Source organism: Lates calcarifer, linkage group LG19 (assembly GCF_001640805.2).
Source record: "Lates calcarifer isolate ASB-BC8 linkage group LG19, TLL_Latcal_v3, whole genome shotgun sequence".
Lineage (NCBI taxonomy): Eukaryota > Metazoa > Chordata > Actinopteri > Centropomidae > Lates > Lates calcarifer.
The window spans coordinates 510,175-627,623 of NC_066851.1; the positions used below are offsets into that span (position 1 = coordinate 510,175).

The 117,449-nt window shown below is 40.6% G+C and overlaps 2 protein-coding genes across 2 annotated transcripts; one reads left to right on the plus strand and one right to left on the minus strand.

Moving 5' to 3' along the window:
- Positions 1-21,834: 21,834 nt before the first annotated feature.
- gabrb1 (gamma-aminobutyric acid type A receptor subunit beta1) lies at positions 21,835-93,952 on the plus strand. The gene is made up of 9 exons (XM_018662213.2): positions 21,835-23,278; positions 23,370-23,461; positions 23,558-23,625; positions 55,967-56,187; positions 72,191-72,273; positions 75,709-75,852; positions 79,248-79,400; positions 90,359-90,612; positions 91,037-93,952. The coding sequence occupies exons 1-9, from the start codon at positions 23,199-23,201 to the stop codon at positions 91,376-91,378; spliced, it is 1,437 nt and encodes a 478-aa protein (XP_018517729.1). The 5' UTR covers positions 21,835-23,198; the 3' UTR covers positions 91,379-93,952.
- A 3,336-nt stretch (positions 93,953-97,288) lies between these two features.
- Positions 97,289-102,208, minus strand: commd8 (COMM domain containing 8). Its single transcript, XM_018662217.2, has 5 exons — positions 101,747-102,208; positions 100,180-100,335; positions 99,627-99,779; positions 98,720-98,875; positions 97,289-97,573 (listed from the first exon to the last, which is right to left on the minus strand). The coding sequence occupies exons 1-5, from the start codon at positions 101,789-101,791 to the stop codon at positions 97,553-97,555; spliced, it is 531 nt and encodes a 176-aa protein (XP_018517733.1). The 5' UTR covers positions 101,792-102,208; the 3' UTR covers positions 97,289-97,552.
- Between the last annotated feature and the right edge of the window lie 15,241 nt (positions 102,209-117,449).

Sequence of the window (117,449 nt, forward strand, 5' to 3'; positions counted from 1 at the left end):
ACATGACCTCAACACTATGCAGGTATAATGTAGAAATAAGATATTTAGTGTGAATGCTGCAGCAGAAAGGCTGCAAACTCAAATCATAGTAATTACCATTTTTGCATGATAAATAACTGATATTTTGATTGTCAGAGTCAGTTAATCCTCTTTCAGCTGTGTAATTGATTAATCAATAATCATACCTAATGACCTTCTTTTTTTAAATCTTGCAGAATGATAGACCTGTATCATCAAACAGTCTTCTAGCATTGCCAGATCAATAACAAAAAGAACTCCACTATGTGAAAGTAAGAAGAGTAAACATAGTTAAAGATGCCCTAAATGTCTTCATGGAACCAAACACACTGAATGTTGATCTAAAAATGGAGCTACAAAATGAGAAAGCTGTGGACAGTGATGGTGTGTGTTACAGCCCTCGTGCTAGGGTTTTTTTGTTGTGTATGTAGTGTTGCACTCTCTCTCCCTTCCAGGTGATCAACCCTCCCTGAAATCACACCCATTCTCAATCAGTAGCGGAATCAGAAAAGGGGAGAAAGAGACACCAGTGGGGGCCAGTGGGCCTTTGAATGCCAGTCGGGTCTGTGCTGAGTGGGCTGGGTGTGAGGGCTGTTTCAACAGCATGTCACTCCTTTCAGTGGAAAGGAGGGTGTGGATCGTTTAACTTTAACTTACCTGTGTTTCTCTGCACCATTGTGTGCTGATTGTGGTTAAACCTGGCCCCCTTTGTTGATTAGTTTTCTGTTTGAGCACCAGCATCTTCCATTGTTAATAAAATCCATTTTTGGTTACACATTGGTTCTGCATTGTTTGCTCGCTTTTCCCCCCTGCGACATTTTTATTTGTTGCTTCCTCTCATCCCCTAGTTTTCACTCTGGGAATGTAACAGTGTGTTAAGGGAAGTTTTCTCCACTTTCTGGGAACATGTATGATTGCATACCCAGACTGAGACCAGACTATTCTAAGAAGGAATGGCAAGCTCTCAACAACCAATCAGTCTGCCACCAGCTTTTGTTCTTGACAGTTGTCAAGGAGTCAGTTCAGTAGATGAGGAACTCCTGCTGATGTCATTTACCAGATTTCTATCAGTGAATGAATGAGCATCACTTGAAAAAGCACTGCAGGGCAACATGGATGACACTGATGAGGAGGACTTACTCGACCCCCTCCCAAGAATGGGCTCACACTGCTTGCCCTCTAAAGATAAGATACGAGCTGACATTTTAACAAAGGTACACAAGGCTCATCTTCAAGAGCCAAAGTCCAGTATTCACAAGGCTTTGCCAACACTCATAACCAAAGACAGCATAATGGAACTTTATGAATCTAAGAGGGAGACTAACAGGAAAGTGGCTCAAATGATTAAGCTATGAAGTGAGAGCCTAAATCCACAGGAGCAGTCAGCCTTTAACCACCTGCTTTGGTATGTGAGAAGTTTTGACCAAAGGAAACTGGAGATGATCTTGCATTTCTGCACAAAGTCCACTGTGCTGTGCAAAGTCACAATTTAAGTAGCTTTTAATAAGTTTGTGGTTTAAGTCGCAGGCCTGTGGCACATGCGGAAAAGTGGAAAAGTGGAACTAAATACTAAATACTAATGCTAGATAAAGTGGTACATGGAGAAAGTGGTACTTTGACAAAAAGATGATCTGTGTTAAGGTGTCAGGTCATACTATCTCACTTTAATCTAGAAGTACCTGGCCATGCAAATAATGTTGACTTTGTTTTCCCAGGATTTAAGACTTAACTCTGAGCTATCTGCCTCCAGGTCACCCCTAATTTTTAAATTCTGTGAGCACCACAGGTTCTATTCATATAAATTATAAAGGCAGTACTCTTAAAAATCACAAAACTTGAGCAAAAACATTTGAAATCATCTTCATGGTTAGACACCACTAGGGGTAATCGAGAAGATATGTTGCAGAGCTCTATTGGGCTACAGTAACATTTTTGTCAAACATGCTTGTTATGCACCAAATGCAATCAAAATCAACATTTAGCTGTTGCCTTTACACAAAAGCTTACTGTAAAACAGAGTATTATGTTGCCATAAATCATTAATGTAGAAGTGACTAATTCATGTATTACAACAAACTAATGTTTATTGTTGATGCCTTTGTTGTAATATTTTTAAGCACACGCAGTTTGAAATTTTGCTCAAGTCCAAAAAACAGACTTCATTTAATAATTCTGATGAGTCAAAGTTTGTATTTATTCAAGACCCCATTTTTCATGTCAGCATTTGACAAAATAATGCCAGCGTGATGCAAACCATGTCAAATGACTACCCAGGGCTATTTTTGTTGGAGCCTTATGGGAAACATACCGCCAGTAACTGTCAAGAGCAGAATGTTGTTAAATGAAATTTCTCATTCATTTCTTCCCTTGGTTTTCCTTATTGTAGTTTTGTTCATTTCTTGCCTATTCATGAGTGATATGAAGGCAAAGTAAAATATCTATGACAACACTCCTACATACTCATACATATACCATAAATTTTATGTCTAGCTACTACTAAATGTTGTATTTTGGAAAAACCACTCAGTAAATTAACGCTAATACTACACATAACTGATTAGCTATACAGTATATAAGGCAACCTGAAACAACCTCAGACATCACACTGATTAAGAAAGGATAGATGACAAGGTCTGGTAAATAACACATAGTGAACTGGAGAAGCATCGTGTGATGTGTTTTGTTTAGATAGATAGTACCATAACAAATTAGAAGATCTGATTTCATTCCTCAAATGCATGTCCAAATCCGGTGCTTGATAAGCATCACTGGGGAGATGCCACTATGACTCCACCATCAGAATTAGGGATAGACCAATTATCGGCCGGGCCGATTATCGGCGCCGATATTCGACATTTTGACACATATCGGCATCTGCCTTTTTTTTTAAAATCCGACGGCAGATAAAAGATCAGTTTCAAACTGGGTTATTTTGGCTCTGATGCAGCCGTGCCTCTCTGTCTGCAATCACTACTCTGTCTCAAGCATTGTCCCGCCCACAGCACCATCTGTTTGGTTACACGCAGAGCCACGGCACGGGTAACAGCCAATCAGCAGTGAAAGTCAGCAGTGTGCATGCGCAGTGCTCACACACAGGGCGGAGGGGAGAAAAAGTTTTGCCAGGTGGAGAAGCTCTGGAGAGCAGATATATATTTCTTTATTTACTGTAGAAAACTTTAGAGAGCTATTTATTTGTTTAAGTTTTTATTTACCTCTATAAGACATGCTGCTGAGCCTGGGGGCTCCCTGCACTTTTTGTTAGAATTTTAAAATAAAGATGTCTATTGTTTAAGATAATAAAAAAAATCTTTAACATGTTGCAAATCTGAAAAGCTATTTAATAAACATATGCTTAAAGGCATTTAAACAAAGTTAAGTGGAGTTTGTGTTATTCAAAATTTTGATGCCAATATTTTCACAAACTAGTATATTAGAAAGTATAAGTTAACAAGTTAAGTGATATTACTAATGCAATTTGAAATTTAGACAAGAGAGGACTTGAAATAAAATATGGTAATTTATGATAAACTAAAAGGCAGACAAGTTAACTGATGGTATAAAACAACCCAATTTTCACTGAATAATGAAACAATGAATAGGGCTAAGGCTATTTTCAAATGCCTACTCCGTTATCTTTTCTTCCATAGTAATCTCTGTTAGCCTATATTCAAATTCATAATTCTGGATATTGAGTGTCAGATGGGCCTGTTTCAGTGTGTACTGATCACAACTGCGGGGTCTATAATCATGTTGTGATTTGTTGTGATAGCTTGTAATCCGGCCTTGTTTTTGACCTCACACAGACTGGTAATCAATTGCATGCCATCAAAGGAATCACGGGACTGTGATCTCATTTGGCAGTAGCTGACTTCGAATAGCCTGTATAATTGACATTAGGTCAGACAATGGTGATCCTTGATAAATCAATAAGCAATATGATGAGCAATTATTTCTGGCAAATAGCTAAACAGTAGCTAATCTTTGGCCCAATAATTAATTTCCCGTAGGTGTGAATGTGAGTGTGAATGGCATGACTGTTTGTCTCTCTATGTCAGCCCTTTTATACAGCCTATTCAAGGCGGGAATATTTGCCATTCTGTATACTCTGTGCTTTATTCAACAAAAGATTCCCATAACAAGGGTTTTAAGGAGGAATTATAGACCAATATCTAACCTCCCTTTTCTTTCTAAGATCCTGGAGAAAGCAGTTGCAAAACAGCTATGTGACTTTCTACAGGATAATAGTTTAATAGTTTAATTTTAAGTCAGGATTTAGAACGCCTCAAAGCACGGAGACAGCACTTGTGAAAGTCATAAACAACCTCCTAATTGCACCAGACAACAGACTTGTCTCTGTACTTGTCTTGTTAGATCTTAGTGCTGCTTTTGATACGATTGACCAGCACATTCTTTTACAGAGACTGGAGCATTTTATTGGGATTAAAGGAACTGCACTAAACTGGTTTCAATAGGCTTCAGTTCATACATGTTAACGACAACTCTTCAATATACACAAAAGTTAGACACGGAGTTCCACAAGGGTCAGTGCTTGGACCAATGCTCTTCACCTTGTACATGCTTCTCTTGGGCAACATTATCAGGAATCACTCAATAAACTTCCATTGTTATGCTGATGATACAGGACTATATCTATATATCAATGAAACCAATCAGTTAGCCAAACTTCAGGCATGCCTTAGAGACATTAAGATTTGAATGACCAGCAACTTTATGCTATTGAACTCAGACAAAATTAAAGTTGGCATACTTGTTATCGCCATTGCCCTGGCCTCCAGCTCCACTGTAAAGAACCTTGGAGTTATCTTTGATCAGGATATGTCCTTTAACGTCCACAGTGTACACTGCGTAATATCACCAAAATGAGACATTTTCAGGATGCTGAACAACTAGTCCATGTATTTGTTACTTCCAGGCTGGACTACTGTAATTCATAATTATCAGGCTGCCCCAACAAGTTTTTAAAGACTCTGCAGTGGATCCAAAATGATGCAGCACATTTACTGACAGGAATTAGAAACAGAGACCATATTTCTTCTGTGTTCTCTCCTGCTCCTCTCTATATTGGCTCCTGGTCAAATCCAGAATAGAATTCAAAATCCTCCTCCTTACCTAGAAAGCTCTTAATGGTCAGGTACCATCCTATTTTAACTTCTTTCTACTTCTCTCTCTCTCTCTCCTTCTCTCTCGATCAGTATGGATTCATATCCCATAAATACATGTTACTAACTCAATATCTTCCCTTTCCTGTAGTATTGTGCTCTTCCGTCTCTCTCTCCTCTTCTGTCTCTTTCTGCAGGTATTTCTGCCTCTGGAGCTGTAGAGTCTGATCTGTGATGACAAGTCTCCTGCTGCTCCTACAACTCACACAACATCTGCTGTTATAATTAGAAATTACTAGTACTGCTGTTAGTTTTGTTGCTACTTTTGCAATTATTACTTTATTACTATTATCATTACTACTACTGTAATATTGGTATCACTTTTCACTTCACTTTTCATCACTTTTTTACATGGAATCCATGTTATGCTATGTTCTTCTGTTGCTATAACTGAGGGCTCTGCCTCCCATTCTACTCTTGGAAACTCTGGGAACCACCAGTAAACCAGCATTTTGGGAGCGCAGAGTCCTAGTGGGATTGTAGGGGACTATGAGATCTTTAAGGTAAGATAGAGCCTGACCATTAAGGGCTTTGTAGGTGAGGAGGAGGATTTTGAATTCTATTCTGGATTTGACTGGGAGCCAATGTAGAGAGACTAACACAGGAGAAATGGTCTCTTTTCCTAGTTCCTGTCAGTAATCATGCTGCAGCATTTTGAATCAGCTGCAGAGTCTTTAGAGACTTGTTGGGGCAGCCTGATAATAATGAATTACAGTAGTCCAGCCTTAACAAATGCATGGACTAGTTTTCTGCATCCTTTTGAGACAGAAAATGTCTAATTTTGGTGATATTACGCAGGTGAAAGAAGGCAGTCCTAGAAGTTTGTTTTATGTGTGAGCTAAAGGACATATTCTGATTGAAGATAACTCCAAGGTTCTTTACAGTGGAGCTGTGGGCCAGGGCAATGCCATCTAATGTAATTATGTCATTAGAAAATGTATTTCTGAGGTGTCTGGGACCAAGTACAATAACTTCAAAAGTAAAAAGTTGCTTGTCATCCAAGTTCTGGATCAAGAGTAGGCTTTTTTAGAAGAGGTTTGATTGTCGCTACTTAATAAGACTGTGGCACATAGCCTGTTACCAAGGACAGATTTAACATATCTAATACAGAATTTCAAATTAAGGGCAGAGCTTCCTTAAGCAGCCTAATTGGGATGGGGTCTAACAGACAGGTTGAAGGTTTAGGTTTAGATACTGTAATTGTTGATGTGAGCTGGGGGAGGTCAATGGGAGAAAAAGAGTCAAGGTTAGGTTTTGCAGTTGAGTCTATGGATCCTGTGTTTTGACATGAATCAGTGCTGGTTGAAGCCAGGATGTGGTTAATTTTGTCTCTAATAGTAGATTTTTCTAGTAGGTTTTCATTTTGTTTCCATTGTCTCTAATCTATTTAACCCAATTTAAAGTACATAGGAGGGAAATGGGAAAAATTAATAACAATAACAACAATGATGGTTCTAAAAATAATATTAAGTAAAAATGGAAATAGGGATTATATGAAAAATAAAAAAGAGATCATAATAGGCTTACATAATTTTTCCATTTGCTCCAGTATTTTTCACATTTTTGGGCAGCACACCTCAGAGAGAAGGTCATTCTTTCCATCGTGTAGATTTCTTTAACTATTTCTCTCCATTATGTTACTATTGGAGGTTCCTTATTCAGCCATTTCCTGGTTATAGAGTATTTAATGCTCACCAGTAATACTTGTAGCAACTATCTATCATGTTTCTTCAATCCTGGTGGCAGATTACCCAGGTATATAGTGCTAAAATTGAAATTAGGCTTTGGGTTGATTATTGATCTGATCTCTGTCATCACATCTGGCCAGAATATGGCTACAGCAGGACATTCCCAAAAAATGTGAAACTGACCGGCAGACATATTACCACATTTCCAATGTTTCCAATTGTAATGATGAGTAAATTCTGGAAATTATTTTTCTGTTATTATTATCCCTATATGCATCAATGAATATCTTGATTAGGCTCACGCCCTCCTCTCCAATAGCTTTAATATTTTTGTCAAAATAATTTCTCAGTTGGAGATATCTAAAGAAATCCTGTTTCTCTAAGTGAAAGGTTTCTTTGAACCAAGCTGTCTAGGTATTTATTAGATGATATCATACAGTAGGAAGTGATACTCTCGGTTATCCAGTGTTTAAATCTGTTGTCTAACTTTGCTGGGATAAATCTATAATATATAAACATAATTAAAACTAAAGCATTGGTAGTATTATTTCCCTAAACATTTTGTACCACTCTGCTGGGTAGCCATTGGCACCCGGCATTTTATTTGACTTCAGTCTTGATATGGCCTTATTTATTTATTCATCTGTTATCTCCTGAGATCCATTTAGCCCTTCCTGCTATCTGACTTTCATAAATATTATTCAAAGTTTGTTTTGTATTTAAAATCTGCTGTAAGACCTCAGAGTCATTACATTCCATTTGTTTACTCTCTTAAGATTTAAACTTTTCAACTAGTTTCTTCATTTGTTTGTCTTTTTCCTTTTTCTTCTGAGCAGACCATTTTATAAGTCTCTTAAAACTGCTTTAGCAGCATCCCAAAGTGTGCTTGGAGACAAGGTTCCATTATTATTATAAGTAATATAGTCTTTCATTTCTTTCTTTATATATTCTTGACATTGAAGGTCATTCAGAAGATTTGTGTTAAGTCTCCACAATGTTTCCTTTGGTTTGTTGTCTAAATGTAGTGTTAAGTATACCACTGCGTGATCAGAAATGTCCCTTATTCCTATGTCACATTTTATAATCCTATGTCTATCCGAGTTGGACATGAAAAAATAATCGATTCTCGAGTATACTAAACTATAAAGTAAAGTATTTATCATGGGGGTGTAGGTCTCTCCATATGTCAATCATTCCTAATTCTTTGAGCAGCTTTTGACAGCTGTTGCAGATCCTATCTTTTTTTATTTTATTTGAAGAGTCCATGTTTGGGCACAGTTGAATATTCCACTCTCCTCCACATATTAACACACTTGAGGTTTCCACCGAGACTAGGTCGAAAATCTTTCTAATCAACTGTCATTTCCCAGTGGCCTATAGACATTCAGTAAGGTGACTTCTTTGTGGTCAGTAAAACCTTTGACCAGTACATAACACCCTTCCTTATCAGTAATTTGGGAAGAAAACATAAAATTGACTCTGATTAATATTGTTACTCCTCTTGTATTCCCTCTTTCAAAGGATGAATAATATGCGTTTTTAAATCCCATTTTTCTCAACTTATCATGTTCAATATTTGAGAGATGTGTTTCTTGCCAAAAAATTATATCCCGTTTCTCTCTTTTCATTTTAGCAGTAGTCTTACTTCCCTTTATAGGGTTGTGTAACCCATTTACATTCAAAGTGATAACTTTGTATGTTTGATCAATCATCTCAACTGACAAGAGAAACAGTAAATATTCACCTGAGTATTTAGCCTGACAAGATGATCTGAACAAACCAACTTCTCTCAAACTTCGTCTGTGAACCAAAATAGAACTTAAGACACATTTTAAACTCTAGTGACTTCCATTTCTGAAGTATGAATTCAACTTCAAGATTCGGTGGGGAAGCCCTTAACCATGAGGGGACCCCACCCAGTGTATACTGACATCTCTGAATATCATTTAAATTCAGAGGAAGGCACATAACGAAGCAAATATTGTTTCCCTGCTTAGTGGTCAGTTTAAATAGTACAAGATTACGATTGGACAAATCGCTTAGTCTCAGAATATCAATAAACCGTCCACCTCACCAGCTTATTTCAGTCTATATTGATATTAACATTTTCTCTTACCAATCTCGTAAAGGTAACACAGTTTGTTTGATTACACCCTGGCAACTCATGTATCATCTGTGTTGCGTCGGAACGCTTTTAGTTTAGACAGTCCTGGCGCGGTCTTGCACCTGCCTTTTCCCAGGCCTGGCGTAACAATCCGGTTGTAGGTGCAGGTCCCGTGGCGGCCTCGGCTCTGGAGCTGTTTAGTGTGAATCCTCTTCTCTTAAGGTCCTCCGTTGCCTCTACTGTGCTGTTAAAGAAAACTGGACCAGTGCCAAAAAACACTTTGAGTTTTGCTGTGTACAGGGTCTGGAAGTGCAGCCCGTTTTCTTTTAGCACCTTCCTGATGTTGGCATAAGCTCTTCTCTTTTTTAGTATTTCGGCTGCGTAGTCCTGTTCAAAAAACACTCTTTTTTCCCTCATCTCATCTTCTTCCAGGCAAAACGGAGCACTATTTCTTTTGTCATATATTCCTGGAAGTAGATTATCATAGACCTTGGGCGGTGGTCTGGATCCGAGGGATCGGTCACAGCATTGTATCCCGAGTCTGGTCTCGGGGAGAGACAGCTTTGATTTAATAAACTTCTCAACAAAGCCTTGTATGTTGTCCCCTTCAGACCCTTTGGGAATTCCGTGAATACATAAGTTGTTCCTGCGGGATCTGGCCTCCAGGTCTGTTAGTTGGGTTTTGATGCTCTGCTGGATTTCCAAGGTGTGAGAAAGCAGCTCAGCTAATATCAGCATTCTGTTCTTCCCTATCGGCCACTCGTTGCTCCATCTCTCCAACTCTGTCTGTTAATTCATGTGGGTCTGTGCTGATAGAGCTGAGCTTCTGGTTAATTAGTTCGAATGCTGAGAGTATTCACACTATAGTTCTTCAAATCTTTATTCAACTTTTTATTATTATTCTTCTGTACGTTTTTCAGCATCTAACTACTCCCACATACTTTGTGCTAGAAAAACCATTCAACCACCAAAACTTTCAACTCATTCAGGACATTATTGCTTACATTCAACTTTTTTATATTATTTATACTTTTTAAAATATTCAACGTTTTGTGCAAATTTTTTCCCATTCAAATGAATGGACGGAATGTTCAATCCTTGAAAACTTCAGCATCTTTGAACTTTAACAACTTCAGCATACTTTGTGCTAGAGACTTCATTTAAACTTTAAACAAGTCCCAACAAGTTAAGCTATTCAACTTACATTCAACTTTTTGTACAGTTTTTGAATTAAAGCAGTTTATATTTCATGCTCATTTTTGGCAATTTCTGAGTTTATAATGGGTGTGTATAGCACTGGCTAGTGTGGGTGATGTCACTGCATGACATCATCCACTCTAGCTTTCAGCCCTTCAACTTTTTCTCAAATGTTTGTGCTTCAACTCTTCTCCTGCCCACACCTTTCACTTCTCACAAAATTAATATCTCAATCTGTAGATAATTTGTGCTCTGTCACAGTGTGACTCCCTAAGCCACAGGATTTAGCTCTCCTCAGACAAAACCCAAACCAGGCCAGTTTTTAAACTGCCATACTGTGGTCATTTTTCACTTTAACTACACAAATAACACATGTCTGTGTTCAGTAAAGTCTCCTGGTGCTGGTAGTTACCAGATTTTATCAATAGGAGTTACAGTTTTTGAAACATTATGAGGAGTTCAAGAGGTGCGCAGAGCAAAATCTGACTCTGTAGAGGCTGAGACCTTGATATTGCTATGGCAACCTGTAAGTGCAGTTGGACACAAACAGGTGACTGTGATCAGCTGATCTCTGATGTCTGTGCTGTTTATCAAACTCTTGACTTACTTTTCTGTCAAAATCCTGCTACAAACTGTCTCCACAGCACATAGAAGACGTGGATTCACACACAGTTCAACACTTTTCACTTCAAACAGGTTTTAGAGCAGTTTTAATCAGGAGTAACTTGGCAGTTAATTTCAGTTGGTGATAGAAAACACACACACAGAGATTTTCAAAGTAAAACATCAGGCCAGATACTGGAATACACAGAGAAAGAGGAGGACACTTGAACACAACACAAACTGACAGACACACACACACACATAACTATTATCTATATATTAACACATGGGCCATTCTGGTGGATTCCTCTTACACAGAGATCACTGATAGGTGAATTATCTTTAAGCAGTGTTTAAGACTTCATACCTCCTTCTGTCCATTTTATCTGTTTGAGTCAAACCCTCAGCAACTGATTTTACCTTTCAACTGTTTCTACCTCTTTTACAATTTAGCTTCCAACTTTTGATTCTGCATTTAGCTGTTTTTCCTTTCTGCTTCTACCCCTGTTTGGGTTGTAACTACTCCTGCATACTTTCTGCCACAGAAACCATTCAACTGTCAAAAGGTTTAAACCTTTTCACATTTATGCTAATTCAACTTTCTTCAACTCTTTCTGCTTTTTAAAATGTTAAGCTTTGTCTACAATTTTGCTATTCAAACGAATGCTTCAGCTACTGGTTTTAGCTTTCAGCTTCTGCATCTACCCTTTCTCTCTGCTAATTTCAGCCATTATAAACTTCAACAATGACTTTTGCCTTTCAAATTTTTGCATTTCAACAATAATTTCAGCCTTTCAGCTTTTCTTCTGCATTTCAACAATAATTTCAGCCATTTCAGCATTGCTTCAGCAATTCATTCAGCTCTCAGCATTCACGCGCATTTTCAACAGGAAATGCATTTTCTAGTTAGTGTGAATGCTGAGAGGCATTCACAATGCTTTTTACATTACCCTTTTTACATTTGTGCTTATTTAACTTTCTTCGACTCTTTACACCTTTTGAAATGTTCAACTTTGCTATTGCAATTTTGCTATTCAACTGAATATTTCAGCTGTTGCTTTAACTTTCAGCTTCTGCATCTACCCTCTCTCTGCTAATTTCCACCACTTTAATCATTGCTTCAGAAATTACTTTTGATTTCCAACTGACTTCCAACTACTTCTTCATTTCAACCATAATTTCAGCCATTTTAAGCATTGCTTCAGCGATCCATTCAGCTCTCAGCATTCATACGCATTTTCCACAGGAAATGCATCTTCTAGTTTGTGTTGTTATTCAGTTTTCGACTGTTAGTTCAGAGACTGGAAGCCTTAATTCAGTGCAGAAGGGCAGAACTGCAGGATATCGGAAAACAGTTCAGACCTTTTGCACCCCCAAAGCTGGATTTTATTCTACCTATTCCACCTGAGATACAGTAGACCAGTAGAGTAGTGTGTAGTAGACGTAGTAGTGTGGGTGGCTGTGGCTCAGGAAGTAGAGCAGTCGCCCTGGTGGTTCGATTCCCGGCTCCTCCAGTCCGCATGCTGAAGTATCCTTGGGCAAGATACTGAACCCCAAATTGCCACCGATGTGTCATCAGTGTGTGAATGTGTGTGTATGTGTTAGAAAGCACTAATTTATATAGAACAAGTGCTGTATGAATGTGTGTGTGAATGGGGTGAATGTGATCTGTAGTGTGAAGCGCTTTGAGTGGTCGAAAAGACTAGAAAAGTGCTATATAAGTACAGACCATTTAAGTACAGACCATTCACCTTTGCCCCCATGTGTCCTGGGAGACGGAGGAGACACCGTCAAACAACAAAAGTGGGGCAGGAGGAGTAGGTTACGTGCTAGGCTACATGCAAACCCACACAGACCGGCTCTTTCCAGTCTCTTCTTCTCAAATGCCAGGTTGGACAGCTGTGTGACAATTGTTACTAAGACCTGGCTGGAAAACAACATCCCAGATGCTGCGGTGGAGCTAGAGGGATACTCTCTGTTCCAGGCAGACAGGACTGCAGCCTCAGGTAAATGCATAAACTTCATAAACTTTCCAACCACAAACAACAGCATTCTGAATCAGGTTTATTGCAACATCCTGGGAGCATACAAAGCTGTTGCAGCTGCACACCTGGGCATGTCAGATCACATCTCTGTGGATCCCAGCCTACAAACCCCTGATCTGCAGGACAAAACCAACCACCAGAACAATACAGATATGAACTGTGGAGACTTCTTCAGCATTACAGGACTGTTTTGAGCACACAGACTGGGAAATGTTTAAAGAGGGCACAGATCCTAAGGGATACATGTCATCTGTCCTGTTCTATGTACAGTTCTGCACTGATGCTGTCCTACCCACAAAGTCCATCAGGGTTTTTCCAAATCAGAAACCTTGCATGGATGGCACACTTAGGTCACTGAAAAAGGGCATCCAGCTGGCAAAACTCAGGTACAAACAGCGCATTGAGTAGCACTTCAACAATGACACACCGAGCAGAAGACTGCAGACACACACACACCAACCCCCCCCCCCCCCCCCCCCCCCCGCAGACACACACACACACACACACACACACACACACACCACACACAGACCACCGGACCCCCACAGACACACACTCTCACTCATCAGGCCTTAAAGAAAGACTGGAACTTGTACTGTGCTGCACTTTCTTACATTCCTCCATTGCACATATTATTTTATATTGTACATATCATGTTCACATGTTCACATGTGTTGGAATGACAATAAAGCTCCTTGAATCCTTTTATCTTATTTTGTTCTATTTTATTATTCTTTTGCCCATTATGTATAGTGTGTTTATAGTGTGTTTGTAGTTGTTTTTTGTGTTTCTGTTTGTGCATTTTAAAGTATTGTGCCTTATTCAAAGCCGAAAGCTTAAACGGCAATAAAGAATTCTTGATCCTTGATAAGGGATAAAGATATATTTTCAGAGATGTATCAGCACCTAGGCAGCTCTGTCATAGATCTCCTTCAGACAATTAACTAAAACTGGAAATCTGTTGCATATTCACATGCACATTATGTCAACACAAGTTTTGCCACCTGCTTATTTGCAATCATTACAATAACAACAAACACCCATAGCAATAAACAAATTAGTCCTTATGTTTTGCCGCCTTGGGCTTGCATACCTCTAACCAGGGATGTGATTTCAGGTGTGATGGTTGTGACAGCCAGTCTAAAGTCCTGGTGGACATCAAGCCTGTTTCGGACTTTTGTTATTCTTGTTACAAGGGCAGTGAAGGCTGTCTCAGACACGTATGTAGTGCTGAATGGAAGAATAACCCTTGTTACTGCGTGTTTGGCCAGTCTGGGAGTAACGGTGCGTCCTGTGACAATCAAAACTTTTTGTATCCGTTTTCCTGGAAATATTTTTTTGGCACAGAATCAGCTTGAAGGTCACAAAGCTCAAATTCACAGCCAAAGTATTTCACGTTCTTGAGGTTGGAAATGTAGGGGTCCATCACCCTTGCTTCCTTTGATAAATACTTGTTGATGTCAGCGAAGCGGCTCTTGATCTCCTCACAGAGCAGCTTCATGTGCTGGGTAAACTCACAGTTTCACAGTGCCAGCAGACTGCTTCAGCAGCAGTGGAAAATGCTGTAACTCCAATTTTGACATTTTTGCAACTCTGTACTCCAGTTTATGCACAAAAGAGTCCAGAGCGTCTTTGGACTGTATGACGTTTGATTCAGGTCCCTGCATCGGCTTGTTCATCTCATTGTAGAGAGTGAATGTGTCAGCCAGGTAGGCCGCTTTGATCCAAAATGCATCAGTCAGCTGTTCAAACAGTGGTCGATTGTGATTTTACTTTTTCTTGTAGTTCCATAAAAGCACAAGCACCTGTCCATGTGACAACCACTGTACCTCCGTGTATAGCAGTAATGTTTGGTGTGCTTTATCCTCGCACAGCTGGGCAAAAAGTCTCTTGTTAGAAGGGCGAGCTTTAATAAAGTTTACAACTTTAACAACACTTGATAGGGTCCCACATAGCAGACAGCTATCAGCTATCAGCTATCAGCAGTCAGCCAGCATTGCCCAATGCTGGCAATGCTGGCTGACTGCTGGCATGGCAAGTGGTATGTTCACCTGATGTGGGCCAGGTCAGGCAATGCTTATGTTGCCCATATCCGTCTCATGTGAACAGGCATGCATGTGTTCTCTCATGTGTGAACCACAAAGAATTGTTAAGTCTTACCTTTAAAATGTTTTTCTACCTTTAGTGGTGTCTCACACACCACCACACCACTCCTAATTCAATTTAGTCTTTCAGAGTTTATAAAGTGCAAACTCATAAACACATCCACATCACATGCTCCAACACTGACAGAAAACTTTTATTCATCAGAACTGAATGAGTAATGATTCAAGCCAATTTTTTTTATTATTTAATCTGTACAGAATATTTTTGATTAAGAAATAATTTGGTAGCTTAAGCTGCATTCCACTTGAACAGGGAATTTCCGAGTTTTCCATATCTGTTGAAGAAAAGCTTTGCTAGAACGTCACTCATGAGCTATTGCTTTTTCATATTTTTGGTTGTAATAGTCTGTGGGACATAGTCTCTATGCTGGAATTCTATTTATATGTAAAAACAACATTGGTCTAGTTACGGGGTTATAGAAAGGAGAGAAGCTAACTCAATGAGCTAGTTGCATGGGATGTCGCGTTATAACTATGAGGCTAAGTAGCTAGAGTAAGCTGTTAAAAAACATAACATAATTGGGTTTATATGTAAAACATATATATTGCTAGTTTAGTATTAAGTTGATTCAGTATTTTATATTTCTTTTACTTATATTGCAGGACTGTGCAGGCTGGTGTGAACAGAAAGAGCTTCTCTCTCTCTCTCTATCTCCATCAGTATGGATTCATATCTCATATTACATGTTACTAACACAATATCTTCCCTTTCCTGTAGTATTGTGCTCTTCCGTCTCCTCCTCTGTCTCTTTCTGCAGGTATTTCTGCCTCTGGAGCTGTAGAGTCTGATCTGTGATGACAAGTCTCCTGCTGCTCCTACAACTCCACTCAACACCTGCTGCTAGAATTAGAAATTACTTACACTGCTATTAGTTTTATTGCTACGTTAGCAGGTAATACTTTAATTATCACTATTATCATTACTACTACTGTATAATTGGCATCACCTTACATTTTATATGGAACCTGTGTTATGCTATGTTCTTCTCCCACTAAAAAAAGCCTGGAATAAGATTGGAAACTCTCCAGCTGCCAAAAGAACAAGGAGGGATGGGACTTCCAAAACTTAAAGAATACTTTCATGCAGCCAAATTGAGGTATATTGTAGGTCAGTGCAACTCAGATTACACTGCAAAGTGGAAAGAAATGGAAGAAGAGTATGGAGGATGCCCAATACAGAATATTGTAGGAGATGAAGAAACATACAAGACTAAAAATGAAATAGACTCAATTACAAGGTTCACACTAAAACTATGGTTCCACATAATTAAAAAATATAAGATTCAGAAAGACGCCAATTTATTAAAGTGGGTAGCATATGATAGCAATTTTAAACCCACTACGTACGATAAAAGATTAAAACCGTGGACAATCAAGGGAATCACAGCATGGTGTGTTCTGGTGAAAGATGGACAGCTGGAGAGTTTTCAAAATATGAATTAAATATATGAATTGAATAAGTGTGAATTCTATAGGTAACTGCAACTTAGAGATTACTATATAAAAATATAAAAAATTGATAACAAATGGATACTCAACCAAATACATAAATGGGAATCAGAATTTTGCATAAAAATTACTGATGAAGACTGGCTAAACATGTGGAGAATGCATCACAGATCCACTAATTTGTGGATCCAGAGGGAGTTCTCTTGGAAAAATCTGATACACTTTTTTATTTCACCCAAGGTCAAGAGTAAACAATTGAACAAAAATGTACCCTGTTGGAGAGATTGCTGAGTATTGGAAGCAAGTGACTCAAATGTGATAAAATAACACAATTTTGGAAGATGTTATATGATTCATTACTGAAAATACTTGGTTATAAGATTCTTATGTCCTGTATCTGTGTAACTTACCTGAAGAAACAATTTTACAATTATATAAAAAACTTTCAATTAAAACTGAAGTGACAAAAAAAAGAAGACAGTTCAACTTCAGGAGAAAAAAAAGTTGTTTATTTTACATTACACATTATTACTGTTGTGTTTTCATTGCATAGGTCACATGCTGCTCAGACTGTCAGACTGTCAGACCATTTTCTGCTGATAATTTCAAACATTTGAAAGGGTTAGGGCATATTGTACTGCTGATCAACTAACAAAGAAATATCAATTCACAGAGAAACGCACTGGCTCTTAAAGGTGGGGGAGACGTTAAAGAATGTGTAAAGAGAGTCATGGTTGCAACCTTAACACACTCTCTGGCCAGGAATATCAACATGCGAGGTATAAATGGGAAGATAAAAGATGTTGTGATTAGTAACTTTGTCTTGACACTTGCTGACTCACAGACTCACTTTGACTATGCATTTTTTTATGGCTGGATTTACACTGCAGGTTTTAATGTCCAATTCAGAATTTTTGCCTATATTATATTTTTGAAAAATTGTGTGTGTGTGTGTGTGTGCGTGTGTTTTAGCGGTTGTGCGACATAATCGTCTGACTTCTGATGCCACGGACCAAGAAATTCAGACCAGGATTACAAAATGGCTTCAAAATGCACCAGATATGAATGGTGGGCAAAGCGAACGACTGAGAAGAAGCGGTGATGCATTTATGACTGTTGAAAGGCTATGTCAAACTGTTCACTGATTTTGCTGTTGTTTGAACAAATGTTGCTGCTGTTTGAAGAAAAGACAGTATTCCAATGCTTTTTTGCACCTTTAAATTTGATGCCAATGCAAAATGTGATTTACGTTCCAGTCATGTTTCAGTTTACAGTTAAATGTTCTTTTAATTTAATGTTTGATCGATTGAGTTTTATTTAATATATATTCTTATTTAGAATAAGTTATTCAATTCAAAATATATGTTATTTGTATAGTTGTATCACCATTGTTGAGGCATTTTTAATCTGGGCTGAATACATTATTACATGGCTTGATTAAGGTATACATTAGGCTGACATCTGGTGCCAATGCTGAAACTGTTCTGGGCCAGATAAATATGCAGAAATATAATTTGGATAACCTCACAACCTCAGAGCAGACAAAGCTCTGTGCACCCTGTGATCTCTAGAACCCCCCTGAGAGTAGCGCAGACCCCAGGTTGGGAACCATGGCACTAGATGAAACAACTTCAATTGTATATAAATTAGTTAAAACTAGCTCCATCTCAAGCATAAACAACCGTAAAATGCTTTGTTAAAAATAACCTAGTCACAAGGGCCATTTTTCTGAAGTACATCTAGCCAAAAATGTTCATGTACTTTTACCTGAGCAGGATTTTGAACTGAGAACTTTTGGATTGTTGCAGTGGTAGTTTTACTATGATAAAATTTAATACTTCCTCTACCACTGTCAGTATGTCACTTTTTATTGTCTATTTTTGCTCCAGCAAAACATGAATGTATGTGCCAAAGTAGAATTCATCAACTTTGGCCTTGATTTCTTTGATGATATAATAATCTCTCCACACCCTGTCCACAGTGAAATCACCCCTATCTGTAACCAGATCACACTAAGCTAAGCAAATGACCAATAGCTGACCCTGGATCTGCCAATGGTAAGCATGTGTTTACCTTAGCTTAATTTGACCCTCAGTGTCTTTCATATTAGTACACTTGACCTCAACCAAGCCATAGGAAGGATCCTCACTTGGGTCAGCCACTTTGCCATCTGGACTGGCTCCAAGGTGAGGAGCATTGGGGTGGATGATGAGACGACATGGGAGAACATTGACATCAAAGGTGTCAGAGCAGTGATACCAATGGCATTCTGAGTTCGTCACACCACAGATGCTATCGCGGTGATGCTATTTATTGTGGTTACAGTCTTGGGGGGGGGGTTAAAATAATAAAATATTTAGAATGAAACTGATGCTGACATCTTTGGGCTGCACAGCTGGACACTGATAGGACAGTAGTAGACCTTTTGGGACCTCTTCAAATTTTGATGGCACCATACTTAAAGCAGACATTCCTCTTTGCAATAAGTGGTTGTGGGCAAAATGAGATTAGGGATGCTGCTCCAGCAATCACATCACTGTCAGGGAAAGGTCCTGAAACAACCTGTTCATCCATCCATCCATAATCTATACTGCTTATCCATTAAGGGTTGCAGGGGGGCTGGAGCCTATCCCAGCTGTCATAGGGCAAGAGGCGGGGTACACCCTGTATGGATCATCAGTCCATCGCAGGGCCAACATATAAAGACAAACAACCAATCACACGCACAGGCAATTTAGAGTCACCAGTTAACCTAGGCTGCATGTCATTGGATGATGGGAGGAAGCTGGAGTACCCAGAGAGAATCCACACAGGCACAGGGAGAACATGCATACACAGAAAAGCCCTGGGCTTGAACCAGGGGTGTTAACCACTGCACCACCGTGCACTGTTCAGTTTTTTTTTTTTTAACTTTTTGTTACATTGAAAAGAGTGAAGGGCTCTGAATACTTTCCGAAAGCACTGTAAATGTATTAGTATTTGGTGCTAAAAATTACCTCCATATGCTTTCTAGAGTAGACTGCACACTGTTCTCACCAGAGACCTTAGGTTTATGCACTATAAGCTCATCCACAGCTTCTGGAGTGATACCCTGACAAAACATATATCGAAACACATATTACACTTGATTGTAATCTGTTTTGCAACTATCATGCACTTTTAATTTAATTTTGCTGGTAACTGTTAAGTTAAAAATGTACAAAGAATGAGTTGTGTGTTTTTTTGTTTGTTTTTTGTTGTTGTTACCTGGGTGTGGAGCTTGTGCCAGGCCTGCTGTCTGCTTGTGCAGGCAAGGGCAGCTGGAACATTTTTGGTACCCAGTGTACTAAAATGAGCTGTCTGGTAGAGTAGCAAAAACATTTCAGACTGCACACGGACAAAAACACACAAGAAACATTTTTAAAAAATGTATTAAAATATACTTTGAAGATCACTAACTCTGAACAGGTGCTAACCCATATGTTAGCATAGCACTTACCTTCATAATCAAAAATAAATTGCTCAAAAAATAATTTATAACCCATATCCAATTTTGACCTTTTCAAATCACCTTGAAATCAATCATAACATTTGTAATCTTCCATAGTAACACTTGTTGCAGTGACAAAGAATCATAGCGCTGCAACTGGAATTCAGCTTTTTTTGGTTTTGGTTGCCATACTGTGAAATAGGTCTATTGTTTGATGCTTATTTCATCGGATACTCCCCCCTAGCAGAGCATATAATAGCAGGAGAAACTCAAACTCTCTATCTCTTCCTCTTTTGCTGTATCACTTCATAATTTCCTCCTCCCTTTTTTTGTCTGTCATATCTATCACCTTCCTGGCACAAAAATCCTACCCTGTGCTGCCCTCTCACTTGCCATGTAAAACCTAACAAGTTCAGAATACTCAAAAAGTTTGTGAAAACCGATTACCTCTAAATATTTAAGTCAACTAAGCAAACTAAGCAAAGCAACTTTACTAAGATGTCTCCTTGGTCAACACTGAAATTCCCATAAACAGATGTGAACCTGCTACAGGTAAAAGAGGCCAAACAAATCCTACTGTCCAAAACCATAGAATGGGGACACAGCCAATCTCATACTGGTGACTGAACTGACCCCCAGCCAACTGATGATCCAGTGGTTCTTAAACTAAACTTCTATTAGTTCTGCTTTTTCCAAAATCTGAACTGAATTTTAGATTAATTGCGTAGCAACATAGAAACCCTGTTTTTGACTTCACCCAGTGCTACAAATAGCTTGTTTTCTGAATTGCCAAAACACATTTTCTGAAATTTCTTCTCCTTTCCTCAAAACAGTAAACTCCAAAATTCAAGCTACACTCTCAAAACCTTTGACTTGTCTTGCAAAATCAAACAATTGATTCAAAACTGTTTTAACTTCATTCAAAACCAAACATTGCTGTCAGAAGACACACAACAGGTAATGTGTACACGCTACTCAGCAATCACTACACGCTACATAAACCAATGCAAAACACTGTACTCTGGGCATAGCTGGAAAAATCCTGCTGCAAAATTAAAAAACTGCATAATGATTTTACAGCAAGCAATGTCATTCATTCTGCCTCAGCATCATGCCTCTGGGCCGGGTCAGAACTTCATCTACATCACAGGCAGGCCTCTCTTTGCTAAGCAACGGGGAAAGAATCCTTTTGCCGAATCCAGCCATGAAAAGATTCCACTCCTGTATCATCAAATGCACCATCCATTGACTGGAGGAGATTCTACTATGATTTTCCAAAAATCACGGAACCTGTTTTCTTCTCTGAATGTCCTGATGAAGGAGGCCACTGAGAACCTGCTTACATTTGGTCGCACATGTTGTCCTGCTTCTCTCATAGTCATGCCATGAACCAGAACATGATCTATGATCGTTGCTCTAATTTCATTTGAAATTATAGCTCTTGTTCTTCCTCTTCCTCTTCCTCGTCCTCGTCCTCCTCGTCCACCACCTCTGACATGCACTCCTCTTCCTCTTCTGTCATTGCACTCCTTCGTTGAAATCATAATCCAACTCACACATGCCACTTGTATTTGAAATGGCTTATATCCTGTTTACTGAATGGGTTCCAGTCTTCACTGACTTGACACGTGTGCTCAGTGTTGAGTGGTGGTGTGTTAACGATGACAACAGTAGTGTTAGTTGTGTTTAACTTTTGGGGCCTGTGTGTGTCATTCTGGGTCAAAGTGCACCACACTGCAAAATGTGTTTTGTGAATGAGAATGTGAGTTTTGCAAAATGGGTGTTTCAGATTTTCAAATTGTGTCTAACCAGATTAACAGTGTTTAACGTTTTGCCAACTGTGTGATTGATTTGATGAAAATATTTTGGCAGTTCACAGTTTAGAAATGGGATTTAGTGTTTTGGCAATTCAGAAAAACTGTAATGTGGGTTAATTTTCAAAGGGAATAAAAAATGCTTAAAATAAATTAAATGAAAAAATTGTCTAAGGTAACATTTATGCTATCTTGATTCTTGAGGATGCTCAGAGCTCAGTATCCACTTCAGCCTGCAAGAAAATAACATTTCTAGAAGTTTACAAGTTTTCAGATTTCATTAACCTGATAGCTTGTTGACTTGATATCCACTATTGTGCTTACATCATAGCCTTACCTTTATATGGATAAAAACTTCAGCTAGCCACTAGCTAGTTCATTCAGGCCCATGAAGGAATTACATCATCACACATAACAACAGTAACACACTTGCAAACAGTATGATTGCCAGCTACCATTTAACATTAACATTATTGCTCAGCTTCGACTTTAACATTACACTATCAGGATGTGACACTAATGACGTTCAAAAATGTGAGTGAAGCACTGCAGAATTTTGTACCTTACCCTAAATGTAAAATGGCATATCTAACAATCAACATTCATTGACAGGTTTTGGCTTTTTTACACATTACCCTGTACAGTCTGCTTGATTCACAGAGTAGGTTTGAGTCACATGAGTCCCTCTGGCAGATAGATGTTTCTGAAGGGTGAAGGAATCGTTGAATTGAATTGTGGGCTGATTACTAAACACTGTGGGAATAACAAAATCTTAGTGTCAAAAGAATAAGAACAATAACTCGAGTCAAATGCAGGATAGCCCTTGTCCATTCCCTTCACACCCTGTCTGCAGAGCAGAAACCACTTCAGTTCCCATACAGCGTCAGTCTTATCTCGTTTCAGTCGTCGTTTTAAATGCGTTTCCTGGAATTTTAAACAATGAATTAAGTTGCTGTTGAGCGAGTTGAACGGGATCCGGTGTCTAGCGGAGCCCCGGAATATTCACAGCTCTTCAGACAGGGCTCGTATTAGACGACGAGCGCGCCCCCCCCCCCCGCCCCCAAGGTAACTAAAGGTGACCGGGGAGCCGCGATCACTGCTCACTATAAGGTGTTGAAGTGGAGCGGCAGCGGGAGGACCGGCTTGACGTAGGACTGCTCCGGACACTGCATCTGCTGGAATAAGCTGAGAGGGGTGCTGGGGGGTGGGTGGGGGGATCTGTGTACCGACATCTGAGTGCTTGGAGACTGCATGTGCCGCTCCATGCGCCAGCCTCCACTCTTCAGGTGAACATCTCGAACACCCACAGGCTGTTTTTTTCTGCGTGGCAACATTTTGATCCAGTTTAGTTTTGTCACACTTCGCCACCGACACTTGGATGTTGATAAAACGACGCGCACGCGTTGCTCTTGGAATAATTTCGCAGAGATCTTGAGTCAAAGTCGTTGACAGGATCGGAGTTGGTGATGTGGACTACTCTGGACCGCGGATGCTTGGGGATCCTCTGCTTGTCCCTTCTGGTGGCTGTTGTCTGCGGGGCGCAAAGGTGAGCTCTGATGTGAGCACCGTGTGTCATGTGTTGTTTCAGACAGGCCCTGTTCGATTCTCTCTCAACTCAAACGTGTTTCTGTCCTCAGCGCCAACGAACCTAGCAACATGTCATATGTGAAAGCCACCGTGGACAAGCTGCTGAAGGGCTATGACATCCGACTGCGGCCTGATTTTGGAGGTAAAAGCCGCCAGCGTGTGCTGTGCTCGTGTACCGTGTGATGCTCATCGGGTTGCTGTGATGCTTACTAACGCTCTGCGCTCATATTTTCCATAGGCGCCCCCGTGGATGTTGGCATGAGCATAGACATAGCCAGCATCGACATGGTGTCTGAAGTCAACATGGTAAGTTACTTTCCCCGTGCGGACTGGGTGTTGATGCGGTATGAGGCGCGAGCTGCTTCCACGTGACAGGAGTTTCTCTCCTCTCCAACTAACAGATGGAGAGATTAGAAATCAGTGTCAGGAAACGAAAGAGACCCCGCATCCACCCCCATTTTCAGGACCATGAAGAGATCCGCAATGTGAGAAAGTCAATCCGTATGCATCAAATACATCCCCGCGGTGTTTCAGCTGAGAATTAACAATACGAAGAGAGAGAGAGAGAGAGAGAGAGAGAGACGCTGTTTAGTGATTCCACACACGCATCTGCGGCCTCAGGCATGCGTGGAGAGCCCGGTGTCAGAGACGCCAGAGCCAGGTGGAGGAAACGGACGTGAGGGTGAAAAGAAGGGCGTTTTTCTGTGGCTTTAACGCAGTAATTACATAACGGCTGTCAGTGAGTCAACAGGAGGACGGAGGCCCAGAAAAGCAGAGTGTCTGCAGAGTATGATTTGACCACTTAATACAGGGTGTCAGTGCAGCTTCGCTAAGGTGCCCAGGGAACATACACCGTCAGAGTTTAAAAGCAGAAACAGTTGTGTGAAGGCGGCGCACGTGCAGAAAGTGTGTGTGTGACGGTCAGTTTGCATATCTCTGAAAAGCTCTGCACTCTTAAACTGCTGTTGCTTTGCTGCAGCTTTAGGCTACAGCTCAGTCTGTGTTTGGTTGACAGGCTTTAAATATGCTGCATCTTTTCTAATTCACTGTAAAAACAACCTATAGAATCTCCCTAATAAATCTGAGGAAAATATCTGCACATAGATTTCATTCTGTATCTGGAGTAAAAAGAACCTACATTCAACAACTATGAAAGTCTACCTAACATTTCTCAGTACATTACACAACTAATTACTCATAAAAATGAGTAATATTCACTTTTGGTTGTTAGTAGGCAATTACTAATCTGTTTAATAATTATCACGCTCTGCTGTAGGGGAGAGGAGAGAGGAAGAAAGGGCAGCTTCAAATGTACACATTTCTTCGGCAGTAATGTAGAGCAGGAACTAACCATTACTGTCATAGGCGATTAATCTGACAGTTATTTTCTCTTCATGAGAAACTGAGGTCTTACAGTCTTCCTCTGAATGTGGATTATGTTTCTTATGACTGTGGAATGTTGTGTATATACAATATTTGTCTTGTAATCACAACCTTGAAAAACACAAAGCATAGTGTGAAACCTTTTAAGATAGCAGCCAAGGTGCTCAAAATAATATCTCTGTGTTGACACAGCACCGATTTCATAGTAGGCCAGTGAAGGAAAGGAGTGGGCCTGGCCTGGTTTGTGTGAGATACCTGGACAATTGTGTCTGTAATGCACTGCATGTCCTTAAGGTGCAGGAGTAATCAGAATGGAGACAGGGGCTGTGGTCCAATAGTCAAAATAATCTCCTTTCCTAACCACTTCCTAACCACTTTCCTTGACCTTGATGGACAATGTCATGAGGTCAAGGAAAGATGCAAAGGAGAACTGATAAGGAATTAGGAAAAGAGAACTGCAGTATTTAGAGAATTTGACTGCACTTACACTAGGCTTTTTGAACCAACTTTATTTTTAAAAAAATGTGGAAGACATTTACAGTGACAAAGTCTGTGCTGTAGGCTACAATAAGGTTTCCTGTCCAACACTTATAATATTATAACATTGAAACCAATGTATAAGTTGAGAAAGTTGAGCCATTAAAATAGTCCAGAGTAACTTAAATTCATGCAGAAATGTATGGTTGGTGTTTATGGATCTGCTGCAGTGAAACTAAAACAGTGCATTGCTTTAAAAGCTGCTGCCACAAGGTACTATGGGATGGCATTCTCTCCTTTTGTGAAGGAAGGTCCAGTGTATCTTATGCTAAAGTAGATAAGATAGGCACTGAAGCTCCTTTCCTTAACATTTAGAGAATTAGACCAGCTCTTAGCATGGCTGCCACTGAGATAGTTCCGGGTCATCTCACTCAGTTAGGAACCTTCCTATGCAAAAAGGACTATTGGACTGCAGCCTAGGTATTGACTGTTTTGATGTGGTGAAGTTACATGTGTTGTACAGCCAGCTGATTTGCATCAGGGTATCACTTCCATAATAGGTTAATTGCAGGTATCTAGCACTGTTTCTCAGTGCAAGGTTGTGTAAGTGGTGCATTGTGTGTGGCCTCATTCAGGTTCTTTTCTAACTTTGTTCATGCAGTTAGCCTTAATTGGAAAGCTGTATTCATCAAAAATAAACAGACTTTTGTTTTCATGGTCACAGGTGTAGTCACTAGTGTATTGAGGTTGTACTTTAAGGCCTGTTTGAACCTTTTTTTTTTAAATGATCAATTAGATAAAATACCACACACTTTGTCTTAGGAATAATGCAGTTGTTTTAACAAGGTACAGTTCTGAACCATTTAACATGTGGGTGATACTGCACAGGGATGTATTGTTTTGTATAGTGTGAAGTTTTGTTGAGCATCCTCCACTGTTGAAGTATTGGTTGTCCTCTATACAGACACAGTTCACTGGTGTTCACTATACAGGAGGTTGTGTTTGTGGGTGTCATCCTTGTTTTGATGTGATGTCACATTTATCAATCAACAATCAATCAATCAACAGCACTGCTGACAAAAATACTGTAATAACTTGTAATTCAGATATAGAACCAGCTCCTGAGCAGTGCTCAGATATAACACCAGGAACTCACGTGCAGAGCAGGAGCAGGATGGAAGCCATGAAAGCAGAACCTGTGGCAATGGATACATACATGTTAGATTACTTTTGTTAAGTTCCTGTGACCATTAGTCGGTGAATTATATACAATTATTGGTTTGTGTGGTGTATTTGCTTTCTTGCTGCACATTCAAGGCGGATCACACTCATATTAGGTAGCAGAATGACTCTTACACTGAGCCATTCAGTCTCCTTTAAAGCCTGTAACTGCTGTGTGGAAGTGTGTCTCAGAGGATCTGTGAATATTGAAAACTGTGGTTAGTTAATCATTTCATTTTCCTTGAACTGGAGCGCTAAGTTTAGGTTTGGCTAATATGGACTGTTGAAGGTTGATAATGATATCACTTCTCATGTTTGGCAACATTTTAGGTCAGAATCTATTATTAATGTGAATGTTAACATTTCCACGCTAAAACATAGGCTTGTACTTCCATGCTCTCCATGCTCTCCAGAGAAAGTTAAGTTATATCCATCTTATCCAGCCATATTTGTCTCTTATTGCATCCTTAGAAGTTTTATTTTCTCAGAATAGAAATGCCACTCTAGTAAAATAATTTTGACCTTTTTCTAGCACCTTGTTTGAAGATTTTCCCAGTACAAAGTGTCAACAGTTCTGAATGTTTCACTGATGACTTTAATCTGTGTCTGCAAACTGCTTTATTGAATGATGCTATTTACTGGCAGTCAGCTAGTCTGTATCAGAATAGAGCTTGTTACATTCATACCTCTTATACATAAGTCATCTTTACATCAGTGTGAAATTGTGCAAGTAAATACAGACAGTATTTGTAGAGTTAATGATGTGCATTAATTGTGAGCACAGGTTATGAACTGTTTGTTAGCTTTACATGAAGCTGTTAAAAGTTTTGAAATGGAAGCTCACATCTGATTGGACTGCGTTATCCATGTCTGTCATTATGGGTCAGTGAATGGACTGTGGGGAGAGGCTGTTGTTGCTCTGTTTGATGAAAACTCTTGACACAAGACACCACTGAAGCAGGAGCAAAGCGAGCTAGAAGCCTGAAAGTTCTGGACATACAGTAAGATGTGATTATAAGGTATATATCTATATGTGTGGCCTCAGATAAATTTAGACCATGACTGTCTAAATTAAATCTTGGTGCCAGTTGGAACTCTTCTGCACATACAAAGTGACACATTGAAACTTCAAAGTGAAAGTCAGTGATACAGCAATGCCTGGTGCTACAAAAACACCTGAACTCACCACTATCAGTTTTTGCCTCCTTCCTACCTGCGGATCAGTTTCAGATGGTCAGAGGAGAAAATGTGTGAAAATGAGGGAAATTAAAGCTTTTAAAGGCACGTTTCACCTCAGCAGATATTTTGACTTGTCAAAGGCATGCGTGACTGTAATATTAAAGCTGCAATAACTAAGATTTTTAATGTTAAAAAAGAATCAAATAAGGGGAAGCTGGGGCAAAATTTAACTTGTTTTTTTTTTTTTTTTTTTTTTTACAAGCACAACTAGTAACAAGTATTAATGTGCCTCTGTAGTGAGGAATGAGTAACATTTCTTTAAGGGTTAGTTGCATAGAAATGTTTCATTTTGATTTTTAATCTGGATAAACTGCTGGTTTGTTTCCAACCTGTATGATTGCCTGACTCCTCATGCTTGTCACTGTGTTCCCTGATCTCAGCAAAGCTAAAAATCTGAGGAGGAGAGGATTTTAGCATACAGAGAGGCATGATCTGTACAAGCTGAGGAGTTTAATGTGAGGTGCAATGCAGAGATCAGATGATATGTTTAGCTGCTGGTCCTCTCAGTATCTGCTTTGTTTGTCACCTCTCTTGCAGCCAGATGTCACATGACAGGGCATCTCTTGGTCACTGCTCATCTGTGAGGACCCTCAAACTTTTTTTTTACACTTCTCTGTGGTGGGGTGCACTTCATCTGATGGGAGAGAATATGTCTCCATCACCATCACACACACAGAAACAGGATTTACCTGACTGACAGACCAGTTTCCCTTCAGAGTACCTTTAATTTATATTCACTGATTTTGAGTCTCTAACTGTAAAGTGACTTGAAGGTCAGACTGTTATCAGTAACGCAGCTTTAGCAGAGTTGGTGATCGTTCCCTCTGGGTTTGCCATTTTTTTGTATTAGGCACAGTGAAAGAAAGCAGTCCTAGAAGTTTGCTTTATGTGACACATCCTGGTCAAAGATAACTCCATGGTTGTTTACAGTGGAGCTGGCGGCCAGGGCATGTAACTAGGTCATCAGAAAATGTATTTCTGAGGTGTAAAAAGTTGCTTGTCAAGTCTTAATGTCCCTAAGGCATGCCTGAAGTTTAGCTAACTGATTGGTTTCATTAAGCTTCATTGACAGCTATAGTTGTGTATCATCTGCATAACAGTGGAAATTTATGGAGTGATTCCTGATAATGTTGCCCAAGGGAAGCATATACAGAGTGAAGAGGATTGGTCCAAGCACCAACCCTTGTGGAACTCCATGTCTAACTTTTGTGTGTATGGAGGAGTAGTTGTTAATATGTACAAACTGAAGCCTATCAGATAAATAGGACTTAAACCAGTTTAGTGCAGTTCCTTTAATGCCAATAGAGTGCTTCAGTCTCTGTAAAAGAATGTGATGGTCAATCGTATCAAAAGCAGCACTGATATCTAACAAGAAGTACAGAAACAAGTCCATGAGGTGATACCCATCCATCCATTATCTGTACCAATTATCTTTAAGTAGGGGTGTAATCATTCAATCAACTCACGATTTGGTTCAGTACTTGATACAGGGCTCACGGTTTGATACACTCACGATACATCTAAGGATATATGAACACTCAAAAAAATAACTCTTTAGATGAACTTAAAAAAATCATGGAAAGTATTTCCACACTATTAGATGGCTTTCTTTCAGCAATAAGCAATTCTGTTGGTCCAACTTAAGGTACTTGGGTTGAATCAATTTATACTTACTAGGGTTGGGTCCAAATTGATTTACTTGGGTTGGGTCAATATAATTTATTAAGGTTGTTTCAACTTAATTACTACGGTTGTCCAAATTAATTTAATAGGGTTGGTCCAATTAATTTTACAATCAAACAATGACACAATACTAGTAAATTAGGTTCATCTAACCTAAGTAAATTAAGTTGGCCAAACAGAACTGCTTAATGCTCAAAGAAAGCCATCTAATTGTGTGGAAATATTTTCCATGTTTTATTTAAGTTCATTCAAAGAATAACAGAATATAAAGAACAAAGTCTATACCCTTCTTGAGCAATTATAGTGTGACAGTGTTTTATAGTTGCTTGCAAACATATGAGAAACTGAAAAGCTAAAACTAAAAGTTCAGTCTGACATTCCCCTTTGCACAAGGGGAAATGTTCTGTAGTTGGCAAACATTTGCACAACACAGTGAATAGTAAGTAAGTATCAATTAAGTCTACAGCTTGTTGTTGCATAAATGCACAAAATAATCTTTGGAAAATCCAATTTACACTAATTTATGGGGCACCACCGTCCAATTTCCAATTTTGGAATGGAAATCGGGGATATTAATTTTAATATCAATATTCTGCATTAATATCCACACCATAAAATTTAATCAGTATGATATCTAAGATTGTGATTTCTTGATCCAGGTTACCATTGCAAAGAAACACACAAAAATGCCTGCATGAGTATTTACAATTTATTGATTACTAAAGTTAATGTAGTGTAGTGAAACATGGGAAATAAAAATATAACAGGAATGTAAGGATGATCAAACTAGCATGGTGAACTAACTGCAGGTAAAATGAGCAGAGTGACATGGTGGAAGCAAATAGGTTTAGTCTGTAACTATTATCTGTTTGTACTGAATTTTGAGATGTCTATCAATGGTGAAAATTAAAGTTTACAACTTTTGTCACGAGCAGAATGTGAAGACTGGCCTACTTTGAATGCATCAGCTGCAGACTTGCTGGAATCTAGGCGGCTGAGGTTGCAATGGTAACCATGGAAACACAGGAACCAAGTGACGGATTCTGTCGGTGTCTCAGCGGTTCAGGATTAGTTGAGTTTACTCACAGACTTTCTGCCTTGGCAAACTTTTCAAACGTTTCTTGCAGGTTTCTTTGCAGGTGGTCGTGTAAGCTGTGGGCCTCTCTTGGTTGAGGAAAAATAAGCTCTCACATAGCCTACTTAACGTTATCTGGATAACTTTAGAGGAGGCTGGTGTCGGTCAGATGATGGGGGGGTGGAGCCTATCCCAGCTGTCATTGTCATTGGTGTCTAAACAATATGTTCAAAGTTTGAACTTTTGCAGACAGTTTGTTTCCATCTAGTTCCATTATGATCTTCTACAGACCTTCAAATGTGTATTTTAGTGGTTTAGTGGCCTGTCTGATTGCCGCCACTTAACAACTTTGCAGGCCATTATTAGGAAGGAGAATGTGTGCTTCTTCTTCAGAATGTCTCATGCTCAATTTCATTGCATGCATGCATACATCTGCCTGTGGGACTCTTACATTGTTATTCTGTGCAGACATTCATTTGTAATTACATGTCTGGTTTGTTTACAAATGCAATGCAGTAGGCAGGTAGATACATTTCAATTCAAGTTTTAAGGCCTTATTTTTTTTTCAAAATTTTAAAGCAAATTGGAAACCCCATTTATTCCAACTTAGAAGTAGATAAGGTAAATGGACTGTACTTATATAGTGCTTTTCTTGTCTTTTCAACCACTCAAAGCGCTTTACACTACAGATCACATTCACCCCATTCACACACATTCATACAGCACATGTTCTATATATATAATGTGCTTTCTAAACACATTCACACAAACAATCAAAATCAAAATTCACACAATTTGGGGTTCAGTATCTTGCCCAAGGATACTTCTGCATGCAGACTGGAGGAGCCGGGAATCGAACCACCAACCTTCTGATTGGTGGGCGACTGCTCTACCTCCTGAGCCACAGCTCAAATTCACATACCATACATTCCCTCACTAGCTTCTCTGGATCTTTGTTCAAGTAGACACAAAGACCTTTACAGATGCATTCCTGTCTCATGTCAATGCTGTCAAAAAACTTTAGGAAACACCATCTCAACCAGACAGCAGAGTGAATCAGGAAGTCACAACATTAAAAGCCATTTGTTTTCAATATGCTTTTTTGTTTTTAAAGAATCCCTAATTGTTGACTACACAATGGAAGCTTTTTTTCTTTTTAATCTTTTGATGACATTAGTATTTTCGGTTTTCCACTGTTTTCCATCATTTCTTATTAGTCTTATTAGTACGCAAACACCTGGGATCCAGCAGCTGCTGGCACCTATTACTTCAACTACACCTTTCCCTGAGTTGCTTATTAATCTAAATTTACTGATACTTTAGAGGTTCCTCACATGAACAGCTCACTACAGGTCCATCCACAGAATCCATGTTCATATACAGTACCTTGTAGTGGTTAAATGAGATAACATGCAGCATTTAAGATGACACCGGGAACCAAACAACATTGAAATACTGGAAGAACCCCTAACTAATTAGCTACCCTTTGAAAGGTTTATTTGAAGTCATAGGCACCACAGAAATAATTGTATTTAGGACATTTTACAAATATATTTAAACTAATTAGTTTTTCCCTTGTTTTCCCTGTACTGTACACAGCATGCTCTGTGGCCACTGTGGTAGAACTAGAACTGTTCTAGCTCTACTCTTTTAAAAACTACTGTCAGGGACAGGGCTTCATAATACTAAACAGTGACAATGTTTATTTGGTGCTTAAAAAGGGCATTTTTGCACCACAAAAAGTTGCTTCTGTTAATTAACATTTCAGAATGCTTCATGACACACACCTTTTCTTCACTAAACTAACCCACTTTGCGCTACATACATATAAGTGTACAGGAAGTGATTTGAGTATGTCCCTTTTCTACAGAACATCAACCATTTTCGCAATGGCCAGGCCAGGCTGTAATGGCGCTGCACGAGTGGCAGCCTGTTGCGGCAGCTCCTTCATACTGTTAAGTTCTTTCTTCTCTATGTCCGTGTTCTTTAATTTTTCTTTAGCTATTTTGTGTGTGGTTTTGTTTCCTTTTTGTTTTGTGCACTATGGGCCCCAGTGTCGCTGTTTTTGCAGTGGCCCTGCTTGTGCTTTTTGTACTTTTTGCAACCGTGTCTGGGGATACTGTACGCAGCTATGGCCCTATTGTTTACACTAGGGATCAGCTGTTGGTGCTCTGCAAGTCAGAGCTGCTGCCCCAAGTAAGGCCTGATGTTCCCCGCGAACTGCGCAGGAGGAGATGGGGGAGCCGTGCCGGAGCTGAGCGTCGCGCTCGGAGGAGACGGTACAGACCCATCCTCCCGTCAGTCATCATGGGGAACGTAAGATCTCTCCCGAACAAGATGGATGAGCTGACGGCACTGACCTGGCACCAGAGGGAATATCGGGAGTGCAGCATCTTGGTGTTCACAGAGACATGGCTGACCACGGTAACTACGAATACGAACGCCGCTCTGGACGGGTTTCATCTGGTGAGGGCGGACAGAACGACGGAGAGTGGTAAAAGGAAAGGAGGAGGACTGGCTGTGTTTGTTAATGATAGATGGTGTAACTCTGGGCACATCACTATTAAAGAATGACTCTGCTATAGGGACATTGAACTGTTGGCCATTAGCCGAGAGAATTTTCGCACGTTATCATGATAGCAGCGTATATTCCCCCCTCTGCTAACGCCAACGACGCCTGTGATGTCCTCCACTCTGTGGTAGGCAGACTGCAGACACAGCACCCTCAGGCCCTCCTTATTTCTGGTGATTTCAATCATGCCTCTCCGTCCTCCACTCTGCCCACTTTCACCCAGTATGTGACATGCCACACCAGAGACAATACAATCCTGGACCTGTTTTATGCCAACACCAAGGAGGCATATAACTCATCACCTCTCCCTCCCCTGGGAAGATCTGACCACAATCTGGTTCATCTCCTGCCTGTGTACAGGACCCTTGTACACAGGCAACCAGCTGTCACCCGCACAGTGAAAAGATGGTCCACCGAGACTGAAGAGGCTCTGAAGGACTGTTTTAGGACAGCTGTGTGGACCGAGCTCAGTGACTGTCATGGGGAGGGCATCGACAGTCTAACAAACTGCATAACAGATTATATTAACTTCTGTGTGGAGAACACTGTACCCACCAGGACTGTACGGTGTTTCTCAAACAACAAACCCTGGATTAATCCTGACATGAAGGCTCTCCTCAAGGAGAAAAAGAGGGTCTTTAGGTCAGGAGATAAGGAGGAGCTGAAGGCTGTGCAGAAGGAGCTGAGGAGGAAGATCAGGGAGGGGAAGAGCAGCTACAGCAGAATGACAACAGTGGGGTCCCTGCTGCAACCCCCCTCGTCTACTCCCACAGTACACTGCCCCACCCCCACCTCCACACCCCTGCCCACAGTGTTCAGCTCACAGCTACCCCCCACTGCTCCTCCTGCCAAATACCCACCCCCTCCACCCACACCTTCCAACACACAGCCCCCCTGCTCCAATCTGTCCCTCACAACAACCCAGGTGAGAGAGGAGCTCAGGAGGATCAAGGCAAGGAAGGCCACGGGTCCAGATGGCATCAGCTCCAGGCTCCTGAAGTCCTGCGCAGACCAACTGTGTGGGATCGTGGAGCAGCTCTTCAACACAAGCTTGAGGTTAGGGAAAGTCCCACAGCTGTGGAAGACATCTTGTGTGGTACCAGTGCCGAAGAAGCAGCACCCCAAGGACTTCACCAGCTACAACCTTATCTTGTTTTTATTTTTGCCCTTACTTGTATTTATGTCTTTCTAACTTTTTCAGTCACTTATGCTGCTGCAACAATGTAAATTTCCCCACTGTGGGACTAATAAAGGATTATCTTATCTTATCTTATCAGTTAAGTTGAAAAATACTGACGATCAGCTTTTCTGTCACTTTTCCATTGTTATCATACCTGGGTTATGGGTACCATAATTTGCTTGATCTTTCTCCCTAGAACTCCTCCTTTCTTGGCATACACCTTGATCAGGTTTGTAGAGTGAGCAACCAGCCCAGAGAAGAACTTTGACTGCAAATAGATCGTTGTGATTCCCTTGAATTCTGCATTCAAGTACAGATGCACAAAAACAAACAAACAAACAAAAAACAATGGTACAAAACCTCAGATTGGCTATTTTGATGTCAGTTTTAGTTACACATTAGACACAGTAGTCTGTTCAAGACATGCTAGTACACAATACATGTATTCATCTATATATCCGTTTCCTGCATACAAATGCTGCTGCTTGTGCCAACAAAGGCTGCTGTTGCTGCTTGCCTTCAGTAAGTCCTAATCAGTTTATGAGTTACTTCTCAGAGTCTGCTAATGTCTTTTAACCCTTTTACAACATGGCCACAGTTATTTTAAGAAAATATTCAATTTTGATATCAAGAATTCAAAAGGCTGTAGCTTAGAAATGGTTAGAGATAAAGGCATGCTGTAAATGAGAAAAATATTGAATAGCACCCAACATTTATGATGGGGGTAAATTTACTCATCTAATACTCATCACTGAACAGACATCTTGACATTTTGCGTGCTTTCTCTGTAATTTGCTCTGTATTGCTGACTACAAGCGTGTCCTCATCAGCTCAGGAGGGTGTCTTTCAAACTCAATTTCCTCATACACTTTGTATAGACACATGCCCTGAAATGGTGTTAGGATCAAAGCAGCACATGTCCGCAATCTAGTTGTGGAAAGTGGTAACAAGACTTAGCTCTCTATCTGGAGCTATGATCTGTTTCTTTAAGTTTACATTGTTAAATGCCACATACAGTGCAGTTTCTAAGTATTTACTGCATACTATACTATTTATTCTACTTTCTTACTTCACGCACATGGAAGATAGCGCATCTGTTTGAATCAGCTATCATGGGTACCTCTCGAACTACCTCTGCCTTCTGTGTGCAAAGGTCTTGTCCATCATCATCATCACCTTTTCCTCATTGTTTCTTTTCTGTACTTCTGAGAGGATGGCCACTCTAATCTTTTCTAGTGTTTCTGCTGTTTCAGCGGATGGATAAGCAGGACAATAATTCACCTCTGCTTTTTTCGGCTTCTTTACACCATAGGCATTTGCCATCAGGCTTGTGTGTTAGGGCATTCACTGTAACTTCTGGGTATCCAAGCCTCCTAGGCTTCATTCTGTAGTTGGCAAGCTTATACTTCAAGCTTATCTTCCATCCACCATAGCCAGTAACTGAACCTGGCTCTTTCAAACATGGATGTGTTGATACAAGAGCCTCCACTACATCTTCAAATTCACGGTCAGAGAGGTACACTTTATACTGGACTGTGGCTTCACTTAGACCATAAAGAATAGCAGATTTAAGTTTAGTATCAGGGTTCAACAAAGTTCCAGTTTCTTTGAAAGCAGTGTTGGCCCTATCCAGCTGCAGCTCAGTATCATAAGAGAACCAGGGCACATGGAACACACAGGGCCATCCAGAGGATGTCTGTATCAAATGAGGTACCAGATGAAAGGGATGAGGAGTCATCTGGAGGGTGGGAGGTTGCACCACTAGACTGGGCAGGTGTAGTTGAATTAAAGATTACCTTGATGGTACTTTTGTCCTGGACTTCTGACATTGACAGCAAGTTGGTGAATGAATTCCCAAACTCAGCATCCATGAATTGAAGCCTGAAGTCCCCTTCTATTCCACACTGCCTCTTAATTTGCTGGGCGAGTTTGCTGACAGACTCTGGAATCCCATCTGGAGGGATCAGTCTCTGGGAATTGTTTTCTCCTAGAATTATTCTGAGCTTCACTGGAGAAGCCATTTCATTTCACATGTAATCTGATTCTTACTACATCCTATATGTTTATGTGTTTTTTTAATGTTACCATCTGAAGAGGTCCAACAAAGTAGTTTGCCAAAGGGTAGTCATCAGCCAGTTCACCAAACTCAATCAAAATAGTTTCTCTGGCTGGACATACACTCAACTCAAAGGCCCTGAAATGTTCTTTGTAAAAATTTGCACCAGATTACGTTTCCGGCACTGACGCGAGTGCCTGCCATTTCAGCAGCTCCATGTGTGCCTTACTCTTTTTTTCTCTGTTTTCTCTTTATTTACTTTTTAATTTTGCTCTTTTTCTAATCTGTGTGATACTCTGTGTTATTCTATCCTATGGATATAAATTTTTTCACACCGAGACCCGTTTATTCGAGGGGATTACTTCTTCCTCTGAAAACATGGTCCTGTACCGGGGTGGTTTTACCATTTACCTGACGAGGTGAAGTGGCCGTATAGTGGCTGCAGAGCGGGCGCAAAGCTAAAGGCTAAGTGTTTAGTGAAGAAGTGGCGATTAAAGCCTACAGTACCTTCTGTGATCATGGGTAATGTGAACTCACTACCGAATAAGATGACTTTACCTCTTTTGTTTGGATATCTGTTTTTGTTCCTGTGCAAAATTGGCAGATGTACCCACCAGAAAAGCTCTCATTGAAACCTGCTATACTGTGAGCTCCCAGGTTATCTGCCACAAGAACCTGAAATGTGCCTTTAAGACATCTGCCAAGCAATGGAATGAAAACTCCCTGCTGCTCTAGACTTTTCATATCTTGAAGAAGGGAATGTAAAACACTTGTTTACATCATCAGTTTTACACAAGACTGCCAAGTAAATTGAGGATAGTGATGAATGTGAGCCTGGAGGTAAATTACTCAAAGTCCAGTAGATTCCACAGAGCTTGTGTTTCCTGCAAGAGGTACCTGGAGGATTACATATACATACAGGATTACAAACTTACCAAAATTTTCAAATCAGAAGAAAACAGTTTTCCTGAAAGTGTGAACCATCCTGAGAAGATTTGTAAATATATTGCTCCCCAGTGAACCTACTACTATGCTGTGGTACTGTGGTTTTCAACTACCTTGTCCACAACATCTTTCCTATCCTATAAGAGCTGCCTGCATAAGACTTCAATATAGGCACATACTGAAAACTTCATTTTTTCTTTGGCATGGCATCAACTATGTACTCAAATGGCCTCAATGCCTTCAACTGCCGAGTCATCATGATCACATCCACCTTCCTCGGGATTATCAGAGGATTCTTGTGAGACTTAAGTAGTTGTAACTTAGACTTAGACTTAGACAGACTTTATTGATCCCTTTGGGATGACTCCCTCGGGGAAATTACGTTTCCAGCAGCAAATGCAGACAGAACACATCACACAGGGCAGTACAACAACAGTTTGCGAACGAAAGACAGGGCAGCATGCAGGACAGTTAGCAAACGACACAGAATATAAATAGAATAGAATAGAATTCTTAACACCTATTATTAACACCTGGCTTGAAATCTCTCTCTCTCCTGACAACTGAATGTTGACAATTCCAGCAGCTCCTGAGATTTTTGATTAGGATGAACTCTATTTAAATGCATATGCATTCCAGTACATGGGCAGTTTGTGTATGGGCGTGGGTAACGTTGACTATGGCTGTGCTGGAGTCTAAAATGTTTCAGTAGTTCATATCGACCAGATAGAGATACACTGCACTCCTTGCACCTCCACATCTCTCCACCCCCCCAAAAATCAAGACAGATATTTATGTTAAAGGCTGGACACCTGCAAGTCCAGCAGAAAATAAAATAAAATAATTTATTCATTAAACACAAATAAATAAAAATAGCTAAAGCCACCATGGCATGGCTGTTTAATTTCTGTGAATTAGTAATTCACATAAATTAAACAGCCTGATGTTTCTTATAGAATTAATACTAGACACACATATGGAAGCAAAGGAGAGTTTCACCCATACCCATGCCATGTTTAATTGCATTGCATCTTTGTGTATCATTCTATTGTTCTACTGTTTGCTAACTGCTAGCTCGGCTGCGACTGCCACTTGGCCAGTGATAAAGACTTATGTAAGCTAAATGCAAAGTTACCTATTTTCAGTAGGCTATATACAAATGTAAGTACAAATACATGAAAAAGGACTGTTACAATAATGAGAGTAAGTGTAATGCGTTATTTTCACCCCGACAATTAGTCATGCATGTGGTGACGATAGGCTTAAATTAGTAAATAACACAATATGACATATCATTCAGACAAAATATTGCTGAGAATGGTTAACAGCCAACTGGTGACATTTATGCACACTATTTGCATTTTGTTGGATGACGATGGATTTTTACTCACATTGTCCATGTGCATACCAACAGTTGATCTTTTCAATGATCCTCCTTGTCGCAATATCTTTCTTCCCGCAATGACAGCTTTGACTTTCCTGGTAATGCGTAGAAACTCACCTCAACATAAATTAATCTAATACCCGTTAGGTTGTTGAATTTCATGTAAATACTACATTATTTAATCACGTTCATCAAACATTAATTTATTTCATACAGAATATATGTTACACTTAAGTTAAAGTAACAGCCAGCCAATTTCCCTTTTTTGAGTGAAGAAAGAATGAAAACAAATTAAGATCTTAGAATTCTTATTTTTTCTTAGTATAAACACAAAAAAAAAAATCACGTATCTCAAATCTCTTGTTGCCACAAAACGCAGTTTCTTACAGTCTTTTCCTTACTGTAAACTAAATTCCAGTTCAAATGTAAAATTTCTTGCTGTTCTGCTCTTATTCTGCAGACTACAATGTAAAGGAAATGATGACCATATTGGCCATAATATAAGGCAGTATTTATCTCCTGGTGCATTTCGTTTCCATTCATTACAACTGATAGTCTTTTTGAATGGATCAAATATTAGTGTACCTATGGCATTTTAGAGTGTCGCATTGTGGATAGTTTAGCCCAGTTATGTTGCTTAGCTAGCAAGCGTTGTAGGTCCATGTACAGTGAGTTTTTCAGAGTTACTCAGCCCTTAAAGTCTTTGGTTAGTTCAGTTTAAGCTGCAGGAGTTTGTGAAGCTGCTGTAACATGTTCTGCTGCCACAGAGGAAAGAAATTAATGATGAGTGAAAACAAGAGAATTACAGCTGCTACCGATGATGAGTCTGAAAAATATCAACTGTCAGAGAAAACAATTATGCAAGAGGAATAAGAGAGAGAGAGAGATCGACTCACTACAGTCACTCTGTCAGCTGATTAGTGGTCACTAGGAAAGCCAGCGGTCTACAGACTGACTGAACAGAACCTGAAGCAGCCAGATGCTGTTACATTGTGAGAAGCTGTGGGAAGATGAGAAAGTTGCAGTTCAAACCTACTCACTTTAATTCCTCAGTGTTATTTAGTACAGCACACAGTACGATCACTCACAGAGATGAAACAGATTACTTCAGGACACAGAGCTCACTTCATCAGTCACATCATGATACAGTTTTCAGAGTCATGATGCGTATCGTCATGTTTCCTCAGTTGCGATGCATCGTGCCACGGCACATTGTTACACCCTTATTTTTAAGGGTCACTGGGTCTGGAGTCCAACCATTCACATCGGTTAATTTAGAGTCACCAATTAACCAGCATGTCTTTGGAGGAAGGGAGGAACCCTGAGAATCCCAAGGAGACATAGGGAGAACATAGATTAGGGTCATCCTGGGTGGTGTTAAGTTTCTTTGTTTTTGCATCTCCCACCTGCTTTGAAGCACTGTTCATGGCTGAACTCTGTAAGTGGCAGATTTTTTATCGTAACAGCTTTGAACTGGTCTGACGCCGTGTCACAGTGGACTTACTTGGTGATTTTTCAGCATGTCTTTGCATGAGTTCTATGAGTGCTGTGGGCATTAATGACACATCCTCTGATAGAAAACACCATCCCAGAGGCTCTAGAAAGCTTGCTGCTGCCAAAATCAATCAGTAGCATCAGCGCAGGCAATATGCAGCTCATCAGCTGTTAATGAAAATGCCTACATAGCTACATTACTGCAGTCCCACCAACATCTATCTGTGCTTTACACTGACAGCCAAATAAGATGATTACATAGGCCTATTAGTCAATGGATGTGATGGCTTTGTCTATTAGCAGTCATTTAATCCACCCTAATGGTGTTTAGTAAGTAGCCTATGAATGCTTTGGAGTGTCTACAGACATACTGCTGCTCATTACTGCTCCCTAATCAACCATGATGTGTTGACTGAACAGTTAACCCTGCAGTTTAAATTCAGGACCTTCAGGTGTAAGCAACATGTTATATCTTCATTGACTACATGAGTATTCTTCATTAAAGACAAGGTTAGCAATTATAATCTAATGTACTTTTATTCAAATTCAGTGAATATCTCCTGATAGTATGCTAGCTGTTCCTTCTGGTCCTGGATCTAGAACTGGGATATAAATGAAGTTGATCGGTGCAGCCCATTCTAGCCAATCATGGCCTTTGTGCTTGTACGCAGGAGGTGGGAGGGTATGAAAGGACAGTGGGAGAGAGAAAGATGGAAATTCTGTCCATGTCAACACTACAGAGCAGAGACAGGGTAGTGGCAGTGGTCAGTATTATTTTGTCCTGTTTGTTGTTGGTGTAATGTTAGTTAGAGTAGGAGGAGAGTTATGAGTATCTCTGTCTTCAGCTGCTGTGCTAGCTCTGAGAAAATGTCTTGTCCATTCTGCCTGTTAGCTTCACTGCAGCCAATGTAACACACAGCCTCAGTGCTCTGTTGTTCACTCTGTATTGAGATATTTTTTCTTATGAAGACCTGAAAACAAAACAAGCGAGCACAGTGGGATTGATGTAGAATTTGAATTTCTCTAAGGTAAAGTTACCTTCCATGTTAGCTAAGCTTCAGCTTTGAAAAGGTGGACACACTTAATTCTACCATTTTCCTCCTCGGCCTGTTGTTATTGTGGGTTTTCGTGGTGATGCATGTCCCAGAGTTTGATAAAGCACTGAAGGGAGAGGTGTGTTTCATGTTTGAATATTGCCTTACTTCTTAGTAGAGAATACTTTTAATGTTTATATGTATATGCATAATACTCATGTATTCAATTTTATTTATGTAGCGCCATATCACAACAAAAGTCATCTCAAGGCACTTTTCATATAGAGCAGGTCTAGACCGTACTCTTTAAAATATGTATATATATATGTATATCCTCCTAGAAGGCTTTGCTGTGCATTTAGACAATGCCATGTGTTATCAGTGTGTGTGTGTCCAGCAGCTGTTACTGATCGGCCTGGCACCGTGATGTATATGGCACCACCTCAGAATTAAGATAAGATAAGATAATCCCACAGTCCCACAGTGGGGAAATTTACATTGTTGCAGCAGCATAAGTGATTGAAAAAGTTAGAAAGACATAAATACAAGTAAGGGCAAAAATAAAAAGATAAGGTTATAAAAAATATACACAACAGTATAAACATGACAATGTAATAAAAAAATATTAACAGAAGAGCAATATACAACTTTATACATAGACAGAAAGTGAACTAAATACAGATATTGCACATTTGAAATGAAATTGCACACAGTGAGTGACTGGTAGCAGCTGTTTGGGTTAATTAAAGTGCAGAAAAAAACTAGTGAAAATTGTCTATTGAGTATGTGGTGAAACTAGGAGCAGTGCTGGTTGTAGAGTCTGACAGCAGCAGGAAGGAAGGACCTGCGATACCTCTCCTTCACACACTTTAAGGTGAAGCAGCCTATCGCTGAAGGAGCTGTTCAGTGCTGTCAAACTGTCCTGCATGGGGTGGAACTCATTGTCCATCAGGGATGATAGTTTTGCTATCATCCTCCTCTCATCCACCACCTACACAGGGTCAAGGGGGCACCCCAGGACAGAGCTGGCTTTCTTGATCAGCTTCTCCAGTCTCTTCCTGTCTGCTGTCGAGATGCTGCTGCCCCAGCAGACCACTCCATAGAAGATGGCTGATGCCATAACTGTGTCATAAAAAGTCCTGAGCAGTGCCCCCTGCACTCCAAAGGACCTGAGTCTCCTCAGCAGATAGAGCCTGCTCTGAGCCTTCTTATAAAGTGCAGTGGTGTTGTCTGTCTAGTCCAGTCTATTGTTCAGCTGAACACGCAGGTACTTATAAGATGTCACCATCTCAATGTCTCTTCCCTGGGTGTTCACTGGTGTTGAGGGGAGTGTCTGCTCCTGCAGAAATCCACCACCAGTTCTTTGGTCTTCCCTGCATTGATCTGGAGGCAGCTCTGCAGGCACCAGTCCACAAAGTCCTGCGTCAGTTCTCTGTACTTTCTGTCATCCTCATTTGTGATGAGGCCGACGACTGCGGAGTCGTCAGAGAACTTTTGCAGGTGGCAGTGAGGTGAATTGTACTGGAAGTCTGCAGTGTAGAGGGTGAAGAGGAATGGAGCCAGGACCATTCCCTGCGGGGCCCCCATGCTGTAGACCACCATGTCAGACATGCAGTCTCGTGTCCTCACATACTGCGGTCAGTTGGTGAGGTAGTCCAGTATCCAGAGTGCCAGATGCTGGTCCACCCCCATGAGTTCCAGCTTGTCCCTCAGGAGTGTGGGCTGTATGGTGTTAAAAGCACTGGAGAAATCAAAGAACATGATTCTCACAGTGTTTCCAGGTTTATCCAGGTGAGAGAGAGCTCTTTGGAGAAGATAGATGACTGCATCATCCACCCTGATGCCAGGCTGGTAGGCAAACTGCAGCGGGTCCATTGACTGTCTCACTGAGGGCCGGAGATGGGCAAGAATCAGTCGCTCCAGGGTCTTCATCAGGTGGGATGTCAGCGCCACCGGCCTGTAGCTGGTGAAGTCCTTGGGGTGCTGCGTCTTCGGCACCGGTACCACACAAGATGTCTTCCACAGCTGTGGGACTTTCCCTAACCTCAAGCTTGTGTTGAAGAGATTAGGATTTATGAGAAATTCTGCTGACAGTACTTAATCTGTGAGAAGATATCAAGGTGTCAGGAAGTGTCCTGCTTCCCAGCTGCTTGTTCAGATCTGGGATCAACAGGGATCACTTAGCCCTGATGCTCCACATTAGTGTGGGTAGCTTAACCCTGTAGAGGCCTGCTGCCTATAACTGAGGGATGCCAATGACCTCATAAGACTAACTATAGAAGCGCTACAAAGTGACCCTAAAAAACTATGTTTTCCTACACTAACATAACACATTAGAGGCTCAGTTCACACAAAAACAAAAGTATATCTTTTCTCACTTTCAGTTCTGGCAGTATCTGGCCACACACATACACAGTGCAGTAAAGGTTTTAGGCACATTAGATGTTTTTAGTCTTATCCTTGATCAAGTAGCATCAGTGAGGTGTCAGTCCCAGATTAATTTTGCAGCAGGACAGCGAGTCCAAACACACAGTCAGCATCACAAAGAACAATCTCCAGAGACAAGAAGAACAAGGAGTCCTGCCGTAGATATTCTGACCTCCATAGATCCCTGATCTCAACATCTTGGAGTCAATATGGGATTACATACATCATGGGATTATTTTTGATAGCATCCTCACTTTGTCATTAATGCCTAAAACTGCCTAAACCTTTTGCACAGTACTGTAGTTTTGCTTTAACTTATCCTGATTTTGAGATATTACATTTGATAAATTCAACAGCAACATTTTCAATTCAATTCAATTTTATTTATATAGCGCCATATCACAACAAAAGTCATCTCAAGGCATTTTTCATATAGAGCAGGTCTAGACCGTACTCTATAAAATAGGTATTTACAGAGAGAGACCCAACAAATATCACCATGAGCAGCACTAGGCGACAGTGGCAAGGAAAAACTTCCATAATGATAGTAGTGATAATTAATGTATTAACTGCTAAGAAAGCAATACAACTAATAGCAGTGTAAGTAATTTCTAATTCTAGCAGCAGGTGTTGAGTGGAGTTGTAGGAGCAGCAGGAGACTTTAGACTCTACAGCTCCAGAGGCAGAAATACCTGCAGAAAGAGACAGAAGAGGAGAGAGAGACGGAAGAGCACAATACTACAGGAAAGGGAAGAAACTGAGTTAGTAACATGTAAAATGGGATATGAATCCATACAGTGGAGAGAGAGAGCGAGAGAGAAGCAGTGCATCATGGGAGATTTCCCGGCAGTCTAGTCTTTAAGCGTACTCTTAAAGGTACAGAGGGTGTGTGCCTCCCAGACCGAAACTGGGAGAAGGTTCCACAGTAGAGGAGCCTGATAGCTGAAGGCTCTGCCTCCCATTCTACTCCTAGAAACTGCCAGTAAACCAGCATTCAAGCCTCAACTCTGGAACCCAGTTGGTAGAGGATAGAGGCTCAGACAAGATGGGTCCATTGAACCTGTCATGTTCCAGAAGGCACCAGCACCTAAAAAAGTTCGAGACATCACCCACCTGTACTGGAAAAATGGAACTGCAATGATACCAGCAAATGCCAGTGTCTTTCAGTGGGCTTGACTTGCACTGAGTTTTGCTCTTGCTCTTTCCCAGACTGCCCAAATATGACCCACTTTGTCACTGATGATGGCTTCCAAAAGCAGCCCATGAAAAACACCAGCCAAAGAGCTGGGGAGTTTAGCATGAGAGGGCTCATTCCTCCTCGTGTTTTGTTTAATGAACATTTGTACAGTAATTTGTACTGTGTGAAGTTAAGTTATAGTTTTATTAAAAGGATCATCAAGGTCAAACTACAATCCTGTCACCTTGTCTCCTGTGTGTGCTATTGCTGAGCCGTAAACCTTAGCTCGATCCATGCCCCGGTGATGTCGCACGGTACAGTACAGTACATTGCTATGCAATGCAACATATTCTCTTATTTGGGACAGTTTATATATTTAGTGATGAATGATTATGCATGGTACATATTTAGTATTGCTGGATTCAGCACAATTTTTCAATCATTCCAGCAAGCCATCATATATGACAGTACATATATACAGTATCCATAATTACGGTGTTATCTTTCATTTTTAATCTTTGTTTCCATAGGAACTGTATGATAAAAGGTGTCATATAAATGTATCATTTATTAAATGCACCATAGACATAGGGCAGCACTTACCTCAAGTTACTTGCTTAGTTTGCAGCAACATTGAATTGTCAATGTCAATGTTTCACTTCCTTTCATTTGGGACACCTCATACATTTAGTGACGTAACACATTGACTATGCATGGTATATTTACATATTTGGTATCACTGGATTCAGCACAAGCCCATGCTTCCAACAGGCCATCATATTTTTTTCTATGACAATCCCTGGCCAAGCAACTACAAAGTAAATGAGAACATTCGGCATAGATATTCCTTTTTTGCATGTCTGCTTATTTTAGGCAAGTGTTCATAGGTCTCTATATGTTACATATATCAAGATATTCACATCCAGGTTTTTCTGATAGCTAAAGCAACTTCCTGACCACAATTATGTCAAGTTTCAAAGCTGTCAGAGCTTGTGTTATTAATCTACGTGAGTTTATATGTCTTAACTCCCATACGGCCAGGCTATATTTTGGTTCTTTTTTAGGTTTGGGATGTATAACAATATGTGTCAATTTAACAATGTTTGCAGTAAAATATTTTAACCTAAGAATCCATTTCATATATGGGAGACCTTAGAGATGAGGAAAAACATTGTTAGGTTTTGTTCTAGGGGTATCTCAAATTTTTGGGGGCATTGTCACTAGCCTTTATTGTTGACTTAACTAAAATCAAGTGTTCATGTGTGTGTGTTTGTTATGGGAGGATTACAATCCTTGTTGCTGCTCAGATTATTTAAGAGTTCCTACAAAGAACAGCGATCTCATTTATAAAACAGTGCCTAGGATCCACACTTAAAGTGTACGAACGCTCAAGAGCTTTTTCTGCCAAATTGAAATGTATAAACATGTGTATTAAATAATCACTTCCATGACAACAGTGTCACTGTCTTACATGCAGTAAAGGCAATGATGTACCTTGTCATTTTGAAGCTCTGTGCATTAGTCCCGCTAGAAGCAATGTCCTCTGTTAAAACCAAGAAGTCATCCAATCAAAAAGAAAAAAATGTCATGGCTTAATGTTGGTAATTTCACATGTGCTTTAGCTACTGCTCTGGAGACTACTACTAATGTAAAGCACCACAAAGAAGCTGCAGTGTTACTACACTGTTTTTAGCATTTAGTATCCCATCTTGGACCACCAAGCTTCGCCTGAGCCTTTTAACAGCTCTGACTTTCACTTGTTAGCCTGTCCAGATAGACAGAGCCATTAGATAGGAGGTTAATGGAGCTCCATTTGATCACACAGAGATGGTATTTCTGAGGAGAGAGATGAAGAACAGGACTGACCTGAACTGGGCAGGGACGACAGCCAGCTGGGCAGCAGTGAAATATGAGGTTGTGGACAACACGAGGCTGCGGCTGAAATTTGAGCCTGTGGGTTTTACAATAAATGTTATCCTGCCCCCTATCATAATCTAACACATCAGAGAAAAATCAGCTGCGACCGAATAGCTCTACCTATGTGTTTGGTTCAAAAAAACCACCCCTCCAAATCAACCGCCAAACTGTTGAAAGTAAAAACAAAGGTAATAAATCAATTACACTTGTGTGCACACATTTTCAGTACAATTAGGGATTATTAACAACATTTCACAACATTTGAGGCATGCTCACTTTCAGCAGCAGTCGCAAAATTCTTGCAAAAACTCCTATATAATTTGCCAATGAAGTGGGCACACTGAAGTTCACAGTGGCATCTATTTCAGTGTTCATAAGACAAACCTTTCCACATCCAACAAAAGTACATGACTGTGGCCTGTCCAAATTCACTTTCCAGTAGCCCTTTAGAAGATCTAACTTGGTAACAAAGGTTGCAGACCCCACTCTGTCAATACAGTAGTAGGCAGATGTAGTAGTGAGGCAGATGATAGCAATCAGCCAAAGCATTTAGCCAAACTAGGTTTGGACCATGGATGTATTATTAGAGCTGGATACCGGATCGAAAATGGTGACCATTCGGTCCTATCAGAGTTATTGCCTGGCACATATGCTGGAAAGTTTCTGGCTTCTGCATGGATGTTTTATGAGTTTTATGGTGGCATATAGGGAAAATGCTTTTTGGGCCCCAGGGGGGTTTTTCAATGCAGTACCGTGAGTGGCCACTGGAAGAAATAGGCTGCAAGGCTGAACAGCGGCACCGTATCCAGCTCTCATAACACATCCATGGTCCTGACCCTTCTCTCAGGGCTAATTAGTGTGTCAGTATGAGAGGCGACATCCTACTAACGTTAGTTGGTCATTATTTCTTTACTGTGGTAGTAAACACAACACATGGGCCGGCCGGTAACAAACTATGCTATATTCAGAGCTTTACAAGATATTCAGTGCTAACAACTGTAACATTAACATGGTAAACTCCAGGGTTACAGCTACACACACACACTCACCATAAAGCCTCTCCCGAGCCGCTAGTTCAGCTACAACATAAGTACTACAAAGAAACTTTAACCAGGTGCCATGAATGTCTAATACTAATGCTCTGAGTGACGGTCAAAGCTTGAGCAGATTCTGCTTCCAGCTTGGACAAGAGTTTGATGGTTAACACATAGTGAAGGGGCATATCCGTCTGTATTGTTAAAACATAGCAGGTGACTGACTCATAAAGGCCCATATAATGCTACTATTAATTGTTCAATTGCAAACAACTATATGACTATACAAAAGAAGAATGCATTTGACCAAGAAATATTACTGTTGTTAACGGAGAAGGGGCACTAGCTGTTAAGATTAGCATCCACTCAAACCATGTTCTAACTAAAAAATCCAAGTATAATTTTATTCAAACTCCAAAATTCATGTAAATCCATAACGTTTATTTATTTTCATTACGATAAACTAGTAATTGATACCTACGGAAGGGTCTGACAGAAAACCAAGAGATGCAGCCTCCATTGTTGTCTCCTTTGTCTCCTTCTCTGTGGTGCAAACATTAAATTAATTAATTAAATAAATAATTTTCCCTAAAAAACAAATTGTGTTAAATTGTACAACACAATAATTATGTTCAGCTTTTTTACACACCTTGTGTTGGAATTCACACAAAATGTGATGACACATATAACAACGTATTTTTTGAGTAATTTTTTAACACATCTGTTCTAAGAATGCACACACATACTTACAAAATAGAGGCACTAGAGTGCAGAGAGAGCATTACCAGGAAACATCAGTTTCACGCAGAATCTCAGCTAAATCTGTCAATATGTTTAGATGTGAACTCTGAGTCTTGTTTTTGTATAGGTATCAGTTGATTTATATTTCCTACACTTAACATGCACGTCTAAGACGTGCATGTTGAGCACAAAACTGCTGATGCTGGTTTGCAAGAAGGTCCACAACCCAGGAAAAAGAAAATACTATTAGTTATATAAAACACTAGAAATATATATAAATAAATAAAGTGACAGAAAAGGCAGGGGGAGAGAGGGGATGACACGCAGCAAAAGGTCTGGGCCAGACCTGAATCCAGGCTGCTGCAACAAGGACCCAGCCCTGTTAGTGGTACATACATAACCAGGTGAGCTAGGGGGGCTTGCCTGTTAGTCCTCTGTAAGAAAGCAGTCAGACTCTTTCTCTCTTCTTGTTTCTTGGTGGTGGAGTCATTCCTTTTGTCCTTGTGCTCACTTCTGCCAGAACCTCAATTTGTATTGAATTGTCACTTTCTACCTGTATGTGAGTGCATTCTGGGGTTGGCATGGAAACAAAGAGAGGAATGGGAACATGCTGATTGATTTGGCAACAGCAAAAGGCCTGATTGGTGGCAGAGAACAGAGTGTCAGCATCTGTGTTGTGGATTATCAAGTCATCTGTCATTGTTATTATTGTTATATCATTACTGAAAATGTGTACATTCCTGTTGCAGTAAATAGAACTGACATGGAGTCAGAGGGACATTTTGTTCTGTATCTATATATAACAGAGCAGCAAATTTGTCTCTGATTGGCCAGCAGGTGAGGAAAAAATATATCAGGACACCTCAAACATAGTCTGGTCAATGGTTTATTCTAACTCAGGTATTCTGTGGGTAACCATAGCAACAATACTGATGAATCAAGTTTAATTGCCAGGTAAAGCAGATTTCTGAAGGCAACTTAACTGTGCTTAAAATGACTGCTAAGTAATCAGAGGCAGGTTTAACACAGCCCTTCATTTTTACACTGAATTGAGCTTCCTGATATTGGGGGCTTGGCTGCCATTTATAAATAAAACCACAGCCCATTGTCTGCTGAGGTATATGGGTGAGACTGCATGTGCACTGCACATGTTTTTTAGGTATTTCTGCATTAAACCAGACTACAAGCTTTCCTGGACCTTAACCAAACGCTGAGAGTACCTAAACCTAACTGTAAAGTGTTTAAGAAAAAAAGTTTAACAATGCTGTAGTTTACCCATCACACTGAAAAATAGTGCTAAAGGTGTTGCCAGTGACCCAGTGAGTAAAAGGTGATGCTAAGAGGTCAAGTGTCTGTATGTAACAAGTGGCGGATTAATCCACATTTAGTGGAAGCAGAACAGTTTATGTTACTGAGTCACAGTAAATTACAGTGTACGGGTTCTAGTCTTTGGATAAAATAAAATGGAGCTCTGTGTCACAGAGGAATACCATCAGGTGTTGGACATGCATCTTCATACGAATAGGATCAGTTCATTGGTGGTTTTGGTCTGCATATGGGATTTGTTGACAATAACAAAATTAGAGAATTTAATTTAATGGTCCAAAAAGCTGTAAATGTGGTGAATATGTTGCCTTCCAGCAGACACAGAGCAACATGATCATTCTTCTGGACTTGTGGTAAAGTCAGTCGAATGTTCATTCTCCTTTTAGCTTTGGTTTCCTCTCCACCAACTCGAGAGAAAAATATCAGGCTGCTAAATGCTCCACTGTCTTCACCTGCTGCTCTCTAATTGCTGTTTGCTGCTGAGCAGGTAGAGGACAGTAAGCTTATTAATGCTTGCTCAATCAGAAAAGCTGCCTGCTGCTACTGGAGACAAGGTTGATGAGAGCACTGACACTGAATCAGTAAAGCTGGGGGCCATAAAGCCAGGACAATGAACTAAGAGAGGCTAAAATAGTTCTGTAGCGGGGAACTGCAGTTTGTCACATATACATCATGTGATCCTTCACATGCAAATTAACATGCATGCTTTTTCTGAATAACTACAGCATATGAATTAAACTGATCAAAGTATCCCACTGATGGGCTGAGCTCTTTCTCAGATCTTATGTTGAAGTGGACTGCAGAAGGACTGCACCACTACCCCAACACTTAATCCTCCCCCCTCTTCTATGATGCATCCAGAGATGGCTGTGGATAGGGAGGAATTAGGTCAGGCAGCAGCACACTGCGGGCACAGCATAGGTGCCCATGTTCTGCTGTGCTGCAGTAAAACTTGGACAGAAAGAAATGGATACATAGACAGAGTGAGAAAGAAAGGAGTGGCAGCATTGAAGAGATCATCTTTCACACATCAACACAGACTGTTGGAGAGAGAGAGAGGAAAACAAACCAAAGGCATTTGCTGGCCCTGTTCTTCTGTCCACCTGGAGTGCAGTGCAGTGTGGTGCAGCAGCAGTGATGGACCTCTGCCTCTCCCTCCCTCCCATTCGTTAGTACAGTGTGTATGCATGACAGTATTCAGCTCACATTAAGGCCATCACTCTGCTGCAGAAACACTGAGGTGCCACAGTGATGATGTTGAAGTAGGTGCTGAAGGGAACAGCTGTTTCTAATAATAGACTCTTAGAAAGTCTTCATCCCCAATGGGGCTGTAACCATTCTCCAGCCCCCACCACGCTCCCATCCCCCCAACACACACACACACACACACACACACACACACACACACAGAGAGAGAGAGAGAGGACTCCTTCTTACTCTGTGTTCCCAGCTTTATGAGGCAGCACTTTCTCACTGCTGCCTCATGAGAGGTGATGTCATCTCCACTTTATTATTGGCTACTAACATTTCCAGTGACTGGCCAGTGGCTTGGACATGCTATTACCAGATCTCTGAATCATCGCTTACATTTCAGATTTGTTTAGCAATTCAAATCTGAAGTGAAGTGAAACAAACTGGCAGACACTGAAAAACATTTTTGGCATAGACACCTTGTGAACCTTGATTAGAGGGGGAGTTATCCAGCTGAATGAGCCCAATCACACAATTATTAGTGTTGCGCTTTGATTTGATTTTACCAGTGGAACACTGCAGTGCAACTGCATAGTAAATATGCAGTTTCACTGTAAAATGCCACATACAAGGCCAACATGACATGTTTGCTCCAGAGTAATTGAAATCAATCATCAGTGTGTAGTGATCAAGCGAGCTAGAGAGTGAATGAAGAGTGGGAGTTGTGTTGGATGACAACAAAGCAGTGAAATCACTTTATTTTCTGATTGTTTTACAGCGGTTACGTTATAAAATATAAATGAACACAACCACGCCTCCTCACACAGCCTGAGCTTAGCTCCACCCTCACCCAAACAGACACAGACCTGCAGCTTTTTATACATCCACAACACAAACAGAGAGAAGGGAAAGAGACAACCATGTAACCTGGTCACTATGTAGCTGTGACAGACTGGGGGCTACACATAACTGCCCAAAGGCTACAGCCCACAAATATCCTGAAGACAGTAAAATAAGAAGAGAATAAGGAAATACAGGCAGAGATGCAAGTGATGATTTTGAGGGGTTATTTTTGTTTGAGTCTGTACATTGTGTTTACGAACTCCTGCATAGTACCTTTCTCCTTGCTGTCACTTGTTCATACTGTGAATCCAGGTGATCTTGAGTTTTAATATCTGTTTGTAAATACCTTCCATGATATAAGGCTTTGAATGCTCCAGGTAAAGTATTTAGCAGCTTGAAGAAGTAGTGGTAATTGTCTTTGTGTTGTTCTGTGAGCACAGAGAGGAAGTGTTCAGATGCACCTCAGGTACATGCTTGCCTTTTTTCAGAAAGTTTGCCTCCCCTCAGGTTGCTGGGAAATGCAGCATAAGCATCTCTCTAAACTGCAACGAATGCTGGAAAACCAGAGAGCTGTGAGCAGAATCTTAACTGCAGCAGCTTCAAATTAGCTTGATAGAAGAGCAGTGATGCAACAATGTCATTGCAGCTTTCTCCAAAGGTTATCTGAAGTCAACTAAAGAATTTTGATAGAGTAGTTCATCAGAATGTCCAGTCCTCTGGTTTCTCAGTTTCTTTTGAGCGAAAACAATTTACAGAGTTTGAAATTATTTGGGTTTTCTGTCTGAATATTTACAGGTCTAACACAGCACAAATATCAATTTATGGATAGAAAGAAGAGAGTGTCAGTGTTCCAGTGATATAGGAACTATTTTCATGGAATTTTTATAATACACACTAGCTGTTTCTAATGTTCTGTTTCTTTCTTTCTGACCACATCCTCTACATGTTTTCTGGGTTAAAAAATGTATCCATATAGAGTCTATATTCTTCTATTGTTTCTAAAATGCTGGAGATGAACATAAATAAAAAACAGTGTTCTTTATAGTAGAGATGCACATACGATAAGATTAACTTAGTAATACAGTCAATATATTATCAAATTAAAGATTTTCAGTTATGGGTGATATGATGAGGTATTTTAATTACTGTTAAAAATATGTAACATCAGGACATTTGTAAAGCAAAATGTTTGAGATGATCTCCCTTTTTAAGAACAGTGAACAGTTGAGAATGGCAGGAAAGGGAGAGTGTGAGTGGTGTGCCTCCATGATTCTGAATGTATTCAGGCCATCATAATGTGCTGTGACACAATGCATTTCACACACTGTACAGTGTTATTGTTGAAGTCTGAGGGACAGCAGCAGAAACACATGTTTCCTGAGGCTGAGACATCACACATCAGCTCACAGAGCAGCAAAACAAAACCACTACAAACAGACAATTCAGCATGTTAAAGCTCCTGAAAAACCTCTTTTTACCCTTATTTTGTCTCCATGTTCACAGCTAAGCACGACCAGTACATACCTTGTCTGTACCATACACTGGATACTGTCCTCTGGAGAAAAACACTTCCTCTAGTTGAATGTATATAGAATGTCTCTTGTCGGTCAGCAGGAAAGGCAGAGAAAGTGTGACACTGTTACTGAGTCACAAAACTTCTGAGGGAGATGGGCAGGATGTATGGATAGACGGGGAACAAAGCACCACTGTTCTCTTCCCATCTCTCACCAACATCAGCACTAGTTTGTTTTATCCATAACAACCATCTTTCCCTAACCTTAACTAACCAATTATGCACAGTCTTTATTTTAACAACATTTTTACCTGACCATCATTAACTAGTTTTTGTACCTAATTCCAATCAAACCATAACCATGTAACAGTGTTTCAGTTTTAGACAGCACTGATAGAAGATATCTGTCTGCTGATGGAAATACAAACTGTGTTTTTAACTTCTTTGGTTTGCAGGACTTCTACCTGTTCAGTTTTAAATCATCATGGTTACATAGTTGTCAACATAAACACAAAACACACACAAGCTTTTCAAATAAGGGTCCTCAAAGGAAAAGCCACAGTAAAATCTACAGTTAATGGTTGCCAAGTCTATCGGGATAAAATTGTACTGACTGAAGTATTGTGTTGTGGAAATATGATCACCTGATTACAGGTGACATTGGGGCAAGAAAACAAGAAAATCAGACAGCTTGAAAACAAACCAACAGGTGCTCCAGATTATATAAAAACATTTATTTGGTTTAGATAATATATAATGTAACGTAATATGAGAGATATTTCCTGGGTAGGTTGTATAGCTCAAATGTATATCACTATGTCATCTGGACAAACATGATAGTGTTTAAGCATATTGGAAATGCTGCTAAGAAGTATAATAAATGGATGTGATGCATGGATGTGATACAGCCTGGAACAGCGCAATCAGCAGACGTTACAAAGTTAGCACACAGGTGTGCTGATTCTAAGCCGAGTGTGATGAGCCAAACATATGACTGAGTGGTTATACTGTATATTCCGTTCTTATCTTATATGAGTCCAAAAAGAGAGAAGGAAGCCTCTTGTCCATCTTTCCTTCAGTCAACACAACACAGAGTCAAAGGTTTGATTAACTGGTCAACGTTAGTGGTGTCTGCCTGAGCTCACATCATAAACCACCCATACAGGAAATGACACTGCCAGTGTCCAAATTTCAAATTCAATAGAAATACTGATATTTTGTGAAATGAACAGAAATATAGAGCAGCTTTGTGTTACAACCCTAAAACATACAACTCCTTTAAAATATCTGATTTGTTTTATACCACAATTCTTCTGCATCCGGTACTACTACAGTGCGTGGCTTGTGAGCGTCATGGGTCTCTATGAAGAAGACAGAGCCTCCTTCCAGAGCAGTTACCAGTAATATAAATCAATACTGTGTGCTTCTATTTTAATCTTACGTTTGTTGAGTTAATCAAGTGTAAAACTTATTTGACAATACAGTATTGACATTTTGCAGGACACAGGTGCTAGATTATTCAGCTCAGAAAAGTGGAAGACATGAGTCTTTATTGTCATGGCAACACTTACTGGAAAACACTTATAACTTGATGATGAGATAAAGCAGGAACAGTTGCAGGGTTAAGGCTGATGTGGTGACAGGACCTACTGAAGGAAAGATGAAGGAGCTCCAGCTCTTTAAGGAGTAGTGGAAAGACTTGAAGTGAACAGGCCGGTCACTCTTCCCACTGTTTAATAAGAACTGATGTTACAAAACATAATCCATCTCAGCAGTCTGTGCTGAAGCTGGAACAAGTTATTTTTGAAAAGAAGGTACAGGCTGTATGGGAAGGTGCGACACTCTGTTCCCTGATAGACTGTGAATCATGGTGCATGACATCCACTGACCCATGGAGAGGTTTTGTAATTTTAGTTTTGACAATTTTACAAAGCAGTGGAAGGGACCAAAAGAACCAGGGGGCACATTCACAAACATTCTGAGAAGCACCAACTTCAGAGAACTGTTAGCTTCAAAATAAAAAGTGTGAACCTTTTTTTTTAAGTCATACCTGGACTTTCTTGCTGTGGTTTGTTTCAGGCACAGCAAATCACTAATAAGTTGCACTTTCAGAGAAAATCCAGGGGACTGTACTTGCTAGGTTATAGAAGGTAGATTTGCATGTCGAATGCTTAAATGTAATAGTATTGTTTCATAGATTTACACATTTTGGCCTAATGGAAGCATGTAAGTTTTAATTAAAAGAGGCTAAGTTGGGGAACTCCACAATTCATGTCAGTCTGCTTGGATGTATAATTCCTTACTGAGACCAAACCACTCCTGTCCTGGAGATACTGGAGGACGTGCACTACTTTAAGTCCATCACTGTTCTAATCTGTCCAGTCATATTGTATGGTCAACAGTGTGAGAAGCAGCAGTGAGATCCAAAAGGACTATTATTGAAATCTTGCCTAGATCATTTTCAATATGAATGTCATTCAGAGCCTTTATAAGAGCAGCAGCAAGTACTGCTGATATACAACTTATGCAATAATTTTACTTACACAATTAACGTTTAATGATGCTTTGTATTTGCTAATCACAGACCTTAAAATCTGAAGCTCTAAAGCTAACACCAGTTCTCGAGGCAACAGAACAACACATAGGACATAGCACAGGGTGGGAGGGATCTATGAACCACTGGATCATTCATGTTGATGCACTAACCTTCCTCTCACACCATGTCATTCCCACAGGACTACACCATCACCATGTACTTCCAGCAGTCCTGGAGAGACAAGCGGCTCTCTTACACAGGCATTCCTCTCAACCTCACCCTGGACAACCGAGTGGCAGACCAGCTGTGGGTCCCTGACACCTACTTTATTAATGACAAGAAGTCCTTTGTTCATGGGGTAACAGTGAAGAACCGAATGATCAGACTGCACCCTGATGGGACAGTGCTCTATGGTCTCAGGTGAGAGCTGCTCCTGTTCATTACTTTGTAGTCATTTACAGCTGTCGTTTATTAGCACCATTAGGTGGGACTGGGGAGTAGGGGAAGTAAGCAGTTGGAGGAGGCATTGATGGAGGCAGTGGCACCAGTACTGTATTTTATTTCATGTAAATTTGAACATTAGATACAACAGCAAATCCATGTCTTTACAGGGGCCAGCACAAGACAGTTCACAGCACAAAACTGTGTTCAGAATACGTCTATCTGTATTTGTGGATAATTAACAAAGTTCTATTAACTCCTTGACAAACATTTCCTATACCTGTTTCACAATAAAATGCTCCCTCTGATGTGCCAGTAGGAAACTTTTGATGTGAAAAGCAGTAACTTAATGCAGCTCAAAAATAGTGCTGACAGTAGTGATCAATAAATTGTGTAGCCGATAGTCTAAAGTACACACAGGAACATAAGACTGAAACTTCAGAACTACAAAAGTACTGAGAGCTGAAGACAAACAGACAGATAACATGCTGCATTCTCGCACCATCCTCAGGGCACCCCAGGGTGAGGCAGAACCTACTCTGGGAATCGGTGAGGTAGGGACTGCCACATTATATTATGTGAAACTGACACTCAGTGCCTGTCAGCTAATCAGTGTTACGTTGGAACTAAGTATTGTAATGAATAGTGTATTGAATAGACTGTTACAAAACTGGATGAATAATTACATGAGTGGCATGAGTAACGGTGATAGAGCTTTATCCCCCACACGAACATAGAACGATGACTTGACAGTTTTCAGCTGAGAGATTTTATAGCTTCCTTTCAATTATCAAAATTAGAATTGCCAATAAAGGTGTGGATCAGTTTCCAGGATTTTCTTTCCTCTGCAAGACAAAAGTTTTATGGAGAAAAAAAAATTAGACACACTGTCAGTGATCAAAAATAATAATAGGAAAATATAGGATCTGGATCTGTGCAGGCCTTGCTAGCTCCTAACACCAGCTATCCAACCAGTTAGAAAGTCACCAAAAAAACTTAATGGCAAATGCTGCTGCTTTCCAGAGTTTACTGACGGATTTCTTTGTGTAAAGACATTGCTTCAGTGTACAGAAATACAAATAGTTAAGTCTGGTACAAAGCTACAGACTGCGACATGGCCGACTGCTTACCCTCTGTGTTCAAAGTACCGGTAAAAGCAAAACAGTTCTCACTAAAAACCACAGGATAGTGTTACATTATGAATAAGGTAAATGTATTAACAACACATAAGGCACAAAACTCCCCATCTGCAATCAGTAAGGATTCCACATTAACTAACAAGAATCAGTCCTTGGAGACAGGAGCAGGACTATGTCTATAACAGGATGAGAAAATGTCCTCCTAGTCCCACCTTTGATAACTCTCACCTCAGCCCTGCACATTAGTCCATCTCCTCCTCCTAAGTTGCCTATGATGGTTACAGCATTTTGAGGTACCCACATCTCTACCTGCTCCAAAAGGTATCTGCCAGATACTGGACTTGCTTCCATTCCTATCTGAAAAGGTCAGCTTCCCCAAAGTTATCTGGAGGGGGAGCAAGAGTCTCCAGGGGTGAGAAGCATTGCCGGAGGTGATTCTGGATCAGATGACACTGAAATGAGAGGACTGGCTTTCTGACAAAAATGTCAGAACGTTGTGTGTCAGGTGCAATTTCCTCTGTTCCAGCAGCATATAGTCCAAGATTCAATGAGCGATGCCAATCATTTGCTCCCATGTGCCGCCCATATTGGATGAGTAAGGTGGATGGAACACCCAAATACATCCCTGAGTGCTCAAGTACTTGTTGATGTTATCAAAGTCCTAACTTGTGCAGTCCATGCCCAGCTCTCAAGAAGCACCAACAAAATTTGGACCACAGTCTGACCTTATCTGCTTGGCAGGACCTCTGATTCAATTCAATTCAATTTTATTTATATAGCGCCATATCACTGGGGGTAGAGAATAGCGAAAGAAGAACATAGCATAACACAGGTTCCATATCAGATGTAAGATGAGGCCAGTAATACAGCAGTAGTAATGATAGTAGTGATAATTAAAGTATTAACTGCTAACACAGCAATACAGCTAATAGCAGTGTAAGTAATTTCTAATTCTAGCAGCAGGTGTTGAGTGGAGTTGTAGGAGCAGCAGGAGACTTGTCATCACAGACCAGACCCTACAGCTCCAGAGGCAGAAATACCTGCAGAAAGAGACAGAAGAGGAGAGAGAGACGGAAGAGCACAATACTACAGGAAAGGGAAGATACTGGTTTGTAACATGTAACATGGGATATGAATCCATATTGAGTGGAGAGAGAGGGAGAGAGAGGGGGAGAGGGAGAGAGAGAAAGGAGCTCAGTGCATCATGGGAGATCTCCCGGCAGTCTAGGCCTATAGCAGCATAACTAAGGGATGGTTCAAGCCTGAGCCAACCCTAACTATAAGCTTTATCAAAGAGGAAAGTTTTAAGCCTACTCTTAAAGGTACAGAGGGCGTCTGCCTCCCGGACCGAAACTGGGAGAAGGTTCCACAGTAGAGGAGCCTGATAACTGAAGGCTCTGCCTCCCATTCTACTCTTGGAAACTCTGGGAACTACCAGTAAACCAGCATTTTGGGAGCGCAGAGTCCTAGTGGGACTGTAGGGGACTATGAGATCTTTAAGGTAAGATGGAGCCTGACCATTAAGGGCTTTGTACGTGAGGAGGAGGATTTTGAATTCTACTCTGGATTTGACTGGGAGCCAATGTAGAGAGGCTAACACAGGAGAAATATGGTCTCTTTTCCTAGTTCCTGTCAGTAGTCGTGCTGCAGCATTTTGAATCAGCTGCAGAGTCTTTAGAGACTTGTTGGGACAGCCTGATAATAATGAATTACAGTAGTCCAGCCTAGAAGTAACAAATGCATGGACTAGTTTTTCTGCATCTTTTTGGGACAGAAAATGTCTAATTTTGGAGATGTTACACAGATGAAAAAAGGCAGTCCTAGAAGTTTGTTTTATATGTGAGTTAAAGGACATATCCTGATCAAAGATGACTCCCAGATTCTTTACAGTGGAGCTGGGAGCCAGGGCAATGCCGTCTAGTGGAGCTACATCATTAGAAAGTTTGTTTCTGATGTGTTCAGGACCAATTATAATGATTTCAGTTTTATCTGAGTTTAGTAGTAAGAAGGTGCTTGTCATCCAGATTTTAATGTCCCTAAGACAAGCTTGGAGTTTGGCTAGATGATTGGTTTCATCAGGTTCCATTGACAGATAAAGCTGTGTATCATCTGCATAACAATGGAAATTTATGGAGTGTTTTCTGATAATATTGCCCAAGGGAAGCATATACAGAGTGAAGAGGACTGGTCCAAGCACTGACCCTTGTGGAACTCCATGTCTAACTTTTGTGTGTATGGAGGAGTAGTTGTTAACATGTACAAACTGAAGCCTATCAGATAGATAGGACTTAAACCAGTTTAGTGCCGTTCCTTTAATGCAAATAAAGTGCTCCAGTCTCTGTAAAAGGATGTGATGGTCAGTCGTATCAAAAGCAGCACTGAGATCTAACAAGACAAGTACAGAAACAAGTCCGTTGTCTGATGTTATCAGGAGGTCGTTCGTAACTTTTACAAGTGCTGTCTCTGTGCTGTGATACAATCTAAATCCTGACTGAAAAACCTCAAATAAACTATTATCCTGTAGAAAATTGCACAACTGTTTTGCAACTGCTTTCTCCAGGATCTTAGAAAGAAAGGGGAGGTTAGATATTGGTCTGTAATTGGTTAATACATCTGGATCTAGAGTGGGCTTTTTTAGAAGAGGTTTGATTACAGCTGTTTTATACGACTGCAGAACATAACCTGTTAACAAGGACAGATTTAACATATCTAATACAGGACTGCAAATTAAGGGCAGAGCTTCCTTATGCAGCCTAGTTGGGATAGGGTCTAAGAGACAGGTTGAAGGTTTAGATGCTGAGATAAGTGATGTGAGCTGGGCTAGGTCAATGGGAGAAAAGGAGTCAAGGTTAGGTTTTGCAGCTGACTCTATGGATCCTGTGTTATGACATAAATCTGTACTGATTGAAGGCAGGATGTGATTAATTTTATCTCTAATGGTAGAGATTTTATCATTAAAGAAGTTCATAAAACTGAGGGTTATAGGGATGCGTGGATCTATAGAGCTGTGACTCTCTGTCAGCCTGGCTACAGTGCTGAAGAGAAACCTGGGGTTGTTCTTATTATCCTCTATTAATGATGAGTAATAGGCACTTCTTGCATTACAGAGGGCCTTTTTATATCTTTTGACACTATCCTGCCAGGCTAAGTGGGATTCTTCCAGTTTGGTGGAATGCCACACTCTTTCAAGCCTACGTGCTGTTTGTTTCAATGTACGGGTTTGGGAGTTGAACCATGGAGCTTGCCTCTTTCTCTTTATTGTTTTCATTTTTAGGGGGGCGATGGAATCTAAAGTGGTACGTAATGAATCTGCAACACTGTTTACAAGATGATCAAGCTGGGAGGGAGTAGCTTCTGCAAAATTAAGATGAGGCACTGGACCTAAGTTAGTGGGAATCATTTCTATGAATTTAACTACTGCATTATCGGAAATATTTCTAGTCAGGATGTTTTTTGCTGATAATACATAATCCAGCAATATGAAGTCGAAAAGTGATTAAAAAGTGATCTGATAGAACGGGATTCTGTGGGAAGACATGTTACATGTTCAATATCAATACCATAAGCTAAAACAAGGTCGAGAGTGTGACTGAAACAGTGAGTGGGTTTATTTACACACTGAGAGAAGCCAATACAGTCTAGTAAAGAGGAAAAAGCAGAGCTAAGGCTGTCATTGTTGACATCAACATGAATATTGAAGTCGCCTACCATAATAACTTTATCTGTTTTAAGTACCAAACTCGACAGGAACTCTGAAAATTCAGACAAGAAATCAGAGTATGGACCAGGAGGACGGTACACTACAACAAATAGAACTGGCTTTAATGTTTTCCACCTTGGATGGGACAGACTAAGAACAAGACTTTCAAATGAATTATAATTGAGTTTAGGTTTAGGGTTAATTAGTAAAGTGGAATTGAAAATGGCTGCGACTCCACCTCCACAGCCAGTGACTCCGGGAATGTGAGTATTAATATGACTGGGGGGGGTGGATTCATTCAGGCTAACATAATCATCCTGACACAGCCAGGTTTCAGTCAGACAGAATAGATCAAGATGGTGATCTGATATCAAATCATTTACTAGTACAGCTTTGGATGAGAGAGATCTGATATTGAGTAATCCACATTTAATTATTTTATTTTGTTGTACATTTGAGGTGGATGTGCTGATTTTTATTAGATTATTGTGACTAACTCCTCTTTTGTTGACCTTTGGTTTAGTTAATTTAAATGGTAGGGGTGCAGACACAGTCTCTATGGGGTAATGGAGGGGTGACTGCTCTAAAGGAGGCACAGAGAAGCGTGTAAGACTGCAGCTCTGTCTCCTGGCCTGAACTCTGGATTGTCACAGCAAAGAACCTCCTTAAGGTGTTGATGAAGCTGTTGGCACTCATCGCTACGATCACCTCAATATGCATTGCTCCAGAGCACATACAAGAAAACATCACAGCCAATCTTTTAGAGTTGGAGTAGTCCCCCTCTCGAACACCGCAAGACTACATCCCAAAGATGTCAACACCTATGTAGGTGAAAGGTGGTGTGATTTGAAATTGTTCAGCTGATAAGTCCATAAGTGCCATTTGCTGATGTTCTGTCTTGCCCCACTGTTTCCTCCAGATAACAGACTTAAAAAGCAGACTTGTAATGCAGCATTTCCCCCCATGAGCCAAAATCCAGCGGCCCGGATAGCGCCCTCTGTGAAGTGCCTTCCCTTGTGCTTTACATCTTCATGATAGTGGTTCACCAACAGAACTGCCAGATGATGACAGCCAGGAATGATGATGGGGTGCATTTTGTCTGTGCCAGACTGATCAGACTGTCCTACGCAGCCTCCTACTCTCAGGAGTCCATTGTGGTCTACAAAAGCATGCAATTTGATGATTTAGTGTCCACTGGATTTGAGTCCGAGTGCACATACTTCCACTGGCTGGGACATGATGATTGCCGGATATGTTGAATCCTGTTCTGCACATAGACATGAAATCTATGTGCATATCTGTGTGGATGTGTCCGAAGCAGTGATCAGTGATCTCTATGGCAAGCACAGCTACGCACAGTTCCAGCCTCAGGATGGTTATGCCACACTGAGGAGATAATTTTGCATTCCTAAAGACAAAGCCTACTTAAATTTGGCCCTCATGGAATGTCACCTTCATGTAGGCCACTGGCTGCAATTTCTTTAAGTGAAGCATAGTAAGTGGTCTCAGTATTTGCCTCCCATGGATTGAGACAGGTGCCAGAAACCCTAAGTGGTCATATAGGCTGTTTACTGTGGACAGTACACCCCTACGAGTGAAGGGTTTCTGGTTGTCTTCAATTTGGAATGTGAAGGTGACAGTGCACATATCTCAGGACAGTCCCAGGCTATGCTGAACAGGGAAGTTGTCTGCAAAGAGGTCCAAGTTGCCAAGATCCTCAGATTAATCTTCAGGTAAAAATGCCTCAATAACTGCTAGTCTGTTTGATGCAATCTTATGCAGCCTGAGGGTCGAGGGCACAAGCATTCCTGAACCCATCCCAGATCATTGATGGCCTCTTCCTCTGTCTGAAAGGACTTAAGTCCATCATCCACATAAAACTCACAGTTAATGAATCTCCTTGTATCATTCCCATAGTCTGCCTCTGCTTCTTTAGCTGCTCTCTGTAATCCATACACAGCCACAGCAAGGGAGGGACTGTTGCCAAGAGGTGAACTTGCATTCTGTACTCAATTACATCACATGTGAGACCTCGTTAGCACCCTGAGCAAAAACTACATGGAGCATATCTAGCTTCCTGGGAGGGTGGAGGTTCCAACATTCCTGTCCCTGTTGTAGAGGTTGTGCAACCTTTGCATGAGCATGTTCTCCACAAACTCTAGGAAGTGTGCCTTCATCTGTGGTATTTTTTCCAGCATGTGTCTGTTCGACATGAGGTGATCGTATGTGTGCTTCTTGTTTTTGGGCAACCATTCCTTGGGTGGCTGTCTTAATGGAACTCAGTGTTCATGATCTGAAGGAACCTGATGTCCTCCACTGATGGAACAAGTCTGAGGTCATCAGCTGTACAAGCAAAAAGGGTCTCTCCCACAAGCACAGCAGTGTTGTTAATGGAGGTTAGTGCTGGACAACGTTGATACTTAGGCATTTGACAGAATCCCTCTCTCACTCTAACATGGTTGTCACATGGTTGTAGATTGCTTGCAAGACCGTTCTCCAAGACAGTTGTCTTGTAGCTGCTCACCTGTGATGGTCTGTGAGCACATCCCAAGCATACATCAGCAATAACCACCCACCGTAGGCCCAGTCTTTGAGGAAAAGTTGCATTACCAGGACCATTTATCTGGTCCTGGTAATGCAACTATGTTGGTGTCTGGGTCAAGGAGTGGTATCTGATTTGCAATGATAATATGATAATGAGCTGAATTTGGAATAGGGATCTCAGAGTGGTTGTTTGGTATCTGATTGCCTTCCAAGAGTGTGGGTAGAAGAAGGGTCAGTTCTTTATCCATTGACTCTATTATAAACCCTTCTCTCTGTAGTCTCTTTAAGCCCAGCACATGTCTTCAACGTGTATGGGACCCCAGAGATGTTGAAGATGCTTAAAAACTCAGACCGTGCAAGAGAGCAGTTGTTCATCCAGTATTGCATATATGGTTTTAGACTCTTCTCTCTGCCCGGATGGATAAACATTCATCAAACATATTTTTTCACATGCTCTTGCACTTACACCTGCCCCACAAACTTGCATGCACCTAAATGTGACCTCCTGGGTGTTTGTCTCCCTCCCCACCATGCTCTGAGGTGGAGGAGGATGGCATAGACTTATAGGTTGGTGGCCCCATGTGAAGTGCTGCCACATGACTGGTACTGTTACATTCAGTGCATTTAACTTCCGCTGAAGAGTTCCTGGTGAGGTGGTCAGTGGAGGAGCAGTATCGGAAGCAGACTGAATGTTCTGCTTGCTGCTTGTGTTACTCCAAGGTCTCTTCCCGAAAACCTCTGCATTTTTTTATGTTTGTTATGTAGAGGACAGTGTTTTTTGGACCTAGTAGCCTTTATCCTCTCCAACCTTAGATTGATTTGAGGGAGAAACATGCACCTTGTGAACACAGACAGATGACTTCACAGGTCTCTCAAGCCTGCTGTGTGGCTCTCTCCTCAGTTCAAACAAAGTCTGCAAACACAGAGAGAGGAGGGGAACTGACATAATGTTCATGTATCTTGACCCAAAGGATATCCATTTTTCTTGAATGTTGTGTGGGAGTTTTTTCTATGATTGGGTTAACATCCCTGGAAGTAGTCCAAGTATGACAAGTCCTTGAGTTAGCCGTCTAGCTGTGCTTCCAGCTCTGACAGCAGGTCTGCAAGAACACACAGTCTATGTGGGTCTTTTGTTGTTATTTTGGAAGTTCTTCTCCAGCAGATAAATCCAAACCACCAATGGCAGTATAAAAGGATGCTTTCCACACCCTGTGTGTTTACTGGCTGGTCATCATAGGTGGTAAGTCTTGAGGTCACCAGATGGCTGTGGACTAGATATTTAGCCAACTCGTTTGTGGCCTGAGAATGGCCATAACCATCATCCGATAACAACAGCTCTATGAGCAGGCTGATACACAGTATATGGTTTATCAATATTTTGGGATGGTGGTGTTATACTGAGGAGTCTAGAAGGTGAGGCATAGGATGATCAGGAGCAGCAACTTGTGCTTGAGTAATTTTGTGTGGATGGGACAATGTTGGTGTTCTGTCTTTAGAGGGAGAAGACTCAGACTAAGTGTGGCGGGCTGATTACCTGTGTGCATGATGATTTGTACCAACACATAGGCAGCTGTGCGCCAATATTGGCTGCCTTTCAGGACTGGAAGCCTTGCTGTGTACCTCGATATTCATATCTGGCAAACCAGACTCCAATGTATTTGCTTCTGCTATGGCAGCATCCTTTTCATCCTTTAATACCTCAAAAGTAGCCTGAATTTGTGCCTGTTCTAGCTTGTGCTGCTTTGGCCTTCGCCTTTGGCTAGATAACTGCCAAGCCAGCCTTCAAACTGGATAATTAGTGAGAAGAGTGTAAGCTTATCTATTATCTTCATCTTTGTTTGTGTCAGCTGCTTCCTCCATAATGACTTGATATCCAAACTGAATGAGGGGATTAAAACTAGCGTGATGAGTGCTGCTGTTTTGCTGTCTTTTCACTGTGCAGGTCTTACTAGCTCCTAACACTAGCTATCCAACCAGTTAAACATTCCCCTAAGAAAACTTTGCCTGAGGAATTTCTTTGTGAAAAAACATTGCTTTGGTGTACAGAAACATAAAGAGTTAAGTCGCGGTATGAAGCTACTAAGCAAAACAATTCTAAAACACTAAAAACCAGAGGATGCCGCTGTTACACTATGAACAAGGCAAATGTATTAACAACACACATCAGCATAGGGCACAACAGGATCCATTTCATTTTCTTCATTCCATTCATATCTAAATAATATTTAATCTATAATCCACTTAATTTTAATAATAAGTTGTGTTTATTATAAGTTCCTTTTCTCCTCCTATTCTTAATTATAGAAATATATTCTGTTCTTGAATTCAAGAACCCATGTCAAAAGATATTAGCCAAATCAAATCTGAATCTGGAACTTGAAACTTTTTAAGAAAGTTTGTTGTAAATTAACAATAACAATAGAGTGTACTGATATTATTTTTTCTCCATTCTGAGTAATATTAGATCCTGATAGTGGTTTCCCCAGAAAAACATTAAATAACCTTCAGTTTTTGGCTCTTTATCCTCACATTTGGAGGGAATGGTCATTTCCACAGCGCTGCACAGAATGTTTTTTTGACTAAATTTGTGACCTTGTGTTCGAAAATGTTTCCTCAAATCTCATACACTGATCTGTCTAAATGTATAAATGAATTCATTTTCAGGAATGTAAAGATTATATTTTTCCATTGTTTACTTGAAAAACAATTTACCCTGTGGTACTGAAGTCTGTCAGTAGTATTTAGTGTGTCTGTCTTATTTTTATGCATTTCATTTAAAAATATGTGGAGAGCGGAAAAGGCTGGATGAGGAGCACATGGCACAGTGCAGTGAATAATGAACAGTGAATAATGTTCAGTTTTATTATCACTAACACTGAATAACATCTAGTTGTTTAACTCTAAACTTAAAATTTAAATCCACATTAAAATTAAATGAGAAATCAGAAACCAGGTTAACACTTTCTGTGTGCTAAAACTTAAACCTACGTTACATCTTTGACCAAACCCTGACCAGCCATGTCACTGTAGTCATTTTACCTTTGACTGAAAAATACCTCATATGACATCCTGGGTGGGTGTAGTCAGAGGTGCAACATGCTCAAATGTTTTAACACAAAGCAGTGTAACATCAGATTTCTGCCATATGTGATTTAGAAGAGCAAAACAAACAATTTACCAATTTGACTTTAAAATGTCACCAAACTCCAGTTTTATACTTTTTAAATTGCACCATCAATTTAAGAACAAACTCACATTTGTTACATTTTTTATGTTGCATTGGTTTTAATATTTTCCATAAATGTGGTTGTTGTGGTTTATATACACTATCTCTCACATAGCTGTTATTTTCCATTTTGACTGGAGAGGGTTGCTTTTATCAGGGTGCAGACACTAGGGGAGGGAGAGTAGAGACAGGAGGCCAGTATAGAAAGCAGTATAGCAGGAGAGACAGAATGCTCTCCACTTAGGTCCAAACAGCAACAAACATGTTGAAAAGGACAGAGGTCAGTGGATAGATTTGTCCAAAAACATACTGGATGGCTCTGCCTTCATGGCTGAGTGAACACAGGCTTTGTGTGCTGCCCTCATCATTCCCTCTCTTGTGAAAGGTAAACATGTCTCTGTTTGTCCAAAAAACTAGGGCTCGATTCCCCCAAATCAGTTCACACACAACATATCCCCTCTGCCAAGCTCAGGTCTCCTCCAGTGTTTCTATCTAGCCTAGGTTAGAAATTCAGCCCTGGACTTATCTTGTCGAACTGTCTCAGGGGTGATGAGTGGGGAGTTGTGCTCAGGTCAGGTCAGTTGAAACTTTGTTATGCTTGGCCGGGGAGCCCAGTCTCGGGAACGATGAGCTTGATGGTACAGTATCAATTAGCATTTCTGCCTAACAAGTCATGACACAGCAGACTCTAATGTGCAGTCATTTAATATATCCATCAATGCAGGACAGTTTAATTATGCTGTTATCATATCACTTCATGGATTCCTTAGCAGGTCCTACTCACCATCCCCCTCAAGACATTTTGCCACACAATCACACACATCTTACTACTTCAGGCTTTGTTTCTTAGAGAGGACATTTATTACTCACACAACCACAAGAGGTCACTTGAGAGGAGACATAAACATGGCCAGTTTAAAATCTATGAAGAAACAAAAAACGGTGTGGACTCTTTTTCATTTACAGATGAGTGATCACTCTCTGGCAGGTAATGTAGTATAATAATTATTATAATTTATCTAATAAGACAAAGTACTCATTAATCGTGTAACCAGCACCACTGCTCGCTCCTCTGCTCTCTATCCTTTGCACTGAAATCAGATCCTGGGAGAACACATCTCTCTCCTCCACCACTTTGGGTTCAGATTTTCACAGTTTCTGAAGGAGGAAAAATGCATTTCACACTGCCATGCTGCAGAATCATTATCCCCTGCCAGCGTGCTCACTGCTGACACAATAGCTATATTTAAGTATTTAGATGGCACATGTGCATGTTGATTGTTAGTGAATGGTCTGTGTGTTCATCATTAACTCAAAGGTTTACCGACTAGCTTATTCTTAGCTTTTAATCACGCTGACTGTGAAATGTTGTCAGCAGATGTATCACACATTTTATGATTAAAAATGTTGGCATTGGCCACCCCAATGGCTGAATGGTTAGGGTGTCCACATGGGCCTCAATGCAGCAGCTGAACCCTGGTTTGACTCCTGATTTGGTTGGACCTTTGCTTCCTGCCTCTCTCTACTATCTTATCTAATTAAGGCTAAAAGCCCAAAAACAATAATTTAAAAAAAAAGGTTGGCATCATTGTTACTGGAAACTTACCAAAGGGCTGTTCTCCCTCAGATAACCATGGACACTGGGAGTTCTTGCCAGACTAACTGGCCCTAACATGTCATTCAAATTGCTGTTATTTGATAAAGAAACCATGTATTTATAGCTTCAGCTTTACCTTAATTTCTGGCCTCCACAGTCGGCTGTGGCTGTTGCCACTTCTATCCCACATATAATAAGACGTATGTGTGTATTTTTTGGTCTACCCAGCACCTACGAAGACTAAGAATATGAATGCTTGTGACTTTGAGACTGACTGAATTTTTGGGTAATTCAAACGTATAAATACAATTGGTGAGGACTTAGTGATTCCCATTATGACACTCTCACACAATCTATTACTGCCTGTCCACACTCTGTGCACCTGCTGTATAATTCATCTAGTGCTGCCTAATGCATTCAGTGTGTCCAAGACATACATCGACAGTCCCAGAATATTCAACAAGGTAGGAAAATGATGAATATTCATGTCTTGAAGGGCTTTTTATGTCCTGACACTGGACCAGCTGAGTATACAGAGATACCTGTAGCATGACACTCACTCTAAGCTGAGTGAAGAGAGGTGGTCGAGGACGAGCATTAGTAGATTTTTCTTGGCTCTCCAGTCACAATCCCTTTTCTCTTACCATTGAAGGTATGTGCACTTATTTTTCTACAAAGTTTACAATAAGTGTTTGAAAATATAGCATCTCAAACACAAATTTCTGCAGCACTGAGCTGCAGATATTTGATGACAAGAAGTCTATACCACTGCCCCCTTTACTCCAGGACAGAGCCATTATTAAAGATGCAGGCAATGCAAACACATGTAAAGTAGAATAGAATAGAAATAACTTTATTCATCCCCAAAAGGAAATTCAGCTGTCCAGTTGCTCATGAAAACAACAACCACACTACTTCTCATCAGCAATAATATATCCATCCATCCATCCATCATCTCTACCACTTATCCTTTAAGGGTCACGGGGGGGCTGGAGCCTATCCCAGCTGTCATTGGGGGAGAGGCAGGGTACACCCTGTTCGGATCGCCAGTCCATCGCAGGGCCAACATATACAGACAAACAACCACTCACATTCACACCTACGGGCAATTTTTAGAGTCACCAATTAATCTAAGCTGCATGTCTTTGTCTGTAGGAGGAAGCCAGAGTACCCAGACAGAACCCATGCAGAAAAGAGGGCTTGAACCCAGGACCTTCTTGCTGTGAGGTGACCGTGCTAATCACTTCACCACTGTGCTGCCCTCAGCAATAATACAATAGTGGGCAATTTAGAGTCACCAATTAACTTGTACGTCTTTGGACTGTGGAAGGAAGCTGGAGAAACCAGAGGGAGTCTGTGTAGCCATGGGGAGAACATGCAAACTCACAGAACACACTGAAAAGCCCTGGATGAACTGGAGCTCAAACCCAGTACCCTCTTGCTGTGAGGTGTTATGGGAATTTCCCGGTCTGCCTGTAGAGAGTCAAAGAACAAGACTGGCAAGGTAGCATGCACCAAAACGTTTAATCTCTATAGAGAGTAAGCAACACACAGAACCACACAGCAGTAAGCAGTTCAGAGGTGTGCCCCCTGACCAAACTTTTCACCTCCCTTTTATACTTTGTGGTATACCTCTGGCCTTTGATTGAACTGCAGAGAACATTTCTCTACAATTGAGTAAACACTTGGGGTACAATAAAAGGCAGTGACCCATCTCAGGAATTTACAACTGGGTGTAATCTCCTGTGCTGATGAAGATACCATTTGCCATCTTCCTCTTGGGGAAGGTATTTACAGTGGGAATATAACAGTAAGTTCATCAGGTCATCCTTGATGAGTAAAACAGTACAACTAAAGCTACAGACTAATTACATCAAGTATAAGATAAATTCATTGGGATACAAAGCATGCAAAATTCCACCACAGAGGCAATAGTACTAACCACTGCACCACTGCTTTTTGTGCAAATATACATTGCAAAATCACCTTGCTAAATCAAATTCTTTTGCAGGAGGAACAGTTGTCTCATTCTTTGAGGAGAACAGGTCGGATTTGGAACTTTTAACATACTGACACTGTGATGGCAGGCAGGACGTGGGCATGTCCACTAGGTTGGTGGTTGTGGTTCCACTACTGTACATTGTCTTATTCACCAAAGCCTCTGGAGAAAGGTTAGTTGTTTGCTGCTGTTTGCTTTTTGAGTGATGTTTTCTATCCCTTGAACCAGCTTGACATGGAGATAAATAGTCATGTCCAGGCAAAATGATCCACCTCTCCACACTGAATCAGACCTATGAATTTCCAAGGTGATAACAAGATTTATAGATGCATCTGCACTCTCTGTGTGAGTGTTGAGGAACAGTTGGCATTGAAAACAAAGGAGCTGGTTATGTTGTTGAATGAAGCATGTTTACAACTCAAACTCAGGGACAGTCAATCATCAGATGACATGCAACAGTCATCCCAGCTTGACAGGTTCTGAAAAGTTCTGGACTTATGAAGTCATCTACCAGAAGTTCCCTCATTCTGTGGGTCTTGCACCTCTGATCCTCACACATGAATGCCATTAAAACTAGTTATAACAGACTTAGACTTAGACAGGACTTTATTGATCCCTTTGGGATGACTCCCTTAGGGAAATTGCATATGCATATTCCTCTGAAAACATACACACCTACACACACTTCTCTTCACTGCTTAATCAAAAAGCCATCATTTCTCATTAGATAGCAAATGTTAGCTAAGCTACATATGTCAGGTAACAATCAAATTAGCAATAAGGATTGATTTCTTTTTCTGAATATCAAGGGTTAATTTTGACACAGACATTTATTTTTGATTCATCTTGGGTTATAAAGGGCTCTGATTGTTGCTTTCACAGGCCTGAGAGGAGCATGCAGAGGTATGAGGCCTGCATTTATTCTGTATATATCCTCTTTGTGGCCAACTTTGCAGTATGAATGATTATAACTGCATTTCAACAAGAAAATTACCTGTACATAACCCCTGTATTGTATTTTCCCATTATGCCATTTTAAATGTAATATGCCTTAATTGTTGTAGTGGTTAACTGGGACAAGGTTTATTTCTATTTGCTGTTTTAAACAAATGATTGTGATGACTGACCCTTTCACTACACATCAAACCCATAACCAGGGTCTGTTCCAGGAGACCAACTGAACAGGACCAACACTCTAACTGACTACAGCCTCACTCCCACCAAGAACTGTTGGTGACCCTATCAACACAGAACTCCGATATTTAAAAAAAAAAAAAAAAAAAAAAACCCCAGTCATTAATTCTCTCTCTCTCTCTCTAAATGATCAAACAGAAGTGTTTCCTCCTTCAGACGTAAGACTTCAAACGGGGGGGACGTCATGGGTTTCAGTCAGATCTTAATTATTCATAGCTGTAATTAAGATTGTAGACTTTTCAAAGGGAGGGGAGCTGCAGTAGTGACTTGGGCAGTGCAAAGGTAATTATGGGAAAGGAGGAAACAGTTTCAGTTTCAGTCAAGGTGTAAAAGGATTTGTGTAATTCAAGGCTGAGTAGATAGGAGGTGTGTTATGGGATGCATAACACACCTCCTATCTCCCCCAGGCATCAGGAAATGACATGTTTTCCTCTTTTGAAACTTGAATGCTGGATGTGTTACAATGTAGACTGAATTGTCCATTTGTGTATATGCATGTGGAGTTCTAGTTGTGGTAGTACAGTATGGTATGACAGATTGTTCCTCAGATATCCGTATGCAACTTAAAACCTTTTCCTTTTAGGATCACTACGACAGCTGCCTGCATGATGGATCTGCGTAGATACCCGCTGGATGAGCAGAACTGCACCTTGGAGATTGAGAGCTGTAAGTGGCATTGAGCGTGCGTTTTTGTGCATGAACAGTTCTTGTCCTGACTGACTGAGCGGGAGTAAACAGGAAGTCATATGTACTGACAGAGAGGTCATTAACTGGACAGTGCTGTTGGTGTTATCATGAGTTTATATGAACAATATAATAAACAATGAACAATATGAAAATCTGGTGACTGACAGCAGGTTGTGCTGCACTTTACTGAAACTCTTGTGTTTGTTACCTCAGAACTCACCAATCCACTGGCTTTTAAATCTTGTAGAGCTTAAATAGGTCGACCACCATGAAGAAAGACCATCACTGTGCTAATTTTCTGAAACTTATTCAATGTATGCGTGATCTCATTTTTTCAGTCAGGCAGGGCTGTAATTTAAATTGACTGCCCTCAGGCCCCTTCACCACAGCAGTTTGGATCAGTGCTGACACTACACTGGTCAGTCTACCAGTCACTCACCAGGATATTTAAACTGCTTTACTTGGGACAGAAATTCACTCAGAATAGAGGATAGAAGATAATAGAAGGTGGTGATCCCTACACTCAGCAGAATAAAATATGTATAAAGAAGATTTTCATTTAGCCATTAAATGAATAATCTGGAAAGTTTGGAGCTTTTTTATCAAACAAAGTCAGAATGTATGAAAAAGGCCATAGAAACTTATTGAAGCTCTCATGCAGCAGTAACAAGTCACTGAATCTTTTCTTCAACCCTCACTTTGCCAATAAATTACTAAATACACCACTTTAGGCAGAGCTTCAGTGTTAGGCAATGAAATAGGATGAAGTGGTGTATTCTTGTTATCTAACCTTAGATCTCAGTTTACCATGTGGCTGTACCAACAGGGCTTTGTGAGCCAATCAAGGTCCACCAAATTTTGATGTGGAAACTTGGTGTCTCCTGTGCAGCTACACTGATCACACACAATATTTAAACCACCTGCCTTGTGCCGCCAGAACAACTCTGACCTGTTGGGGCATGAACACAGGACCTCTGAGGGTGTCCTGTGGTGTCTGGCACTGGGAAACTGGCAGTGGATGCTTTGGGTTCTGTGGGTACTGGGGTCCAAAGACGCTGGATCAGATTGGGATCTGGGGAATTTGGATACCAGGTTTGAAGTTTGAGCAGTTTTGGTGGTGTGGTGTATTTTCCTGCTGGGGGAGGCCCCTGATGTTGGTGCTGTTTAATGTTGTGACTGATTAGTGTACACTGAGAACGGACACTGAAGTAGGAGACATCTTTTGTCCAGCAGTTATAGGAAGAAGGAGCAGATGCAATTTAAAGAATTTTTAACAAGGTAATTGTTTTGTTGTTTTTTTGTTTGTTTGTTTGTTTTTTGTTTTATTTGATGCAGGATATTTTGATAAATAATAAATATGGAAGTTGGTGTAAAAAGTAAATATTACACAGCTTTACAATGGGAAAATAAATATTTAGCAAACATTCAACAGACCAATGGCATATTTAGATCTATCATTATTTATGAGTTTTTGAAATAATACATTAAATGCATTAATAATGATGAAGAATTCCTGCAGCTTAACTCTAGGATGGTCTAATGATTCCGACTGCTTAATCACAGTATACTAATAATCATATCTAACCTTGCACAGTGAAATCATAATGAAGCCCTCCTAAAAATGAGAAGTAGCTAATTCCTTAAATCCTGGAGCTTCCTTTAGATAAGGTGAAGAATCTGAAGAGTGAGACTATCTGGTCCAATTAAATTGTCTTAATTACTGAAAGGGCAGTAAGGGCTCACTGCACTATGGTGAAGGCTATAAACAAAGCCCAGAGACCTGTGAGAAAAAGGATAGGAGAGGTTTTTCAGTTCCTCTTCAAATCTGGAGGACACAGTTATGACATTTCCTGTGTAGAGTGGATGATGTTATATTTAGGACTGGACCAAGGGTAATTCCTGTTACAGTTATTTTTTTGATCCAGGTCAAATTAACAAACATTAATGTATTTCAAGACTGAACTCAGGAAAAGCTTGTACAGAGTTAGAGAGAGTATTGAATATTGAATATACAGTTGTATATAGTGGAAGAACACATCATGAAAGCTTGGATGGGAAAATTGCATGTGTACGTGTATGTAATGTTGCTTAATGATCCAAGTGCAGGAAACACTCCATGCATGTAGGTATGGGTTCAAAAACTTTCCATATATTTCTTTGTTCATAATAATAATATTAACATTCATTAAATCTGCTAATCAGTCACTAACTGCAACAGCACAGGTCTCATCTCATTCACTGCCTGCAGGACTGTACTCACACTCCACTCCAGCGACTCCAACTCTGCTCAGTGCTCTCACATAGTTTTTGGCGGAAGCTAGCTATAATGTGGCTTCAGTGGACCAGATTGTAGAGAATATACCATACACACATAATAATGGTTTCAGGAATTTCTACCTCTTTTTTGGTCAAATAAAGATAATTACAGTCAGAAAAATCTGCTGCCAGAGCAGGCAGCTCCCTAACTGAACAGACCTCGAACACAGGCACTGAACCAACTGAACTAACAACCTGACTGTCTTCATTAAGCAGAGCAGGACTGGGAGGAGAGTTTGTGTTGGCATCTCCAAGGTTTAGCAAAAAGAAATTAGAGCAACAAGGGATATATTGTGAGTCATACCACTGAGGTAAATCATCAGACTTATCATTAAAAGCAGACTATTGGCCATCAGCCCCACTTGCATTATTCCAGTCTGCCATTTTGATTGCTGGGGAATTCCCACCGTAGCTTTCAGCACTGTGGACAGTGGTTGCGACAGCATCTGTATGTGTGCATTTGTGTTTGAACATCTATCAGTCCACATTCAGGGTAATATAGAGTCTTTATCCAAGCAAACAGGGGACACGAAGGACAGGACACAGCCTGGACAGGTCAGGAATGGAGTGGGAACTCCAAAAGACATCTCTGTTTGTTCTGATTTATTGTTCACCCTGTCATTTCTGTAGTTTTCATTACTATATGGCTGAATTACTGTTTTTTTCTGTGCCAACTCAAGAATACATGCACAGCATACAGGTAACTAATCTCATGTTATGTTTGTTCTCATTCACTCATTTCACCTGGTTATTTACCACCCAGTCACTGCCATCAGCAACAACACCAAAATCTTCGAGCCATATGTTTCACGCAGTTCATCACAGTGCAGTTTGCTGATTATGAGTAAGCCAAACAGACAGAAAATTTGTCCAAGGCCACCTCTGTCAGGTAGACCAGGCATTCTCACCTGTCTAACAAAACTGTACCAAGCAACAAAATGCTCCTGAATTCCAAACTAAATACGACAGGTGTGCTCTAAGTTATCAAGTTGGGATGGCTCTCTGCTCATGCATGTGCTGTATTGTACCTGGATCCAAATGTGCACGTCCTTGTGTTTCAATTGAAATTTAACTTGCTGTGTTCCCTTCCTCTCTCAGATGGATACACAACTGATGACATTGAGTTCTACTGGCAGGGAGGAAGCAACGGAGGCTCAGTCACTGGGGTGGAAAACATTGAACTGCCCCAGTTCTCCATCATAGACTACCAAACCCTCTCCAAAAAAGCTGTGTTTGCCACAGGTAACAAAGCCATAGTGTCAGTTTAGCTCTTTGGCATGTGTATTTTATTAAAGAGTACCTTCACTTTAAATTATGTGTTTTTGCATAGTACACATAGATTCTTTTTTCCAACAAAATGCATGTCTAACATGTTTAAATATGTGTCTGCTTGGATCTGAAAGTTCAATTCAGCATAAGCCAACCTGATAAGCAACATGAACATGAATGACATTTATTTCTCTGCTGTAGATGCAACACATAGGAACTTTGATAACTCTGCTAGATGAGCTTGACAAGATCTTTAGGCACAGGCAGCACCTGGGCACAGTGCCTGTTGATAATGCAACAAAGAATCAGATTTTGCCGGAAACTATGTTGTTGTCTGGATGTTGCACAGCAGCACAACCTTTTGAACAATTAATTAAGAAGCTAAATAATAAAATAAACTACCTTGATGAAGCCTTGATGAAGCTGTTTACTTCTACTCAACTGTCACATCATTTCATTAAATGTGATACAACACTACTAGCATTGTAAATTTCCATAATAAAACATGAACTACTGAAAAACTGCAAAGTTGGAAAAAAGTTTCATGATGCACAGGACTAAGGAATTCAAACTCGGAGCTCTAATTGATCAGTCTGATCAGTCTGAATGTATAAGGCTGCAGATTAATTAATGTATATGTCCTGCTACCTTCAGGTGCATTACCTGCAATTACCTGCAGGAGAAGCCATTCATACAGTGTAAAGCAGCCGATACACACAGACAGAATCATATTTATTTATAAATCAATGCAGATTAATTAACTGCTCCACATTATACTTTATATTTCAGTGCATTAGAGTTACTCAAGCACCAGCGTTGTGACATTTCCTCAAACACAGATGTGGTTCTGAGAAAACTATTCTCACCATCACCATCATTCATCTGAATAAACTGCCTTCTAATCACTGTGAAAGTTCTGCCAGCAGTACCCCCCCCACAAGATCCTTTTGGGGACACAGTCATAAGCCTTCTCCAAGTCCTCAAAACACATGTAGACTGGATGGTCAAATTCCCATAACTCCCCAGGTACTGTCCCCGACCTCCATGCGACACTGAAGAGGCATGTCAACCACGACAACTCCACAATGTCCAGAGCCTTTAGCATCTCAGGACGAATCTTATCCACACCTGGCACCTTGCTGCTGGGCAGCTTCTTAACTACCTCAGAGACCTCTGCCAAAAGATATGGGCGAGGCTTCGCCCGAGTCTTCAGCCTCTTTCACAGAAGACATGTTGGCCAGGTTCAGAAGTTCCTCAAAGTGCTCTTTCCACCACTCAATGATATCCGGGTCAGCAGTCGTTTCACTCCACCCCACCCATCCCCTGGCTGGGAGGCAGGCCCTGCTTCCCCTTCCTGAGCCGCCGGACAGTTTGCCAGCCAAAAGTCCTTCTCCATGACTTCCCCTAACTCCTCCCACACCCAAGTTTTGCTTCCTCAACTGCAGAAGCTGCAGCCCTTCTGGCCTCCTGGTATATGCCTGCTGCTTCGGGAGACCCCCGGGCCAGCCAAGCCCGAAAGGCCTCCTTCTTTAGCCTGATGGCTTCCCTCACTGCTGATGTCCACCAGCAGGTTCTTAGGTTGCCGCCTTGACAGGCCCAGACAACCTTTTGACCACAGCTCCTGCCTGCCACGTGTGCAGTGGAGGCTTTGAGTGGTCCACTCGGACTCAATGTCCCCAGCCTCCCTTGGAATGCACGAAAATATCCTCCGGAGGTGGCAGTGGAAGACCTCCTGGATGGGGGCCTCTGCCAGACGTTCCCAGCGCACCCTCACTACTTGTTTGGATTTGCCAGGTCTGTCTGGCAGTCTCCCCCACCATCTGATCCAGTTGACAGCTCTGCCCCTCTCAAGTGTCCAAGACATACGGCCGGAGATCTGATGATACAACCACAAAGTCAATCATCGATCTTTGGCCTAAGGTCTTCTGGTACACCTTATGAACAACCCTAAGCTTAAACATGGTGTTCGTTATGGCCAAAGTCGGAAGACGGAAATAACAAAGCCCCGCTCAGGTTCAGATCAGGGGAGCCATTCTTCCCAATCACACCCCTCCAGGTTTTCCCATCATCGCCAACGTGAACGTTAAAGTCCCCCAGCAGAACGATGGAATCCCCAGCCAGCACCCTTTCTAGGACACCACCCAGAGACTCCAAGAAGGCTCTGAGCTGCTGTTCAGTGCATAGGCACACACAACAGCCAGAGCCTTACCCCCCGCAACTTTCATTTGCAGAGAGGTGACCCACAAGGGAAAACTCCAACATGGTGGCGCTCAGTCTTGGACTTGTAAGTATCCCCAGTCCAGAAAAGCAGAGTCCAGCCCCTCTTCAGGAGTTTGGTTCCAGAACCCATGCTGTGCGTAGAGGTGAGCCCAACTATTTCAGGCTCCTTCCCCTGCCAGAAAGGTGACATTCCACGTCCCTAGAGCAAGTCTGCACCACCAGTCGTTGGCACGCCTGGGGACCTGCCTTCGCCTGCCGCCTGGCTGGCAACAACATTAGCATTATATGATATAGTGACCCCTCTGAGCATTGCCACATTAATGTGGTGGAGGAATTTGTTTGTCCCAGTGATTCTGGGCGCTGTGTTGTTGGGGTTAATAGCCCCTGGTAGGGTCTCCCATGTCAAATTGGTCCCAGGGAAGGGACAATTTGAGTGATTCACAAACCGCAATGACATGGCCAATTTTGAGTCTGAGTGCCTCGTCCGGATTAGGGAAACTGGGGTCCCCTTCTAGAGTCAAACATGGGAGAGCTCAGTGAGCCCCTCACAAGCCCCCGGCCAAGTGTTGCTTTGTTGGAGTTCTTCCCAAGAGAGCTGGATCTATGTGACTGCAGGTTGCTAAGGAGAGGACTGTGTCATTGATCTCATCAAACACATCAAATTTTTTCCTCATAATAACAATTGATGTGAACATGAACTCAAGAACCCAATCTGTATCTGCAGGATTTTATGCATTGTACTGCTGCTACATGATTAGATTATTTAATTGCATGAATAAATGGACTGAGTGATTGTACATCTTTCATTAAGTTTGTGTAAAGTCCTTCATTCCATAAAGTTCTTAGTAACTACTAGATAGTTCAGATTCTGATTTATTTGTCAATTATGTTAACACACAAAAGGAAGGTAAATCATATGGTATAAGTAGATGCTTTAAATGTATCTTTAATTTATCGGATCATTGGCAGTGCATTGAGTTGTTGAAGCTCCAGGATTTTGTTGAAGGTCTGAATGAAGACTGGAGCCAGTTGGTCATCACAGGTTTTAAAACAGGTGGGGAGACATCATCTGGACCCAGAGCTGTCCACGTTTTCTCTTCTAGTCAGGTCAAGCCCAGTTTTGCCATCCTTTACTTTGTCTTTTACAGGCTCCTATCCACGTCTGTCCCTGAGTTTTAAGCTGAAGAGGAACATTGGCTATTTCATCCTGCAAACGTATATGCCCTCCATCCTGATCACAATCCTGTCCTGGGTCTCCTTCTGGATCAACTATGACGCCTCTGCTGCCAGAGTAGCCTTAGGTCAGTGACTTTTCAATTCCTTAGAGATCAGCTTCTAGGTTTGCTGATATAACTTTTAGTTATTAGTGGTGTGGCTCTACATCACACTGCCTGTTGCCTGTCCATTGGTAAATATTATGAAATATCTCACATGATATTTTGCACAGTGCTATTTAGTACTCATATTAACATAATCCAAAATTTATTGTTAAGCCAAAGGAATTTGAATGATCTGATATATGATTATTACACCTAGTAGTTATCAGCTGTAATGGTATGTACTTATACCTGACCTAGCCACAACTGAGGATGTGCCCACTCACACCGTGGTCACAACCAACAGTGGTCCATTACATCATACTACAGTTCAGCCTTTCTCTGTTAATTACAGTGAATGTAAACATGAAACAATGTAAAACAAAGTAATGCCAGATAACACAAAACTTGATGCATGGAAATGCAAAACTTATTGTGAGTAAAGAATTTCAGAGAAAAAAGAATCCCACTGTGAGTGAGTGCCTGCAAAACCAGTAACAATAGTAGTAAACATTATCTGTGTGACTGAGGAGGTAGAGTGTCAGTGGTTCCATCCCTGGCTCCTCAGGTCTGTCTGTTGAAGTATCCTTGGGAAAGATACTGAACCATCACTGTGTGTGTGTGTGTGTGTGTGTGTGTGTGTGTGTGTATGCTGTATGTACAGAACAAATGCTGTGTAAATGGGTGAATGGAAATGCAGTTCATTTACCATTTAGCTCAAAAGTACAAAGCATGTAGCTCAAAGCACTGCTGTGCCTAAGTATAGCCTCACAGACTCACTGACATGGTTGCAGGCTTTCAGTCCTGTTATCTAAGAAGAAAGCCAAGAAAGGAAGGTGATATTTCCAATGGCAATGTGGTCTCTATAAAAATGTACACTCCACAATAGTGTTCAATATTAGCTGCCAAATACTTATCTGAATGTGTGTGTGAATGGGTGAATGTGACCTGTAGTGTGAAGTGCTTTGAGTGGTTGATAAGACTAGAGAAGCGCTATATAAGCGCAGTCCATTTACACATACACACACTCTGAAATACTCACTACAAAAGGAGAGAAAAGTCAGCTACAACCACCAGAATCATTTGTAGAAGAACTGCGCCATCTTTATTTTAAGTGGAATGTGGCTATACATCAACATTATGGACACAGCCATCAAACTGGACAGACATACTACTGAAACAACACATCTAATAGAACTTGTGGTGTTTATATCGACAAGAAAAGGAATGCTGTGGTTGTGTCCAAAGACTGTTCTCTGCCCATGGAGTTTACAATCATGTAGTGCTGGCCACACTATTTGCTGAGGGAGTTCATCACTGTTGTCACTCTAGCAGTTTGCCTGCCAGAGCTGTACAGTTGATCAAGTGCTCAAGTCATAAACCACATTTTTTCTGTATAGTCACAGTGTTGTTTGGGAATATATCCTGATGCATCCTCAAATCCATGTAGTATCCCGTATTCAAATACACATATTTGGTATAATGCACTCAACTTCAAATGCACATTAACATCCTTGTCTTGTCTGAACACTAATTTCAACATCCTCAGGGCACAGTGTACCAACCACAAACCTGCTAGGCAGACTGAATCTTCTGACTTCATTGTGCCCTGCACAGTTTCATAGTGGGATGGTATTCTTTTCTCTGAGAGCTTCATTTTTTCTTCTGTGAACATAGAACTGATGTGACTGACCAAAAAGCTGTCACTTTGTTCCATCTGACCACAGAACATTCTTCCAAAAGCAGTTAACATGCATTTTACCAAACTCCAGTCCAGTGTATTTATGTTTCTCTTTCATTCATGTGGTATATTGGATGGTGATGATGTGTAGATGATGAAGAGATCTCCGCTGACACTGTCTTGCTTATATAGAAAAGTTTATTACAAAGAAGTCCAGCATCAAAACAAGCACTGCAGTAGTCTGTGAGAGGATCCGAGCCAATATGGATCTCTCTCCTTAATAGCTCTAAATATCAGTATATATATGTTTGTTGTCTTCATAATCTATAGGAAGCATCTGGACCTTACTCAATGATGTCACCTTCCCAAGAAACAGAGAGGAAGAGAGACCCCTCTCCCTGTCACCTACATATTTATGTTCAAAGCTATTAATTTAAACATGAACCCAAAGAATAGAAAAACATACATGGGAAACACTTGTGTTAAGACACTACAAAAGAACAAAAAACATATGTGAAACTTCAGACACTACATTCACAAGAGATGTTTGGTGTGACTGGGCACTGTTGAACCTTAAGATTGAAGCTCAGCTCGTATCTTATTTGAAGATTTCCTTGGTTCCTTCTCTACCATTCACTCTATCCTGTTCAGTCTGGGCTCAGGTTTCCTCTTGTGGCCACATACAGGGAGGTTGGCTATGGTGCCACGGACCTTAAACTTCCTAACAACATTAGCAGCTGTGTTCACAGCTTCACATATTCATCATCATAATAATCCAGACATAATTCAGTCTAATATCTGAAGCTCTAACTTCCGAATTAAGGAATCCATGGAATGTATAGCCGTCTTGAGCTGTTGTCTTAGCTGGAGACTTCTGGTGGGAAGCCAGAACTGTGATCTGGAGCCAGCACTTCTATGGTCGTGGTCGTGATATTGCTGTATGGTTGCCTAGTGACGATTCCTCTGGTCTGTCCCCACTGCTCAGCATCTGGAGGTCAAAGACACTTGAGCTCATGGACAGACATTCTCATCACTGTACTAAACATTTGTCACTGTACTAAACATTTGTCACAAAAACTTTGACTAATAAAATTAGAAAGGTATACCCAGGAACTTCTGGCTTAATTTGTGGTTGCTTGGACTGTAAGATAGAGCAAATCACTTGTGCATATAGAAAAAGGAAACAGTCTCTTGGAGAGAATATGTTGAAAGAAGAACAAAATGAGATAAAGTGCATGGTGAATGGCTGTAAGCTCACAGAAAAACAATACCAAAGGCCAAGAATGTTGGTGCTTCAGGGTTTTATTCCTAGGCAATTGTGTCACATTTGAAAATGGGTAAGCTGGTCTCTGGTTTGGATGGAATGGAATTTCGATGTAATATGTGTGGGAATGGGCGTGGCAAAAAACCTTGATAGCACCCCCTAAACATTTTTAACAAAGCAGCCCCCAGACGGCGTTTGACATACAGGTATGAAATTTGGCACAATTATGTAGCATACCAACACTTACAAAAAAGTCTCTTGGAGCAATCCTCTAATCACAACAGGAAGTCAATTATTTTGACTTGAATATTAATTTTTATGTATTTCTGGTCATTTCCAGGGGTCATACTTGAACCTACCACTCGTAGACACGTTATCAGATCGACTTCCAATTTGATCAGATCAACTTCCAATTTGGTCAGTGCAACATTTATATAGATGATGCAAAATTTTGAGTTTTCATTGAAAGTCTTGCCTGTGGTGGCCCCTCAAATTTCTATGACGTGAAACAGGAAACGCATTTAACTTGCTGTAACTCAGCCATACTTTGTCCAATCTGCCTCCAATTTCACAGGTTTGATAATGGTCCTGACTGACCCATATATCAACATTTATTTAATGTTGTACCGCCACCTACTGGCAACAGGAAGTGTCATGTTTTATACTTTGATGTCTTTTTCCTAGTGAATTAACCAGATTCACATTAAATTTAGTCAGAATATCTTCAAGAAGTTACAGATGCTGTATTGTGAAAACTGTGCATTTTTGTTTAAGGACGTGCTAGCGAATTTCAATTCTTTGCCGTGGAACTGCAAATTGTTCTAGCTCAGACATACAATGTCCAATCAGCACCAAACTTTACAGGTATGATAAGAGTCCTGGACAGAAGGCATCTACAGCACAATATTAAGGCATAGTTAGAACGCCACCTACTGAGAACAAGAAGTGTCATATTTTACATTTTGATGTCCCTCTCCTAGTAGGTTGACCAGATCCACCCCATATTTGGTCAGAGAAAGCCTCAACGCCTTCATGATGCCTTATTGTGAAAATTTTAGAGTTTTCGTTGAAGGACGTATCTTTGGAGACATGGCCAATGCGATGCTTCGCCATGGTGTGGTAACGCAGATAACCAATGTCCAATTTGGCCCAAATTTGACATGTTTGAGAAGAGTCCCACCCTGAAGACATCTACATGGGTCTTGCTCATGGGTGTGGCAAAATGGCTCAATAGATGGCCTGGAAATTTTCAAAAACCCCTAACTATCTGGCTTTTTTTGTCCTTGGTGAACAAAATTTGGTACGCATATGTAACATGCCCAGATGTACAAAAAAGTCTCTTGACGTCATTTGGTCTAACTCCACCTTCAGATTTTATCGTATCAACCTCAAACTTGGTCTGGATACTCTTAATAAGTTTATGACTTAAAAGTTATCAGAAGATTTACAGAATATCAAATGGCGTAACTGTGGCAGCACCTCAAAGTTCGATGTCTTGCCATGAAACAGGAAATTGCATTTAATTTGCTGTAACTCAAACATACTTTGTCCAACCTGCCCCAAATTTTACAGGTTTGCTACCAGGCCTGTCCTGAACATATCTACATCCCAGTATACAGGTTTAGCCATAGTGTCACCAATTGACAACAGGAAATGATGTGTTTCATCCAAGTGGGTTGATCTGATACACCTCTATTGTGGCCACTTGCAGGGTGGAGTTCCTGAGAACAAATTGCATGTTCACTGTCCACCATAATCAATTAAAACTTTACACAAGATGACATATGGAACTTGATGACGCTATTACTGGCAACAAAGAAACAATGGTTGAATATAAACATGTTTCATATATCAGCACACCAATCACAAATCATAATCAACAAAATAATGGTGATTACTTGATCAGACAACAATGTTCTATAACAGATATTTGAACTTACTCCTCATTTTATCATCATTGCATATCTCAGTTTAGGAATAGCATAGGAATCTTGAATCTTCACTGGTTTGCCTAAAAACATTTGATCAATGCAGTGATTTGGTTTAAAGAATGGTTGTGTCCATTAGAGCTGATCTTCTAAACTGGTCATTTGACCTTTGAATTTCCCATACATCTCCTTTGCTGTGTTAATGGATGATATGGAGTTAGAAAGAGAGGTTCTCCTATAGTTGCTCTTTATCACTGGATGATGGGGAAGCAGGGGAGCAGAGGGTTCAGTCACCTTACCTTTACCCTAATGCAGTCCCTGGAAAATTGTGATCGCAAACCTTATTACCCTGAATTACACATGTGAGCTCTTCCTTGTAGTGCTCCTTCCTGTTATGCCTTGAAGATAGCCCTCTTGACCTGAGAGAGCAGGGAGGTGTAAGACTGACTGCCATGATGCTGTTATTTGCACTCATCAGTAGCAGTCTCACTGGAGAAGGACTTACTAGGGCCTTCAAAGAAGACTAATGTTCAAATCTCCAGCTTAGTTAAGTAGTTTATCCATGCCTTCCATTGTACTGTCTTTTCTGGTGGAATTGGCATTTTCTACTCAGGCTGTCCCCCCCCCACCCCCCACCCACCCACCCACGCACCAAAAGGATAAAGTGATTAATTACAAACTTTTATTTACAAAAATAAACAACTCTTGTTGTGAGAGCTAAACGTTAAACAGTTTTCCATTAACAACCTGACAGAGTAGGTACACACACCTTCTTACATAAGGAATAAAGATATATTTTCAGAGATGTATCAGCACCTAAGGCTATACATATAGCTCTGTCATAGATCTTCTTCAGACAATTAACTAAAACTGGAAATCTGTTGCATATTCACATGCACATTATGTCAACACAAGTTTTGCCACCTGCTTATGTGCAATCATTACGATAACAACAAACAACCATAGCAATAAACAAATTAGTCCTTATGTTTTGCCGCCTTGGGCTTGCATACCTCTAACCAGGGTTGCAATGTCAGGTGTGATGGTTGTGACAGCCAGTCTAAAGTCCTGGTGGACATCAAGCCTGTTTCGGGCTTTTGTTGTTCTTGTTACAAGGGCAGTGAAGGCTGTCTCAGACACGTATGTAGTGCTAAATGGAAGAATAACCCTTGTTACTGTGTGTTTGGCCCTTTGACAATCCAAACCTTTATATATCCATTTTCCTGGAAATATTTTTTTGACATAGAGCACAGAGAACAAAGCTCAACTTCACAGCCAAGGTATTCCACATCTTGGAGGGTGGAAATGTAGGGGTCCATCACCCACGCTTCCTTTGATAAATACTCGTTGATGTTGGCATAGCAATTCTTAATCTCCTCACGGAGCAGGTTCATGTGCGTAAAGACACACGCATAGTGCCATCAGACTGCTTGAGCAGCAATGGAAAATACTGTAACTTTTGACAGTTTTGCAACTCTGTACTCCAGTTTATGCTCAAAATAACCAGAGCGTCTTTGCACTGCATGACATTTGATTAAGGTCCTTGCATCTGCTTGTTTGTCTCATTGTAGAGTGTGAATGTGTCTGCCAGGTAGGCCGCTTTGATCCAAAATGCATCAGTCAGCTGTTCAAACAGTGGTCAATAGTGATTTTGCAAGAATTCTTTTATTTTTTCTTGCAGTTCCATAAAACGCACAAGCACCTGTCCACACGACAACCACCTTACCTCCGTGTGTAGCAATAATGTGTGAAGTGCTTCACCCTTGCACTGCAGGGCAAAAAGTCTCTTCTTAGAAGGGCGAGCTTGGATAAACTTTCCAAATTTAACCATAGTTGATAGGGTGCTATTGAGGTCTTCTGAAAGTTTTTTTCTGGCTAATGCTTAGCGATGTATCATGCAGAGGAAAATTTTCCCTTAAGCACCTGTTAAATCCCTGGTTTTTGCCCATCATCACTGTGGCCCCATCAGTACAACATGTGACCAGGTTTTCATAGGGCAGATTGTTGGATGAGAGATAGGAGTCCACAGCCAAAAATATATCCTGGCCTGTTATTGTTGTTGCTAGATTTGTTAACATAAGAATGTCTTGTTTCAAGTCGTCACCATCAAAATACTGCACATAAACAATGAGCACAGACTCATCTGCCAGTGTTGTCATTTCATCCAGCTGAATGGCAAAGGGAACATTCTTAAGCTTCTCGTTCAGCTGGTTTTGACAATCTGCAGCCATTTTATCAATTCTGTCTTTTACAGCGTTGTCAGAGAGTGGGACAGTTTTCACTTTATCGCCACCTGTGGTCCACACAGCCTCTCCACAATTCTCAGGCAGGCGGGTTTGATTACACTCAAATGATACCTCCATAGCTCTGTGTAAATCACTACCTGCTCTTTCAAAAGCTTTTCTGATGTTCATGGATCTTCTTGATAGTGCCAGCTGCTTCTTCCTCTCAAAATATTCCCAACTTTCACCAGTAGTCTCGTGCTGTTTTGTCTCCTGGTGTCATTTCAGTTTGCTTGGCTGTCATTAGCTTCTCACAAATTATACATTCTGGCCGAAAACTGTCTTTCCATAAAACCAAAATCAAGGTAACTGTCAAGATATTGTCTTGTTTTCTTTTTTGATACTGATGACTCATCTGCACTTTTACGTTTTTCAAACATGGTGTTTTATTCTTTTGATGTGGACAGCAGGAAAACGATCAGGGATGTCTTACACAGGTAGCCACTAGCTGACCTGATGAGACTGAACAGAAGATCAGAGATCACAGAGGTCTTGGTAATAAGTAGCTTAATAAATTTAAATGTAGAAAAAAATATGTTTTAATTTGGTTTATACATAATTTTTTGATTATCCAATTGGCTGTGTTATTGGGTTTTAGAAATGTAATATGCACAACCTCAGAACAAAGCTCTGCACACCACCCCAGGTTGGTAACCATGGCTCTAAGGGAAGGCCTCTTACTAAAATCTGGCCTGCATGAAGGTAAGTCCATCATCCACATAAAAGTTCTTGAGGATGGACTCCTTTTAATGTGTGCTACATCTGCTTCCTCCATCACTGCAGCTTGTCTCTGCCCATATGTTGCTACAGTGGCAAATGAACTGCTTCCAACACATGAACAGTCATCCAGTAGTCAGTTACCTCTGGGTTGTTAGCTTTGTACCATAGAATGCCACAAGATTATAGTAGTCCTCTCTGACCTAAAAACAATAGAAATTCTGTTATACATCAACTCTAATGGCCATTGCCAGATGCCAGATGCCAGTTCTTGACCTTGCTTGCCTTGATTTTCCCAGCACAAAGTCCCAAACTTTTTGATACTTTTGAGCTGCTGGTCAAATAAATTGGGCTGTTGAGGTTCAGAGCCAGCTTGACCCAGAGGGTTAGATGATGCTACTATTATTTGTACAAGAATCTTGAGGGTACAAAAACACATGCTAAACTTTTATTTGTAGATTTCTCCTCAGCTTTTAATACAATTCAGACCCACATTTTAGTTACAAAACTATTGTCCACTTTTAATCTTGATGCTAATGCTGCTTTATCCCAGAAGCGGCTGTCATCCACAGGCTCACCACAGTGGTTTGTTTTGTCTCACCTATTGCATATTCTTTATACAAATGACTTTAGGAGCAACTACAATGGTAGGCATCTTCTGAAGTTTGCATGGGCAAGTCCTAAATGACTTTGTAGAGTGGTGACCACCACTTTCTAAAGTTAAATGTCCAAAAAACTAAAGATTTGGCCATCGACTTCAGAAAAACCTCCCACTCAACATCCCCAACTATTTTTAAGGGCTCACTTGTTGAGACAGTTGAGTGCTACAAATACCTAGGAATAGTGATTGATGAAAATTTGAATCATGACTTCAACATGTCTGCAGTCTGCAAAAACGGCCTGCTAAGTCTTTACTTTCTGCGCAGACTGAATATATTGAATAATGAATATTTCTTTTTCAATCAGTTTTCCCCTTGAGGGACAATAAAGATCTGAACTGAACTTGATGTTGACGTTATCTGACTTATTAGCTCTACCCAGGTAAATCTCTCCAAACTACAAATCAACCTAGGTCAAGACACTGTACATATAAGTAATTTGTCAAAGGCAAGCAGCCTCGAACTCACCATCTCTAGGTCAGAGGTGGCTCTCAGTGGGTTTGTGCCTAAATTTTGTAATCACAAGGACTGTCCACATTACAAGGTGTAACAACTCAGTAATCAGGTTGGACTGAAATGCATGAATCAATGACTCACACTTTAAATAAAAACAGTTCATCTATAGCTTTGGGATAGCAATGGGCGAGGTCTGGGGACAGAAGTAGGCAATGGGGAAACAGTCTGTAAGACAAAGAGATACAAGGCGCAAAGCTAAGCAAGGTGAGACAAAAAGTCCAATCTGGCGGGGTAACAGACAAAGAGACAAAGATGGCTGGACAGCTATGGCTAGTATAGCATGTCAGAAAATCTGTCGAGGAGTAAGGAGAACTGGGCTGGAATAATTACTTGACTGGTGGGTTAAATAGGAAACACATGAGCAGGTGGGTGGGGAGAGTCAGTAATGTATAATGTGACAGTGGGGAAGCTTGGTAACTGCAGGCAAATGAGTGTGGTGGGGTCTGAAATGAAAGGAGTTGGAGTAGGGGAAAACACACAGGCAGGAATGAATGAATGAAATACAACAAAAAAGGAGGTCTTCTTTTTGCTGTCAGGTTACCATCATGTTTTCTAGAGTGCATGTGTGGAATGTGTCCACATATGCATATCCCATTGACCTCACATTAACAATGTTAAAATAACATGTCGATATCAATCACCTAATGTTAACCAAGGTCATCATTTCAGCATGTTTGCATGCTAACATTTCCTAAACACAAAGTACAGCTGAGGCCATTTTGTTTTTAAACCGTACTAAATTAACAATTTGACCTGATAATGGTATGAGATCGAAATGAATGTCTCTACAAATTTAACATTTAATAGTTATCCAATAGACATCTTGGTCTAAACCATTTTTTTAAACAGATTATTGTTATGATGATTAAGATTTTTTTGAAAGCATAAAGTTACAGACCAGTAGGGGTAGCAATGCTGCCAAGTTGCCACTGAGTAAAATTATCAATAGTCTTTGTTAACACTGCATATATGATTCATATACACCGATCAGCCATAACATTATGACCACTGGTGGATGAAATGAATAACACTGATCATCTCATTATAACACAATGATCTGCTGAAGAACCTTTGACATTCATTTGGACGTTACTTTGTCATGTACCACCCACCTAAATATTGTCACAAACCATGCACACACTCCTCCAATGACAACAACACTCCCCACTGTCAGGGGCCTACCACACCATAAAAGTTGCTCAGAAATGTCTCGAGGAACACAACAAAGAGCCAAAGCTGTTGTCCTGGGCTCCAAACTCCCCAGATCCCAATCTGATTCAGTACCTGTGGGACCTGCCTAATATTGCATAGGTCCCCCTCATACTGGCAAAACAGCTCTGACCTGTTGAGGCCTGGACATGGGATCTCTGAAGATCTCCTGTAGTGTCTGGCACTGGGACATTGGCAGCAGACCCTTTGGGCCCTGTGGGTTGTGTGATGGGGCCTTCATGGATCTGATTTGTTCTGGATCATCCCACAGATGCTGGGTCAGATTAGGATCTGGGGAGTCGGGAGACCAGGTCAACACCTTGGGCTGTTCGTCGTGTTCCTCGAGACATTTCTGAGCAGTTTTTGTGGTGTGGTGGGAACATTATCCTGTTGGGGCAAGCCCCTGACATTAGGGAGTATTGTTGTCATGTGTGCTTGGTTTGTGACAATATTTAGGTGGGTGGTACGTGACAAAGTAATGTCCAAATGAATGTCAGGACCAAAGATTCCTCAGCAGAACATTGTGTTATAACGAGATGATCAATGTTATTCATTTCATCCACCAGTGGTTATGATGTTATGGCTGATCGGTGTATAGATTGTATGTGATGGCTGCTTTTTAATGAGTGTGCAGTCTTGCTGAAAGACCTCTATCAAACTTTCTTTTGCACATCTGCTTGCCTGCAGGTATAACCACGGTGCTGACAATGACCACTATCAATACCCACCTAAGGGAGACTCTGCCAAAGATCCCCTATGTCAAGGCCATTGACATTTACCTCATGGGTTGCTTTGTCTTTGTCTTTCTGGCCTTGCTGGAGTATGCCTTTGTCAACTACATCTTCTTTGGCCGTGGTCCTCACCTGCAGAAGAAAGTAGCAGAAAAGGCTGCCAAGTCCAACAATGAAAATAAGGGCAGACTGGAGAGCAACAAAGTACAGGTGGGAAAAAGAAAAAAAAAAGTTTTGTGCAGTTTTCATACTGTTTTGTTAATGACATCATAGAGCCCCAACACACCAAGCCAACAGCTGGCCCTCAGGTACTGTCATTCACTCACCCAAGAGTAAATACACTTAAACAAGATCATTCAGATGAATTCAAAGCACTTTTCCAGCTGTCTTCAAACTAACTTAAGTCTCCTCAGTCAAAAAGTGACAGAAGTAGTTGCGTTAAGAATGTAAAAAGAATGCGAAATAGTTAAATTCAAACTCTCCTCACTGTAAAATCTCTGTACACAGCTAAGTGCTGTATTAAAGGTGTGATTGTTGTTTTCAGAAAGTTGTGAGAAGTGTGGGAGACAATCTGATAAGTTTGCTGACTATTTGGATTTTGGTTACAAAATGAATTTAATGAAACCTCCTTCAGGTTGATGCTCATGGCAACATCCTCCTGACCAACCTAACCAGTGAGATGGGTGGAGCAGATATGATGGGCGCTCTCAACGACCCTCGGGCAACCATGTTCTCTTATGATAGTGCCAGCATACAGTACCGCAAGCCCATGACCAGCCGAGACCTCTATGGAAGACCGGCCATCGACCGGCCAATGGGCCATAAGAAGGGCCGCTTGAGGAGAAGGGCCTCACAGCTCAAAGTCAAGATCCCCGACCTCACAGATGTCAACGCCATAGATAAGTGGTCCCGTGTCGTATTCCCAATCACATTCACCTTCTTCAACCTGGTCTACTGGCTTTACTATGTCCACTAGTGCAGCAATAGTTAACTTGTGTGGCAATGCCACTGCTAGTGATTTGTTACAAAAGCAACCTAGGTCTTGTACAGCAGTGAAAATAGAGGTGTGTTCGGACTGCATATATAAATCCTGTTTTTGAAGGATTAGTACTGGATGTCTCTATGATGTAAATACAAATATAAATACACACACACACACACACACACACACACACATGTGTGTGTACATATATAAAATAGAGGTATAATTTATTAAAAATTCACTTATCACTTTTACTGTACTCATCCATACAAAATAGATATAGCTACAAATAATAAGACACTGTAGAGGTATGGTATTCCAAACTCACCAAAATGACTTTTTTGCAACCTCAACATTATGGGCAATGATATTTCATTTGTTCTATCTTTTTCTTACCTTCTGTTATCTCACTTTTTGCATGTGAATGGAACACAACTTTTATTTGCTATTAAGGCAAAAAAAGAAGAAAAAAAGAAAGAAAAATCAAGAGACGCCGAAGTCCTGTGTAAAAACAGTGGATAACTGAAACAGTTTTTACCTGATCTCATCCAGCTAATAAACAGAATACATTTGAGTGAATGCATCTTATTAAGGTAGTCCTCATTTGGCTTAAGCTCAGTGCCCTGACTATTTTTTGTGGAACTGGGTAAGTATCATAGTGTGAAATCCCTCTCTGACAGCCATCTGTATGCTAATAAACATGTTGCATTGCTTTTCATGAATGACATGATTTTGTTAGGATTGTGCTGAGTGCATGTGCATTTACCCTGCTTTTGCACTGTAAAACAAATTCAGTTTCCTTTCATATCTCTAAAAAAAGCTTTGCATGGCTCCACTGGGCCCCAGTATTAAAATCATTATACTGTATGCTTTTGAACAATCATTGACAAGCACAGGGCAGATGTTAATTGGGATGTTAATCTCTCAAAAATAAAATGTAGTCAGATTTGTACCCACAATATTCTCACAGTGTCTGTGAGCATGTACAATGCAGTTTTCTTTAAAAGAAATCAGGTAAAGAATGACCAATGATGTCGCCATGCTTCAAAACCACATTCAAAATGTGAAGCCCTGATAAAACACGCACCTGGTGTTGAAATGCCTTATGCCAGTGTCCATTGAAAATTACAGGCTATTATTAAACATTTTTTTCAGATACCTGATGTAATACTGTACAAAAATGTTAGAATTGCATAGAGGTCCATTCGCCTCAGTGTGTTAAAATAGTTGAAGGACATGCATTAGTGTTGATCAGTTGATCACAATTTTTGTAGTTTCAGCCATCACTTCTATCAGTTACACTGACATCATGTTCACCGACTTAAAGGCTCAGATCTGTGAACACAGCAACAAACACAGACAGGAAGAAAGTCAGTCCATCAGACAGGTTGCAAACAAGCCAACTGTTACTGAGATTATCTAAATCACACAGCGGTAAACATGAAAGTGCATGAAATGCGGGGACAAAATAATCCGGTCAGTCTTTGGAAATCTCTCTGTCTTTAGGAGTGTTCCCATTTTCCACGATATTATCACTGATAGAAACGATGGCCAGGACTACAAAGTTGTTATAAGACCTAAACTGTAACAAACTACAATTGTCCTTTAGTAGAATATATGTATATTCATGAAAATAATCAAATATACAGTATAATACCTTTTTTCTTCCTCAAAGGTTGCCCAGTTGAGTACAAAGTATGGCAACTTGATGGTTAGGACAAATGCCTGTCTTATCAGGGCTTTAAACAAAAACAGCAGTAAAACCAGATAAGCTTCTACAGGATACAATATAGTAGTGTGCTCTTTTCCCATGGCTGAATATTGTGCCTTTACCAAGAATCTCAATATTTCCACAGGGTGTAACTTAACTTCTATCTAGTGAGTAGAATTTAAAGCAAATCATCTTGTACTTTTTTAGATTAAGAAGAACAAGGAGTACCAGAGACAGAAATGGACACTTTAACATCTTTTCTGAGGCTCTAACATACAGTACCATTATCTAAGCGTAGATTGTAGTAAGACATTCCAGCATTACAATGACAATCTTTTGAATTCAGTGTCCTACAAGTCTCCCGCAAGGCTGGTGTCCATGCTGTCAGTGTTGCTATTTGTGGACAGAGCAGAGCGGACGGACAGGAGGTGAAGGGAAAAAAAAAAAAAAACAGCTTGCCTTTCTTCACAACAAAGGACCCAGAGCAGATATACTTATGTTTTCTGTGGACAGAAGAGCTAATGGAAGCCTTGAACAACTGGTTTTCCCACAGGCTGTGGATGGGGAGGACATGTGCTGGACTCTTATTGTATAAAATTACTGTACAATTTTTCTCTAATGCTCTACATGTGCTCTCAAGTGGAATGAGATGTGGGTGCGTATGTCTTTCTGCTTGTAAGACACTGTGGAGGAATGCTTGTGTGGATATTTGTGTGTGTGTGTGTGAGAGAGAGAGAGAGAGAGATACAGAGAGTGAGCATATGTACACGAGTGAGAGGGAGAAAACACAAAATACAAATTCTTTGTTAACTTATAGAGACTTCAGAGAAAACACTCTAAATAAAACTTAACATCTTTACCAACTACAAGTGTATTTTTGCTGCTGATAAACAGTTTGCTTTTTGTTTTGTTTCTTTTTGTTGTTATTCAGTGTGGGGTCATAAACTGGATCTATATGATCAATGAGTTTTTACATGTCATTCCATTTGAGATGAATTAGTTAATCAGTGGGGAATTCAACTTAGAAACACCTGAAACATGCTTCAGTTATTTACACATTTGCACACAGCAGTTATATTTGACAGTGACTCCTTTTCTACATGGTGGTTATAACTGAGTATAAAGTCCTCATAGCTCTAGTCTGCTGCCACTTATCACCCTACTATTAGTGTGCACAGATTACAGTTTATCCTGATAGCACAATGTGCCATAGCCACCAGTTTTAAATTCTCACTGCATTAAATGTATTTTTGACTGACTGGAGTTCAGCTGGTAAAAGCTTGTTAAAGCAGACTGTAAATCATCTCCCTGAGAACAGAAAAATGAAAAAGCTTTGTTCAGGCCAACACTGACTGACTTTATAGAGACTGAAGGTCTGGAGTGAAACTGAGGTGGCTGGAGAATGCCATTAGTCCAGCTGGCATGTCTGCAGCTGTCAGCGGTAATGCTCATTCTCATGATTAACAGGAAGCTCTGGAGTGAAGATGGATTCCATTAGCACATTTAGCATGACAGTGTCTGTCGGCAGCTGCGGCCATTCTTATTATTAATCAGACAGTCAGCTGTCTAATCAACTGGAAGGCCACAGCCTCGACACAGACATCACCTTGACTCACCCAGAACACATAGTGACCTCTCTGCCCTCTCTTAGCTGTAATAATTTTATTTCTCATCTATTCCTACTTTTAGCCTTAGTGGCTGCCTCTGCTGTTCATATGTACAGAGTAGTGGTTTTGTTTGCTGTAATAATTCCTTATGTTCATATTGGCCATTAATAGATTTCTTCCAGACCTGCTTCCAACACAATTGCTGGGGAACAAAATCAGTCCTTGGTTTGTGTTAAAATATATTCCAAAGTTTATCTGAAGTTATGAGGCTTGGTCTGAGTTCTCTTTTTTTTGTTTAGCCAGACAGTGTTTACTTTCTTAATTGTGGTGGAGGCATACCAAGAGGGAATTTGCCACTGATGACATTGTAACTTTGTAAGATATACTATATATTTTGGTGTGTGGATTTTGTCTCTTCACTTTATTGTGTCATAGATTTAAATTGCCCATCAACCTACGCTCGATAACCTGTAATGACAAAGTGAAAACAGGTTTTATATATATTTTTGCAAATGTATAAAAAAATTAAATAAAAAAATCTCATGTTTTGTCTTTCCATGCTGAGAGTCATGGTGAACATCAACACATCATTTGGTGATAAACCCCCAAGCTGTCTCCAACTTTTAACCCCTGAGGGAACTCAGGGGTTTGAGGATTCATGGAAGATCCACAAACAGCCTGAAACCTCCTGCCATCTGCAATAAAACAAACTGTAAAAAACTATGAATTCTTAAATGTAGTTTTAGTATGGATTGCAATCAGTGCTGTAGGTTAGCGCTGAACTCTTGCCATCCTTGTGATTGGCCACGTTTCATCCTCTGGGTGGTCAGACCAAACTCTACACTCTCACCTAAGAGACAGAGTGGACTGGAGAGTTAAGAGGATCCTATAAAACTTCACCATCTTGTGAGGAAGTTCTCTTCCCTCAGACCTTATCCATTCAAAGACTGCATATTCATATTCATCACCTTTCAGTTACATATTCTGGCCTTTCAAACAGTCCATCAGTGCAGCTTTGTTCATTTTTACCCAACTGCACCATAAGAAGACTCCTCCTTGTGCTTGCTCTCCCTGGTTTTCCCTCCCTCTGTCTGTGTGTGTGTGTTGGAGAATGTTTCATTGCAGGGGCTGGTTGCAGCACTGATCACCAGGCACACATTGTCCATCAGCTCATCAACACCAGTATATGTACCCCAGTTTGCCAGTCACTTGTTGCCAGATCGTTCAGTTTGCCATGTGGTAACGCTTCTGGCTGCTTTGTCTTAGGGCAAAGTTTTCTTGGTTATTCATTTTTGTTTGAACCTGTACTTACCTTGTTCCTCCTGTGTTCCAGTTCCTCCTGTGCCTGTGCTGCTCCCACTCTGGCAGTGGATTCCTCAGTGTCGTCATTGTCTCCAGACTTCCTCGCCTGTCTATCTTGGTTGCACACTCACCTGCCTAGTTCTGCCCGGCTCCACAGCTCCTCCCCTTACCGTCTCACTCACTGGCACTCCAAGGCCCTGCTCCTCTCCCGGCGCACCCTTGCCAGTCTCCACCGCTCCATGTCCTCCACGTCCTCTCTCTTCAGCCCCTACAATCCCAGCTCCAACCCCCCTACATCAGGCTATGCCAGCGTGGAGCCAGTTAATTCTAAAAAACGACATGCATCCACACCAGGTGCTTCAGCTTGTTATTTTAGAAATACACACACCTGTGTATATAAGGTCCCACAGTTCACACTGTATGTCAAGACATAAAGATCACGGAGCTCTCTGTAGACCTCTGTGGTACACAGAGCCTGCCTACAGTTGGCTGTTTGGCCAAACTGGGTAACTGTGCAAGCGGGACTTTGGACAGGAAGGACACCAAGAACCCAACAGTCAGTCAGAGCCTCAGAAGTCCTCTGCAGAGGTGGGAGAATGGAAGGATGACCATCTCAGCAGCACTGCATCAATCAGATCTTCATGGTAGAGTGGTTAGATGGAAGCCAGTCATATGACAGCCTGTTTAGAGTTTGACAAACAGCATTTAAAGGACTCTGAGAGTTTAAGGAGAAAAGTTGAACTGTGCTATTAATGGTAAATGGACTGTACTTATATAGAGCTTTTCTAGTCATAGAGACCACTGAAAGACTACAGGTCACATTCACACACACATTCATACACCGATGACACATCAGGGGCAAATTGAGGTTCAGTATCTTGCCCTAGGATACTTCACCACACTGACTGCAGGAGCCAGGGATTGAACCACCAACCTTCTGATTGGTGGACGCCCGCTCTACCTCCTGAGCTACAGCCATCCCATTATTAAGTTCTTAATTCTTTGTAATTTAAATCATCTGGTAGTGTCATCTTCAAGATAAACCTGTGGGTGAATATCAGATTTTGCAGTCTAGAGTTCCTTTGTTAGTTCAACTATCATACTTAAAGAAATCCATTTGGGAGATGAACAGAGACCTAGTTTCTCACTTCTTAATTCAGTAGGTGAAAAATTAATATGACCTCAGTAACAGAAGAGTCCCTGTAGTATAAAGGTAGTATCACTACAACCATTACTACTGTTAGTACAAATTAATGAACAGCAGTTGAATGAAATTCAGTGAAATCAAACCATAAAGAAACATTTACTTCAACATGTTCATGACAAAACACAGTGCACTGTAAAAACATAACAATGTGTGCTTACATACACAACTGGATTACAAAGGACTCACTAATCATTATTAGGTCTGCAGAACAGTCATTGTGTCTATAACACATAAAACCATGGAAGAATATGTATAACACCAACATCAACGACCTAACATCCATTCACTGGACTTCCTGTAGTCATGGGCTTAAACAGGATCAGTGGTCCTGAATCTTTCCATCATTTCAACTGTAGCATCACCTACAAGACATAAATACATGGAAATCTTTAGCATTTCATGACCAACTCATTAAGTGAAGATATTAAATAATTTAAAAAGAAAAAAATCAAAATGAATGCCCTTTGATTTATTTACAGATGAATCAAAAGTTGTAAAAATGCTTCATACAATACTGGTAGTTGGTTATAAGTTATAATATCATAGTCCAAATCGTATAACTTCCCTAACCTGTTTATGGCTCTCAGCTCCAAGCCCACTGATTCCTACTTCAGTCATAAATCTCTTCAAAATGTTCACATAGTTTTATTTCTAAAAAAGAAGTAATTTCCCAAGAGAGCTTAACACTGTACACTGCACAGTTTTTATCTGGTTCTTACAGAACAAAAATAAAAACAATAGATAATACCCTTATTACTGCGGTGTGTGTGTCCACGCTGTATCTTAATGTAAAAAAATGAATGTTTTGAGCTCCACTGATTTGCTTTAAAGCACACTGGAGTTCACTGGAACATTGTGTCAGTTCTGATACAATACAGTAGCAACAGAAAGTATTCAGACCCCTACACTTTTTTTTTACACTTTACTGTTGGAAATTGTCTAAATGTGTGAAATTGTCATTTTTGCTGTTTACCCTCAATAACCAATTAATGACAAAAAGACTTTTTATGAATTTGTTTTTAATAGGGGCTATAGCTTCAAAAGGGCTACAGCTCATTTTTATATTTATCAATTAGTCATTCAGTCTATAAAATGTTATTGAAATAGTACCAATGTTACACTGTGTGTGTACACGTGTTGGGCAGTATCACTGATGTCACTGGGATCATAGGTTTTTGGGGTTAAAGACTATATGTTTGAAAATGAAAAAAGAATCTGGGGGTGTGGAGTTAGAGAGAAGTGAGCTTATCAGACTTCTGTGGCCTGCTCTTCATCTATTCTTGAGGCTAACAGCTAAATTATTTGCTACTAGCATGACACACCTCAATGTCTGACAGAACTGTGGACAATTCAGCTTCCAGGTTTGGACAAGGACGGTATTTTAGGGGTACAGTGTTGAATCAGCTGAGTGTGTTTTAAAATCCTTTACTTACACAGATCAGTTCCAGAAAACTAGTAGTATTACCGTCTTAAAACTTTAAGCAGAGGTATTCAGTGTGTGTGTCTACCTTATTAGCAGCCTCTAGTGAAGTGATGAGTGTGTTTAACTCCTCTCTGTTCATCTCCACAGTAACAGGCCGGACAGCTCCGTTCTCTCTCAGATCCAGACTGAGACTGAGCAGAGGAGTGTGGAGAGACGAGATCTTATCACTGGACAGAGCTAACTGGAGGGAGAGAACAGCAGACAGGAACAGGAAATGGAGGAGGTGAAGTTTAGACACAGCAGTGTTTCAGGAGCAGCCTATGTTTCCTCACATCATTTCTATATTAGCGTATTGTTTCTTTCCTTGCCAGCTGTCATAATATTGTGTAAGTAGTAAAACAATTCAGCCAACTGAATGATGCAGGCAGGTCTTTGACCAATGCTCAGCTCAATTAATCAACTTGGAAAAATGATACCTTGCAATCTATCAGGCAGATTGCACATGATTTATACTGATTTAAAATAAATCAATTAAGGGACCTTTTGGATTTGTACCCAGGGGCCTTACTGATGAATTTTATGAAAACTAGTTGATGAGCTATGGATGGTGGATGATCCTGTTACTGGTGACAGTTTTTCCTCGTCATTGTGCTGTGCCTCATGTCATTCATGTGTCATTATTTGTGATAGGTTTGTATCTGTGATTGGATCAGGGCATTAGGTTCATCTTGAGCAGCCATGTAAAAAGATGGACAATGAAATAGTAAACATATGATGTGTTGTAATATTCTTGAGTATGTCTTTGCCCACTGTCAGCTCAGGTGTGTTGACCGATCACCTGCAGGATCAGTCCGGTGTGTTTGCTGTCTCATGCTCTGACAAAGAACTGATTAACTAAAAGCTTAAAACCAGGTGTTTCTGCATTAGAAACACATCTAACAGGACTACGAGGTGATGCCAGTCAAACACTGAGGAATGAAGACTGAAGTCACCTTAAGCTGCCAGTCAAAATCCTGGAGAGTAGCAGAGGAGATGGAGTTGGTTCTATGCAGCAGAGTGCGTTGAATCTCCTCCTCTCTGGCTCTCAGCACACTCAGCAAAGTCTCAGCGTGGCCTCTGCCCACATCTGACAGCCCAGCCACCACCTGTACACAGGCAGCAGGAGGAGAGCTCAGACTCTGACTGCTGCCACCACTACAGGCAGCAAACACACAGCTGCTCCTTCACTTCTGCTCACGGTAAACACTGTGTGTTGAATCAGTTATTACAGGGATGGAGCATATTCAACACGACAGTGAAGATCTGGACACAGAATGTAATATTCTTGTGAATAATCTGCTTTACTGACTCTGGTGCACTTTCTAAAACTCTCTGTATGTGCAGTATATTCTGGCACAAACAGCAGAAAAATATTTCACTGCCATTGTCTTGACATTATGTATGTGACAAATAAAAACCTGGAAATCAATCATTTCTACATATCAAACACAGTCTTAGCTGAAGCCATCCATCCTGTCCTGTTTCACTGTGTTCTTGTTGTCTCACCTCTTCATCAGAGCTGTTGTTCCCCACTGCCAGGCAGAAGAAGGCTGACAGGGAGTTGAGGAGCTGCAGCCACTCCTCCAGGCTCCAGGTGGTGTTGTAATCTGCCCTGCAGGGAGGCTCATGTCCACACAATCCATCCACCACCCTGTGACACAGCTACACACCACACAGCACCGTCAGGCATTGGGAAGAAAAAACTAATCTGACTTCTCCCACACCAGTTTTAGCCTGGGCATTTATATTTGGACCTTTTGTTGATGCGTTTTATTTCTCATATGAACTTTGCTCATACATTTTGACTGTTGGTCTATGAAACAGGCCTAAGGTGTTGGCAGGACCCTTGCAGTGGATGTGCCCCTACAGTAATTCAGTAAAGTTTTCTTAATGTTGCTAGAACACTCTTTAAAGGCTGCAAAAAAACCTCAACTGTCAGGGAACCTTTAGAGAATGCTGCCAAAAGGTTTTTAAAGGTCTGACAAAATGTTCTGTAAAGGTTGCAAACGAATGGAAGGTTCTTTGAAGGTTACATTTTTTCTGGGTATCTGACAGGAGGGACAAACCACACTGGTGCACTGATATGTGAGGGAAACAAAGACTATCCTGTCTGGTCTGAACCACCAGAGAGCTGCTGTGTTACAGTATGCAGAGGATTCTGATGTTGGCTGTGGAAAGAGTGTGCCACAAAAACATGATGTTATTTTCAGTTTTTAATGCATAATCACATCTATATTGATTATGTGTTAACACCAGTAGCTCTTTTGTCTTTGACAGAACAAACATAAGACCCATGGCCTCATCAGTGGCAACGATGAGTTGGCCTACAGGGACGAGGTCCAGCACCTGGCCCTCGATACCAAGAAAACCAGAGAGATCATAGGGGACTTCAGAAGAACCAGAGGAGGCACACAGCCCCCATCAGTACAAATGAGACAGAGGTTGATGGTGGCATGTAATGTCTGTGGAGGGTGGGTCAGGGAGGTGCTACAGGACTCCCACTTACTCACCACTACCACACTTACCTGCACTATCTGTGCTCTCACATACCAATACACATGTATACCACCGTTCATGCTGTGTATACCCCTGTTTCCTCTGTATATAATGTCTATTACTGGCACAGCACGTTCGTTCTTCATGTTCACACCTGAAGCTACTGCTACTCACACACTTCATCTGTCTTAGTGTATTCATTTCACTGTGCTCAGACTGTATTTGTATTTGTGTTCATATAACTTATCACTGTAGATATTCACATTACTCTGCACTCTGCTCCTCTGGTCAGATGCTGACCTGTGTCTCTTGGGACCTGCACTCTGAGCAGTGACAATAAGGTTGAATCTAATCTGAGCATTTTCAGTAGCGACCCAGAGAAGATAGGATTTTTGAAACTGGATGCTGCTGATTGGCTAAATGCTTCATGCTAGGTCGAAAATACAGAGGATCTCTCAGTCGGAGCTGTGAATGAGTTCCTGAGCTCCATGTTAAGGGAGCAGCAGCAGTCAGCTCCATCAGACGTTAGAAAACTAGACCAGTCTCATTCTGCATCAGTACAACGCTCGGTACTCACCTTCAGACACTCTGTAACAGGTAACCTGCTCAGTAAAACCACCATGTTTTCTGTTGGTTCCGCCTGCTGATCAGCTGAACTCGGTCACATGGTAGAGCTGCGTTCACGTTCCTTGGAAAAATGACCTTCATCATCTCTAATGGCTTCCCATTATGCGCGCACAGCGTGAGTAGATTAAATAAACTGTGTTACAGAGGTGACTCGGTCTGTATGTATGTATCTTACTGTGTAACCACTGTCGGAACCGTGTTCCCGGTTATTACAGAGCAAGTTATTAACGGCAGCTCCATGTCAACGATGCTCCGTTGGGGAGGGAACGTCTCGCGGCTCGGTGACAGCGACTAGAGTTTCACATCCTGGTTTGTGGTGCGGGGGTCTGATGGTGAACAGAGATGAGACCCGAGAGCAACAGTTACTGTTGTTAGTTGACCTGAGAACCGACAGCGTATGGAAATAAACAGGGTGAGTGTGACCTGTCACTGCGGCGGCTCTCTGTCAGGAGACGTGAATGTTAGTGGGAGATTTGTTTGTTCATTTCACTAAAGGTGAGGAACAACTTCCTACAGGCCTGCTGTGTAAACTGATACTTCTGCTTTACGGCACCTCAGGACGAACGGAACTCTTAACGACACCTCGGGTCTTTAGACCGGGATCCTGCATTGTAGAACTCTGTGGGTTTAAAGACAGTGATCACCTATCTGTATGTTAATGTATACTCTGTCAGCTGCAGAGTCAGAAACCCTGACCAGACTAGTGGAAGCACGCAGGCTATAAGAGGCTGTAGTTAACTCTCTGTAGCATGGGCCTGTTATATTTCTCGAGTTTGACTTAAGTGGAGACACATTGTGGTAAATTATGAGTCCTGTGTGTGCTGATATGTTGAGTGGATAGATCATAAAGGAAGGGTAAATTGATATGTGCTGTACACAAGGTAAACAAGCCCGATTCAACTGGATAGAGGAGTTGTGATCATGGAAGGTTGACTGTTACAGAGATCACTAATGATGGTAGATGATGATGATGGTAGATCACTGATGATGGTAGATCACTAATGATGGTAGATGATGATGATGGTAGATCACTGATGATGGTAGATCACTGATGATGGTAGATGATGATGATGGTAGATCATGGCGTTGCACAGTGCACGATGAAACACTATACAGTAGGGGTGTAACAATGCACAGTGGCATGATGCATCGCCATTGAGAAAACGTGATGATGCACATCGTTATGCTGAAAACTGTATCATGATGTGACTGATGAAGTGAGCTCTGTGTCCTGAAGTAATCTGTTTCATCTCTGTGAGTGATCGTACTGTGTGCTGTACTAAATAACACTGAGGAATTAAAGTGAGTAGGTTTGAACTGCAACTTTCTCATCTGCCCACAGCTTCTCACAATGTAACAGCATCTGGCTGCTTCAGGTTCTGTTCAGTCAGTCTGTAGACCGCTGGCTTTCCTAGTGACCACTAATCAGCTGACAGAGTGACTGTAGTGGGTCGATCTCTCTCTCTCTCTTATTCCTCTTGCATAATTGTTTTCTCTGACAGTTGATATTTTTCAGACTCATCATCTGTAACAGCTGTAATTCTCTTGTTTTCACTCATCATTACTTTCTTTCCTCTGTGGCAGCAGAACATGTTACAGCAGCTTCACAAACTATTGCAGCTTAAACTGAACTAACCAAAGACTTTTTGGGCTGAGTAACTCTGAAAAACTCACTGTACATGGACCTACAACGCTTGCTAGCTTAGCAACATAACTGGGCTAAACTATCCACAATGCAACACTCTAAAATACCGTAGTTACACTAATATTCGCTCCATTCAAAAAGTATATCAGTTGAAATGAATGGAAACGTAATGCACCGGGAGATAAATACTGCCTTATGTTATGGCCAATACAGCAATATGGTATCCTTTCCTTTGCATTGTAGTCTGCAGAATAAGAGAATAACCGCAAGAAAGATTTTATTTTTACATTTGAACTGGAGTTTAGTTTACAGTAAGGAAAACACTGTAAGACACTGGGTTTTGTGGCAACCAGTAAAACCTGGGAAATATCGAAAAAGAAATCACATCCTTATTTTGTCATGCGATTTCAGGTCTTAGAGATTAAATATCCAAACCTCCAGCCCTGTACAGCACATGTGAGACTGTTTCTGATGCAGCTGTTTCAGGAAGTAAGGTGCAGGAGTAACTCTAAGCTGTCAGCCATGAACAGAGATGAGCTCATGAAGTGGAGATAAAGCAGAGGTTTATCTGTCTGTGGGGTTTTCCCAATAGTTTACAAGAAATCCTCATCAGTAGTAACTAAGCAGCAAAACTCTAATATTGAACTCCTTTTGTACACCAGTGTCTTATATTTACTTTGGTTCCACAAAAGAAGATACTACATGAGCAGTAGCTTCAGTTTTTATCTCCCATCACTGTAAGTCATTATCTCCATGATGTGCTAAGAATGATGTTAGGCCTGTCAGGCATGTCACAGAGCTCTGTGAGAGAGGGAACTCCTGACCTGAGTTGAGAAAGACTAGACCACACAAGACAGCAGAACAACAATTTTGTTTTTACTTGAAATCTGAGTTTTGTAATAATCATGGTGAGCTCATACCTTGAATGAGTTCTTTTTGAATATTTGCACTCAGACATCCCCACCATGTCTCCTCATTGTCCACTGTGTATCCCAACTGCCAGTATTATGGAACAGCGAGAGAACAGCTTTCAAACTGAGAGCCCTCCTTAAAGCCCTTGACCCTTTGTTGTTCCTTAAATTTTCTCCTATATGCAGCTGTAAAGGTAGAGAAACATTTTCCTGTTCTATGAACTTCCTTCTTTCCTACTACTTCCTACTACTCCTACTTTGTTTAATGCTCCTGCTGACTGCTGTATTCAGTTTCAAAGTAGGTGAAGATCTGTGTCAGTGTTCATACAAGTTCATCATTACAAAAAATGTTCAATTACATGGAAAGATTCTTTTTCATACTTTGATAAATTTTGATAAATGATAAATGTATCTTTGAAGTTTTGTGGGTTTGAGCTGACATGGTTACACTACATCAGTGTGTAGAGAGGGAGCCACCAATAATAAAACAGTGCACAGGAGTTTCTGTTGTTCTGTCTTCATGTCTGGCTTTTTTATGTCATGTTTTTACAACAGTACTGTCAGCTGCTCAGGAAAGTGAACTGTACATTAAAAATATATTTTTTTAGTTTTGGAGTTTTTAGCAGTGTGAGGTCATCTGTCTGACTGTGAGACCAGCTGACAGTGTGACACTCACATGTCCTGTTTTTATATACTTCCTACTTCCTCTGCCTGACTGCAGTGATAGAGACAGAGACAGTGAAATGTGTCAGAAAAGCTTCCTTCTCAGTGTTACTGAAGGTTCCCCACAGGACAGAGGAGGCCTGCTGTGCCATGTGATCAGACGTGAGCCTCGAGCTCTTTTATACTGTATGTGAATTCAGCTAAAAAAGGCAGGGCTACACTGACATACACTGTCTGTTGGTGACTTAGAATCAGCATCACAATGATTCATTTTGGAAGGTTTTTGTTCTCTTACTGTGGGTTTACCACTTGACCACTATGCATACACTGTAAACAGATGTTTAAATAAAAATACTACAGTTTTTTTCTGTCAAATAACGAATAATAGTTAGTCAAATCACATGAAAAAATGTTCATTTAAATGCTAATCATTAAAAATCAGCTAAAAATGTAAATGATATACATGGTATTTACAGTGTTCATTTTACATTTTACCATGTCAAAATGTGTCAAATTTATTGGAACATTTAATCATCATTTTACAGGTATTTTCTGGTGTATGAAAAAAAAAATAGTAAACCCTAAAAAACTTTTAATCTTTTTAAAATTAAATCATTATAATTGCATTATTATCTTTAGATATTGCTTAAATATGAATGATAATGTTAATAATTGAGTCAGCCCACCGCCTGCTGCTGACTCAGTGGGGGGACTACAGAAAATATCCATCACTTTTCAGTCCTACATTACAAACTAATTGGACATTTTTTAATCTTGTGACCATCCGCTATGATATTGTGGTGAGTTTGGGAGAAGGTGGGTGGAGACATGAGTTTAAGTTGAATTGTTTTAAATCATTATGTCTGTTACTTGGGTCATGTCAGTAGTGTTACGGTACAGTTACAGTGTTTGTGGTTGTTTTTGAAGAATGGATATTTGGCAACATGACTGAAGACATCATTTGTGTGTAGCTAAAGAACAGATGACCATGGTTTGACTGTTTGAATTTCTGCTTTACAAAGGATTTAAAAGACATTTTATGCTAACTTCACAAGCATTTGTACTAGTGTGATTTTTTTCATATTAACATAGTTTTTAATTTTTTGAAAATACAAATCTTAATACATTTATGGGGCGGCACAGTGGTTCAGTGGTTAGCATTGTCGCCTCACAGCAAGAAGGTTCTGGGTTTGAACCTGGTTCTCCCTGTGCCTGCGTGGATTCTGTCCAGGTTCTCCAGCTTCCTTTCACAGTCCAAAGACATGCAGGTTAACTGGTGACTCTAAATTGCCTGTAGGTGTGAATGTGAGTATGAATGGTTGTTTGTCTCTACAGATGTGAACAAATTTGTTGGTACCCTTCCATGAAAAAGAAGAACCCACAACTATCTCGGAAATAATTTGAAACAGACAAAAATTATGGCAACAATTAGTGTTTATTCCACGTTGAACAGAAATCAGACACTGCTTTTGATTTTTGATTCAACTTAATATTTTAGATAATAAACCTAATGAGAATGGCATGAACAAAAAAGATGGTAACCTTAACTTAATATTTTGTTACACACATGTGATCACAGTAGTTCACAATGAGATTTCTGCATCTGGTAACAGGTATTTCAGCCCACTCTGTGCCTTCTGCACGCTGCATTTTTCACATCTTTCCATAGATGTTTAATAGCATTAAGATCAGCGCTCACAGAGGGCCATTTAAGAAGAGTCAAGTGTTTTTTTTCAGCCATTCTGCTTTTAACAGTGTGTTTTCGGTCATTATCTTGTTGGAGGACCCATGACCTGCAACTGAGGCTGAGCTTTTTCTGACACTGGGCAGTATGTTTCTCTCCAGAATACCCTGAAGTCTTGAGCCTTCATTGTGCCCTGCATAGATTCAAGGCCCCCTGTGCCAGACACAGCAAAGCAACTCCAAAACATGACTGAGCCTCCTCCATGTTTCACATTCAAGTATGGTACTCTTTTTCTGTCTGTTAACTTAAAGCTGATGTGACTTACCAAAAAGCTCCAGTTTTGTTTCCTCAAACATTGGATCTTGTCAACATGCATTTTAGCAAATTCCATTCTGGCTTTTTTATCTTATACTTTCAATAATGGAGTTCTCCTGGGTCTCTCTCCATGGAGCCCATTGTTGTCTAAAAGGTGACGGATGGTGTTATCAGATAGTGACGTACCTTGACTTTGGAGTTCAGCTTGAATGTCTTTGGATGTTCTCCTTGTCTCTTTGTCTACCATCTGCATCTTTTGCCTGATTCATTCTCCTTTGTATTTGTACTTAGCCTATAAATCCTCAAAGGAGAGAGACATACAATATTCTCTGCAATTCAATCCAAACTTTGTTGAGGACACAGCTCATGGATGGAGGTCTGTAGAATAAAAACAATGTAATTTAAATAAATAAATACACAGAATAAAACACACAGTAACAGCCTTCAGGTTGGACTAGAACCTCTGAACCTGACAGAACTCAGTCAAGTTTGTTTATGGTTTAAATGAGACAGATAACAGATAACAAATGATTTGTGCTGCAGTTTCTCATTGAAAGCCGCTGTGAGTCTCTGCATGCTGCCAAGTATACAGAGGGCTACATGTTAGTTTGGGTTTTTAAATTTAAAATAGTGTCCTAGTGTCAGACACCTCACATGGGAAGAAGCAGATACAGAATTTCTTCATACGTTTTACATAATTTTTCATGATATATATGGTCAAAAGGTTTGGAAGCATCAATGAAACATACAAGAGGTGCAGATCCTTTAATAATCATGCAAGTTCATCGTTATTAAAAGTATTTAAACCATCACACAGAAAGATTCAACTTTTTCCATACTTTGACATGATCACTGGATGTTTAAATAAGCAACTCCTTGCTAACACAATAGAGAAACCTACTTCAGGATGGTCAGTGCTGTGTTTACAGCTTGTTTCACTGTGGTTAAAGAATCTACTAATGTATAATTAAAATAACACTATGTGGGTTTGAACTCAAGGGGCAGTGCTACTTCAGTATGTGGAGAAGGAACCACCACTGAAACCAAACTGATTGTCAGTAGTATACGAAGTATGGCTATTAAATAATGAGACTGCGCTTATGAAGATAAAACCAGTCACACCGAGTGTTATAAATTAAAGGCTGGGTATTCACACACAACTGCTGTAAGTTTCCAATAAGTGACGTCTTTAGTTCACTGCTAGCTACTGATTGAAGTGCACATGTTTTTGCTAAGGCGTAGGAAAATAACTAGCTTAAAAGTTGAGCAACGCATTAACTTGAATTTTTTAGTGAAACTGAACAAAACAGCAGCCAAATCTTTTTGTACATTGTATGGGGAAGACTGCATGTCATGTGCACATGTGTTTGAATGGCACAAAAGATGTTGTGAAGGCACAGAGGATGTCCAAGACGATGGACGTTCTGTGTGCCCATGCAAATCAAAAACTTCTGAAAACATTCAACAAATCGAACAAATCATTCAAAATGGTCGACGACTCAGTAAAAGAATGATAGCAGCACTGTGTGACTTTTTCCTTTCTCCTAACATCAAATCTGTGCTCAAAGGAACACGTTTTCAGTCTGTGTTAGTTAAAAAACAGAACAGGACAGAGGTTCTGAGACAACTGTCCGAAGAAGATCTACTGCACTGCTTTGATCAGTGGAAGACCCAAATGCAGCGGTGTGTTGATGCAGAAGGGAAATATGTTGAAGGAGAAAGACACTGAAAATGTTTATGTTCAATAAAATTGTATTACAGCATTAGTCTCGTTATTTAATAGCCATACATCGTATAGATGTGCTTTTGTGATCTCTACAGCTTCTGCTTACTAAGGGTGTACGCCTGTAATTCTCCAAAGTCACTGTCCAATTTACCTGCTTATCTTTAATGACAGATGCTAGAATACCATGGAAGAGGCCAGTAAAACTAATTGCAAGTAAAGGATAGAACTGTTTACCAGCAAGTTATGAATGTTTTTGTTCTCCATACCACGTGACTTCTTATCTCCTGGCTCCATGTTTGTGCTATGGACCACATCCTCATTATTGTCATTATTGTGTTACATATTGCTTTTGGTACAGCTGAACAGATCACAGTAATTTTTTCTGCCATAGCTGATAAATTTTATCTGAGACACTGACTCCATCAATATTTGATGGTAGAGATGTTTTACAGTTATTCATTACTCTCACTTCTTTCCAGGAATCATTTTGACTTTCTCATAATTGAGCTGGACCTCACTGTATTGTCATCCCTTTTGACAAATCCAAGTGCGTATTTAAAGTTTGAATTAGCACATTTCTTATAATAAAGGTCCATGTTTGTCATGTTGCTCACATAATCATTCCAACCTGGCTGATCATTGTCCACATTAGTTTTACATATATCAAGAGACTTGAAATATAGAAAGACTTCACAGAATAGTACAAAGACCATTACTCATTACCGTTTTGCATTTCATATCACAACACACACTGACTTTGGTAGTTCAGTACTTCCCAGCAAACGTGCCATGTACAGACAACAACATAGGTAGACTGATTTTAAAATTACAGAAAAGATGATATGGTCAGTAGTGACCACCAAAGTCAACCTAAAGAGGCATGTGCATCAGTTGTGCATATAGTGATCAAGTCATGAAGTTGTGTGCCAAGCTTCACTGATGTAAGTATTACAATAGTCAGACATTAGCACTTTGCTAGAAAGGATCAAACCACAGTCAGGGCAGAACTGCATTACATGATGAGTGAATAAAGAGTTCTCATCAAACATTTCAGCATTTACATCTCCAACAATACTGACAAGGGCAGATGTTCTGAATAAAAGATATGACATATTCCACATTCCTAATCAATTAACATGTTCATCCTCAATGATCATTCCAGTTAATCTCTCTTGTCCACAACAAAACAACGGGATTTGTCTCCTTCACAGTGTCCAACACACAGTGTCCCAGCTGGTCAGAGCTATTGACCAGCTACTTTGTTATATTTGGCAGTGACATTGTACAATATGAATCTGTTCCAGTTGAGTCAGTCTTCCTGGTTTGTTGCCCAATTTCTCAGTTAAATATTCTTGTAGTGTTAAGTCTCAAGATTAGTAGAGAATCTAGTTGCACACACACTCATCAGCTTGGTTTTAATCACTTGAATGTCACTCTCATTTCTGCTACCTGTTAATCCCATTTTCTCCTGCTCTCATTTTAAATTAGCCTCTATGGCATGGTGTCCTGCCTGTGTTTTGAGGCACAAGCTTTAGTCAGCATTCTTCTTTTACAAGGACAACCCCTGCACTTCTCTTTCCTTGGCCCTGGGGTCCAAGCCAGGTCAGATCAGAAATCATTAGACGTAGCAGCTGCCTGCAGGTCCTCACCCAGACTTGTCTGCACTTCCAGGGCCTTAAAGATGGAAACTTCTCAGTTTGAAGCTTATCCAAGCAATGTGAACCCAAACTGGGAATGTTTTCTCTGCATTCATTAAGCACTTTGGAACATATGTTGATGTTGTCAATGTCCCTCTGTGGATCTATAGTGTGGTACCCGGCAGATCTCAAAGAGGTGCCCTGTGACTCCTCAGTCCACTAAGATGAGGAGTTGTTTAAAACCAGCAAAACAATCTCATCATGGCTTAGTGTCCTCATTTTGACAACAAGAAGGTTCAAAACTTTGTCCTCCACTGTCACCTTTCACCAACTGTTTTATAAAGCTCTGGTTTCGTGTGACAGCAAACAATGCCACCAACACCTGCACACACCGCCATTCATTATTATACATTATTCTGTCATTGTTACAGTCCACTTGATTTAAATGATAAATTTGATGATATTCTATATTTTTCTTTCTATAGACTCAAACCTACAGTGAATGTATTCAACTAACAGGTTTCCCCAGTGCCATAGAGCTGCATTGTTGTTCAAAAACTGCTACCCACACATTAGTTGCCCTAGGTGACATGTTCCTTCATCACCCTGAGCACACACTGATTTATTTTGACCCAATCCCACATACACTCACTAGAGCCAATGATTTTACTACTAACGGACACTGTATCAGAAAGTATTGAGAAACAGACACACATTGTTGGTATGAGTCTTTTCATGGGAGTCACTGACAATAACAGCAGACTGATCAGAGCAAACTACAGGGACAAATTATGATAATACTGTTTGTGGTCTTCTCTATGCAGGTGGAGGACATTTTGAAAGTCCAGTGTGGAGCACAGAGGAGGGGCCCCTGCCACTCTCACAGTCCAGTCAGAGCCTCTGCAGCATAGATGGAGCGGCTCCATTGGGTGCGGCATCGCTGTCAGAGGTTGTTTGCAGGAGACTCAGGGCGAGGGTGGTACTCTGCAGCTGATGGCCTGCCCAACAAATACTCCCTGGATGCCCATTGTTCTCCTCATAGAGTCAGTGGGAAGCGGCGTACGGTGTTGGCCCACAACGGGCCCCACCAGCATGAGTATGAAGGCATCTCCAAAAGCTACAAGGGCAATGCCATCCGCACTACCAAGTACAGATTTTTGACTTTCATCCCTATGAACCTGTTCCAGCAGTTTCACAGGTCAGATCATTACTGTGCAGAAAATTTTAAGATGAGAACTGGTATCATGCAACAGTGTAAGCATGGGGCCCCCTAAATCTGACCATTTGTTACCAGCATGCTTTACACTGCTGCTAACTTTTACAGACAATGTGTTCTGCGTGTTATAATGTGTTTCTCCAGACAGCCTTCGGTTTCCACTGGCTCACCTATACAAAACGTGTCACTTCAGTGTAGATTGTAGTCATGCAGGTTAAACATGCTCATCTGAATATTTCAGTGTGCAGTCTGGCTTTGCAACCTCCCTCCCAGTATGGGTACAAACACACTGCCTGGCGTCAGTGGTAACAGTTGGTATCACAGAGCAGTGTTAGTGACTTATTCATATCTCTAGGATTAACTCGAAGATAGCTGAGTAACACTGGTATCTGGTATCATGAAGCTGGTTGTCAATGTGGTAATCAATGTTGCAGGTTAACAGAAGATCAGATAAAAACCAGACAATGGCTGACCAATCAGATCACTGGAGTCATAATTCCTACAGGATCCTACTTGGGTCAAACATGCTAACTTAACAATAAAGTGATGAGTAATAAAGAGGGATAGGTGTTTTTATGGGTTAGCAGAATCATTTAGCTGTTTCAGGCTTTCCATTACCACTCTGGTTATAAAGCAGAGCTTCTAACAAACACAAGGAGAGTCCCAGCAGGGTTCCTGACAGTGCTCACACTTTTATACTCTTATTTCATCATCATGCAGGTCAGGATAATATGAGATGACTTTGAGATGATAATTGGACATAGAGATTATACTAAGTGGAAAAATCATTCACATGCTGCAACCTCTCAGTCCTGTACACCTCATCAGACATTAACTACCTTTCTTCTCCTTTTACCTTTTCTTCTCTTTGACAGAAGAAACATTCCTACTAAACAGTATAACAACTTCATAATATCCATCATGTATTTTAATGGTTTGTTCATCATCAGACAAAAAAGTAAAAATAGTAACTCTGTACTAAAGGCATCTATAGTAATTGCCACACGCTTAGCCTTAGTTTTAATATTTGTTAATTCTTTCCAGTGTTTCTACAGCTTCGTATTCTACTCCAGTTAACTGATATTGTTCATATTTATTTTGCATTGTAGATGAATTTGTTGCTGTTATCAAAATTCCTCACAGAGGTCCAGGTTTCATCAAATATCTGATATATATATGATTTTACCTCAGAACTCTACCTCTTTCCCATGAACACACTCGTAGTTGGATCACTAAATCCAGACTTAACTGAGCCAGTTGATAACCAGCTTCATGATACCAGTGATCCAGGATCACCAACTCAGGCAGGCTCAGCGCAGGCAGGTAGCTCAAAGAGCCCTACCCCTCACCCTTTACCCCCTCAGCCCCTCACCTCAGGTGTATCTGTTTGGGATAAAACATTGACATTGAAATGTCATTCAGTTAATTCCCCAGCTCTGTATGTAACTGTGTGTAAGTCATGTCAGAGCTATTACTCTGATCAGTGACCAGTGCTCAGATAGGATCAGGCGTCTGTATGATAAAGCAAGTTCAGTTCTTTCTGTCTTCACTGAGCCTATTGTCAGTGATCCTGTATTACTGCTACTACAAAGCTGGTTATCAACTGGTTCTGTCATCTCTGGGTTTTATATATGTGTTCAGGTGGCAGAGCTCTTAATTACAAACTAATCACAAGCTCAGAACCATAAGCAGAGTGCTGTATATGGCATGAGATGAAACAATGATACTTGGGGAAATAAGGTTAGTGTAACAGCAAAAAGTGATATCAATCAGTGAGGTAAAGCACATACAATTAGACCACACAACTAGAAAGGTTTTAGACAAATAAGGAGTAATATCAAAAGGCTAAGGCTATAAATAAGTATTTATTATTTCTGGTATCATGACATTTCAGTGATATTTGTGTTACTTTTTGTTTTTCGACTAGGCTGTTTCAGCTGCTAAAGCAGAGAGCAAAAGTGCAAGTGCAAAAGACACTTTTCCACTATAGGCCTAAAGAAAAGAAATGAACCCTGGTTTACAGAGTGGATAGTGTCCTCTACTGGTGACATAATCAGGAAAACAAAGATATTCTGCTGATAATATATAAATGTCTCTGTTGCTCTTGATTTACTTCATTGTAAACTTACTTACTGCATAATATTACTGCTTACTGGTTAATTACTTTTCCATGATGGGATCCAGCAGGAATGATGACTCCATCTTCACAGAGAATGGTCTGTGGTCAGGCTGTTGACATGTTTTGATTTGATGCTGTGAATTAAGTCTTCTTCAGAGCAGGTTAGCTGTGCACCACACTAAAAATGAACCAACCTTATGATAACAAAATGTTGCACCTGGCCTAGGGGAAACCGGAGTGCAGCATAAAAAGTGACTTTCCCTTTTCCCTCCACCCAATGATGACCAGTGCGACAACCAAATTCCAGTTTAAACCAAACTGATTTATTACTTACACAGGTAATAAGTGGCATCAGGGTGAGACACACAGTCAAAATAACAAACAAAATGATCTATTAAAGGTTCTGCTACCTCACCTGGGCAAATGAAAGAAAAATAAAACTCCCTAACATAAACAGGAGAAAACACATTTTCAACAAAAAATGCTTCTCACCCCAACAGTTACCTGAACTGCTCTTAGGCAATTATTTACACTATATATACTTTTACACACATGTAGATCAATCTAAGCAAGCACAAAGCACCGTCTGGTTGATATTTATGTGTGGACCGAAGGGGCGATTAAGCTGACTGATTTTAATGGATTTTAATGCTAGTCTGATATTACGCCACTAAATGGTTTGGTTAGCACTTGGTTGCACTTTAACAACTGCTGTACATTTATGTTGCTCATACATTTCTTCATACTGATTTGTTGCTCTGGTCTGGTCTGCTTTTCAGGGCTGCCAACCTCTACTTTCTGTTCTTGGCATTGCTGAACTGGGTGCCAGTTGTTGAAGCCTTTCAGAAGGAAATTACCATGATTCCTCTGGTGGTGGTTCTCACTGTTATCGCCATCAAAGATGCCCTGGAAGACTATAGACGGTATTTGTTCGACAAGAAGGTCAACAACAATGTTGCACAAGTGTTCTGTGGGTGAGTGAAGCTTTGTCAGCTTAAGGACCACTTCCGATGACAAAATACCATTTTATAACTTTCTGAACTGAAAATGCACTGAAAAACAGGTGGATGGAAACCCACCTTAAGAGGCATTAAGATGGGTCAGACCTCTAACTCTTTGCATACTTTATGTTGTAGATTTAATTGTAAATGGATTCATTATGGAGGAATATTGAATTTTGGTTCACAATAATTCAGTCAGCCAACTCATATGGAATATGTTGTACATACATGAAGGATTTGCAGCTTTAGGGAGAGAGTGGAGAGCAACAGTACTCTCTAGGGGGAATGTAGACTCCACCAGGGTGGAGTTGGGGCTTTTGAAAAGAAGAGTGGCGGCAGCAGTGGCAGCCATAGCAGCAAGTGACAACATAGCTTTGTGGTGAGCAGTGAGCAGTCATGACAGTGAAAGTGAGCAGAGCACTGACAGCTCAAGTACACAGCCATGATTACGTAGGATATATTGCAGAAAGAGGCGGTCACCATGTGAGTGGCAATAAAGTCGAGTTGGGCCACCTGAACCATCTGAAAGGCTTCACTGTGTGCATGACAAATTAACATTGTCCTATTGATGTTGTATTAAAAATGACACATACTGTTGCTGTGTCATTTAGCACTTTAGCAGAACTTACAGGGGTTTACAGCTACATGCTGAGTGAAATCTGATCACTTTGTCAAACTGTGCACAGGTTCATCTGAACTGTGATGCAGTATCAATAATATTTCAAATGCATTAGCTCACATTAAAATTATAGTGGGAATCTCTCTAACATTACTCTGGTGATTTTCCTCTGTTGCTTCCAGCCTCAGGTGTCACTTGTGAGTTGTTCAGAGAGGTGTCTCACCTGTGTAGATCACTGACAAACTCACTCAGTCTGACTAACTCACATTTGCAGGTACAAGACTTATGCTGCTGCATCAGTTTATACATGTTTGACATAAAGTGACCTCTTCAGTTTGTCAGATAATCAGTGACCTTTTTTCTTGAGACTGTAATTACACAATACTGAATTCATTTTGATACTAATTGTGAAGTTGCCATCAGATTTAAGCCATCACAAGATCAGACATACTTAAGGTTTTCTTACTTTCAGACATTAATGAACTGATTTGAGTCATAGAAATCTGCTCATGTATTGAAATGTATGACCTTAAACAATGAGTCTGCAGCACTCATAAGTTAAACCTCAAATATGATGACCTCTAGTGGTGGTTAGGTAGCCCGCTTTCTACAGGGCACAGCACCTGGTTTAGAATAAAGCACTGGTTCTCTTAAACTGCAGCTTCTGATGACACAGCAGTGAGGTTAGTTTCAGACAACACAATTTCAACCCCAACTATGTAGTGCTCCACACTAACAGTAGTCCCTCTGTTGTTTGTAGCAGCAGCAAATAAAAATCAAACTAACTATATGACTAGATAACACCAGCACAGTCAGTAACTAACTTTTCTGGCATTTTCAACATCCCTCTCCATGTCTATACTTCCTCTTCATCATCCATTCAATTCACTTTAATTCATTTTTATTTATATAGCACCAAATCACAACAAAAGTCATCTCAAGGCACTTTTCATATAGAGCAGGTCTAGACCGTACTCTTTAAAATAGGTATTTACAGAGAGACACCCAACTGATCCCACCATGAGCAAGCACTAGGCGACAGTGGCAAGGAAAAACTTCCTTTTAAGAGGCAGAAACCTCGAGCCGAACCGGACTCAGGGTGGGCGGCCATCTGCCTCGACCGGTTGGGTTAAGAAGGAGAGAGAGGGGGAGAGGGGGTAGAGAATAGCGAGAGAAGAACATAGCATAACATATAAAATGTAAGGTAATGCCAATAATACGGTAGTAGTAATCATAATAATAATAATAAGTAAAGTATTAACTGGTAATGTAGCACTAAAACTAATAACAGTACAAGTAATTTCTAATTATAGCAGCAGGTGTTGAGTGGAGTTGTAGGAGCAGCAGGAGAAATGCCTGCAGAAAGTGACAGAAGATGATGAAGAGCACAATACTACAGGAAAGGGAAGATATTGTGTTAGTAACATGTATTTATGGGATATGAATCCATACTGATGGAGAGACATCAGAGTCACACAACAGAACCTTACAAACACCATCACGAATTGCAGTCTTGCAAAATGCACAACTTTGTACTGAAGGAAATCTACTGTACTTTGAAACTGTAGCTGGTGAAACTACACAGTTGAGTCTACAGTGGAAGTTCATTGACAGTAACAGTACACTTTTGTCGAAAAATGAAAGTTACACTGCTCAGAAAAAGTAGCCTAACACATTGAAACAGACTTAAACTATCTCACAGCAAGACACATCCTCCTGACAGAGAGGTACAGGTGCTGCAACAGAATATGCTGCAGAATAAGATGTAGTAATGTAGTGTTTACTGTCCTTTTTCACTGTCCTGTTATTTAGAGGAATAAATAGCTTGCCCACAGTGGTTGTACTAGTAGAATGCCACCTGGAATGTGTAGTTTAACCTGAAGCTTATATTTTCAACAACAATATACCGTGTCTTCAGAGAGAGTTCAGACCTCTAAGTCTTTGCATACTTTATTATGTTGGAGATTTAGTTGTAAATGGATAAATATGCCCATCAATCTCTGTTCAGTAACCCATAATGACAAACTGAAAACAATCTTCAAGTCTCTCAGATGATCTATCGCTATATATAAGTCAATAACAATCAGAGACCTGTCCTGAAGCCGCTCCAGTGTTGT

Excerpts from the sequence above, each read along its gene's own strand:
- commd8 (XM_018662217.2), bottom strand. The coding sequence starts at position 101,791 with ATGGTGGTTTTACTGAGCAGGTTACCTGTTACAGAGTGTCTGAAG. Across the intron at positions 99,780-100,179 it reads ACAACAGCTCTGATGAAGAG|GTGGTGGCTGGGCTGTCAGA; the intron begins GTGAGACAACAA and ends GCCTGTGTACAG. Across the intron at positions 98,876-99,626 it reads ATTTTGACTGGCAGCTTAAG|TTAGCTCTGTCCAGTGATAA; the intron begins GTGACTTCAGTC and ends CTCTCCCTCCAG.
- gabrb1 (XM_018662213.2), top strand. The coding sequence starts at position 23,199 with ATGTGGACTACTCTGGACCGCGGATGCTTGGGGATCCTCTGCTTGTCC. Across the intron at positions 56,188-72,190 it reads ACAGTGCTCTATGGTCTCAG|GATCACTACGACAGCTGCCT; the intron begins GTGAGAGCTGCT and ends TTTTCCTTTTAG. Across the intron at positions 90,613-91,036 it reads TGGAGAGCAACAAAGTACAG|GTTGATGCTCATGGCAACAT; the intron begins GTGGGAAAAAGA and ends AACCTCCTTCAG.